The sequence below is a fragment of the Populus euphratica genome, unplaced genomic scaffold (genome assembly GCF_000495115.2).
Source record: "Populus euphratica unplaced genomic scaffold, PopEup_1.0 scaffold18.1, whole genome shotgun sequence".
Lineage (NCBI taxonomy): Eukaryota > Viridiplantae > Streptophyta > Magnoliopsida > Malpighiales > Salicaceae > Populus > Populus euphratica.
Genome location: NW_011499881.1, coordinates 758024 through 897842, shown reverse-complemented (window position 1 = coordinate 897842; position 139819 = coordinate 758024). Strand labels below are relative to the sequence as shown.

General features: G+C 33.7%; 17 protein-coding genes, 1 non-coding gene and 2 pseudogenes across 36 annotated transcripts; 9 read left to right on the top strand and 11 right to left on the bottom strand.

The window, feature by feature from the left end:
* Positions 1-1689: 1689 nt before the first annotated feature.
* LOC105129416 (60S ribosomal protein L23-like) lies at positions 1690-3913 on the bottom strand. Its single transcript, XM_011031462.1, has 4 exons — positions 3802-3913; positions 3300-3584; positions 2107-2148; positions 1690-1957 (listed from the first exon to the last, which is right to left on the bottom strand). The coding sequence occupies exons 1-4, from the start codon at positions 3812-3814 to the stop codon at positions 1875-1877; spliced, it is 423 nt and encodes a 140-aa protein (XP_011029764.1). The 5' UTR covers positions 3815-3913; the 3' UTR covers positions 1690-1874.
* A 4076-nt stretch (positions 3914-7989) lies between these two features.
* Positions 7990-14087, bottom strand: LOC105129410 (uncharacterized). 6 transcript variants are annotated; one of them, XR_843066.1, is made up of 5 exons: positions 13650-14085; positions 10646-12524; positions 8453-10423; positions 8205-8262; positions 8000-8072 (listed from the first exon to the last, which is right to left on the bottom strand). XR_843066.1 is itself a non-coding variant. In XM_011031453.1 (3 exons), the coding sequence occupies exons 2-3, from the start codon at positions 12383-12385 to the stop codon at positions 10256-10258; spliced, it is 1908 nt and encodes a 635-aa protein (XP_011029755.1). In that variant the 5' UTR covers positions 12386-12524; positions 13910-14087; the 3' UTR covers positions 7990-10255. The 6 variants fall into 6 exon arrangements, 3 of the variants coding, with proteins under 3 accessions (XP_011029755.1, XP_011029753.1, XP_011029754.1); XR_843064.1 differs by having other exon boundaries at positions 7990-8262; XR_843065.1 differs by having other exon boundaries at positions 8205-10423.
* A 7642-nt stretch (positions 14088-21729) lies between these two features.
* Positions 21730-24173, bottom strand: LOC105129409 (uncharacterized). Its single transcript, XM_011031450.1, has 5 exons — positions 23954-24173; positions 23088-23864; positions 22578-22763; positions 22241-22366; positions 21730-22134 (listed from the first exon to the last, which is right to left on the bottom strand). The coding sequence occupies exons 1-5, from the start codon at positions 24077-24079 to the stop codon at positions 22033-22035; spliced, it is 1317 nt and encodes a 438-aa protein (XP_011029752.1). The 5' UTR covers positions 24080-24173; the 3' UTR covers positions 21730-22032.
* Positions 24174-29022: 4849 nt separating this feature from the next.
* LOC105129408 (pre-mRNA-processing factor 19 homolog 2-like) lies at positions 29023-40142 on the top strand. Of its 2 annotated transcripts, none has more exons than XM_011031449.1 (19): positions 29023-29203; positions 29286-29371; positions 29858-29929; positions 30044-30106; positions 30651-30737; positions 33659-33806; positions 33893-34014; positions 34227-34343; positions 35196-35291; positions 35377-35436; positions 36648-36722; positions 37427-37531; positions 38257-38373; positions 38525-38602; positions 38690-38786; positions 39134-39185; positions 39462-39532; positions 39619-39790; positions 39826-40142. In XM_011031449.1, the coding sequence occupies exons 1-18, from the start codon at positions 29191-29193 to the stop codon at positions 39732-39734; spliced, it is 1575 nt and encodes a 524-aa protein (XP_011029751.1). In that variant the 5' UTR covers positions 29023-29190; the 3' UTR covers positions 39735-39790; positions 39826-40142. The 2 variants fall into 2 exon arrangements, with proteins under 2 accessions (XP_011029751.1, XP_011029750.1); XM_011031448.1 differs by lacking the exons at positions 29023-29203; positions 29286-29371; positions 29858-29929; positions 30044-30106; positions 30651-30737 and adding exons at positions 31191-31369; positions 31452-31537; positions 32022-32093; positions 32208-32270; positions 32815-32901.
* A 1938-nt stretch (positions 40143-42080) lies between these two features.
* Positions 42081-44561, top strand: LOC105129407 (cysteine-rich repeat secretory protein 3-like). The gene is made up of 3 exons (XM_011031447.1): positions 42081-43490; positions 43917-44030; positions 44152-44561. Exons 1-3 carry the CDS (start codon positions 42728-42730, stop codon positions 44157-44159), a joined length of 885 nt encoding a protein of 294 aa, XP_011029749.1. The 5' UTR covers positions 42081-42727; the 3' UTR covers positions 44160-44561.
* Positions 44562-46173: 1612 nt separating this feature from the next.
* Positions 46174-47492, top strand: LOC105129406 (uncharacterized). The gene is made up of 2 exons (XM_011031446.1): positions 46174-46381; positions 47135-47492. Exons 1-2 carry the CDS (start codon positions 46291-46293, stop codon positions 47464-47466), a joined length of 423 nt encoding a protein of 140 aa, XP_011029748.1. The 5' UTR covers positions 46174-46290; the 3' UTR covers positions 47467-47492.
* Positions 47493-47632: 140 nt separating this feature from the next.
* On the bottom strand, positions 47633-50951 carry LOC105129405 (S-adenosyl-L-methionine-dependent methyltransferases superfamily protein). Its single transcript, XM_011031445.1, has 4 exons — positions 50502-50951; positions 50167-50422; positions 49015-49167; positions 47633-48361 (listed from the first exon to the last, which is right to left on the bottom strand). Exons 1-4 carry the CDS (start codon positions 50697-50699, stop codon positions 47670-47672), a joined length of 1299 nt encoding a protein of 432 aa, XP_011029747.1. The 5' UTR covers positions 50700-50951; the 3' UTR covers positions 47633-47669.
* A 3390-nt stretch (positions 50952-54341) lies between these two features.
* Positions 54342-57331, top strand: LOC105129403 (uncharacterized). Its single transcript, XM_011031443.1, has 5 exons — positions 54342-54818; positions 54921-55040; positions 55803-55898; positions 56030-56122; positions 56745-57331. Coding segments are annotated over exons 1-5 (543 nt in total). The 5' UTR covers positions 54342-54817; the 3' UTR covers positions 56978-57331.
* Positions 57332-60116: 2785 nt separating this feature from the next.
* On the top strand, positions 60117-63251 carry LOC105129401 (29 kDa ribonucleoprotein, chloroplastic-like). Its single transcript, XM_011031441.1, has 4 exons — positions 60117-60676; positions 62242-62343; positions 62432-62704; positions 62801-63251. Exons 1-4 carry the CDS (start codon positions 60266-60268, stop codon positions 62852-62854), a joined length of 840 nt encoding a protein of 279 aa, XP_011029743.1. The 5' UTR covers positions 60117-60265; the 3' UTR covers positions 62855-63251.
* On the bottom strand, positions 63144-68380 carry LOC105129402 (uncharacterized). Its single transcript, XM_011031442.1, has 7 exons — positions 67743-68380; positions 67008-67686; positions 66141-66313; positions 65729-65813; positions 65476-65625; positions 63852-64024; positions 63144-63424 (listed from the first exon to the last, which is right to left on the bottom strand). Exons 1-7 carry the CDS (start codon positions 67829-67831, stop codon positions 63289-63291), a joined length of 1485 nt encoding a protein of 494 aa, XP_011029744.1. The 5' UTR covers positions 67832-68380; the 3' UTR covers positions 63144-63288.
* A 5352-nt stretch (positions 68381-73732) lies between these two features.
* Positions 73733-75508, top strand: LOC105129399 (uncharacterized). Its single transcript, XM_011031440.1, has one exon. It carries the CDS (start codon positions 74030-74032, stop codon positions 75506-75508), a length of 1479 nt encoding a protein of 492 aa, XP_011029742.1. The 5' UTR covers positions 73733-74029.
* Positions 75509-84903: 9395 nt separating this feature from the next.
* Positions 84904-88042, top strand: LOC105129398 (auxin-responsive protein IAA13-like). Its single transcript, XM_011031439.1, has 5 exons — positions 84904-85554; positions 86191-86510; positions 86833-86950; positions 87406-87467; positions 87565-88042. The coding sequence occupies exons 1-5, from the start codon at positions 85169-85171 to the stop codon at positions 87612-87614; spliced, it is 936 nt and encodes a 311-aa protein (XP_011029741.1). The 5' UTR covers positions 84904-85168; the 3' UTR covers positions 87615-88042.
* A 3480-nt stretch (positions 88043-91522) lies between these two features.
* On the bottom strand, positions 91523-99604 carry LOC105129397 (3-isopropylmalate dehydratase large subunit-like). Of its 2 annotated transcripts, XR_843063.1 has the most exons (16): positions 99411-99604; positions 99140-99280; positions 98853-99023; positions 96490-96642; positions 96307-96375; positions 96108-96224; positions 95403-95477; positions 95211-95288; positions 95002-95097; positions 94810-94859; positions 94051-94105; positions 93701-93832; positions 92871-92918; positions 92615-92773; positions 91678-91875; positions 91523-91647 (listed from the first exon to the last, which is right to left on the bottom strand). XR_843063.1 is itself a non-coding variant. In XM_011031438.1 (15 exons), the coding sequence occupies exons 1-15, from the start codon at positions 99465-99467 to the stop codon at positions 91735-91737; spliced, it is 1542 nt and encodes a 513-aa protein (XP_011029740.1). In that variant the 5' UTR covers positions 99468-99604; the 3' UTR covers positions 91549-91734. The 2 variants fall into 2 exon arrangements, 1 of the variants encoding a protein (XP_011029740.1); XM_011031438.1 differs by having other exon boundaries at positions 91549-91875.
* Positions 99605-102218: 2614 nt separating this feature from the next.
* On the bottom strand, positions 102219-104049 carry LOC105129504 (uncharacterized; annotated as a pseudogene).
* A 19-nt stretch (positions 104050-104068) lies between these two features.
* Positions 104069-104150, bottom strand: TRNAS-AGA (transfer RNA serine (anticodon AGA)). Its single transcript has one exon. It is a non-coding gene; the product is annotated as a tRNA-Ser (tRNA).
* Positions 104151-104225: 75 nt separating this feature from the next.
* GATB (GLU-ADT subunit B) lies at positions 104226-109909 on the top strand. Of its 5 annotated transcripts, none has more exons than XM_011031437.1 (11): positions 104226-104340; positions 104788-105437; positions 105670-105879; positions 106660-106800; positions 106898-107101; positions 107520-107717; positions 108429-108497; positions 109144-109260; positions 109362-109454; positions 109547-109563; positions 109596-109909. In XM_011031437.1, the coding sequence occupies exons 2-9, from the start codon at positions 104817-104819 to the stop codon at positions 109440-109442; spliced, it is 1641 nt and encodes a 546-aa protein (XP_011029739.1). In that variant the 5' UTR covers positions 104226-104340; positions 104788-104816; the 3' UTR covers positions 109443-109454; positions 109547-109563; positions 109596-109909. The 5 variants fall into 5 exon arrangements, with proteins under 5 accessions (XP_011029739.1, XP_011029737.1, XP_011029735.1 ...); XM_011031435.1 differs by adding an exon at positions 104579-104647 and having other exon boundaries at positions 109547-109909; XM_011031433.1 differs by having other exon boundaries at positions 109547-109909.
* Positions 109910-112862: 2953 nt separating this feature from the next.
* On the bottom strand, positions 112863-114672 carry LOC105129395 (pre-mRNA-processing factor 17-like). The gene has a single exon (XM_011031431.1). It carries the CDS (start codon positions 114603-114605, stop codon positions 112863-112865), a length of 1743 nt encoding a protein of 580 aa, XP_011029733.1. The 5' UTR covers positions 114606-114672.
* Positions 114673-115586: 914 nt separating this feature from the next.
* On the top strand, positions 115587-119883 carry LOC105129391 (uncharacterized). 2 transcript variants are annotated; one of them, XM_011031423.1, is made up of 5 exons: positions 115590-115719; positions 115753-115915; positions 118534-118604; positions 118909-119044; positions 119458-119883. In XM_011031423.1, the coding sequence occupies exons 1-5, from the start codon at positions 115630-115632 to the stop codon at positions 119541-119543; spliced, it is 546 nt and encodes a 181-aa protein (XP_011029725.1). In that variant the 5' UTR covers positions 115590-115629; the 3' UTR covers positions 119544-119883. The 2 variants fall into 2 exon arrangements, with proteins under 2 accessions (XP_011029724.1, XP_011029725.1); XM_011031422.1 differs by having other exon boundaries at positions 115587-115915.
* Positions 119884-120377: 494 nt separating this feature from the next.
* LOC105129392 (histone-lysine N-methyltransferase family member SUVH9-like) lies at positions 120378-131988 on the bottom strand. 7 transcript variants are annotated; one of them, XM_011031428.1, is made up of 4 exons: positions 123690-126017; positions 123547-123600; positions 120799-120853; positions 120378-120667 (listed from the first exon to the last, which is right to left on the bottom strand). In XM_011031428.1, the coding sequence occupies exon 1, from the start codon at positions 125837-125839 to the stop codon at positions 123761-123763; it is 2079 nt and encodes a 692-aa protein (XP_011029730.1). In that variant the 5' UTR covers positions 125840-126017; the 3' UTR covers positions 120378-120667; positions 120799-120853; positions 123547-123600; positions 123690-123760. The 7 variants fall into 7 exon arrangements, with proteins under 7 accessions (XP_011029730.1, XP_011029729.1, XP_011029731.1 ...); XM_011031427.1 differs by lacking the exon at positions 123547-123600; XM_011031425.1 differs by lacking the exon at positions 123547-123600 and adding an exon at positions 131978-131988 and having other exon boundaries at positions 120385-120853; positions 123690-125986.
* On the bottom strand, positions 130155-131887 carry LOC105129394 (surfeit locus protein 6 homolog; annotated as a pseudogene).
* Positions 131989-139819: the final 7831 nt, after the last annotated feature.

Below are 139819 nucleotides of genomic sequence, written 5' to 3'. Positions count from 1 at the left end.
CGAAAATAACTGGGAAAGGGGGGGGGGGGGGGGTGGAATGTCTGGGTTTCATGGAGTAATCCACATATCCACACAGAGTACTATGCTCTGTGCTATGCCACTCTTCTTGTAAGTAAACCATGCTTTGTTTTTGCTATGAAAAGACACTTTCCACGAAGGATCAAATGCAAAATGGTAAACTAAACGTATATTTCAAGTGTTTGTGACTCTCATGATCGGCTGAATTTCCTAATCTGTTTCGAGATCCAAGCAAATTCTTTGTCTTACTATTATGGAGAAAGGAGGCTGTTGTCATGCTGTATTGATTTCATTTCCAGGGATGGTTCCCTTCTTCCCTTTTCCCTATAAACATACAAAACATGCAGAGAGTCAAGCATGGAAGTGACTCTGCAACTTATGACACAAAGGAAGGTGGAGAATTATGAACTGTATCTAGATCACCCTTGAAGATTAAAATTTTACTCCCATGATTACTGGATATATGTGCAGGTATATGCCAGTGAATTTCGAAAACATTTGCAGCAAGTAACGCCGGACAAGTTAACACTCAGAGAGCTCTGGACACTGACGGAGGGACAACATAATGCTTTTGATATCTTTGGATGGTTTATTTCCAGGCTCACGTCTGTTTCCTAACCCAATACACTTGATTTTGAAACTACACTAATGCGATTGAGAAACGGCTTGCAGGATCATAGCTAAGTTAGAGTGGGGGCTTCTCTATGTTCTTGCAAGGGATGAAGGAGGCTTCCTGTCTAAAGAAGCTACGCGACGATATTTCAGTTTGCAAATGCTGCGCTGACGAAAAAGCTCGAGAAACACGAATAGAAGCCGAGAAGCTTCCCCGTCTTTTTCTGCACAAGAGGACTCGAAGGTGACATGGTAAGCGGGGGAAATGTGGTTTATTAAAAACATATTTTCTGGGAGATGGATCAAGAAAGTAGGAACTGTAACTTGATTCTACTTCACATGCTGGCCAAGATGCCCCAAATTAAAGAAAATTGATATTTCAATCGATAGGAAAACTAAGTGCATGTTTACTACTTCTTATCTCCCAAGTGTTTTCTCCATTTTCTTTTTTTCAAGTGAAAAATTAAAAATTGTATTTATTAGAAGAACATCAAGAACACGACTAGTATATATATATTAAAAAAACAAAACAATATTAATCTTTTGTATTTAAGATCATCTAACCATAAAAATACTATTTTTATTTCATTCAAATTAAAATTATAAAAACAATTGTGCTTGACTTCTAAAAAAGGAATAACATTTTATATAAAGCTTCCAATAATAAATAATAAATTATGACATTAATTTGCGAAGAAAACTTAAAAACAATTCAATGTATTATATAATGAAGAACAGTGTATTTTATATCTTTTAATTTTCTTCGTTGGAAAATAGTATAAAATGTACAACGTAAAACGTTATGTTTTTCAATTTCAGTGCGAATTTAAAAAATAATTGTAAATTAATTGTTTGATGAAAAGTTACAAATTTGAATCTGATTTTTATTTTTAACTTCATTATTTTAAACAACTCTAAAAATTACATGCGCTCCTGTTTAACAGTGGCAACTGAGCGAGCACGGCCCATGAATCCATCAGAGACTGCAGATAAAGATGACACGAAGGATTGAGCTTTTTTTATAGGGATAAAAATTTAGATGAAAAGCTGCCAGAAAACTTGAAATCAACTCCAAAATAATAACTTTCTTGCACAAAATCCATGAAGTTCATTACTGCATATAAAGCTCCAAACAAAAATTTCGACGAAATATCAAAAACACAACTAAAATTAACCCTACAAAAACATATAGGACTTGACGACAGTATGCTTCCCAAAGAAAAGGAACAGATAAATTAAAGCTCTTAAACGATAGCATTAGCTGCACTTGCAATCCTAGGCCAAAGATCAGCACACTCCTTTCCAATTGGACCGGTAATTGCTGAACCTGAAAGAAACAGCAAAGAGAAATGTGAACAAAAAAGAAAAAATGCAAACAGAATCGAACAATCTCAAAGCCCTGGAAGAATGGTGGCTGTCATTGACCCAGATGTTGAGTAAAAAACTAAGGGTTGCATACAAGTATTAGCTGTGTACCTTTCATTTCTCCTTTGGGGTTCACAATGACACCAGCATTATCTGCCAAAAAACAAAAAAGCTTCTGATTCAGGAACAAACAATTATTTTTTAAAATCCTTCGAGCAAACAGCCATAAAAACAGCCTACTTTAGATATCAAATAGCAGAGTTGTGATAAGGTTAAACTTTACTTTTACAATCTAGTGCAATCAGAAATTCCCACCCCCCCTAACAAAATAGATACATAACCAAACATGATGCAGATATTCCTAATGACTATCGATTAGAGTGGAATTGTTGCAACATCAAAGAAAAAAATCATTTTCAAATGTATAAATGCTGGGTCCAAATGGAGCAGATATGCAAATTAAAAGACTCAGCATATCTGTAACGAGGGACACGGTCAATTTATCAGACAAGTAACTGTATCAACCATTGTACTTAGGAGGATACCTGACATATGCCTGGTAACATGTCATGTTAGCCTACCAAAACCACCGAATGAATTATGCTATGACGGCAATGAATTCATCTATTGGTAGAAATATGGTCAAGTTGTTTGAATAATTAATTAACAAACAATAACCCAATGCAATACAGAACAACCTCAAACTAAACTAAACATAATATGCATGGCCCAGACTTGACAGGGATGATAACACAAAATCACCATCCAGATTGGGTTAAGGTGAGTAAATACAATCTCAGTGGGTAGGCGAGGAGAAGAGAAACTGTCATAAAAAATGTTCAACATCACATCACCGGTGATAAACCATTCAAACACCACTTCAGGCATGGGCATTGTTGGAATCAGTTCACATAGAAAGTTTCCAAATAAGAGTTTATCGAATTGCGAAAAGTGTAATTCTAAATAAGAGAGTTCACACTCGATAAATATTCGATCAAGTTCAATGTAGCTGGGCTAAGGTAGCGTCATATCATTAAACGCACACAAACTCAGAAAGGAGAAATGCATGCATCATGACGCTTGTTACCAGCAAACCCTATTTCAACAGACATGAGAATCTACATGCGCTTATTTATTACACAAATAGATCTGAATCGAATGTGTTTCATAAAATTTCAAATTATAAACAAATAACACGCGACAAGTTAAAAAGAAAGATAAAATAAAACGCAATGGTTGAAAAAGAACAGCAATATCAAAATACCAAGAGACCAGATCAGAATAACAGAGGGGAAGAGAATGACCTTCAAAATACATGAAAACACCATCCTTTCGGCGCCAAGGCTTACGCTGCCTAACAATGACAGCAGGCAGAACCCTCTTCCTGCGATCAGGCTTCCCCTTCTTGACAGTGGCCAATACCATATCACCAAAGCAAGCAGAAGGCAAGCGGTTCAAGCGACCCTTAATTCCCTTCACGGATATGATGTAAAGGTTCTTAGCACCAGTGTTATCAGCACAGTTCACCGTTGCTGCCACTGGCAGACCCAGTGACATCCTGAACTTGTTACCAGCTGATCCTCCACGTCCTGTATTTTCATTCAACCCACCAACAACAACAACAAGAACAACAGTGTTTAGGATCTAACTATTATGAGAAACAAAACAAGAGATCTGTGATGATTCTGAATATTAGCAGAAACAAAGCAAGAGATCTGTGATGACTTTGCTCTGTTTTGTGTCATTTCCTAGGAATTCAGAGAGAAAAGAAAAGTAGAGAGCGTAAGGAGAAGATAGAGAACTGACCTCGCTTCGACATCTTCGACTGCTGAAGGGAAATCGGGGAGGGAGGTTAGGGTTTGGGGACTTTATATAGACGGCTTTCAGATTCTAGGGTTTTTGTATACGGGCTTTCATATTTCCGGTTATGTCCTTGTAGTAAATAAAAGAGGGGCCTCGTCAAATCGTTATAAAAATACAGACCCAATTCAGACTCCCAGGCCCTATTCAAAATCCTGGGCCTGGCTCTTGCGATGCCAAATTACCCCTCCCAATTTCTATCCGACTAAGGCAGTGTTTCATATTGAGGTTCCGCGGCGTTTTGAAAATTATTAAAAAAAAAAAATCGAGTTTTGTTTGTATTGTTTTAATATGTTAATATTAAAAATAAATATTTTAATATAATATGTATGCTTTTTTTGACATATTTTCTTGCATAAAAATATATTAAATATGAATTGAGAAACTTATACATGCATTTAATTAAATAAATCGAGAAACATATATATCAAAAAATAAAAAATATTATTAAAGATAATTAAATATGTATTTTAAAAAATCAAGAAATAGATGTAGATCAAGATATTTTATTTTGCAACATGATTCATTTAACCTATTCTATTCAATGACCCTGTATATACAAAATATTTTTTTATTTAATCAGGTAATAGTAAAAATGAATATACATGTAAAATTCATTGAATAAAATCAAAGCGAAAAAAATAAATTGAAATGTTGTACTTATTAGAAATGCTATCCATAAATAAGTTTTTATTTTTTAAAATAAAGTTCGATCATGTAAAACATAAAAAAGAAAATTATAAATGAATTTCAATCAAATAATAGTAAAAATGAACATATACTTAAAATTAATTGAATAAAATCAAAGAGAAAAAATAAATAAGTCGCAATGTTGCACTTATTAGAAATGCAATCCATGAAAAAGTTTTTATTTTTTAAACTAAAATTCAATTATATAAAACATAAAAAGGAAAATTATGAATGGATTAGAAAAATCTCTTCAAAAAATAAATACTTAAAAACAATCACTATTTAAAAAAGCTAAATACAAAAAATAAAAAATAGAGAGAAGGTTTATTAATTTAAATATAAATTAGAAAAAATATTTTAAACAACAAATATAAAAAAACATGATTTTTTAGAAAAAGCTAAATTATAGGAAGAAAAAAAGTAAGGCATTTAAAAAGGCAGACTAGCACTTGATACCAATTGTTTTTTTAAAAAATAAGTTAGATAACATGCTTTTTAACTTTGCTTAGATTTTAGCTATTATAATGGCCAAAAAAATGGGATGAAAGTTTTTTACCTAAAATTCATTTCCAATCATTTTTTTTTTACCAAAACAATGAACTTGAAAAAATAAAAAACTAGTTGAAAGCAAAAATCAAATAGAAACTAAAAATCTTCTCGATTTTATATCTATTTTTTTATGCACTTTTAGTGTAAGAAAAAAATATTCAATTATATAAAACATAAAAAGGAAAATTATGAATGGATTAGAAAAATCTCTTCAAAAAATAAATACTTAAAAACAATCACTATTTAAAAAAGCTAAATACAAAAAATAAAAAATAGAGAGAAGGTTTATTAATTTAAATATAAATTAGAAAAAATATTTTAAACAACAAATATAAAAAAACATGATTTTTTAGAAAAAGCTAAATTATAGGAAGAAAAAAAGTAAGGCATTTAAAAAGGCAGACTAGCACTTGATACCAATTGTTTTTTTAAAAAATAAGTTAGATAACATGCTTTTTAACTTTGCTTAGATTTTAGCTATTATAATGGCCAAAAAAATGGGATGAAAGTTTTTTACCTAAAATTCATTTCCAATCATTTTTTTTTTACCAAAACAATGAACTTGAAAAAATAAAAAACTAGTTGAAAGCAAAAATCAAATAGAAACTAAAAATCTTCTCGATTTTATATCTATTTTTTTATGCACTTTTAGTGTAAGAAAAAAATATAAATTGAATTCCTCTTTTCATATGTAATCATTTGACAAAATAATCAACTATGTTAATGATTGAAATTGGAACCAATAATAATTTTTTCTTTTCATTACTAAAATTCAGCAATCTCCCTCTTATTTTTCAAATTAAGCACTAAAAAATAACAAAAATATTTTTTTATACTAAAATCAAATTAAAAAAGTATTGCATGATCAAATATGTATAATATGTGGAGTGTGAGGACAAAATGAACTTTTTTTACGAGAACTTTAAAACCATCATTTATTTGTATCATCTTTTTCATTTTAATATTTTTTTAATTTTATGTTCGGTCAACAAATCCAATTCAACTATCCTTTTATTTAGCCCAAAAAAGATGCAATGATGTAAAAAAAATTTCAGGATAAAAAAAAAGAGTCCACAGTAAAATAAGAGAATGACAATTTAAGTGTACAATTAAAAACTTTAACCTTTTAGTGTTTTCTATAATAAAATAAATAAAGATGTAAAATAAATAAAGATGGGTACAAGGAACGTTGCCTCCGGTTATGTGAAAAACTCAATCTCACAACATCATTATTATTAGTTTTTCGTGAAATATACTTCTTGAGAATTTATCTATTAAAGTATTTTTTTAAATTAATCTATCTCATTTTTATTCATATTTAATTAATGTTCATAGTTATATTGAGATTTAGTATTTATATCAATTTAATGTTTGTTTTTCTCAGTGTGTTAATGAGAAATTTTTTAACTTGCCCCAAGTTTTATAGAGAAAAAGATTATTTCTCACGAATCCAACAAACATGGGATGAGGATGGAAAAGTTAAATTCATCTTTAATCATTTTTTTTTTAAAAAAAAAAACTAGTCGTATTTGAATTTGTAAAACAAGCCTATCCAAATTTAATGATTCAACATTGAGAACCGAATGCAAAAACTTTTATTTTAATTCTTTTTTAAAAAAAAATTATATTGAAAAAAATATCAATTTAATATTTTTTATTATTATTTTAATATGCTGATATAAAAGAAAATAAACACTTAGATTCTAAAGAATTTTTGAAAAATAAGAAATTTAAAGAAAATTCAAATTGTGTTTTTTTTTTTTTCACATGATAAATTAATTGTAATGTAAATACTACAAGTAATCTAAAGGGTCAATCTAGTGAGAAAAGAGACTTTTTTTTAAGTCAATATTAAAAAAACAATTATTAAATTTTCTTAAATACACTTTAGTAAATGCAAGGGAAACTCCGTTCATTGGGAAACCAGGGAGCGCTCTAGTTCGTTTTCTTGATTTTCCGTGCTCTTGATTCATGTAAAGCTTCTGAAAATAGCTCCACAGACAGAACTCGGGCGAGGTTCATGCTCCTATCTTTCCAAAAGCAGGGTCGTTATCTTCCTTCTGATTCTTCAACACCAAGTAAAACAACCTAAAACAAAAATCACCACCATGGGAGGAGATGATGCAACTGATTTTTTTAAGAACGGGAGTTCCTTGTCTGCTTGAATTTAGACCCAGTTAACCGAGCCATTTCTGTAATTCCTCTAGAAATTTTAAAACTTTCGAGACTGGTATAGAAGTTGTGGTCTAGTTGACGTGAAATATGAAATTTTGTGAGAGAGAAAGCAGGGAGGAGAAATTGACAAGTTTACACGCTACAAGACTGTCCTTTCTCGCCGTAATGTAACCCTTCTGTGCTATTTCAAGATCCAAGCATTCTCCTCGTCAAATTAAATAATCTTTACAGAGCATGCCTTGACAAGCAGGCCCAGCATTCAGTCAACCGATGAACGGAACCTCTTTTATGGTTAGGATAACATTGTTAACTTTGAGACAGTAAAGTCATGATCCTGGAAAGACGCGTACATTTTGCCTGTCAGATGCAGGGGCAAAGACTTGCTATGCAAGCGGAATGATCGATTGTAAAGCGTTTTTAATTATGGGAGGATGATGCCCTGATCACGATAAGCTTGTTTTCCATGATTCAATATCTGACAAGAAGGTGCCTGCCTTGATCATGAAGATTTGCAATGTAATCTCCCCTGCATCAGAATAAAAACTGTCCCAAAGGTCAAGAGTTAAAGACAACCTAGAGAAAGTTCTCTATAATTCGTCTGGCAGAAAATCCATGCTACCTATTACATCATCATGTTTGGTTGAATACAAAGCATTGCTACCCAACTACGCAATATATACATGACCGGTAACTATAGGTGACCAGTAAGGAAGAAAGGACTCAGCCACCATAAAAAGTATCTCAAACAGTTCCATTGTTCCAGTTAGTATTCACTTGAACTCGTGTTCATATATCATAATATTCTGCGCACCATTTATAATATACAGTGAATGTAACAGATGATAAAAAAGAAATTTACGGAGTCAAATCATGTCTAGTTATAACAGATAAAGTGATTAATTAATGAATAAGTTGCTCCAAATTAAATCTCCTACCTACTCCTGTCCAGCTACTTTCTTTCCTGGTTCTGAGTGCTGCCTACGTTAACAGAAGCTAACAAGGGAAGATGAAAAGTCAAGAGAGCTCCTTGCAATGCTAAAAGACACAGCATATTACTGTCGTCCATTATAAGGGGCGTGCCAGGGAAAATTGTTGCTAGACACAACTCTTCCTTCATTAATACATAGCGGGATTTATTATATTTCAACCAAATATATTACGGTAAAGAAAAGCAAGAACTTACCCAGTTCTTTAGTGTACAAACCGATAAATTCAACTTGACGAACTGAAGGACCACGGAATGTATCAAAAATTCACCTGCCAGATTATAGAAGCAGAGAAACAAGTCTCTCTTGCATCCACAAAGAAACAATAAAAATAATGTACAGAGGAGAACGCTACCATGATTGTTCAGAGAAAGAAAAAAAATACAATGCATAGATATATTCATAGAAGATAATTAAATGGGTGAAATAAAATCTTTACGCTTTAACCATGTACCACGTCATGCGAGCTTTTGAGATCAGTCCTATTTAAGTTTGCTCCAGAAACATCTAAGGCAAAGGATGCTGCATTTCACTTTTTCCATCATATTCGATGAATCATCTTTTGATTCCATAGACCAGACTTATTAGTTCCAATTTTTTTTTAAAAAAAAAAAACTGCAAAGGAAACGGAAGAAAGAAAAAAGCTGGAGGGGTCTAAGCTTACCTTGACTTATTGAACCTTTGAAGCATAACTGGTCAGGCCAAGCCAACTGAAGGCTGTCTAAAATCAGAGCCTGGTTGAAGATAAAACAACAGCATAACATGCACTACATATATATAGGAAAGTTCAAGTTGCAACAGTACTTTCCCAGTTGGCCCAAAACAACATGGGTATTAGAATGACAATATCATAAACACACACAACACACATTCAGGAAAGTTAAGTTGCAACTGAACTTTCCCAGTTCAACAAAACAACATGGGCATTAGAATGAGCTGCTCGTACTTAGCAATGAGAGAGGCATAACCTAAAAAGGAAACGTGCAGGTTTGCTTGTGGGAATCCCATATCATGATTTTACCAGGAAATGCAAAATTGAGCTATACAATCTATATCAGTTTTTTTTTTTTTTTTACAGAAATTAACTCCTGAATGTGATCACACGCCTACAGGATGAATTACTGCATGCTAAACATGTTATTGCTCAACACGTGCTGCTTAAAATGTAAAGAGTTAGGGATTGAATTTTTTTAAAAGGAGTATGCAAAAGACAAATCTACACTTGTATGTTAGCACTATAACACTACATAAATAAACAGCAAATACAACAAAGCTAAGCGGAAACTGCAATATCGTGTTTTAGTTTGTGAGTACAAATGGAGTTGTGCTTATACCCAGAAAAACCAATCGGCTCTTTAGGACCATAGATTTAATAGGTGTATAGCATATGATTAAGAAGAGAAAGACTCCAATAAAAAATTCACCAGTGCAGATAGCAACAGTTGGAGTTCACATTACCTACAAATGCAAGAAGTCTTCAAGCCGTATATTTGACAGGTTTCGGTTAATGATTGGGAACCATGCATTAACATGAATCATCATGAGCCACAAAAGGATCCCAGTTATTTCCACTTGAAAATTAATAAATTTAACTGCTCAATTTGCGCTCTTGTGGAGCACCATGAGTTAAGCCATTTACGAAGCACATGCCACCATATACCCTAGAGAAGTGCATGTAATAGCCAAAAGCACCAATCCGAATCACCAGAAATAATTGCCCTTATGAAAAAAAAAATTCATAAAAAATACATCTTTTCATAAAAAATAATTGTGCAATCAATCATAGAATAGAGGTTCCATGAGTTTCTTCACCGAAAGTCAAAGGGTAACCAATCCCAATCACCAGCAAGAACAATATGATCCTAAACATTCTATCAAAACAAAAGACTTCAAAAATGAACCTACTTCATGTATAAATTACTTAAATTTTGACTTACAAAGTGCTGTGATACAGTAGGGGAGTTACAACTAGATCAAGCTGAACCACAAATCTTCCTATGTCAACTCCTGTACATATTTTGGTTGGAGACTGGGACTTTTTGGGTATGGATAAATGCCACTGCAATTGAGAAGGATTGCAGAGCTGACAATGTTGACTGAAAGTGCACAAAATACAAGCCATCATGGACATTCACCATACTCATTGGGGGGGCACCATTCTCTAAACCCTGAAAAATTAGAGTAGGGTCATGCTTAGATTTAATACTTATAAAAGAATCCACAAATTGAGGAGAAGAAACAAAGAAACAAAAAAAAAATTGAAACAAAAATTATTTATAAAAAAAAAGGGAGCAAATTCTATCAGTTGCTTTGGCTTATATCCATTGAGACACCACTAGCAACGGACACCTTAAATAGCATGGATAAAGCCTTTATAGAATGTGGCTCACCTCTATGAACAAATCAACTAACTTGCACTCCCCTTGCATATCTGCTAGAGATGAAAACTCTTTGTGGGCTGATCTGCTTTTAAATACTGTTAATGGACAGCCTAGGTCCCAGCCACCACAGTCACAGTGTCCACCTGATCTCCACCTATCAATAAGACAAGAAGGACCACCATTTCTGGTCCTTGGACCTCCGTGAAGACCAGCTGGAATGAGAATATCAATGCTTGTTGAGCAATCACCACTATCTTGGGCACAACAGACAGGGAGCACTGAGGATTTCACATCTTCTGCTTGCGTTACAGCCATTTTCTTGAGAAAATTCAAGCCCCAACCTCCAACCTTCTCCTGACCCTTTTCAGGAAGATGATCTTTCACCAAAATGGCAGCCAATTCAAGATTTGGTGGAAGATGATTTTCTAAAAGATTGGTGCCACCAAGTGCATCCATGTTGTTATCTCTCTCTTCAAATGGCTCCCAAGAAGAATTCTCTAGTATGGCACCGGATCCACCAAATCTGGAGTTAGTTCTCCTCTTGGATGAGTTACTGGTCCTGAAAACTTCTGCCACCCTGCTTGACAATCCCTTGTTCTTCCTGAGGTCGTGGCTTGAACTTTGCCACTCTCCCACATAATTTTCATAACCAAATAAAACAAATTCTCTCTGAGTGATTCTTGAATTTTTTGGGCAAAGAGCAAAAGAAGTTGACACCTTCATCTTACCTACAAGGTGCGACTCTTTATCATGATTCATATGTTCCTTTTGGGAACCTTTCCTTGAATGGAATAAATACACATACTCCAGAGCCTTATCATCTGCTGAATCAACATTATACATGTTTGCCACATAGACCATCTTCTGATTGTCTATGGAGAAGACAAAATGTGGGTTTCCACCCTTCCATGTGCATTGGAGGGTCCCCTGAGTAACAGTAGCAGACGGAGAAGAAGAAGACTGATCAGAACATGTAGAGTTTGAGCTCGACATAGAAATAAGCCTTTTGTGCGAAGTCTCTGATCCAAATTTATGGCTTCCAGGAATTTGTGCTTCTTTATCAAGCTTGTGTGGCGAATAACCACGTAATCCACTAGGAGAATTCATCACATTAAAACATATTGGTCCTTTAACCACGCTGGAACTCACTTTCTCAAAACTGGCATCATTGTCATATGAACCATACCGGAGCAATAAAGGACTCTTTAGTATATTCACCGTGCTCTTGCTACCCATGATCGAACCAACAATCCACTGTTCTGCTGGGCTAATGACCACATTCCCAGTCCCAGCTAATGGACAGTCATAATCAAACCTGGCCAAACCATATGTATTTTCACTCCCAGTTTTAGCTATATTCAGGTCATCAGAGAAAAAACCTACATTTCCCCAATCCAAGTACATAGAGACATTGCATGGAGCCGACTGAGAAGTGCTGGCATGTATAAATTCTAGGCAACGACGAAGATAGTTCTCATCGATGGTTGTTATATGCTTTGGAATCCAATTGTCTAGGACATGAATGCCTTGAAGGAATGAATCTTTGATGCAACTTTTACTGCGTTGCAATTGCTTAACTTTTAAATGCAGATAGCGATGTGAATATACCCTTCTCATCACCCTCTCCGATTTTGATTGGGAACAGTCCGGCTCATTGTCACCAGATAATTCTCTTCCATGGTTCAAGCTATGCAATGAATCCTCTTTACCCTGGCCATCCTTTTGAGCATTGGCAGATGTATCATCCATCTTGAGCCTCTAATCTAACAAAGTAAACCAATGGCAGACAACTTTGTTTTCAATCATCTGTCTCCAACTAATCGATATAAACTTGAAAGCTCCAGAATCATATAAGCCTCTTATTGCCAAGGTCATATCGCAGAGGAATCTGAAAAGCAATTTGAACAGCTAGCATCAGTATACTGCAAAAAGAAGCATGCATGAGAAGAAAGCTAATACTCATACATTTCAAATCAGGATCTCCGAAAAAATCAAAACAATTGGGGAAAAAAGAAAACAAAAGGTAAAAATTCAAAATCATTAGTGGTGGTGAAAAAACTGATGGGGAAAGCACATAGAAAAAGGCAAACCGCAGGCATCCATGTTGGCTCGAATATATTGCTTGTAATTGAGTAAATCTTGAAGCTTTCACTTTTCTGCCACAATACCAATATCATAGGGCTTTCCTTTCTTGATGTTACTTAACTTTGTTTCTCACCTCAAACAGGAAATTGAGGCACTACAAAGACGTCTTGTGACAATTAACAATGTCAATATAACTATCAATATCAGAGTTATAATAGCAAACAATACAATTTCTTTAGGACTCTATGATTGTGATATTGGTTCTTAGTGAAATAGAAAAACAAGATTGCAATTTGCAAATGGGAATTGCATAAAAAAGAAAAAGAAATGAAGAGGAAGAGTAAGAGTAAGAATTACAAGGAGAAAAGGAACAAGCGAGGTGCCTCTTCCGCAGATGTTACATGAAATAAACTGAAACTGAATCCCACGGAGTGATAGAGAAGGAAGAAGGAGTTCACAAATTACTTACGTATTCAAGAAAAATTACGGGGTTGGCCCAAATTCAACAAAAAGGTGTAATTGCAAAACACAAGGCCAGCCCTGCGAATCTAACTACCTCACTTCAATTCAACGACACTCTTCTCAGCCAAACAGACTCCTTTCATTTGTTTCCTTTTAAATTCACCTTACTCCAAATTTCAGTACAGAAAGAAAATCTAAAAATGCTTGAAAGGAAATCACTATGACCATTGAAGAAAACTAATATCTCCCTTCTTGCACCACCTTTCCAAGAAACAAATCCAAAACCCAATTAAGAATCAAAATCACAAATCCAGCCAGCAACGTAGTAACTTAAAAGAAATGCGTAAACGGAGAAACAAACATCCAAAAAAAGTAGCAAACTTTAAATAGTCGCGTGTGTATATATAGTAATTAAAAAGAAAAAGAAAAAGGAATATCAAGCAAGATACCAACTTTTGCTGCTTACCAGAAGAAATGGATCCAAGAACCAAATCCCACATAAATCAAACTCTGATTTCTAAGAAAGCCAAGAACTTTCATTTTTAGGCTTATCTTCAAAATGAACAAGCAGCCACAGAAACACGTAGAGAACACACCAAAGAAGGGGAAAAATGACTTAACAACTGATCCTCATACAAGGTTCCAAGCATGATATGTCTCTCTTTAACCAAAAAGAAACAAAAGATGTGTCCCTAAGTGTACCGAGAAAGAGATGAGAAACTTAACGGAATCGAGGTAGTGGGAGAGCTTAACATCGAAATGTGGATGCAAGCCACGTTCCTTTGTTGAATTTTCAGTGAGTCCCCCCAAAATCCATGGTTACGTGTAGGACCAATTTTATTTTTTTTCTTATTTGCTTATCGTGTTTGCAAAATTCTAATGTAGGACCCAATTTGTTTTTCCCTTCCTTCGCAATATTTTTTAGGCCTTTATATTTATATGGAGTTACAGAACCCGATGCCAGACCCTAGATAAGGACCTCTTGTGCTGATTATGGGAAGAGGAAAGAAGGAAGAAAATTAAAAATGAGCTGGTACCCATGATAGCTACAGTACTTTCCCACTATATTCCATCCCACTTCTGATTCCATCATGGGGGCCACACACCACATGGCATGGAGGTCAGCAGCATGAGATTAGAGAAGAAATATGCCATTTCTGTTTTTTATTTCTCCATTGATTTTTCTTTTCTATGTAGGATTGTTTGATGATTCGCGGAGAATTTTAACTCACGTGAGAGAGAGAGGGGGGGGGAGGCAAGAGTAGATGCTCCTCCATGTTGGAGGCTAACATGCCTCCCTCATATTCTGTTTGACTGTTTCTGTTGCCACTGTGAATGATTCTCTTGCAGGGGATGTTGGTTTCATGGCGCTCGTGTTCTTCGTGCACGCTTATTTATTGCTTGGGTGGCGTAAATTTTTTATTTATTTTCTGTTGTTATTTAACCAATAGTTCACGCGTATTTGAATGAATGTTTTAAACCTTTTTTTTATTATTAAAATTTAATTTAATATCAAGAATATATTTTAAAAAATAAAAAATTATTTTTTCAAAAATAAATATTTAAAAAAACAACCCACCATAATTTCAAACACACTTTTAATTATTTAGACTTCATTTGGTATTCGTTCAACCATAATTATTGAAAAAATTAATTTTTTTTATTTCAATTTAGTTTTAAAAAATAAAACATCAATTCAATTGAAATTGACATTACACCTCGTTAACGACGTTAACAGCTCCGTAGCAAAAGAGATGTGCTGCTTGATTAGAGCTGAGTCGATTATAAGATGAGAGGCTACTTTAACTCATGACTTCTTTATCACTACCACTAGATACTTCATGGATAAGAACATGCAACCTACAGTTAAGTTAGTAGTAGTTAGATGGTCAAAGAATTAACGTTAGTAGTTGACAAGGTAAGTCGGTCGTGTTACGCCTTGATGGTGTTGAATTAACCACCATTATAAAATTAAGAGATTATTCAATCTTTTCATTGTATATGGGCATCTTTTACTCCCCCACAATTTTTTTTTTTGAAATCTTTAGCCCTTTGTCTGTATTATATTACTAATTAATTTTTTAACTAAAAAAAATAAAAATAATAAAATTTAAACACGTAATTATTTATTTATCAAGATTCTAATATTTTTTAAAAAAATTATTTTAATTTAAATACTTAACATAATAAATATAATATATATGATAGCTGATATCTTAAAATATAATTTATATAATTATTTTGAACTTGCTGTACAAGTTAAGTTTGTTTTAAAGTATGTTATATTATGAATATAAAAGAGTTGAGATAAAATTAAATTTGGATAAATAAACAATTAGAAGAATATTGTCACCTAGATTCAAAAATATTTTCTTTCCTAATCAATACTTAACATAAATATGATATACATTTAAAAAAATTATTTTAATTTAAATACTTAACATAATAAATATGACATATATATATATATATATGATAGATGATATCTTAAAATATAATTTATTTGATTATTTAAAACTTGTTGTACACGTTAAATTTTAGAGTATATTATATTATGAATATAAAAGAGTTGAGATAAAATTAAATTTGGATAAATAAAGAATTAGAAGAACATTGTCACCTAGATTAAAAAATATTTTATTTCCTAATCAATGGATCAATCAATACAGATATTCTCCATGAAAAAAACATAGCTTTTCATTTACTCAAACAATCATACCGCCTAGCGTGTCTTTGATGGAGAGCTGTGTCGTATAAACAGGAGATTAAAATAATGAGAAGGGCGATTATCTCCACTGCGTTGTCTAATTTCTATTTCTAAATCATCTTGACAGAGCTATGTGATGTGATAAAAGGTAAATTCCCCATTGATAGCAGTGGTTGATGCTGATGGTCTCTTGCTAGGCTGAAATTCAGTGGGTTTAATCATGCGCTGTGAGTTGTGACCAGGAGACTGTCACCACCACTTGACCTGGAAAGGATCTTCCATCAATGGAGATTTTACCTTTTGGATTAAATATCCAGTAGGTGTTCTGAAATTAAAATGTTTGTTTTTTTATTTAATTAATGTTGTTGTTAATATAATAATCATTAAAAATTTATATAATTATTAATTTTAAAGATCATAAAATTAATAAAAATATATATAATTTACCTGAATATCTATATTAATAAAAAAATAATATTCTTTCATGTTAATTCTTAAAATTATAGTTTAGATTTTAAATTTACTTTTTAAAAATTACTAATTTAAATCCTACAAATCTTAGAATCATTAAAAACACACCCACACACACACACATATATATATTTGTTTTTTTATTTAAGTAATGTTGATGTTAATATAATAATTATTAAAATTTATATAATTATTAATTTTAAAAATTATAAAATTAGTAAACTAATAAAGATATACATAATTTAACTGAATATCTGTATTGATAAAAAAAATTATATTAATTCTAGAAATTATAACTTAGTTAAATTTTAAATTTATTTTTTAAAAATTATTAATTTAAATTTTATAAATTTTAAAATTGTTAAAAATATATATAATTATTAATTTCAAAATTTATCAAGATGCATATAATCTAACCCGCACACTTATATTACACACACATATATATATATATATAGAGAGAGAGAGAGAATCTTCCATGTAACATCCCCTCACTACCTTGTGGGAAGAAAAGATTTCGACGTTTAATTAATGATTTTACGAGGAATAGCCAGAGAATTTGGCCTTGGGCATCCAATAATATATGTGCCATGCATGGGATTTAATCTCTTCCTGTTATATCAAGTTGAAATGGCTTTGGTTTTTTTTTTTTTATCTAGTCTTTATTATTTACAGTACAGGAGGTTTTAAATAACAGTTATTTTATTTTTTATATTTAAATATTTATGAATTGTAATATTTTATGCATTTTATTAGCTTGTTTTTGAACTTTTTTTTTAGAATTTTAATTGTCAAGATAGTTGACGATTAATTAAAATAAACACATATAGCCCTTAAAAATAGCAATTACTAAAAAAATATCACTTAAAATTATATTATTATAAACTGCTGGTTTTAGCTTAAGGTGACATTAATATAAATTAACAATATACACACGAATAAAAAAATCATATATTGTTTTTGATAGATATTGTATTTTTCAATGTTACCGGTGTTTCCTAATGAGAATTAAATAATAATAATAATAATAATACAAGGCAATAAATAAAAATAGCTTATAAAAAGTTTAACAAACAATTCTTTAATGTAATATAATTATTTTTCATATTTTAATGACGTGAATATAATCTAACAACGCATTCATTTATGAATAAAACGTGTATAAATTATTTTCAATAGATCGCGTATCTTCCAATGTCATCTAGTGTAGTAATAAAAATAACCTATGAAAGATTTAACTAGAGAATACGATTCGTCGATGTAATTTAATCATTGACAAACTCTTGAAGGTTGGAACCACCCTTGACCTGGATCCTCGGGTCATTTTAAAATGTCCTGAACCAACCTAAAGCACCCTCGGACCAGGCACTGACATTGGATTGGAACAAGCTTTTGAAGCGGGCTCAGATTAGTTTAGGGGCATTGAAAGTGGAGACATAGATGGCAGTGACAGGATCCTAACTCTTAAGCATCCAAAGACAGGTTTTTTACCTTTCTGGCTGGAAAACTTATTCTTTAAACTAGCATGGTTGCTAGAATAACTTCTACATAATCACAAAAATAAATAGCTCAAGCCAACGTTTTGTATAGTCACAAAAGCAGAAACAAAATGTATAGTTCAAGCCAACAAAATCACCTAATTTTCATAGCATGTAAATTTGTAATTAAAAAATAAGAATCCTAGTATCAAAATAATTCATTAAAATAAAAATATCAATTTAATTATAAGTTAGTTTAAAATACATAGTTAAACTTCTAATAAATTAATTTGTCCTACACCATTAGACCGCAAGTATGTTGTCATGGTGTATGATAAATATGAACATTTTTTTTAATTGTATTGTCCAAATATTTAGTCTCTCCAACCTCATTAAATGAAAAACATCATGACGAGAATCATGCATTGAAAGTACCGTGTTACTAGTAGCATCACAAGCTATAGCCGGTAGCTCCTTGGGTCTCATGTGTTAAAAAAACCCACCTAATATATTAAAAAAGATTATATTATTATTTATAAGATATAAATAATAATTTTGTTACATGTTAAAAAAAACTAATACATGCATTCCAATTTATTATATCTTGGTACACAAGATTTGTAATTACTTGAATTACATATTAACTAATAGAGTATTACATGGATATCTCATAACACATTCCCATGATAGTATTATGATTTGCTTTGTTATATTCATGTACCAATAATGTATCTAACTCAATAGGCGGATATATTTTTATAAATATGTAATCTCATCGCATGCTATAAATTGATATTATACATGAACCATCAATCAATCATCTTTTTATTTTTTTATCTTATGATTAACAATATGTGTATTATCAAGTATATCAACATTATTAAGTATATGTTGATGCAATTTAAAATGACATTAACAAACGTTAAGATGATCATTGTGAAGATGTTTTCACGACCATAACTTTATACTCACAATAAAAAAATAGTAAATATTCAAATTAACTACATTTAATAGAATGCAAATCAAATTATAATTATATAAAACAATAAACGTTTGTTTATTTATTTTCCTTATGACATATTAAATAGTTAAACTAAATATTTTTTTATAAAAAATTTAAATTTAACGTGTAATTCACATATATGAATAAAAAATATATAAATTATTTTTATTAGATCTTATATCTCTCAATGTTATCTGTCCAGTATGGAAAGAAAAAAATGCAAGATATTGAAAAAAATAACCCATAATGTATATACTCACTTAACTAAATGAGACTAGAAACTAACTTAACTAGTTGTATACCTAATTAATCTCAAATTATAGTTCAACTAGTCAAAATTATCAAAAACCTTAACCTAAACCCTAATTCTAAAAAAATTCATAAATTAACTAAGTAAAATAACAAATTAATAAAAAAGAAAATAAATATACCTTAAATTAGTTAAATGAGGCATTTGTAAGTGATGATGGTGGCGGTAACAACAATAATAAGAGAAATTGTTAGTTTTCACATGTGGATGGTTAAAGATAGAGACAATTTTTTTCACAGTGGAGAGAAAGATCAACTTACCTGAGTTAAGAGTAATGCTGTAAAAATAGAAAAGCGATGAAAAAAAAAAAAGCAAGAGGAGAAGAAAAGAAAAGAAAATATCTTAAAAATAATTAACAAGATGGCCGTGCATGTAATATATGCGTGACATATGGATGGCACAGAAACTATATGCATGAACATTATTTAAGTGCTAGAATGAGAATTATTTTTCTAATTGTTCTAGTTAGGTATATAAGTTATTTTTACTGTGCTAATGTGAGAAAAAACTCTTCAAAGATGAAGCAAAAGTCATGTGTAGGAAGTCGAGAGACAAGGAAAGGATCAGGTCAAGGATGCCCAGGTCTTAGGCTGATACCAATCCCAGGATGTTCACTCTTATGGCAAGTAAGAAGTTCAGGTTTGGAAGGCTTATTATAATTTTTAAAAACTTTCTATTTTCCTAATGTTAAATTTTAAAAAAGACCGACCAATCATAAAATAGATTTGACCTAAATTTATTGACAACTTTTAATATATATTTTTTTTAGATTAACATGGGTGTCCGAGATCGCGCGTATCATAACTAATCTCATGGGTCCTAAAATTAACAACTATATAAACCTCTAGTGGTCATCATATAAGCAACCAAATACTCGAACCTGAGACTACAAATAGAGCAAATCCTCTAATTTCAAGTTCTTATCATTTATTCACCACTTAAATAGTTATAACATAATTCTTGACAGTGTATGTGAGTGTGTTTGGATCATAATTTTTAAGATTTTTTTTATTTTTTTAGTAAAATTATTAAATTAATATTTTTTTGATTTGGTGATCCTAAATAAAAAATAATTTTTAAAAATAATTTTTTTCATATTTCTAAATAAACTATTCATTTACTCACGGGTTTCGTTACAGCGTTACTCCCTTGGACGACCATAAACATATTGGCACCAGAGAGGTAGAGATTCTGAAGCCCATAGAGAGTCCTCCATAAACATATTTTATCCCCGTGCCCAGTAGTTCAAAATTCTGGTCCAAGGGAAAAACTGGTTCTCCATCGGCATGCTTCCTGGAGCCGCCTCAGCAACAACCTCTAAAAAAAATTAAAGCACCCTTTTGTAGTCTATGGTGATTGAAGTCTACAATCTAATGGCCAATGGGCACGTAGCCTTTTGCAGGTTAGTTCATTTTGTCAGAGGTCAAGTCGAATCTGCACACTCGAGCTTCAACCTGTCGACAAACCCGTGACTATGACCTTAGTTCCTGTCGAACATCAACGTTAATCTTTGTTGAACACATGGTAGGACCAAGACACCAAGTGGTATGTTTCTTAATCACTGTGCGTTTTGAATTCTGAAACCAAAGGAGTTTTTTGCTTAGAAATTATCAGCCCAGTCGCATTCATGGTCACTAATTCACATGCTACACCGAGATATCCAAAGCCGGACGTTTACTCTATAATATATTTGACCAAATCCTCGTGGCTCGTGGTTTTTGGATAATATAAAATTATTTTTATAATTTTATTTACAAATTTCATTTTTTTTTGAATAAAATACTCTTTTACATCATATTATAGTTTTTACATGTTATCATAATCTTATTAATTAAAAAGTTACCTTATATTTGATAAAATTAAATTTGTGGTTCTTTTGATATGATATTAATTTATTGACTAAGTAGTTACAAAAATCAAGTAAAGTTATTAAATTAAAATAATTTTTTGACATCATATTATCTTTGTTGATTAAATAATTATGAATTTAAATTTTATTTTTCTGGTTTTTATTAGGTACAAGGTGATATAGATTTGAAGGGATGCCTTGTGATAAAAAAAATATTTTATAAATTTTTTAAGGTGAGATAATTATTAACTTATGAAATTTACTACCAGAAAGCATAGAATAGGAGAGTATTATATAACTTAACGACCAAATTTTTGACATGGTTTCAGGCCATTACCCATCATTGGACTGGGTGGGATATTTTTGCCATAATTCATGACATACTGGGCTTGTAGAACTAGAAAGATGATTGATGAGCCTAGCGATACACAATACTCTAACAGACCAGGCTCTAATGTTACCAATGCCTGGCCTGAAGCATTTGCCGAGGAGCAACAGCCTTCGTCGGGCTCTCTATTTTTCTTTTCCATTGGTTTCAATGGCCAGACCTGACATTTGACTACAAGGAAAGGTTCCCATCAAAGAAGTTGAGAAGGTCAGACTCAAACAGTTAATCTCTGCAAAATATACAATCCAGTAGCTATAAATCAATCCCGATTGACGTATTTATTTCTGCAAGTAAATAAATCGAGGTAAATGGATCGAGCACTTCAAATTGCTCGAACACATGAGTAAACAAAAACAACTTTCATTGACAAACTTGCTCAGCTACTGCTCACAATAAGATGCCACAGCATTTAACAGATCTGCTGGATCTTGGAGATGGGTAGGGATAAGTATTATCTACATAAGCTACCTTGTTATTCAAGTGTCTACATAGTCCTGACACAATCATTCATAGATGCCTGGATGGACTAGGATATTCTACAGACCACCCAATTATTGGATTTCTTTTATTATAAACTTAACCTGGAAAGTTAACATCTTGACTGAAACAGGATCCTTCAAAATTGTAGAGATGGCTAAGCTAGTTAAATCCAGGACTGGATAGAATAATTGCATTCGAAGGAGTTCACCCCACTGATGTGAGCAAAAATGTCCGAATCAATCACATCTTCTTCTTTCATTACTGCCTGCAGGAAAAAGAATGGAGAGCAAGGAAAAACCAATTATTGATCAACCAAGAAACCTTTTCTGTTGGACACGAGAAGAAAAGAAAAAAATAACCAAGAATCCTACTTCTTCATCCTCATCATCTTCATGATGGCCGCAAACAGTCCTGTGAATATCACCAAAATCATCATTCTTTGCGAACCTTCCTCTGACTCGAGGCCGGCTGTCTGCCAGTGTTTTGCGGCAGGCATACTGCAAATTTGATCAAATCATTAGCGATGAAAACAAAAAGAACACACACACAAAAATCATTCAGGCCAAGTGCAAAGCTTTCCTTGCATACATATATGATCATGATATCTCATATATAGTTCTGTTTTGGTGCGTAGGCAATGTAAATATGGGCTGCAACCCAGTTTGCTAGATATCTCTACAGAAAGGGAAGGTGGGAGACAGATAGTACCTTAATTTTCTTGCTGAAATTCCTCTCATTCCTTTTCTTCATGTACCTATGGATTTTTTCCCTCCTTTGCTCAACAGAAAGTTTGCCCACCTTGAAAGTTGAATCTTCCAAACTTGAAATCTCTGATGTTAAAGGAGCAGAACTCCCATGCCCCCCCACCAAATTTGGAGTTTCATTGCCAAGTGCCTTACAAAGACAGATTAAAAAAGTGAAAACAAATACAACGTCAATTCCTTCAAGAAAACCATATTTGAAGCACACATGCTCTGCTATCTGGGCCTAAGAAATACTCCTACTCTCCATGCTGGTGGTTTAGTTATTGAAAAGTTTAATTTTTTGGATTTGGAAATCAATTCTGAAAAATAACTCTCTTGGTTTATCAAGATAAAAAAAATCCTCATTTCTCACTTGGCATATGCTCTCTGTAGAATGGTAAAGGTTCTTCAATTTCCTACCTTAAATTCTTAACTAATAATGGTAATGATATAATTCTGTATGCATTGCCAGTACCTGTAGATCACCAGGGTTAAGAACATGATGGAGGGAATCAGGACAATAAATTCCACCATTATCACCCTGAAAATCCAATTCTAGTGTTTGCCATTCAGAAGCCATAATAATACCACCATCGAACATACCAGAACTGTCAGCGGATAATGAAGCGGCATTCAGAGTTCCAGCAGGCATGTAAGCACCCACTGCAGGTCCAAGAAATGAACAAGAAGGTGATGATGGGTTCAAAGGTACATAAGAAGGCACCGAGGACAGGCAATCTTCTTCAAAAACAGATGACAATGAATGTGCCGTGAGTGGGGCAGCAGGGTACTGGGAGAGACCATCAGCAGATACAAGATTTGTTAATGTGAGTTGGGGTTGTACTAAAGAGAAATCAAAATGGTCATTCTGGGTAGAGATAAATTGAGGGACAGACAAGGTGGGAGATGGAGAAAAGTCTATGGAAGCTGAGAGTACATTATCAAGCTCATCCTGGGAGTCAAATATTATGGACAGATTACTATTGATGTTGTGAGTATTGGCAGCTGTAATTGTTGTGGTGCCAGTGGTTGTGGTTATAGGGGTTGCGCTGTTATGATTACCATTGTTATCTTGGTAGCTATTGTACTTGTCGATATCTGGTGGCAATGGAAGATTGTTAGCACAGGAAGAGTTCTCCTCATAGCAACAATTTGAGCTGGAAGTGACTTCAGAGTTTTGCAGGGTTTCTTGGAAGAATTCAGGATCACAGAATTCCAAAATTTGGTCACTGACGGGGCTCGAAACATCATCCTGTAAAATAGTAAAGCAACAGTGTCAAGATCATTAACACAAGTCATCGCATGGCTACCAATAAGCTGCACTTATCTTCTTTTGCAAACCTTATAGTTTAATGTTTTACTGCTATGATTCAGATTGGACTTTCCTTTAGGCATACACCAAGAATGATTCTTCATTGCAACGTGGTTCCGCTCTAAATCGCTTAGGCCATGATATGATAAAGACATGCAGCATAAAAGGCTAAAATTCCCTAATCAAGCTGATTTTATGCATTTAAATCATCAGGGATAAAATGAGAGTTCATGATAATATCGGGTTCTAAGCTGCTCTCACCTTTTCAAATGTATTCTCCCTGCAAAGTGGGGACAGTGGGTGTCTAAGCATTGGGTTCCAATTCTCTGTCCTTGCTATATATGTATCCTTGGACCAGAATGGAGTGGAAGGAGGGTGCTGAGGGTAAGGGATTCATGTGGGCAAGCACCTAGTCTAGCTCATATAAGTGCGGTTACCACTTCCAATCTAGTTTCTATATTTGACCAAAAACAAAAATTCTCCATGGGAGAATAATATCATTGTCGATATTTACGTATAAAGTCGGAAAAGATGTGTATCTGTGCACCATGTGATATGCGGGAAGTAGCACACCCAAGATTAGCAAAAAGACCACATAGCATTAACAAGAAGTGTGTTCATGATATGTTTCTTTCACTCGCTATATATGTAGCAGAAGCGGAGCTCAAACAAACATTCGGAATCGAAAGGCAATTAGCTTGGAAGACCAAATATGCTGTCCATGTGAGCTAGGTTCTGTCATTTGGAACTTACATCAATCTAAACTGACAAAAAGAAGAACAGATTTGATATTCCCTGTACACATATTCTATAAAGGTCTAAAGAAATTGGCTGAAATTTTTATAATGTATGGTCAGCAAAGTAAGAATCTGGATACTTTTTTTTTTTTTTTATTAATGTAGATGCTAGCTTACATGCACTCGACTAATCCCACATGCACTTGACTAATCCTGCAAACCTGTCGTTAACACAAGGATCTTGATACTTACTTTGGCTGATGGTGCCCTTAAGATAATATTGACAGCGTTAATTTGCATCATTTTGTGGCCGGCGGCCATACGCATATCACTGAAGCAAGTACTCTTGTGCTTCACTTCTGTATCATTGAAATCCAAAGGAGATAGCTAATTTGCTTCTTTCTAAATGTTTCTGTAATCTCTTTCCCATAGCATTAATACATTTCTAATTCATGATTAAATAAGAACATTGCATCTAATCGTGCAAAAGGACTGATCTAAGCTAAATATATATTGACCATCTCCCTTAATTTGCTGCAAGATCAATCTTACTCCATTGCGAATACGAGATGTTTGGATCTAGCTCTGTTATGATCTCTATCCATAAAAGAACATAGAAATCATAAAAATTTAGCTAACCCCCAAGAGAAACAAGAAAAGATATAAGAAAAGACGATCAAATCGATCGAGCTAGCAAACATTACACACAAGCTAAAAGAAATCTGCAAATAATGTTCACATAAAATGAGCTAACATGTATATGCATGCATGCATGCGTGCATTAAACGGTAAAAAAAAAAAAAAAACAGAGAAATAAAGAAAAGAAACTTACAATAGGAAGCTGCTCCGGTGGATGAATCATGTCCTCCAACGTTGTTCGTATTTCTTGACTAATTAATATTGTAAGCTAGCTGTATTCCTCAAAATCTAATTAACATGAGAATTAATTAAGCCCTAATTAACTTCTTTCTCGCGCCTTCAAATAGCATCGAGTGATAACATTAATTAGAGAAGGGCTCTTTTTAGATGATGATGATAATATATAGTAATTCAAATGTTTTACGACTAAAATTAACATAACCCAATACTCCATTAATACTAAAAACAAGAAAGAAAGAAAAAGTTATAGGTAAAGGAGAGAAGGTGAATTATTAGCAGTAATACTTCTATGTCGAGAGACAAGGAGAGGATGTTCCGTTTTTTTTTTTTTTTTTTTTTCTGATTAGCTAGGAACAAGGAGGTTGTGGGGTGTCCGAAATAGTTTGTTACTTACAATTTAACAATTTATAGGAGGTCCTGGGAACTGTTTGTCCAGTCAACTTGTCTTTGTGTCAACCCGACAAAAAAGGTTGACCCCAAGTTCTTTACTTCTTTTGCCTTGCCTAGGTTATCACCCTATGGGGTCGTGAAACGTGGCAGTCCTAGTGAAGTGGCATGCTGATGACGTGGCTGCCTGCTGCTCGGTTTGGGAGGGGTCAGAGTCATTATACGTCACTTGATACGGTCAATCATCAAATTGGGCTGACCAAGTTTTACTCTCTTTCTTTTGTTTTGATTTTCCTGCCCGTTCCTCCTTACAATATACTTTCACCCCATGCGGTAGTTTTTTTTTTTTAATGCTTTTCAAAATTATATTTATCTTTAAAAAATATTTTTTTAGTATAATTTTTTTTAATGATTTGAATATGTTGATATTAAAAATAAAAAAAATAATTTAATATATTTCAAATAAAAAATACTTTAAAAAAATATTATACACCATAAATTATAATATTTTAAGATGTTTTCTCTTTAAATTTAAATAACCAATTTATTGTTAAAACATAATATAAATTATATATTAAAAATTTATTTAACAACTTAAATTATTAGGTTACAATAATTTTTTAACATAATATTAGAGTTTTAATAATCAAAATTTAAATTTTATTATTTTTATTTATTTGATAAAAATTAAATATAAATATTATGCTTGTATATTTTTCTAATTATATATCTGAAACACAGCTATCATCTTGGATTGGATTATTACTTCTCTAAGATTTAATCAATTGAAGATGATCGTTAAGAGGGGTGGATGTCTTCTGTTTTAATTTGTTTGCCTTTTCGTCCAAAATAAATTATTCTCGTATATTTTCCTGGATGAAACTTTCACGTCATGGCGTCCTGCTTTTTTTGGCTCCATTTCCTTATAATAGAACACATGATAGACAATACAAGTTCATATGATTATTGCCCCCATGTGTGCTGTCATTTCAGCACTGGGCAACGGTGTTCACCTTGTTGATGCTGTTATACATGGGCTTCGAGAATATCATGTTAAAATTTCACATTATAATTTAAGAACAGAGAACATTGACAGCAATGAAATCTGAGGTCTTTGGTTGACCTCATGAATCGAGCTGGAGCTCAACACTAGGCTCTTGTTGTGCATGGCCTCATGGGCTGTTGAAGCTCAAAATCAACTTTCTTTAACGTGCTCAAAATCAACTTTCTTGAACGTGTTCACATGGCGGATCAACTGCATAAGCACCCATGATCAATAGATCCTCTAAATACCAGGTTTCTCTGCACAACCTAATTCTGTTTAAATCCTTCCAAACACAGCACAGGATCCCCTGACCCCCCTTGTTGCAAGACGCGTCTGTTTTTGCAGCAATTAAAGAACTTTTCAGGCTGCCTCATGCTCGCGGTTCCGCCAGACCGACTCGTTTTGAGACATCAATGTCAGGGCCTCCCCCCTCACCTGGCAGTGTAAAGCAGGTGTTTACCGTGTTCTGTGGAAATTTCAAGAGAGTGAAAATCCTTCTTACCTCATATCGGAAACTATTATTCTACTCAACTCCGATTTAACACATGTCGCATCTTGAAAGATCAAACATGATATTCCTTGTATTGTTGGGGTCGGAAGAAGGAAGGAAATTTATCGACAAACCAACTTTTCACACGGCTGCTTTTATCCGATATTCCAAATGGGAACCTTAGCAAGTGCTATAGCTAGCCTCTAGATCGATGATGATTTTTGTAGCTGAAATGAAATGAAAAGACTTTGTTTAATTTTAAATTAGTGTCGGCAAGTATTTGGGCCTCGAGATTCAACACACATCACCAAGAACAAACCAATTTAATGGAAAAAAAAAACAACTAAACTGAATAAAAGAACGGACACGCCAAGGAGTTCTGTCCAGTTGTTGAAATGGATGGATCGAAGTTAAAGTGCTATAACTTCAAGATTAGAAAAGCAACAGATGCAACTAGAAATGGAATGAAATCTTTATATTGATTGAAATTTGATTACAAGTTTTATGAAGGTACGATGGAAAAACAAGAACGAATAACTACACAGCATCTAGATTTCTTCTTGAAAACATGATTAAAATACAGAAGAAGAGAATTACAGTACATGTTCAAGATGATTCCCAGACTGATTTTGCTTCTGATTCGGCCCAAAATATGACAGTTTCTCCTACGAATTCCTCAAACAGCCAGCTTCCTTCAACTATCCATTCATTGGCCACCACCTCGTGCTGATAGACTAACGCTTACCTGATCATGATCTTTATCACTTGGAGTTGTTCAGCATATTTCTGTCACCTTCCTAAACTTTCTGCGATCCCATCTATAATTGTGTGACGGATCATGTCTGTTATCGCATAAAATCTTAAGAAATTCGATCTGGTGCAGCCAAAGCTTAGAGTGCAGATTCTACAGTGTATATATCAGGCATGTGGGGAACTGGGTCCTCCACACAAAGCAGAGCCATGACTCGTGACAGGAGGAGGGTATATAAAACTTTGCAGGCCATGGCAAGTGATTAGCATCCAATTCAATGTTTCCTTTTCTATACTGTTCTCCCTTTGCTTCAAGTTCTAATCAGAACTCCAACATTAATTCTAAGGATTCTGAAACTCTGAATAACTTTGGAATCTCTCAAATGTACATTACAAATTCATCATGTTTCCCAAAGATGTTCATCCTGACGTGGGTAAAGCCCTATCTATTTAAAAGCATAGGCATATAAAATATGCGTCTCTATCTACATGAATAAAAACGAGCCCTTCCTAGCTATATAGAAGCCATAAGGCATATCACATTAATTTGTGAATGAGAACTGTATGAAAATGGGTGAGATTTTAACAACAACCAAAATCCTTAAAAATAATAAAGCTATAGTTTCTAGAAGTTACTAATTCAAATTTTATAAACTTTAAGACTTACATAATTAACTATTAATAATAATAAAATAATAATTAAAATAGGCTGTCATATGGTGAATGGGTTAGAAAACAATTGGGCCATGGAAACTCATTGGTGGGCCAAAAAACCAACCCCCTTCAATTAGATCCGTCGGTCTTCTATCCCTACACACAGAACAGAGATTACAGTCCCTAGCTAGCAATTGAAGTCCTGCCTATTTCCTCCTCCTGCTGCTGCTGCTGCTCAATTTACCCACTAACAATCTTTCATTTTAGTTAATTAAGCAGCAGCTCTAGCCAGACGCCAGATAAACCCTAACCTCTCTGTCCACAATGCATTGCTCAAGTAAGTTTCTCGCTTTCTTGATAAATTTGTTTTTCTTTTATCTTCTGTAGTTTCTTATCGATCTCTGTTTTTTTCCGGACAGTTTCCGGCGAGGTTCCGGAACAGCCCGTCGTTTCGAAGAAGTCTGGGCTTTTATATGAGAAGCGCTTAATCGAGAGACACATATCGGTATGTATATATTTTTTTTAAATTCTAGGGTTTTAGCTTCTAGCTCTCTAGGGTTTTGCTTTTTGGCTTCTTAGAGTATTGGTAGAGCAACAGAGATTTTGATGTTTTTTTTTTTTGTGTGACTTGAATAAACGGACGAGATGTTATAGGCTAAAAGCGTCATCATTGAAATTGTTGAAGCTACTTGTGTTGGTTATTTTGTGTAATTACCAAGGAAGTAATAAAAATTGCAAAGGTTACGGTTTGCAACACTGAGGTGACAACAAAACTAGCCAAGATTTATTTAGGATTTTCCTGTCTTTACAAATCTTTTCGTACGTGCAAGAACAAGTTCCTTTTATAACAGGAGGGAGGGAGGTGTTGCTTTTGTTGCCAAATCTATAAAATTGAGCTTCACTTTGAACTGCACTGATCTATAAAGTTTCTTTTCAGGAAACTTGGTATTACGCTTGATAAAGCTTGCATTGTTGTTTATTTTCTAACCAGGAATATGGAAAATGCCCAATTACTGGGGAACCACTTACTATGGATGATATTGTTCCAGTCAAAACAGGCAAAGTATGTTTATTTCTAGTTCTTTGTTTTGATTGTTATTGAAGTCTTTATATCCCACTGTTGCAGCATCAACCATTTTCTATACTTGATTAGTTTTTTTTTTTGGATTTCTTGTAGATCGTGAAGCCAAGAACTGTACAGACTGCTAGCATCCCTGGGATGCTTGGGATGTTCCAGAATGTATGTTTATCAACCATATGATATTCTTTTTGTTGACTTTCTAACTTCTAGCTTCACATGATAATAATAGTGTGGCATTAAGATAGGTGTCACTATAAAGTTGTAAACTCTTCCCTGTATTTCTTCACTTTTCACAAGTTATAAGGCTTCAAATTATTAACTGTTTTACTTGTAACATATATGAGAGGGATGCTTGCCTCCATCTAGTTCTCCTCAAATTATTGCTATGACGTTGATAAGCCTCTATTCCTGGTTCTATCAAACGTCATGTTCTTTATCCTTTACAGTATAGATTTTAAGCTTCCCTGTAGTTCAATCATGTACGACTGCCATATTTGTTCTCCTTGAAATGTTTTAATTTCCTCATCTACTCCATACTTAGATGACTAGATTTTTTCACTAGGGAATTCTTTATTGCCGTTAATTTGTTCATTAACAATTGCTAATTATCATGGTGGATTAGTTATACTCTTTAATTGAGCTTATTTTATTAATATGTTTTCATTTGATTTTGTTTGTAAATTCTTTCTTGATCTAATTGCAGGAATGGGATGGCCTAATGTTGTCCAACTTTGCATTGGAGCAACAATTACATACAGCAAGGCAAGAGCTAAGTCATGCATTATACCAGGTAATAGCCTCATTATTAAATGCTTGCTAATATGCTCCGCTTTTGATAGGGCATGTTTAGTATATCATCTTAACTGCAAATGTTGATTTGTATTTTTTGCATCTAATATTTAATTTTTGTTATTTGACCGTTGATTTAAAATATTGTTGCTTACTTTTTCTCTTGGCTTCATTTTAATCTCATTTGGTTTATTATGTTTGTTTTCTTTTTTGGCATTCATTGTTTCATCTTCACAATGATCACGAACCCTTAATCCTTGTTGTTGGTGTTATTAGCAATGTATCAGTGTTCTTACTGATCCAGTGGTGGCTTTTGATATGACTTTCAACCGAAATGGAATTTTCCTTTTTCTTTACTGATATAGAGAGTTATAACATTGCCTGTTAACATGAAGGCTCTATTTCAGTGAGGTCTATTTGTGGTAGAATGGTCTGTTTATGGTCTTCTATCCCTACACACAGAACAGAGATTACAGTCCCTAGCTAGCAATTGAAGTCCTGCCTATTTCCTCCTCCTGCTGCTGCTGCTGCTCAATTTACCCACTAACAATCTTTCATTTTAGTTAATTAAGCAGCAGCTCTAGCCAGACGCCAGATAAACCCTAACCTCTCTGTCCACAATGCATTGCTCAAGTAAGTTTCTCGCTTTCTTGATAAATTTGTTTTTCTTTTATCTTCTGTAGTTTCTTATCGATCTCTGTTTTTTTCCGGACAGTTTCCGGCGAGGTTCCGGAACAGCCCGTCGTTTCGAAGAAGTCTGGGCTTTTATATGAGAAGCGCTTAATCGAGAGACACATATCGGTATGTATATATTTTTTTTAAATTCTAGGGTTTTAGCTTCTAGCTCTCTAGGGTTTTGCTTTTTGGCTTCTTAGAGTATTGGTAGAGCAACAGAGATTTTGATGTTTTTTTTTTGTGTGACTTGAATAAACGGACGAGATGTTATAGGCTAAAAGCGTCATCATTGAAATTGTTGAAGCTACTTGTGTTGGTTATTTTGTGTAATTACCAAGGAAGTAATAAAAATTGCAAAGGTTACGGTTTGCAACACTGAGGTGACAACAAAACTAGCCAAGATTTATTTAGGATTTTCCTGTCTTTACAAATCTTTTCGTACGTGCAAGAACAAGTTCCTTTTATAACAGGAGGGAGGGAGGTGTTGCTTTTGTTGCCAAATCTATAAAATTGAGCTTCACTTTGAACTGCACTGATCTATAAAGTTTCTTTTCAGGAAACTTGGTATTACGCTTGATAAAGCTTGCATTGTTGTTTATTTTCTAACCAGGAATATGGAAAATGCCCAATTACTGGGGAACCACTTACTATGGATGATATTGTTCCAGTCAAAACAGGCAAAGTATGTTTATTTCTAGTTCTTTGTTTTGATTGTTATTGAAGTCTTTATATCCCACTGTTGCAGCATCAACCATTTTCTATACTTGATTAGTTTTTTTTTTTGGATTTCTTGTAGATCGTGAAGCCAAGAACTGTACAGACTGCTAGCATCCCTGGGATGCTTGGGATGTTCCAGAATGTATGTTTATCAACCATATGATATTCTTTTTGTTGACTTTCTAACTTCTAGCTTCACATGATAATAATAGTGTGGCATTAAGATAGGTGTCACTATAAAGTTGTAAACTCTTCCCTGTATTTCTTCACTTTTCACAAGTTATAAGGCTTCAAATTATTAACTGTTTTACTTGTAACATATATGAGAGGGATGCTTGCCTCCATCTAGTTCTCCTCAAATTATTGCTATGACGTTGATAAGCCTCTATTCCTGGTTCTATCAAACGTCATGTTCTTTATCCTTTACAGTATAGATTTTAAGCTTCCCTGTAGTTCAATCATGTACGACTGCCATATTTGTTCTCCTTGAAATGTTTTAATTTCCTCATCTACTCCATACTTAGATGACTAGATTTTTTCACTAGGGAATTCTTTATTGCCGTTAATTTGTTCATTAACAATTGCTAATTATCATGGTGGATTAGTTACACTCTTTAATTGAGCTTATTTTACTAATATGTTTTCATTTGATTTTGTTTGTAAATTCTTTCTTGATCTAATTGCAGGAATGGGATGGCCTAATGTTGTCCAACTTTGCATTGGAGCAACAATTACATACAGCAAGGCAAGAGCTAAGTCATGCATTATACCAGGTAATAGCCTCATTATTAAATGCTTGCTAATATGCTCCGCTTTGGTAGGGCATGTTTAGTATATCATCTTAACTGCAAATGTTGATTTGTATTTTTTGCATCTAATATTTAATTTTTGTTATTTGACCGTTGATTTAAAATATTGTTGCTTACTTTTTCTCTTGGCTTCATTTTAATCTCATTTGGTTTATTATGTTTGTTTTCTTTTTTGGCATTCATTGTTTCATCTTCACAATGATCACGAACCCTTAATCCTTGTTGTTGGTGTTATTAGCAATGTATCAGTGTTCTTACTGATCCAGTGGTGGCTTTTGATATGACTTTCAACCATTTAACATGAAGGCTCTATTTCAGTGAGGTCTATTTGTGGTAGAATGGTCTGTTTATTCTTCCCAATTTGAAGCTGCCTCCTTTCTGCAAAGGATTTGGAACTATTGAAATTGCTGCACCCCCAAAATTTTGCATAAATGTTATCATCTAAGACCCTGGAAGTTAAATGGTATTTTGAAATTTTATTTTCAATTTTTTTATACTCTACATTAGCTTTTGTACAGGTCCAATCCTAATTTCCATGTTCTTGCTTTTTCATAGGCTCAATCCTAAAGTTTTTACGCTAGTTCTAGTTTCTCTCTTATCTCATTTTTTTCCCTTTTCATTGTTTGAATAAACATTGTAGGTTGGATTATTGATATTAGCACTTGCATACTTTACTTATCCAACACATGGACTCTGGTTGTGTTGTTTCTTATTTTGGCAGCATGATGCTGCTTGCCGTGTAATTGCAAGACTTAAAAAAGAAAGAGATGAAGCAAGGTCATTGCTTGCACAAGCTGAGAGGCAGATACCCATGTCTGCATCAGAAGCTGTTACAGAAAATGCTTCAGTTCTTAGCAATGGAAAACGAGGTTTTTCTCTCGTATCCTTCTTGGTTTTTCAGTTTTTCTAAAGTTTCTTATCAATATGTATTTAAGTTCTGTTGGAATCACCATAGCTGCCGAGGATGATGATTTGGGTCAACCTGGGAAGAGAGTACGACCTGGAATTTCTGCTAGCATCATTACAGAGCTTACAGACTGTAATGCAACTCTTTCACAACAGCGGAAAAAGCGGCAGGTATTGATTCATGTTAATGTAGGACTACTTAATTTTTGTTGGTAGATTGTGGATTTAAATACTCTATTTTGGCGTGAATTGTTTTTCAAATCATATCTCGTTGTGTGATTTAGTAAAGAGTATAAGGAATGAATGAAGTTGCAGCCTCTTGTTTTGTATGTGCTGCTTGACTGATTTGATGCTTGTCTTTCTCTTCCCCTTTTCACTGTTAGATTCCTCCAACATTGGCTCCTATTGGTGCTCTAGAGAGGTACACCCAACTTTCTAGCCATCCACTTCACAAAACTAGCAAGCCGGGCATCTTATCTATTGATATCCAATATTCCAAGGTAAGAAAATCTATACACACTGATACAGTTGGTGAATTTTAAATATTCGCCGGGTTTGCTTGTTTAGAAGATTTTTATAAGCAAATAGTTTCCAAGTTGCATTTATTCATGCACTGTTCTGTTTTCTGAATTTTGTGGAAACTGTCCTCGTTTTGTGTGACTGTTCACTTGTATGTCAAATTGAGGCCACTTTCAATTTGGTTGCCGTATTTGTGCTACTCTTGTCTTGTTTAGAAGATTTTTATAAGCAAATAGTTTCCAACAAAATGTTGTGGAAACTGTCCTCACTGTGTGACTATTCACTTGTACGTCAAATTTAGGCCACTTTCAATTTAGTTACTTCATTGTGCTGCTCTTGTCTTGTACTTGAATATAATGTTGCATAAATTGCTGCTTGTAGCATATTTGATTATGACTTTGCAAAAATTTCCCAAAACTGCATCTTAATGACTGATGAAAGGTATAAATTGAATCATAAAGCGGGCGATCAAAGCATGCAAATATAAAAATTGAAGTGGTTTTATGGAGGTGGCTTATGCATGTTTTCTAGAAAAGCCTTTCCCATCTTTTTTCTTATGCCAGTGTTCATGCTTTAGTATGTTAAGGGTTTTGCTTCATTAAATTATCAGACATGGGGATTTTCTTTGTTTGGCTCTTCTCATAACACTTTGTATCTTATGTCGGGAGTGGATGACAGGAGCTTATTTCAAGTTTATATAATCTAAATGTTGTCTATAAGTTGCAACAATTTTTAGCTCTCTTGTGGGAGGAAAACTAAAAGTAATGGGCCAGAGTGCTTTGCTCACTTGATGATTTGTGGTGATTCATGCACCTTTTCTCTCTGGTCTTCAGGATATCATTGCTACTGGAGGAGTTGATGCAACTGCTGTAGTCTTTGATCGGCTATCAGGACAGATTGTATCGACACTCAGTGGTCACTCAAAGAAGGTTGTTATCTTTATTTATTTCTGCTTTGTGCTGCATCAATGCTATTAAGTGAAACTTATGACTTGTAACATCATTTTTGCTGTAGGTGACTAGCGTAAAATTTGTAGCTGAGGGTGAATTTTTCTTAACTGGATCAGTAGATAAGGTAAGCACCGTTCAATTTGGTGGGCTTAAAACTTATTATTTACTGTTGTTGTGGTCCCCCCCCAGCTTGGTAAACTCACATAGAAACTTACCTACCATCTCATGTTTATGTTCCAACATTCCTTTGGTGTGTCTTAAAGTATTTTTTGACCTGTCAGTTGTGGCTATGAATTATAGAACCTAAAAAAACCATGCTGTTTATGAGAAACAAAAGCATTCGACAAAACTATTAACAAAAGTATGCAGTTTCTAAAATGTATTGATCTAGGCATTAAAAATGAAACAATGGGGAGTAGAAGAGAGTTGAAACCATCCAGGCTGGCTGTCATAATCATCTTTCAGGTGCTGATTTGTTGCAGTTGCTCTCTCTCATTCTTTGCACAAGTTGGAAGGGATAACTTGACCATGTATTTAAGGTCTTGACATTTAACCATTAAATCCAGCTTAACAATCCAATACCTTTCAACAAGATTTTTATATTGCTGCTGTCAAGAAGACCACTGATTGAGATAATAGTTATTATGAGAGTGATTTCTTGTACGCTCTAGTTTAGAAATGAAGATGTATTTGGAGGATGGCAGGTGGACTGATCTGTTTGAATAATCTCTAAGCCTGAACTGAAAGGATTTAGATCTTTTCAAAACTAGTACTGGAGTTAAGGTGCCATATGCCAGAACTTCCAAAAGTATTGCAATATAATCTTCTTTATGTAGGATTAACTCATCAGCAATCATCAGTCTGTAATTATAGGAAAGCACTTTGAGGTTTCTTTAAGAAAAAAGGGGGTCAAATTGGACTGGGGGAATGTAATTGCAATATGCCCTTTTTGGGGGAAGGAATTTTTGTCTTGAACAGTGATTTTGTGTCATTTAGAGGCAGTGGATGTGAAAGCAATTGCTGGTGTGGAATTGGCATCATGGTCATGGATTTTATTTAGTAAAGGATTAAATCGTGAAACTATGTCCATTGTGATCTTCAAACTTGTTCTATGTGGAGCTATAGTGAATCCTTTTGCTTACCTTATGATGAAACTGGACTTTTTTGATGAGCTATTGCTTTCTTTTCTGTCACTCTTTCCATGTCTAATTTCTTTTTCACCCATTAAAGAACTGAATTTCTGGCAGTTGGATCATCTCATCCATAAGTATCCTTTCTTAATTTAGTGTTCCTAGGCATTCATCAAGGATTTAATTTGTTTTGAAAATGCTGCAGACCGTTCGTGTGTGGCAAGGATCCGAAGATGGCAGCTATGATTGCAGACATATCCTAAAGGATCATACTGCAGAGGTAATTACCTTTCAAAACCACATTGATCTTGTTTCATAACCAGTGGCTGATTGTTAGCCTGATCTTGTGGATATAAATTCCTAATATTGGTTCTGTTTTGATAAATCTAGGCATGTTCTAGATGAATACTTGTTTTAATAAAGTGCAATGCTTAGGTTTACGTTAAATAGAATGGAAGATAGATGACCTTTGGTAATGGGACCTTTTTAGGTTTACTTTAGTAGCTTTGGAATCGGGCCAGTATCAAATAAATTCCTTTTTTTCATGTCTCTTCCCTTTACATGTCCACATTTGAGGGTAGCTCAAATGAAATTCTCTAATATGCAAGCTTGAGGCCATGGACCCAAGCAAGATTCATCATGTGCTGTGCATTTCATGATGCCTTGTACACTGAATGAAAATTGCAAATCAGTGGTTAAACAAATAACCCATCCATTTAATGTTTTCATCTTGTGAATTAAGTCGTCACAGCTAGTTTATGCCTACAAATAGTTCATTCTGTGTCCAATCAAATTGAATTAAGGAAAAGCATCTGCTTTCCCTACAAGGTAGTGCCATTGCTTCACCATATTTTGCTCACTTAAAACACTAAATTTTTGCATGCTTTTTTGGTATCTGAATACTTGCCAGCTTGACTGTGGTGTTGTACTGATCTCGTGGCATTTTTTATTATATAATACTTGTATGCTTACAAATTCTGTCAGGTGCAAGCTGTCACTGTTCATGCAACGAATAACTACTTCGTGACTGCTTCTCTTGACAATACGTGGTGCTTCTACGATCTCTCCTCTGGTTTATGCATGACTCAGGTCCCCCCCCTCACTCTGTTATTTTGTGTGCGCGCTCTTATGTGTGTCTTGCACACATTCACAGAAGTCCTTTTCAATTTTTTTCCTGATTTGTGAGTTATGTATGAAGATTGATTGCAGACAAATTAAATGCCAAAATATATTAATTTATCTCCTGATCTGAGATTTTCACTTTTATGACTGGTTATTGTGTTCCATTTAATATAATGGACCTGCAGATAGAATCCATGAAGTTCAGGAACAATTCACAATTTTATCTAAATTCAAATAATTGAATCCTTCTATCACATACTTGTGGTCTATTTCATTTTATTTTTTTTTGGTTCTCCATAATAGTTGTCAAAGCTGACAGTTTAACAATAAATTAATGTTCAGATGCCCATTATTCTTTTTTTATGATGCATTTTTACATGTTCAAAATGTAAAAAGAGGCATATTTAAAAGGCATTAAGATCAGACATAGGTAGTGAATGGTGGAGTATGTTTTTCTATTGTATGACTCTGGAGTAGTTTCTTCTGTATTGCGATAAATTTTTATTCAGGCTCTAGTTATCAATTACAAAGTTCAGTTTCGTTAAAATTTCCTCTTTCAGACAAGGTTTCTAAATGTTTCAGTCATGTTAATTTTCTGAACTTAAAGTTTTTATTTCAATTTTAAACATGAAAATTCCCTTTTGTCCGTTGGATCTGGTTCTGGATGAACTATATAATGATCAATTTTGCAGGTTGCTGACACTTCCAAAACTGATGGCTATACATCTGCTGCCTTTCATCCTGATGGTCTCATCCTTGGAACAGGCACTTCAGAAGCAGTTGTTAAAATCTGGGATGTAAAAAGTCAGGTACACAATCACTATTGTAATTGTTGTGTTTATTACCTTTTCAAAGTGCAGCATGTAGAAGGCAGACATGTACCAAATAAAACCTTCATTTGTTGATTTAATTCAAAATATTTGAAGTTTTATCTTTCTTTTGTTTTTTGTTTGTATGCAGGCCAATGTTGCAAAATTCGAAGGTCATGTTGGGCCCGTAACAGCAATATCTTTCTCAGAAAATGGATATTTTCTGGCTGTAAGTATCATGTTTTTTTCTGAACAAATCATGCAATGATGGGTGATCTGACATGCTATGATCTTATTTAATGTTTGTACTGGACAGACTGCTGCCCATGATAGTGTTAAGCTGTGGGATCTGCGGAAATTGAAAAACTTCCGGACACTCAATCTATATGATTCTGATACACCTACAAACTCTGGTGTGTATTACTATGGTTATGCCTTTCCTTATTTATATGCGTTGCAATTCATGGCTAGTGGCTGCAACAATAGTTCCTATGACCTTGTATGCTCCCGCCCTAGCCAACCTGTTTTCCATTACCTGACAAGTCATACTTGCTGTGTGAATACTGTGTAGAGTGGTTTTAAAAACTTAAAGCTTGGCTATGTGGAATTCTTTCTTTCTTCTCTTTTTTCTTTATTTTTTAAGCCTGTTGTTGATCTCTTCAGTGCTCGGGTCGGGCAATCTTGTTCCACTGCAATATGCAATTTTTTTTTTTTTATTGTGAGGGAAGTTGTAATGGTGTTTCTCTTTTTGTTATGGCAGTGGAATTCGACCACAGTGGATCTTACCTTGGAATTGCAGGATCAGATATAAGGTGCTGTCTCTTATGGCTCTTCAAATTTCTCGTAGTTTTCAAAGGATTTTTAAGAATTGTCTGTCTGAAGTTGAATAACAGCTCTGCTTTTTGACTAAACGAAATGTTCAGGGTTGTGCATAAAGTATTTCTGATAATGCTAATAAATTTGTTTCTTCGTTGCAAGAACTTTCTTTGAAGCCTTTTCAGAAGAGCTATTATGATTTTTTTTTTTTCCCAATAACCTGTAAACTCTTATATTTATCTCGTCTAATTCTGTGTCTTGTACTTGCGCAGAGTTTACCAAGTTGGCAGTGTTAAAGCAGACTGGAATTGTATCAAAACTCTTCCTGATTTATCCGGAACAGGTTTTTCTCCTTCTCTTGCTATCATTACATGTTGCTTCCCGCGTTTGTTGGACTCACAGATGCTCTATTATTCCACTCGTTTACAGGAAGAGCAACTTGCATAAAATTTGGTCCAGATGCCAATTACATAGCTGTGGGATCAATGGATCGCAACCTCCGGGTATTTGGCCTGCCTGGGGATGAAGCTCCACAGGAGTCATGATGCACCTTTAAGTTGCTTGAGTCAGAGAGTTGAGTTCATGGATTTCTGCAGTTGTTGCCACGGCTTTTATTGGGCTGACGCAGCAAAACAAGCCACAGCTTTTATTGGGCTGACGCAGCAAAACAATAGACTGAGTTTAATTATGCGATGCCAACACTTTATGCAATTTCCAGATATGGAGCAGGGTGGTTGTCTGGGATTTGAAGAACTTAAATTCGAGCGACCTCTACAGCCAGTCATTTTGTATTGATGTTGTCATTGGAACTTCCAGACCATTAATCTACACAGTGAGGTGTTTGGGGCACTCTTGATGCTTGTTAAGTGCTCATCTTTGAGGGATGGATAAACTTTTGAGAATTGTATTTGATTCACTGTAGTAAAATGTAGTAGTTCGATTGTGTTCGCATCTGCCATGCTAATTGATTGACCTTAGCTCTGCTGCCCTGGTAAGTTGATAAGTTGGCAAGCATCCTTCAAAATCCCCCCATTTCCATCTCAATAGTGCTTTAGTGAAGTGTTTCAAATTTGTTAAAAATTACTGTTGTTGTTGCATGCCACCCAAGCTTAACTTGCCAGCCATGCAAACGTCTTTGAGGAAACCACGTCAACCAGCAGATTTCTCATGCTTTATTCACAGAAATTGAAGACATGATCCTCAGGATTCAAGCTTCAGAAAAATGGAGGGCTCCATGATCCAAAGAATAAAGAATGAGATCACAAGCTAATTAAGAAGCTTCCATAGCCTGCCTCGTACAAGGTAAGGTATTTTGATGAATGCGTGAACCCCCAAAGCAGCAGCAAGAAGATATCATCATAAAGAAGAAATAAAATCTCAGAAAGTCGAAAATGTCTGCTCCTACGATTCTTGTGTTTTTTCAATAGACGCTTCCAGGAACGCGAGTCATCTATCCAACTCTGATTGCACCTGCGCAGCCCTCCTGGTCAACCAATTATGCAAAAGGAAGCCACAGCTGTAAAGCCCTGTAGACAGAAATGCTTCTGTTACTGGGATTTAGGATGTTTGTTCATCACGGTATAAATACTTGGAAGGGACGGTGCGTGTCTCTGTGCGTGTGTGTGTGTGTGTGTCTATATATGGTATAAATACTTGGAAGGGACGGTGACACACACACACACACACACACACATATATATTAAGAAATATTAATTTAATAGCTCGTCGGTGGAAAGGAAAAACTAAAGAGACAGGGCGGTGTGTGTGGTGTGTGTGTGGATGCGTGGTTAACTTTACTTGTGTTTGTGTCCAAAAGCGCCTCGTCCTCAGTGGGGTCTGTCGGGTCCCCCCCTCCCCCTCTCCCCTCCTCTTTAACGTACAAGTTTTTGATTGGTAGCTGTGAGAATTTTTTTTTCCAAACAAAGTTCATGAATCATAATATGGGGAAATTAGATACCGCTTCTATATTTATAATTCATCATTTCTGGGTTGGAAATATAGTTATTTAACTCGATTTCAGGTTTACATGGGTTAATTAAATTAATTAAAATATTTCTTAATTTTTTTAATTGAATTAACCTAATAAATTAATTTAGATTTAATAATAGTGGTTCAAAACTCAACGTCAACGTATAAAAAAACACAGCAAGTGGTTAAAATAATTCAATCAAACTATGGCTCTCTTCTTTCATCCTTGCAAACAAATAAATGATATATTTTTTTATATTAAGATATTTTATTTTCATGTTTTTGCATGATGGATGGATTTTTCTAACTCAATCATATTAAGTTAGTTGAATCAATCATATTATAAAACATATAATAGGAGTTTAGGTTGGTACATTATTTTAAATGCAAAAGCATACTGTGCTTGAGTCATTTGAATTAATTAAATAAAGAGTTGAAATTTTTATTTGGTGGTTTTCTCTTATATATGACTAAATTTACTTTTACAACATTTCATAGTTTGTTGACAAATTCCCTCCTGCAAGTCACAAAACAATCGCTTTCGGCCAGAGTTAATGATACCAAAAATGTCTTTGTTAGATATCTTGTGTTTGAAATTTTAATGCATGATATTTTTAAAAAATATTAAAATTATTAGAAATTATTAAAAAATATATTAAAATTATTAGTAAATATTAAAAAAATATTTTTTAACTAAAAACAATTAAAAACATTTTAAAACAGAAAAACGCGCCGTGAATAAGATCATAAGCGTCTCTTTTTTGCTGGTCAAACGAAGCAATACTTTCATGGTGAAGCTATCTACTGATTTTGCTAACTCTGTAGCTTAATTTATTGCAAATTATAATATGCCAGCTACAATTGACTCCAGATTTTGTCACATGCTTTCCTTGAAAGTTATAAATTCTTGCTAGGCTCCTCCACTTTTATCACAGAACAACCAGTTACTTGGACTTCAATTCAATCCTCATGACCAGCACATGAAAATTAAATGAGTTACTGCTGCATTCAAAATCCAAACCCTAGCTCTTGTATGATGTTCCTCAGTCAAACTTCATGCCCTTTCCTAACCCAGATCCCTTTAGTTACATTCATGCCCTCCACGCCTTTCATGGAAGAGAATATTTTGTAGCTTCTTGCACCTTTAAAAAATAATAATCTTGTTTAAACCGATTTTGTTCTCATTCTCTTCAAATACTACAAAAAATACTTAAGATTGGTACTTACTGCTTACCATTCCGATGAAATTGTAGAGTGAGTGCTTTTTTCTTTTACTTCTATTGGTGTTGGACAGTGTAGTACTTCCTAGTGGGGAGAGGTGAGAGAGAAAAGAGACCGCTCCAGCTCTCTGACTCTGCACATATACAGAGAAAAAGAAGTAAAGTGAATCACAAACACCAGAAAACTTAAAACCAAAACCCGAAAGACAGTTTTTTTGAGCAATTCAAAGCACAGCCAGAACCCAACACAGCTCCTTCATTTTCCTCCTACTGTTCTGTTTTAGTCAGAACCCATTTCTCAAATCCTTCCAAAACCTGTCATGATTTGATCCATTTCGGCCATTTCCTAAATGGGTTTTCCCTCGAAACCTTTTTCTTGCTTCTTCTTTCTCTGTCTTCTCTCTGTCAATCTTTCTCAGTCTGCCCTTGATTACAGCACCTTGGTCTACAAGGGTTGTGCGAAGCAAGCTTTTCAAGATCCAAATGGTGTCTATTCACAAGCCATCTCTGCCCTTTTTGGCTCTTTAGTCTCCCAGTCCACCAAAACCAAGTTCTTTAAGACCACCACCGGGACTGGCCAAACAACCATCACTGGTCTCTTTCAATGCAGAGGAGACCTTAGTAATACTGACTGCTACCACTGTGTCAGCAAACTGCCAGTTTTAACAGACAAACTATGTGGTAAAACAATAGCTGCAAGAATCCAGCTTTATGGATGCTACATTTTGTATGAAGTTGCTGGCTTTACACAAATTTCAGGTATGGAAATGCTGTACAAGACTTGTGGGGCTACAAATGTGGCAGGAAGTGGGTTTGAAGAGAGAAGAGATACTGCCTTTTCGGTGATGCAAAATGGTGTGGTTAGTAGCCATGGCTTCTACGCGACCAACTACCAATCTATGTATGTTTTGGGGCAGTGCGAGGGTGATGTTGGAGATTCAGATTGTGGCGAGTGTGTGAAAACTGCTGTTCAGAGAGCTCAAGTTGAGTGTGGGAACTCTATTTCAGGCCAAATCTATCTGCATAAATGCTTTATTAGTTACAGTTATTATCCAAATGGGGTGCCCAGGAGATCGTCGTCTTCTTCCTCATCTTCCAATTCATTTTCATCAGGTTTGAGTACTGAAATGGAATTTTTAGGAAATCTAGAGAGAAGTTTTCTGCTTTTTATATATAGTTAGTAAGCAATATTCGTTTTGGTGATGGTTTGCTTTACTGGATCGTTGATTCATCCTGTTTCCTAACTGATTCTATTTCCCTGCAAAAAAGTTTTTTTTTTCCAATATATTATCGAGTCTCTTAATCTATTGCAATAAGTATATGGTTAGGGTTGCTGGATCTTTCTCCCCTTTTCTTCCCCCTCCACTGTTAAAAAAAGTCCATTTTTAATAGATTATTGGGTCTCTATCTACTGGAATTAATATATGATTATCTTGTGTGAAGAATGTCCGGTATCTTATCAATGTGTATGAAAGTGGTTTTATTTTAATTGGCCTGGGAGATGTATATAATATAGAAGTTGATTTGTGATGGATGTAGGGACAGGGCAAAATACAGGGAAGACAGTAGCCGTTATAGTAGGAGGGGCAGCTGGTGTTGGGTTCTTGGTCATTTGCTTATTGTTTGCAAGAGGACTGCTGAAGAAACATGATGGTATGCTTTTTTGCACTTTGATGAATATGATGTGAGATAGGATAATACTCTGCATTTCATTGGTAGTAGACTCTTTTTTGCTTTCAATTCTGATATGGTTGGAGGATGCTATCTTGTGCAGATTTTTAAGAGAAAGAGATGGATCTTAAAGAGGAGGCAAGCAATAATCTTTTCTCGAGGTGGATTCTTTCAACATTTTCATTTCTTTCAATAGTATAAATGGGGTTTTGTGGTGGACCAATTTTGATGAAGAAAAGATAGGATAGAAATGGCAAATGTGTGCCTGTTGTCACAGCCTGGTAAGGCAGTATATCTGGGACTGGAAGTAACTAGGGCTTGAAGTTGTTTCACAAAGGTGAAAACATATAGCAGAGTGTGCTTGTCAATTTGAATGGATGACAGGGGAGAGTTGAATTAATGGGTTTTGGCCTTTATTTTTTGTACAGCGTGTGGATGTTTGTCTCTTTCCCCCTCCTCTCCACATCAATGCATCCCCATCCCCATCTTCTTCTGCTTTATGCTTTTTACAAAGTAGTCAATTACCTTCCTTTTCTCCTTCTCTAACATGCTGATGATCCTCACAGATGTGTTTCTTTTTCTTCTCATCTCTTTTCTCGGCCTGGATTAGCTATGATATTGTTAGAAGATGTAGGCGATTTGATGTAGAGCCTCGGGTTGGTTACTAAAAATGGAAACTCAAAAACACCATCATTTTCTTGCATTTTCTTGCCGAACAGTTTTGTTGTGATTATTAAATGGTGATAACTCCTCCTGTAAGATTTCGCATGAACCAATTGATAGAGACAGTCCAGTGTGGTGGTCCTTCTCCCAAGTCCTTACAAAAGAGTGCTGGAGGAGACAGCTAGATGCAATTATCATACATTGTTAGCACCTTGGAATGTATATAGCAAGCTGTCTTTCCATGACAACAAACATGCTATTTTTTAATTCAATGCAACAATTTCTCTGGTTTTGGACCGCGTAGGGTTGTAAAATGAAGCTAGGATAACACATGAATCGCAAATTTTAAGAGCTCTCGAGTTAAATAGAAGTTACCCTTTAAGAGGTTGGCGTCGAGCTGTGAAAGGAGCTTATGGTCGGCAGCCATACGCTCTTCCTCGAAATAAATTGAATGGCACAAATTGTGCACCGGAGGAGAGAGAAGAGGAAAGGAAGAAAAATACTTTTTATTACAATATTAGCGGTATCATTGAAAAGCTTTTGATAAAATAAATGATTTCAATGTCTGGTTATAACTATGATTGGAGTGTGTTTCAGACAACATGTGGCTTGTCTTTAGACAAAAAGCCAGAAAATATCTTAAAATTTATTTTCTCATGCATTAAAGGAATCGATAGCTTAGTGTGAGTCTTTTTTTATTTATTTGGAAATGGGTTGCCCGTTCCAATTTTTTCTTTTGAAAAAAATAAATTCAATTGATGCTTTGCTTCTTGTATCCCAAATTCTGTACCAGGCTGGAAAATCAAAGGTGATGTTTTTTTTTTTTTTTATAAATCTGATTTTTTTTTTATCCAAAATAGGTATAAATTCTTATATATGTGATTAAGCTTCTATATAGTCTTAAATTACTCAAAAAAACACTCCACAAACTTAAAATCAATATAAAATAAAAAAAATTATTAAGCTCGTATCCATGATTTTAGATAATACAAAGATCAAATAACACCTAGATAATACTTTTATTGATGAATGAAATCTATTAATATTAATATTGATTATTTTTATGAGCTAAATTAGTAGTCTCAAGATTTTTTCTGGCATTCTCTTTTCTTTTAAATTAGGAATTGAAAAATAAAAATAACGAAGGTCTTTACTACAATTAAAATTTTAAAATATTAAGGGATGAAAAGTTAGTCTAAAAAAGGATCAAAATGAATTTTTTGTTACAATTTTTAAATTGCCACCTTTGTTCTTCTTTTTTCTACATCTTGGTCCCTTCTTTTTCAATTTTGACCCTCCTGAACAAATTTTGATAAATTGGGGGCATAAAAGGATGAGATTGAGGAGAAATAAAGTTTGAGGATTAAATTGATAAAAAATTGCTGTGATTGCGTTTTAGATTTTGTTTAATAATTTAACGATCATATCTCAACAGTAAAATAGTCTTACCAGACAGCACGAGCCCTTCTCGCATGGAAGGATTAAGGCATGTGGATTTGTACTATGAAAGACGACATTTCCCTCAGAATTCCGCTTGACAGTTGTGTAAACCTTGTCATAGAATAGAAGTAGGCCATCAATGATTGGTCAAATTGTCAGGCAAATCTCCAATATTCAGTTGGCACTCAAACAGCTGAGGTCCCGATCAATGGCTTGTCGCCGGAACAAAGGTGGGTGCCGCTCCACCATCTTTAATTTTCCCATCTTTTTTTTTTCTTTCTTTCTTGGGTGATATTATTGCGTCCCAGGGATTGTATGCGCTCATAGCTCTGTTTTGGAAGTATTTTTTTAAAAAATTATTTTAATATATTTTTAAATTTTTTACATAGCTGGAAAAGTTTAAAATTTAAATCATAAAGTGTAATGTTTGTAGAATTGTTTATGAATTAGATAGATGATATAAGATTTAAAACTCAATTTTTATATGGAAATTATAAAATAGATTACTATAATCAATTTAGATCAAGAAAATCCTTTGATTAGATATGGAAAATATTTTTACAAAATTTTGTTATTACTTTTAGTACATTAATTGGAAAGGATAGCTATGAACCCAGAAGGAGATTTGTTTAAAATATAAATATGGAAAGTGGGTAAAAACATTAAAATATATATATATATTTAACTTAATTTTCGTTGTTAATTTCAATTTGTTTTTTTCGTTCTATACAGGCAGGTCGAGTTTTGCTATTATATAAACAGCTAATGAGTTATTTTTCATTAAAGTTTTATGATTTATTGAGTTTTCTCTAGGGTTTAAGATTTAAGACTTTAAGCTTAAGGTTTGAGATTTGATTATACACTACATCGAATTATCTATTAAAAGTGGACAATTTTAAATACCTGACTTTAACTTTATATATGATTATAACAGGTGTCAGAAAATATTTGAATAAAAGAAATTTAACCCCTTCCTATGATAGGGACACCGAGGAGGCTCCGTTCTGGCAAATCGAGCTTGTTAAGGTGGTACTCGCGATCCATGGCGATGAGGAGAGGGAGCACCAAGACAACGAACGTTGTCCCTGTTATCCACGCCGCCTTTCCCGTGCTCTTTGCCAGCTTCTTCGCCATGATCAGCCCTTGCTTCTTTACCATGCTTCCATCCACCCTAGCCAGCACTCCTGCCTCCTCCATACTCGATCGCTTCCTGCCTTCAGTTTCAGACCCCATTAAAATAAACAAGTCTAGGGACGGGTTCTATGCTTGGGTTTTGGATTTTGGCTGGAAGATGACCTATACAGTTGAAATGTAGTCCTTCTGATGGCTGGTGACTTTAACACGGGCTCGCTAATCAAGTATATTACATCACTGGTAAACTGCACCGGTGAAGTACTCAGTTTAGAAGGTTGAGGGGTTAGTGTCAAACCTTTTCTTAAAAAGGAAAAAGAGAGAGAATTCATCGAGTGCACCGTTGAATATCACAAAAATAATAGTTGATGTCGAACCATTTGATGATTAATCAATGAGTGTAAAACCTCTGTTTATGTACTGAGAAAATGAGAACGGTAAGTTGAGAACATTTTCAACCTCACGAGATTTAGATACGATAGCATTCATAATGAAATCCCTGCTGCAGTGCCTAGTATTCATCCCAGAACCTCTGCATACAACCAGAGATGTATTGCATACCCAAGGGACTGCAACAGTGAATCCCAAACCAGAACCTTCCTCTCCATTTCCTGCGAGAATGCTCTTGTATGCTCGGCAAACTTTAGAAACATGCTTTCCCATTGGTAAAAGTTGCTGGTAATAATGTGAAATGGACGGATCTGCGCTTAAAACTTCCGAATCAGAATGGATGTTCACGACAACAGTTCCATGTCCAGGGTGCAGCCTCTTACTGAGAGCTTTGAGAAATGGGGAATCCGGGTCCCAAAGCTGGCAAGGGAAGATATCATCACCATCATATGCATCAATGAATATCATGTCATACGTATTACAGGTGTTAAGAACAAAGTTCTCAGCATCTGCCTCATAGAGGCAAAGTCTCTCATGGATGCCTTTCCACAGCACTTCATCAATGGGATTAGGCTTTGACAAGGCACGCTGACCTGACGAGGTCATAACCGAGAAAGAAGGAAAACCCATTGCTCGAATTGAAGCAGAGATAACAAGGGGATCAATTTCAACTATGTCAACAACAGCACCTACAGGGAGAGCATAATTTTAGTCACATTCGAACTGGATTCACAATCAATCATATCTTGAATTAAAAGTCTTCTAGAAACAACAATAGCAATAAAGTGGCACAATGTTAAAAGAGGTGTGCAGTATAAATGCTACAGGAACATTAATTTCACTTGCTTGAGACAACTGGGTTTTCATGTCTCAGTTCCAGGCGGTGGAAAATCATAAGCACATCCACAGTAGATCATACTAAAAAAAAGGCATTTCACCTTCATTGCCTCGTTAAAAAAGATAAAAAGTCCTTGCATTACTCAGCTTCTATGTTAGATTATGAGATGGCTAGGATTTCATTCTCACGTGCTTCAAATCTTCTTTCTTTATCATTCATTTCCATTATGACCTTCTCAAAAGTTCCTTCTATATTTTGACTCTCCTAAACACTACATAATCAGACACAAAGAAAAAGCACACTACTCCTGCAATGCATTCTGCAAGACAGACTAGACAGGTGCTGGTTATATTGTGAGAATGCATACCATATAGTTATATCAGTCAGGGAAGAGATTTTGAGCAGTGCTCTTGTGATTCATTAGAACCATGACAGAAAAGGCTTCTACCAGAATTAAAAAGGCACATCAGAGAAACATGCACCAAGAAAATGGCCATCTCCTACCTTGGATTTTTGTAGCCAAAAACAATGGTAAGCTTCCACCACCATGACCAATGCATAAAATGCGGATTGTTGTCTTTCCATATATAGCATCCAAAAGGTCATTATTGCAGGATGCTATAGTGGCCAACCCAGCTGATACCATACTCTTCAAATCTACACAATGATAAAGATAAATAAAAAATTAGCCAACTAAAAAGAAAAGAGCCTTTTGGGCTAATTACAAGGCTTAAACCATCAGTAGCATTAATATGATATAAACACCATTTAATTTAACAAGCAGTGTGGAAACAATGAAAAACATGCTATGGACGATCTTCAATTACAATGAGTAGGAACCTCAGACTATAGTTTCCCTCACCCCCACCCAATCAAAATCCAAATGAGAAGCATGCTATTCTGCATATGATCTGCCTGGAAAACCGTAAACAGAAGTGTTACCCCAGTTCAGGGAGCTATTGCTACATCATACAAGATGTTTCCTACTTGCCAAGGAGCTTCACCATTTAAAAAAACAGTAAAACCTATACCATCCATTCATTTCATAAGCAGTGGCATGGTAAGTGATAATGATCAAAACTATATTAATTAGCACAAAACAATAAAATTTCCAAATCCATGATCCATAATAACAAAAGAGAATAGCAATCAACAGGGTCCATCTTGCATCTAGAATTGCCCACACCACAAAACCATCCCTATTTCTCCATCTAAGAAACAAATAAATAGACCATAAAAGTCCTTCATCTGGTAGTTAGTTACTAGCAAAACAGCAGAAATAGAAGTGAAACGTCAAAACAGCTTCAAATCCAAAATATCTGCCTATACATAAAAATCAGAAATGCTTACTTCTCTCACTAAGGTATCAATAACATAAGAAATATAACAGAACCAATATGTTGGGATGAGAAAACCACTAAGGTAAGATTATTGATTCAAAATTAGAGTCGATCAAGTTATTTGACTAGCACGTCAACAAATACAGGGTCCCTATCTTTTAAAGAAAAGTCGATTGCAGCGGTCCAACTATTTAAACCACTGATTCTGTTAGGGGGTTTATAATTTGATGCAATGGCATCAGGCTATTATATGAGAAGCACTATACTAAACCACTGAAGCAATGGGATTTAGTGAATGCAGGTAAAGGAAATATACATGGAACAGCAAGACAATGGGGCTGCTGCATTAGGAATATAGAGCCTGCAGCTGAATGTTGTGATTGTTGTCGATAATAAGCAGCCATTACTTTAACAGCACTCTGCCGTGTTTCATCATTAAAATGAAGTGTCCGCCATTGATACCCAATTATACTAAAACCTCCCCCTACTTCTCCTTGATGGTTATTCTTATGCATCTCCTCTGCATACCTTCTTTCAAGCCATTTCTCTGTTTCTCGCCACTCAACCTCACTCTGCAGAAACAAAAACAAAATACAAGATAAATAAAGAGACTTGAGTTTTTTACAGACCAAGAGAGATAGAGATACTGACGGGTCTAGAAGAGGGATACGCAAGGACGGACACGATGCCGTTTCCTTTATCGGAAGGCGAACGCAAAACGGCGTGGCCGTCAGTGCACGTGCCCCACCATTCAGACGAGTAGAACCAGTCGCCTTCGTCGTCTATACAACGCCGTGCTGCTGTGCAGAGTCGCCGGGTGGAGATCAGCCTAGCTCTAAGCGACATCATCCTACAAAGAGATACTTGATGAGATAGATGATGACGATGACCCTAAAATTAGATCTTGAATTCAACGAATCTTAAACCCTAAAATCTCACTGAAATGTCAACAGGTCGGTCAACCCTCAGCTCTTGGAGAAGTGGGTTTCTACTTTCTTGTGTTTGGATGAAGTTAACGATGTTCTGTATTGGATTGAAATAGTTCGTGGATAACACCAGTTTGGTTGCTTGGGCTTGCAAAGTAGTTACAAGATGAGAGTTGTAGAGTTTTGGGAACTACGTTCACAAAAATTTTGTTTTTTTTGCTTTTTTAAAATAAAAATAAAAATATTTTTTTATATTTTTATTTTTTTTAATATTTTGATATTAAAAATATTTTTTTAAAAATATATTAAAAATAATTTTTTAAAAATAAAAAAAATTATTTTTATATATTTTTAAGTGAAAAATACTTTAAACCGCAATTATAATTTTAAATAGACAATAAATACAAATAAAGTATTTTTGAATTGTAGTTCATTTTGATAAAAGTTTCAGAAATTAATGCATATTAAAAAAAATACAACTGCTTTTGAAAATAGTGTTGTACACAATAATAATTATTTTAAAAATTATATTTTTTATTTAATTAATATATTTTAAAAAGCTAATCTAAATTTTTATGAAGAACTAATGGTAAAAAAATAAAATTTAAATTCTATTGAAAAAAAGATTATGAAAACATTTGAGCTTCTTTTTTAATACACACAGTATCATTAAAAAAATTCAACAAGATAATTTAAAATACATTTTAAAAAGATCATCAAATATAATTATGATTTGTTAAGGGTTTTATTTATGGTTAATTATAAGATCATTTAGAGTTAATTATGAGATCATTTTAAGGTTTAGTTAAAATTATCTTGAAATCTTCCTAATAGTACTAGATATGTCGGAAAAAAAGCTGAGTGTGTTTCTAGTAATTTATTTATTCTTTTTTTTATTTTTTTCTCATATTATATCACCTTATCTCTTTTTTTTACCTAGTAATTTGATCTTGAATTCCATTGTTTGACTATTAGGTTTTCATAAAAATTAATTTTGGTTGATTTTTGTTTAATTTAATTAAATTCTAAAAAAAATGTGTTTTGAAACATTACTAAATAATTATCTTTGAAATAACGATTGTGCATAAAAACAAATTCTGAAACACATTTTGAAATCCAATCATTCCTCTAAATAGTAGTTTCGTGTAAAAATAATTTTTTAAAATGTAATTGTATTCAAACCATGTTATTTTTCAAATACATTTTCAACATGTGTTATCCTTTCAAAATTTTTAGCAAACTATGTTATTTTTCAAAAAAAAAAATCCTGAATATTGAGAATTTTTTTTTGTATGTGTATGTTTAGGTTGATTCTTGAAGAGTATAAGATTTTAAAATAGAATAACATTTAATCTCAGCTATCAAACTTAATTTAGATTTAATTAATTTAAATCTCCAAATAAACTTATCAGCTAAAAATATAAATATACAACATATTGAATTTCATAATTAGATAAACCAATGATTTATGAACATTCATTTATTTAATTTTGAATAACAATAAAATACTTAAATATTTTATGTTTTCCTAAATTATCAAACATATCATGTATCATATATGCCAATTTAAATTACTAAATATTTTATTTGATTAATATTATTTATTCAACAAATTCAATTAATTCATATAGATTATTTTTTTCTTACAGGTGAGCCACAATCACAACTACCTGTACATACACATGTTTTTTTTTTTTAAAAGAAAATAAAAAAAGCCATAAACCATAGCTGATATGATCCAATAGCCAGTTTGTTTTTATATTTTAAAAATATTTTAAAAAATTAAATTTTTTTCTTTATTTAGAATTATCTTTTTATATTTTCAAATTATTTTAATATACATATCAAAATAAATTTTAAAAAATATAAAAAATATTATTTTAATATATTTTCAAGAAAAAAACACTTAGAAAACACAATATTACAATTCCAAACATACTCCAACATTACAGTTGCAATATATATAAATAATAAACTATTTCTTTTTAATTACTAATATTAAAAAAAATTAGAAAATGTTATGAAATTTATACTTACGGCATTCAGTATAACTTTTTTCTTCCTATTTCTCAATTCCCAACCTCGATTTTTGAAACATTACCCAACACACAGAGCTTTGGCGGTTCCTAGACTTGCGATAGAAGAAATTAAATCATAACACTGCAGTGGCAACCCAGGTAATAACAACAGCTCTGGCTCTTGCAAGTATATACAGTTAGAATATAATCTCCTGTAAACTGGATCATTGAAATCATGACTTCAAAATTAAAATATTATCTCAATTTTTGTGGAGCTCGGTCCGTGAGAAAAGACGGTGCTTCGTGCAAGGGAAGGCAGTAAGTGGTGAATGAGAATTCAAAAGAGAAGGAACAATAACAAGAACCCTGGGTACAAGGCTGGAGAAACCACTGAAGTTTGATTGGGACAATGGTTGTGAGTTTTTTAAAATATTTTTTTGAAATATGTTAAAATAATATTTTTTATTTTTTAAAATATATTTTTGAATTCAGCACTTTAAAATACATAAAAAAAATATTTTTTAATAAAAATTTAAACTTTTAAGAAACATGATTTACAAAATTAATTTTTCTATCACAACGAGGCTTTGTTCCTTTTCATGGAAGCAAATTCAAGCATATACTTGGTAGAGGGAAAAAAAGAAGATAGGATCGACTTGAAGAGATTGAAAATGTTTTTAAGATAAAACTAAACAAATTTTATCCCAAATCAAATAAATATCAATAAATTCTTGAGAGATCTAGCTTTATTGATTAAATTTTAAATTTAATTTTTAAAAATTATTAATTCAAGTACTATAAATCTTAGAATAATTAGAGATTTATGGTCGTTAACTTCAGGGTCTTAAAAGATTAGTTGATGTGTATGTATAAGTTGACTCGAACACCTATAATTATTAAAAAAAAATATCAACAAACATTGATAGAGATAACAATCAATACCTTCAAATAAGATATTATATTATCCATACTCAAACATGAGTTCCATCCAATTAATTTTATGAGTTTTTATTGTGTATTTATAATTTAAACTTGAATTTGAATATTATAAGTTATAACTATCTAGTATATAATTAATTTACTATACATGTGATTTTTTCAAACTTTAAAGTTATTTATTTATTTTAGATCAATTTAGTGAATCAAGTCATTATCTATCCAACTCGAAACTAGATTTTCTTTTTTTTTTGGGTTTTACCCATACCCAAGAGGATCTAATTTTCTTTTTATTCAGCTATATGTGTTTACCGGTTTTGGTGAAATTACCATCCCAACGGGCAAATACATGTTCATAATCCAAGTTATCTCAATCAACTCTTGAAATACAGGGACTCGATTGAATATGTGGTAGTATGAGAGGGACGAATATGGAAATAATCCCCAACAAGTGGCAGACACGCGCGGTCACACATCGAAGTATAACTGACAACACCCGCCAATTTTAAAACATGAAATTAGAGACATTGGGTCCACGCTGTCCTCAAGGAGCATTCCCTAATCATGTTAACAAATGAAAAGAGAGGCCAGGCCACGCCGACCACCAAGGATGGGACAAGCACGCGTTGAAAAAGAAAGAAATGAAGGTTCCTCCACCAAAGGAGGAGGAGAAGGTGGCGTATCTGATTCGCAAGTCAAACATGGCCAGAAAACGGAAAAGAAACGGTTAGCAGGCCCCACCCAACCATTTCCTAACGCATGCATCATTTGAGTTTTTGACCTGGCCATTCATTCCCCTGCCTTTCCGATTCTAATTTTCTTTCTTCTACCCAGCAGACGGCACAACTTTTAAGGCAATCGACGTTTCTCTTCCAGTTTCTGAAATCCATACCCAGTTCATCAACTCAATACTCTCACCTTGGATCACATACCTCACAAAAAGTCTCTGTTTCTTCAGCTGTTTCTGTGGTTTTGCTTCATAACACAGCAATAAGATTACTTCCACTTGTCATTATATAAACTACTGTATCATAGTTTCATCATCAACAGAACACGATAGCAAGTGATTTGACTACAAAAAACTCAAAGTGGGTTTTTGATCTTTGGAATTTCTTTGTAGAAAGTCGTAAAGTTTATTTGTCTTCTGACATGGGTTTTCTTTTTTTTTTTTTCTTGAAATTTGTTTCAAGTGTACCCAAAGGTGAAGGTGAGAACAGATGGGCAAGATGATCAACCTGCACACAGCTGGAGTTCTTTGCTTTCCTTGAAGGATATCCAGTTTCTTTGTTTACAGGATTCTTGTTTTCCAGGTACTTCCCGCCCTTTATCTTTCCTCAATCAGCCCTTTTTTCTTTCTTTATTTTGAACTTTGTGGAGTTTTTTTTTCTTTTTCGAATTAGTTTGATTATTACTTCATGAGTAGTCTGAGCTTGATAAACTGCCTCTGTTACTGCTAGCTGACATAAATAGTTGGTTATCTGCGTCTTCATATTATCTGTTAAATTTATTTTCTATCCGACAAAAGAGAATTCAAAAAAGGCAGGGCCAAGAATTCAACTGTTTGCTTGGTTGCTAGTATGGTTGAAATTTCTTTGTTGACCAAAAAGCATGGTTTACTTTTGCTCTGCCAAGTTCATGTACGTCCTACTTTTAAATGCAGAGGAACTTCCTGTGTTATTGTTTGTTGTGAAAACTGCAGCAATAATGATGAATATTATACAAGAGAGAAAACAAGAAAAACACACAGTGATTCGGCAATGTTTCTACATTAAAAAGAGCGAGGATCTTTGTTTCACTCTATGTAATATTAGGGTTACCCAATGTTTGATAAGGAGTATTATACCCTGAGGAATATGATGGCGCAGTGTTGCCCTAAAGAATTGCAGAATGTAAAGTAAACAATACATAGAAAACCAGCCAACGAGCCTACAACTGAGAAAGTGCTACTTTGTTTCAATTAGGGATACACGAACACTGACAAATTGAATGATGAAAATTAGGATCGAATTGTATTTAAGTTTTGTTGATTGGTATTTGGTCCATATGTCCTTGCTGAGCTTTATTATTTGCAGTGAAGGGGCATCAAGATGATTCTCCACCACCCATAGCAAGAATCTCGAAGTCTTATGTACCGAACGTGATCATGCCAAAAGTTTATGTTTCTGAAGGTTAAAGTTTAACTCATTGCTTTCATGGCACGAAATTCAAATTAGACTATGGCAAGAAATTCAAATTAGACTCTGATCAGCAGAGATATTTGTCAGTTCTTAAATATAAAAACTCTATTGATCTTTCACAGGAACAGAGAAGAAAAACATTTTTAATGAGGAGGATATACCAAAAATTAGAGCCAGTTCAATCCCACGCCCGCGTGCTGTCTTATCTAGTCCTGGTAATTTCACTTTCCCCTTTTAACATTCAATCCAAATTTATCTCTTCAGGTGCCATGGTCTGCCTACTATAGCCATGTCTTGAACTCTATCATGCCCTAATATGGGCAGCAGAGAGCGTAGTATAAACATAAGAAATTAACTAAAAAGAAGCTAGCTTCAACCTAGTCTAGGGTTGGAGAACGGAAGTAAACTTTCATTGCCCTTATGTTTGTGGCCTAAAAGATGGATATATTTCTGGATGAACTGCAGCCACAGTAATGAAGCATGCCTTTTGTTTATGCTTTAATTTTCATCCTATATATGATATCCCTCGTTGTTCTTAAATATTTTAAAATTTGAGTTATCAAATTATTGAATAAGACTAGACGCTTTTCGTGTAGGAACATAGTGGCCCAGCGTAGCTAGAGTTAGGGTTTAACAAATTAAACCTGGTTTATCTGGGAAACAAAAGGCCAGACACCCTGATAATCATCGCAGCATAACATTGTTCATATGCACTTCTTTTTGCTATTTATGCACTGGCCTGCTATCGCACTTCTTTCCATTCATGTGTGTGTATGGCCACGATCTGCTTAGATGCCACAAAGATTTCTAACAAGCGATTTTCGAATTCGTATCCAGACAATGATGCAGTGATCGGGAATAACAACAAGACTAGAGTGGCAAGGCCCTCAGCTTTGAAGAATAATAAGCTGATTCAAAATAGGCATGAACTATGTAAAGTTGTCCCCGCTAGAATCACTGATGCTACCCCAACAAATACAAGAAAGTCCAAGAGCACTCCTGACAATAAGAGTGAAGTTAAAGTAAAGAAAGGGCTGCCAACGGATACACCACGTTCTATGAGAATCTAATTGCTTAATATACACACTGGATCTATAGCTGGGTTGATAATAGCAAGGACATTTTTGTTTCCTAATGGGAGCACGGCAACCTCTGTTGCAATTTTGTTATACTGTAACCGAAATCACATGAAGGGCAATCTTCATGTAATAGGATCTGTATATTATCAGTTTGCTGTCCAGAAGAAGAAATTCATATATTATGAGCTTGAAGTCCAGGGGAATCCAGAGAAAATAAGATCAGCCTGCAACAATCACTGATGGACATATTCAACAGTACGTGGGCGGTTGCTGGCATTAACCTCCAGCCAAAGTCCAGGGTGATTTGTGGCGCCAACAAATTCAGACTTGCAAGTTAAGAATCATCCGAAAAAAACAGAACGTGGATGACCGAAAAAGTTTATTTTTTAAAATGTTTTTTAATTAAAAATATATTAAAATAATATTTTATTTATATTTTTTAATTTATTTTTAATATCAATACATCAAAATAAAAAAAATATATAAAAAAATTAAATAAAAAAACTCAAAATCACTAAAAAACTAACACCTCTTTAGCCTAACACTCATATTAATATGATTTAATGATATTGCTCCTTGCTCAAAAAACTTTTGAACTTGATATTGGTTGTAACGTAAGTTTGTTTATTCATTATGTTATAATTGTTTTTTATAAATTATGTAGAGTTAGATTTGTCATTTTACTTTTTTAAATAGTAAAAATATAAATTTAACTATAGAATAAAAACAAAGTATAAAACCTCTTACTCATAAATTTTTTATCTTTTTAATTTTTTTTAAAATAATATAATTATTTTGACGTCTTTAAAAATAAAATCAACTTAGCCATTTTCACAAAGATTTTTTTTGTTATTTTACATTTTTTTTATTATAAATTTAAAAGATGTTTAGGGCTTTTTTTTAATAATTGATATATTTTAAATATAATTAGAAAACATGTTGATGTGTGTAGAGGGCCCCACACTCTTTAGACATTATATGTAAGGTTGTTTGTAAATACAGCTTTTTATGGTGGTGTTTAAAATATTTTCACGTTGTTGATTCAATAAGATAAGATTTTTTTTTTCATCCTTTACTATTTCTCTCTTCACCTAGATTTAACATATTAAAAATTCAAGAATAATTATTTAATTTGTTGATTCTTTATATTTAATTATTTTTTTAGTATAATTTTTTTATCCTAAGTAATTTATAGAACTTGTATGTTCTTTTAATTTCACTTTTCTTAAATTTTTTTATTTTTCAAATTTAATCTTTATTTTTTTTATTGTTATTTTTTTATTTTTATTTTTTACAATTTCATCCTCATTTGGTTTTCTTTGTATCAAATTTAATTCATATTTTTTTTATTACCAATTTGTTTTGCTTCAACAAGTTTTAAAAACTACGTTTAAGATATTTGTCCAGATTTATTTGGTTTTTTTTCTCCCTTTAAACTATTTTTTTATTTCACCTTTTAGTATTTATTCAATTAAAGACTAAGTATTTTTTAGCTTGTTTTCTATAGAATTCTTTATTGATTTTTGAAATGATCTGGATATCCCAGGTCTTTTTGTTTATTTTTATTTGTTGGTTTTTTTTTGTTAATTCTTTAATTTTTTTTTTCAATATCTTTCTTTAATATTTGAAATGATTTCTTTAAACAATTTATATGGTCAAAATTATTTTTCTATTTCACCTCTTTATTTTATTTTTTTAATTTAGTTCTTATTCTTTTAATTATTATTTATTTAATTTGAGATACAAATTTTAAATTATTTTATTTATTTATTTTCTCTAGGAATTTTCAATGATTTTAAAAATAACCCAAGTTTTCTTGGGTTTTTTTAATTGTTATTTTTTGTTGGATTTACTTTGGCTAATCAACATTAAATTAAATAAAAATTGAGTTTTTTTATGCAATCCGGGTCTAGAATTTAATAAGTTATGAGTTTGAGATCCTTGACTAGGTTTAGAAGCTTTACTAGAGTTCTTTTGGGGTTTCTTCCCCTTTTATAAGTTTTTTTTTCCAGTTTTATCATTTAAAATTTATATAATTAGTGCTTAGGTTTTGTTTTTCATCCTATTTTTATATAATTTTTGTATTTGTGTATTTTTTTATCATTTTTGTTTTTAAATTTTTGGTTTTTCCATATATCAATATTTTTTTCTCAATTGCATATATGCCCCAAGTCATATTTTTTAAAAAATAAATTTTAAATACGCTTGCATCATAAAATTACAAATGTTTTTTAATTTCACTATATTTTTTTATTTTTTTAGATTTGATTTTTATTTTTTTTATTGATATTTATTTTTTTTGAGATCATTTTTTAGATTTTGTTTTTTACAATTTCATCATTATGAATTTTTTTTATCATATTTGATCTCTATTTTTATATTATTATTTTTTTACTTAAAAATAATATTTTTTCATGATTTTATTTTTTAAAATTAAATTTCTTAGAAATTAAGTTTTTTTATTAAACTTGGATTAAAATTTTAAAAGTTGCGAGTTTTAGACATTCGATTAAGTTTAGAAGGTTTATTCAGATTTGCTTAGTTTTTTTTATTTTTTTAAGTTAATGTTTTTTTAGAATTTAGAATTTAATTTTTTTATTTTTTTGGTTTAATTTTTATATGGTTAGTCTTGGATTCATGACTAGTATCACCAGTGTTAAATGTTAACACGAGTTGACTTTAAATTTTTTGTTATTTTTAAGTTTATTTATTTTTATTTTATTATTTAACTTTTAATGTATTAAAATTTAATCTTTGTGTTTTTTCTCTTTTTTCTTTCAAATGATTTATTTTTCGTGTTTTTCATTCTTTGAATTTATCTCAAATTTATATTCATTATCACAATGTTTATGAGTTGAGTTCGTTTAACTAAGTGTTTTTTTCTGTTTTCTCGGTCACAACTTCGATTTTTCAAATGCAACTTTTTTTTTACTTTTTTAGTATTTAAATTATTAATAGTGACTGGAATATCAGATTTTTTTTCCTTAACTTTTTTCTTACGTTAAAAAAAAAATAATCTGACCCGTCGGCCTCGAATTGCGAGCCACAAGTGTAGTTACTACTAACTCCGAGTCTGATCCATACTGAACGCACCTTATCTCCTCAGATATATCTTTACCCCATCTCATTGGACACAATCTGCCCACATCAGCTTGCACAGCCTAACCCTCCTTCCATTCCCCCATCAGCACTTACTTTCAAGTCATCCCCCCCCACCCCCTCCCATAACTGTAAAAACCACCACCATTACCACCAATTTTCTTGCCAATTTCTTGCACCATGGCTGCCTCTGCTGCTGCAGCTGTAGGCTCTTCTTTCTCTCCCTCATCAATTCACACCCTCAAATGCATGCATGTCAAGCACTGCCCGTTTGATCAAACTCTCCTCAAAGTCTCACCAGTTCGCATCATGTTAGCCACGTTATCTCGCTCGAATTATGTTATAGAACCACTTTCACAAGTTGCAGCCTCATGGAGGGTGCCAAGAGTATCTGCTGATGTTGCTCAAGAGGAGGCACCCGCAACTGCTCCTGCGGTGGAAGAAGAGGAACTGGCCTCAGGAGAAACAGAAGGAGAAGCTGATCAGGTCCCTGTTAATACCAAGCTTTACTTTGGGAATTTGCCATATAATGTTGACAGCGCACAGCTTGCTGGGATGATTCAAAAGTATGGTAGTCCAGAGATGGTTGAGGTATGTTAAACATCAATATATGATGATATTTGAGGAGGAGGATTTTCTTTACTTCACTTAATTAGGATCTGCAGTTATGGCTAGATGTACCATTAAAATTCATTTTTTTTATTAATTTTTTTTTTATGTTTTGTATTTGATGAGTTAATTTTAAAAATAATTATTTTAAAATAAAAAATATTATTTTAATAAATAAAAAAAAAGCTTTAAAAAACAACGGTAACTACGATTCCAATCCAGCCCAGACATGAATAAACAAGGCTGCTTATGATGCCAAAGTATATAGTGGAGTGTGTTCCTCAAACATGCAAGAACTAAATTAATTTGCTAAATGAACTTTCTTGTTGATTTCCTAAAACACGGCTCTGCAATAGCTTGAAAATTCACCTCCTAATCAGATGATAAAGCTTGTGGGCTTCCATAAAGAAGAAGAAGAAGAAGAAGCTTGAAATCCCTCAGATAGGTAACTACTCATTTAGCAGCATAATTTCTTGAGAAATTCACCCTTGAAATCACTTGGACTGAGAGATAGCGTGTGCTTAGATTCTACATGGAAACCTGAATTCGCTTTGGCCGTGTGATATAGGTGCATGTCTGCATCAATATACCATGAATGAAAGTTCTGGTAACTTCAAACGTAGGGTAAAGGGACAACTCAATCAAAGTAGTGAAATTCCTGTGTTAGCGATCAGTTGAGCAATCTTGAATGGTAAATTTAATAGATTGAATACAACTATATGAGCTTCTTGAACTTGGATGAATTGCACAAGCCTGATACTTCAGTTTTTATCATCTCAACGCACAGCTGTAGGTTGCCTCTTAGAGAAGGATGGATGGGTGAATTGGTGGTTTGTTTGCTATTATTCCCTTTTTACCGTCATCACGAGCTCTCCATCAATCAAGAACGTGGTTCAGTGTCCTGGAAAAAACCATGGTAGAGGAGTGAAGGAGGAGCCACATGTTAGCACTGTGGCAATGGTTCCCTGGTTATGCTACACTCACACGGATACGAAGATGATTGGTAACCAAGTAGGTTATTCAACATGGATCTATGTGAGAGGAGATGCATAATTGTTGCCAAACAAAAAAAAGGAGGTGCATTATTGTTTAACTGATGATCTCACTTGTTGCTAGAGAAGTTTTACTCCCAATTTTCACTGCTTCAAGGGGTTTTGGGAAGTGAAAGAGTGAAGCCCGCCTCAATATGCAATCAAGCACTGTAGTATTCATTTTCCTTTGTTTTCAAGACTCCAGAACACCCAAATTAAGATAGTCCCTTCTTTTGCTGTTACTGATTTCATACTTTTTTCACGATAATGATGATTACAACTATAAATGATGGAAACTTGACCATTGGTAACGAAATGCTTTCTGAATATTATAGAACTTGTGCTTAAGTATTGATTTCTCTTCACTCTTTACCTTACAATTTGCCTTAATCGCAATGTTAATGCTTGTCAGTTGTCATGGAATTTATAGTACTGTTTATTTCCCTTGTTATTATTATTATTATTATTATTATTTGTGAGAGCTATTCTTTTACTGACCAATGAGCATGGCTGCAGGTTCTCTATCACAGAGAAACTGGAAAAAGCAGAGGTTTTGCATTCGTGACAATGAGTAGCATTGAAGATTGTGAGGCAGTCATTGAAAATCTCGATGGAAGCGTAAGAACTCCTCCGTGTGTGCGTGTGAATACTTTAATATATTAGCGAGTCATTTTACCTCAAGCTTCAAATTTTGTTCCTTTTTCAGCAATACATGGGTCGCATCTTAAGGGTGAACTTTGCAGATAAACCAAAACCTAAAGAACCATTATATCCAGAAACAGAATACAAACTTTTTATTGGAAATTTATCTTGGTCAGTAACGTCTGAAAGTTTGACACAAGCCTTTCAAGAATATGGTAACGTTGTTGGAGCACGGGTTCTATATGACGGGGAGACAGGAAAATCCCGTGGTTATGGTTTCGTATGTTACTCAACAAAAGAAGAAATGGAAACAGCCCTTCAATCTCTTAATGGAGTGGTATAATCTACCTCCCTCTACTCAGTATATACTTTGTGTTACTTGCAGCATTTGTTTTTGGAAAACAGTTAATCAATGGTCATGTGTTATATTTAGGAACTGGAGGGACGAGCATTACGTGTAAGCTTAGCTGAAGGGAGAAAATCATAAGATGGAGAGTGGAAAAGGTGCAGATTTGAGAAAAGATGATCAATACTGATAGCACCAAGAAATGGAAGGAAACAGTAGTTAATTTTACTATTGCAATCACTTGGCAACCTGAGATTCTCTTCTCTTTCATGTCTATTGTGTTTGCCTGATCTTCCACTTCTGATTGATGAGTAGAAAGAAGTTCCTTATAAAATTTGTCATGGTTTTGGTAAGGCTATGAATATGCTACGATAAACAGAAAAAATCTTTCTTGGCTGCTGGGAACTGAATAGAGCAGATGGGAAAATCGTCAGAAAGTGTTGTTAATTTGGCTGCAATTTCTCTCAATTTTAACAACATTTTAGTTTATTCAGTTGGAGCTTATATCTTAATGACATTCTATTGTTCTGCTTCTGATGAAGCATTCGTAACTATACTCCTGGTCTAGTATTTAACTATTTATGATGCACTTGAGCATTGGCAGCAGCTACTGCACCTTCATTGTGATTGGGCATCTCAAACTGACTCGTGCTATCTTCTTCATTTTCCTCTGTTTCCCATAGGAAACTAGCATAAGCTGCGAGAACATAGCTGAAAAGAAAGAAAGAATGAAACGTCAGGCCAAGAATCAGTCAGTCCTAGAATGTATAATTTAGCTGCCATTCCTATCAAACAATCAAAGCATCTTCCATCATGCAAATCGTCTAGACCAAAAAGTTCTTTTGCTAAACAGAATTTTCTATAGGGAAAAGAGTGGCTGGTCTAATCTCTAAAACTCAAACTCCTCTATACCATCTCCCCTTTCTTATGGAGTCCCTTCCTTGTATGTGAGTGCTCGTTTTATAGATATACTTGCGGAGAGTAATAAAAAAAGAAGAAGAAGAAACTGGAGGTCCGGCATCAACATTTTACATTTTCAAACCAAAGAACGTGAACTTTGGAACTCCGGAGGACCATCTTGTAAACACAAATAAATGGAAAGCCGTCTAAATTCTAAAACATGGAGAAAGGGATGTACCTGTCCGCAGGAGTTGCTTGAATTGATTGTTTGAAGTAACACAAGGCTTTGTCATGGTCACAATAAAGTTCCCACACCAATTTTGCATATTGCGACAGGATTTCTCCATCACCAGGATCAGCCAGTATGGCTTGGGAGAAGTATTCCTCAGCCCCTTTAAGGTCTCTCTTGGACTGTTGGTTGAAAACAAATGTTATAGCAAGAATGGAGGAAGAATGACAACTCACAGACTCCAATCTAGACGTCTACAAGAAAGAAGTAAACAAAATAGTAAAGGAAGCACAATGTGCAAAACACTCTAGTCCACAGTGTAGCTTGTTGCCACAAACAGCTAACCAAGAATTTGCACTGTGATCACTGTACCACGCTGCCGGCCTCCTTCAATTTTACATGTGATGTCACTCTAAATACAGAAAACGATAGCAAAATCATCTCAGTCATTGTCAGACATATATTTATGGGTACTCCATTAGAGATTAATAGACACTACCTGATTTTGTGTACTAAAAGCTGATAATAGAAGACTTGTATGTATATAACTAAACAAAAGTCCCTTAGATCTGGTTAGCATGATGATTTACATTTCTGACCATTTGCAGATTTTTTCAGATTTTTGATTTCCTGTACCAAACTGAAGCATCTTTTTACAGAATGACCGTCTTTACCACAATTGAAGATGTACCAAATCCTAAGCCATGTCTTCACCTTAACTCTTGTAGTTGCATCCTTGCTTTAATTGCATGTCTATGAGACATAATACGTGTTATGCATGCATATTTGATTATTCTTTCCAACTAGTGTTTTCTAACAGCTCGATTCACGATGAAGTGCAATGACCGTTGAAGGACAACTCCATCCATCTTGGGATTCAATAAATTTTGCTAGGATAGCCTAGAGATGGGACTGTACGAATGTCCAAATTGCTAAAAGCGCCAAAGTAACAGATGGATGCATTGAATGACTTTATATCTCTGACTCCCATGTTAAAGCTACATCTATAGTGAATGACTCCTCCTTCAATCCAGGATTACGTGTCCCAGAAAAACAGATGGTTACTAACTCCTACTCCTTAATGGAATGTGTTCCAGATAACATATTTTTAATTATGCAGTTATACATTCATCTCCAATTTAACCTTCGGAAAGATCTATTCCTTAGATCATAAGATGGAATTTCCTCATTGATGATCATTTTCTAGTTGTATGCAATGGCCATGGAAAATTCTCCTTAACCTCAGTGGGGTATGCCCTTATCAAACTAGCAATCCTGTATTATATCTATCCTGAGAAACAAAGATTTTCCAAGTTACCTTTCCTAACTTGTTTGAAACAGTTTTTCATGCTCGCAAAATATCATTCCAACTATTCAAACTGTTTAAAAGAATTAAGCAGTCTCGATGCATCAGTTTACAAATATCCCATACAATAGTTTTGAAAGTGTGCCACAAATCTCTGCTTCCACCATGCCTCACCTCCAGTCTCTAGATAATGGAGTCTGATGGAAATATATCCAGTTATGACTACAAAGTTCAAACATTAATTATAGATTCTTCTTGTATACTATTACAAGTATACTACCAGAATGAGCTTATGATGAAGTAAAGAGATAAATTTACAGATCTTACCTGATACAGAAGCTCAGCATAATTTCTTAGAACCAAAGAGTTGCAAGGATTTGCCTCTACCATCGCTCTATAAGACTCCTCAGCATCACGATCCTGGTTGGCATCAGATGCAGCATGGTCTTCCAGATCAATATGATTCTTAGATGGAAGCTGCAACAGTTTAAAATTCTAGTTAGTGGCTAGGTTTAAAAGCTTAGTTGGAACCCTACAATAAAACATTCACAAATTTATGACCAAGAAGAGAAAGTGGCACCTGGATAAATTCTTGTTGAAATGTATTTCCTTCCCCATCGTCTTCTATTTCCCAGAGTAAGCTGGCATAAGCTGCATGAACATTGCTGAAAACATGGAAAGCAAAGCTATGCTTATTCATCTCAAATACAATTCAGGTGCAATCATTTTCGAAGTCCGTGTAGGATTCTTATCACGTGGCACTGCAGCTGAAAGAGCCTTTGCACTAAAAATCATCAAATTTATGCCTGGGGTGCTTGTTGATGCTTCTCACATCACCATATCAAAAGCACACAAAATGCATCAATTTGGTGCTTTGTAGCGCAAAAGCACTTTGTAAAAGTAACTCCAACACAATAGACAAGCTACTATTGATGGGAGTTAGATTTGCAACTCTTTGCAAAGGAGCTAGAAGAAAGCAAGTTCATATTCACCTGTCTTGAGGGGCTGACTGAACTGCACGCTCAAAGTTAATTAATGCTCTATCTTGATCATGGTTAAGCTCCCATTCCAGTTTTGCATACTGCATCAGAATTTCACCGTCTGCAGGAGCTGCCAGTGTTGCAAGACGATAATATTCCTCAGCTCCATGAAGATCTCCCTTGGACTGTTAAAAAGAGAAGCTTTACAGTGAAAAACCAATCATTTTCTTATGGCCTCTACAAAATATAAAGGTCCACTCTCAGAATGCTTGAGGAATTACAATACTGAAGAAAAACACTATTGCCTGTCCGAACACTATTCTTACTTTAATGAGATTATTTTATGTCAAAATGCTTCGTTTCCTTAATAAAAAAATAAAAATAGATGGGCATTCTTACCAGTTAAAAGTAATTTCAGTATGTGATTAATTGTGACGCCATTTAGAAAACGTGGGATCCAAAGCTATGCATAAAACAATAGTACAAAAAGTGCCAGCAGAAGCAGAAGCAGGAGTAATTGAAAATAATAAAAATAGCAGCTATCAAGCCAAGCCAACCTTTCAATCTGCTCCAAATCGACACAGAAGCACCAACAAGATTACATTTCCCTTAGACATTCAAACCTAATGAACATGACTGGAAGCAGACCTTGACAAAGATCTGAACATAAAAACCCCAAATATTATAGGACCTGATCATTCAAAGTCTAGATCCCATGTTTCACAATAAGGAGTTCAAAAGGCTGGACAGCTCTTCTGGTAAGCACGGTGACAACTGGGATGGCTCAAGGTGCATCAATTTCATGACATGAGTTATCTTAAATAGGTATGATGAAGTGAAAATTAGAGTAGAGTCAGAAAAGAAAAAAACTAACCATACCAGCAACAGCCGAGCATAGTTTGAGAGGAGCAAAGGGTGGAAAGGATACTCATCAATCATCCTCTTATAATACTCTTCCACATCATCATCTTCATCAAGGTTCGGGAAACTTAAATGAAAACCACCACTATCACCACCGAGATCTATATCATCAATCCCAAGCCCAGCAGCAAGATACAGGGGAGGACTAGCCGGTTCCCTTACTTCTTCAATATCGAAATTCTCAATTCCGTTTGAATCTTGTTCCTGCTTCTTCTCTCCTTCCTCCTCTATTAACCCCGTGCTCGTCTCTCCAAAACTGAAGTCCCCGCTACCAATAGATTCTATGTTTTCTCTAATAGTAATAGTTCTCATCAATTCTTCTCTTCCCACATCTGTTCCATTGCGTCCTTCATCCTCTAGTCCATCATTTTTGTAAAATATCGAAAAAGAAGGTGAAGAGTGCAACATTCTACATTGAAATTTCTTTGATGTAGTAGTTGAGTTACGAAATTCTTCTTGATCACAAGAAGATGTATAGACAAAACTTTCGAAATTACTATAGGACGAAGCTCTTCGAAGGCCGTTAATTCGAGAACTACCCTTTTCTTGATCGAGTTCAGACAATGGAGATGAGCTGCCGTGGTCTGATAATGGTGTCAAGTTGAGGTGCAGCAAACCGTGAGGGAATGATAGTTTGGATCACGAAACACTGGTTGGTGTTTGATGTGGTTGGTGTGGGTGTCGTGGGTGTTGTTAACAGCGTCAAAGTCTCTATTAGGGCCGTCTGAGAAGGGTGAAAACAAGGGTCCAGTTGCAGAAGCTGATGAGCTCCTTAGAAACATTTTTGCCTTTGATCTTGGACAAATCAGTTTAACAAGAGTTAGAAATTGTTGTACACGTAAAGGGTTTTACCCCCTCTTTGACATATACAAAAAAGGGATTTCGCATTGTTAAATCTATCCCGAGATTGACCATAAAACCAAAAAGCAAAAATTAAGAACATTTCATTTGGGTTGACGACCTCCACGCCAAAAATGAAATAGCTTCTGATTTTCGAAAAACAGAAGGGAGGCATATGTTTCATCTTTCTTACAGAGATGGTAGATCAACATTCTGAGCATCAAATTAAGATATTAACCAATTTTTTTAATTGAATCTAAGCAATGCTAAAACAATGAACAAATTTGCAGAACAATATTAGTGCTAAAAATATTTTTTCCCCTCTTCTTTGCCTATAATTCAATATACTTTTTGGACAATGAAGACATCTTGGATTAGAATGAAACTACTCATTTGAATTAACTAAGAACATATAGATGACCATAAATGTTGTCACAAGTAGCATTTCTATGTTGATATCGCTCCAGTTGCCGAATAGTAGTTAATTAGCAAGATGCATGTGATTGCTTTAGACTTTTAGACCCATTAGCAATGAAAGGCAGCCAGGAAGACTTCACGTGATAAATGCCAAGGGTTTTCGTGAGAAGTGTCTAAGCCACCACGGATCTATAGGATACAACCCACGTTTAAGGCCAGTTTGTTAAATAGTAGCAGTACGACTCACTTCACTTGTGATTTAATTGTTGGTGTTTTCCTTAAATTTTAACCTGAAAGGAATCCCAAGATTTTCTTTGCTTACACACTGCCTGAACTAATATGAAGGCACATGTGTGTGTGTGTGTGTGTGTGTGTGGATTAGAGAAGAGAAGAAAGCATACCTTGTATCTTGGTATGGTGCGGTATATATATATATATATATATATATGGATTAGAGAAGAGAAGAAAGCATACCTTGTATCTTCGTAAGGTGCGGATTATCTTTCTGGGAATAGGCAAAAGACATGACCACCTCAGTTCTCTCCACTCCTATAGGCTATTACGGTGAACAACATCCATGAATGCGTGAGAGTTGAGACTTGAAAGAGAGGAGGGGGTGTTTGGGGTGTGAACTGTGGAGCGGTATATGTAATTCGAGCAAGAGCAATGGAATGGAGGTTTCTTCATTGATGGGGCAGCAGCAGAGCATGGGAACTTGCGCGCGTACCCATGACGGACAGACCAGGCATTTTAATTTCATTTGATTTTCTAGATGGCACGTGCACTTACTTTATTGAGAGGTGGCAGTCAGTGGCTGCCTCCGTTAGGTGTCAACAGAGGAGAGCATAGAGGGCAATGATCCAGCCTCCAAAGGCTCAGATCGACATGTCATGCTATATATTATCACACGACCTGTTTCTTATAACTTGTGGTGTGTGTTCATAATCTTCGTTTTTTTTTATTACATGCTGCTTCGTAAGGCCTTGGGGCCACCAATGGGAATAATCTACCCCAGATTTCTAGCACCCTCGTTTACTTCCTTCGCAGGTTTCGAACTTACTAGGTGTCGCAACACGAATCCAGGATCAATAGTTGGCAATGCAGGAATGGTGTTATAAGGACACGCACCGTCTAGGATAGGCCTCAGAACATATATATAAAATAAGTGATATAAAAATTTTAAATGTTGGATAATTTTTCAAAATATTATATTTTTTTTGAGGAATAAAATCAAATAATAAAAATTTTTATTATCGAATAAAACAAAACAAATAACTTATAATCCTTATTATATTGCCAAAACCCAAACTTAATTAAAATAATATAATAATGAACCTTAAAATATCGAATGAAATACTAAAGAGAAAGTTTTGCAAAACAAGTAAAATATATCGATTAAAATAAAAAAAAAAAAAAAACATTCATCAAAATTTATTTGTTAATAGAAACTAAGAATTTAAAATGATATTAAAAAAAAATAAAAGGGTAAATTCAACTAATTTATTAAGGGAATAACATTTAACATATATCTTAGATATTAATAGTTTGTAAATTGATATATCTTGATATAAATATACATATTAAGCATATTAACATAAAGTATTGGAATATATGCAAGAGATTAGATGATACCTGAAAATAATCACTATGAGAAAATCCAGTGTTGCAAACTAATGTTTTTTTCACCAGTTAGATATACAAAATATTATATATACATAAACTAATCACTCTTTATTAGTATGGAATTATCGATAAATATATTGATATCAAGATATAATAGATACTCGTATAATTATCAAAGTAATGTAAATCATTTCGAATGGAATTTAGTTTAATAGAATGCGAGTGTAAATTCAAAAATGGATGAATACTCGAAAAATAAATAAAGTAACATATATAAATATTTAAAAAATTAACTAGTTGTACTCATCATGTAATAAAATATAATTCAACAAAATGCAAGTGCAGATTCAATAATGGATAAGTACTTAGAAAATAAAGCAACATATATAAATAATTAAAAAATTAACTAGTTGTACTATATATATATATATATATATATTACATGCATAATGCATATTAAAAAAATTATCTTACTCATCCAAAAAACAAAAACAAAAGATAATGAATGTACAACTAGAGACTTCTAAAGATCATTAATAGGAACGTTGACAAAACCTCTAATACATATGGAAGATACTGAAAAACAACTCAAAGCAAAATAATATAAAAAATTAAAACTCTAAGTTAAGATACCGAAATATAATTATAAAGCCAAACCAATTTCCATGATCAATTATAAGTATAACCCAAACTGATTGAAACTAACAAACTCAATAAAATTTTACTGTTAGAGTAGCCGGTCGACCACTATCATAGGTTAACCGATCAACTAGAAGCAATTAGTCAACTGATAGAGATTTTCAAAATCCTGATATACAAATCTTTAAATTTACAAATCTTAAAAAATAGGCATTCTATTTTTCAAACACTCATAATCCAAACAATATATCAAATTAATTTTAAGTAGGAGTGGCACCCTAAACATTAATTATAACTTTTAGGTTATTCAATCATCAAATCATAATAAATACCTTAACTCTTCTTAAAACCTTCTACCATCAATCTCTAATCAAGAATAACAATAAGGAAGGAGATGTTTATTTGTTCTTGTTCTTCTCAACCTTTCTAGAAACCAAAACCATAAGCTCAAAACCGATTTCTTGGTATATATGGGAGTAAGTCACGACAAAGAATGAAAAAAATAAAGGAAGATGGAAAAAGTAAATTCTATTGCAACCTTTTCATTAAATATTGGGTTTTAGGCTGAACTTTGAGTTTCGATCAGGCCAAGCCTATGGTTCTTTCATTAGATCCCTTGGTTTATAGTCTCTGAGTCGAAATGTCCAATAGCTAGAATGTTTCCTCGAATACACCAGTAGAAGGGGAATTAAACATTAAAACTTGCGAAATTTTGATGCTGAAATCAGCCCAACATGCTTTAATTTAGTCAGCTCTTGAGCGCCTTATGTAGTGTGTGAGACACAAAAATTCATGTGAAAGAATTAGAACTGAATCACAGAAACCGAATGGCAGGAAAATGAGAGCCAACAGAACATTTCTCCATCCAAATACATAAAGCACAACGGTGGCCAATCAATGGGGATACTAATTAGTACTTAAAAGTGCATTTTTATCATGGTTTTATATCATCATTTTGCACTTGAAGTATCAATAACTCCTTAACTAAAATATGTTTTATAATAATGTATCTAATAATATAAGATACCTATAATTTGTGGTAAATGTCTATTTTTAATGCAGGCCTATCACATAAATGAAAGGATTGATTGATGACTTGAAGAACTTAAATTGCAAGGATAAAGAGATGGTCAAACTTAGAGAAGAGATGTCGGTGCAATCCAAACCGGAACACTGTTCGGTAATTGGGTCATATCTGGAGCTACAGATCTCAGATTTAGGTCCAATTTATATGGATGGAAAGGTAAGACATAGGCCTACAACTTTCATATGGAGCCCAAGATCTAAAAAGGCCATTATCAAGTCCAAATTATAGCAACAACAAAGAAGCCCGAATCTGTCTTCCAGCCCGAGCACTGTTCGGTATTTTGGCCATATCTGGAGTTCTAGAAGTCCAAATGAGCTGAATGTTTTACACAAGAAATCTGAGACAATTGCCTACAACTTTCATGTTTACAACTGGCTCCAATTTTGACGTTATCAATGACGTTTTGGGCAGACAAGAGAAGATAAGGATTGTCACCAAGTCAAAAGTTGGCCACCCACTTATCAATTAGTCATCAAATCAATAGTTCCCAATTTTGGCCTATAAAAGGAGGCATTTTCCATGCATTTAGGCATCTTGGTTTTCCATATCAAGATCATGCTCTTCCTTTCTCTCTTTGTATTTTTTGTAATGTTTATGCTTTGCTTTCATTAATATTAAGTTTATGCCTTTCATTTCCTTTCCTTTACTTAATTAACTTTTATGTTCTTATTTTGTTTATCTATTTTGCTTTCTTTCATTATGTCTAGCTAAGTTAGTCATGTCAAGGTGAAAAGGTTACACTAATGGTGTAAGAATAAGTATAATGTAAACTTAATATGGACTTTAATGTTTGATACTAACATGTTTTATATTTGTTATCTTGTTCACTCTTTAATACTTTGCTTGTTAAATGACTAATCTTGATTTATGTTGTATAACACTTGGTACAACAAATGCTTGGCACTTTCATAGCCCATAATGTATGGTATAACCGACACCTGAGCTATGAAAGGAACTTGATTTGTTGTTAACATAAGTTATAATCATGAATGCTTGACGAGATTTACAAGTATTAGCATTAATTGAATAAGATGACTAATGTAATCATGTTAACAATATATAATCTGATTGGAACCTCCTTTGTGTGTGGTTTCCAATTCAATAATAAGAGTTTATACTATACTTGTTTGATATACCATTAGTGGAACCTCTAACCTTGACATTTGTTATTATTATTGTTTAATCCTTACATTAATTTTTCATCTCCAAGTTCCCATCATCTTCTTCTTCTTCTCTTTCTTTACTACTACTACTACTACTACTACTATTATTATTATTATTATTAGTATTACTATTACTATTACTATTATTATTATTATTATTATTATTATTATTATTAGTATTACTATTATTGTTGTTGTTGTTGTTATTACTATTATTGTTGTTGTTGTTATTTATAATTTGTACAAATAACCTCCCTGTGGTTCGACCCCGGTCTTGCCGGGTTATTTATTACTTCGACACTCCTGCACTTGGGAGAAGACATCAATCTTTTCGTCGTGTCAGATATAATTGGCTGAAACTGGCCGGTGTTTCAAATCACGCTGCCTCTTTATCAAAGATCAAGACGGGGTTATATGTGCCAGGTGGCACCAGAAGGACCAAGGGCTTTGACATTTCTCTTGGACCTTTGTTAATAAACTAATGCTGAGAATCTGTAGGTGCAATATAGAGGATTGGCTAACGGAGGAGAAGCCACCATTATTAGAAAACATTAGCGGGTCATGGTAGAGATTTTAGAGAGAGATTTTATGAACTCGGTATAGGAATTTTAAGAATGTTCTTCGCATAATAAATAAATAAACTTGCACAAAAAAATCCAGACTTTTTTTTTTGAGAATAAATCCAGACATGTTGCTTTTACAATTGTATAAAAATGGCATCAATGACAGCATATACGTTCTCTAATTATAGCGATTCTAATTATAATATTGATACTTTGTATTGGAAAAACTTTTACAGCAAATTAGGAGCCAATCTCCCCACCCCAATAACTGGAAACCAGCCATTGTTGTCTGACCCGAAGAAACCTAATTCAGGACTTGATCGGACCTAGCTTCATCCTACCTAACTGACATTTCAATCCTTGTCTCTCTTCAAACTGCCAATACATTCATGAACTTTGTGATTTTTGCTGCTTCCTGAGTCGTAACCTTAAGAGCTGTCTGTCTTCTCCCAATACCCAAAACTGTGTTGTCCAGGTCAATACATTCTATGATCTCTGGTCCGCTTCCTCCTGGTCGGAGATTTCTCCTTCCCTTGATGCCAGCCCTCCCTTCGTCGTCCTCTCCTTGGACGACTGTATGGAGGACATTTTAAATCTCGATTACAATCTTTACAGCAGTAACAAACAAACCTTTTTTTTATCATTGCAATGTCTCATGTGATCTTGTCACCCTTTCAACTCTTGGAACTCAATGTCATTTCTGCACAAGATCTCGCCAAGGTCTCACGAAAGATGAAAACCTATGCAGTTGCATGGATCCACCCAGACCGGAAACTTTCAACAAGAATCGACTCTGAGGGACGCAACAATCCCACTTGGAATGACAAGTTTGTTTTCCGCGTGGATGACAGGTTCCTCCATGGTGACACCTCTGCTGTCATGATTGAAATCTACGCCCTGCATTGGTTCCGTGACATTCATGTAGGCACCGTCCGTGTCATTGTTGGGAACCTGATTCCCCCGCCTGATCCCCACCATCACAACCAATTTCAGATAGGCATGCGCTTCGTTGCTCTCCAGGTCCGCCGACCGTCAGGACGCCCCAAGGGGATTCTTAACATTGGTGTGGCGCTTCTTGATAGCTCAATGCGAAGCATGCCATTGTATTCACAGCTTAGCTCGGCCGTGGGTTATCGTCAGCTTATGGGGGAAGAGGACATGGATCATCATAAAGATGTTTCTGATGTTAGCAGTAGTGGCATCCGTTCCAATCCCCTCTTGCTTCCTTGGCCTCCGAAATCTGAATTAAGACGTACGAAGAGTGATTCAAGTTCCTTGTTTGGGTCAATGGTGATGGAAAAGAAAAGGATGGTGATGAAAGGGAAGGGTGCTTCCATGATTAGTGGCTCAGAATCGGAGGATACGATGATGATGAATGGAGGGAGAACAAAAGCTAGTTCCATGGTCAGCGGATCAGAATTGGAGAAGAAGAACAAGAATTGGAGACAAGAAGCCAGTTACATGATAAGTGGCTCAGAGATTGTCAAGAAAGACCAAAATAATAATTTGGTTCTTAGTGATTCAGAGCTTAATGGGGCCTTTGCAAAAGCCTCGTTAAGCTCTGAAGCATTAACAAACGAAAGATCTGATGACAAATCAACCGAATTGGATAACATTGTGAAAACTGTACCGAAATTTCCAGGGTTGGATCTTGGATCTCCGTACAACAACTTCAGGCATGCAACTCCGAAAAAGGCAAATTTAATAAGTAGGCCAGCTATCACCGATTCAGAATTGGGCCCATCACCATCAGAGGTGGCGGCAGTAATGACAAGAAAGAAAAATCGTCGAGTCGTAGAGACAGAGAGTGAGATAATGGGAGTAATGAGCTTGGATGGAAGCATGGAGGGTCTTCAATCTAAACTGGAAAGATGGAGAGCAGAGCTTCCGCCAGTTTACGATTCCAGTGATATCTCAAGTTTTCCTGCTAGTAGCACTTCTAAAGAAAGCAAAATTGTTAAACGACACAGCCGCAGGCACAGTGCTGATGATGATGGCACGTTTACTTGCTTCGGTAGATTTTGTGGTTTAGAGTGTTCAATTGTATGTGGTGGCCCTGCCAGGAGGAAAACAGATGGGAAGAGGAATCGAAGCTATTCCATGGATAATTTGAGGTATAATGTTTAAATTTACCTGATCAGTGACTGATGGGATCGTTTATCTCTGTGTTTCGGATTATTCGATCGGTTAAAGTCGGGAAACTAACAGCCTTTTGCTATAGTGCCTCGTCACTCATGAGAATTAAGGTATCACAAGAGTCTGCCCTGTAGCCTCTCTTTAATTTGATATTATCCATTTACAATGGCACAGTTCGGAGATCAGTTTCATCAGATATGTTGTTGTTGACCGTACGAGGATCTTGTCACATTCTACTCCTGAAATTAACAATCCTTGCTTTCAGACATTTTCTTCTGCTGACCAAGAATGTTGTCTCTTTACCTTTGATCTTCGATTTTTTCTTTTGCATCATGTTAGATTGAAGAGTTTTTGTTACCTTCAGTGTTAATCAAGCATCACTTTTTAAACACCAAGATCAGTTGCCTTAGAATCCTTCTTATTCTTAAGCTAAATATCATTTCTCCGTACGTGCTCGTCGTCATTCGTGTGCAGGAACCATGCTTTATATTATTTTCTAATTCCCTATTGTTTAAAATCATGTATCAGAAATAAAAATTAATAGAAAAGTAAGGTCAGGATAATTATGTTCAAACGATGTGGGCACAAAACTTTTGATCTTATCCATTGATTCTCGAGTTCTTGTAATTAATTTAAGCTTCTTTCTTATACTGTTTGATTTCAAATTAAGGATTCTGCATCAGCCAGCAAAAAGTGCTCTTCAGTGGATTCCATTTCTGATAAGATAAGGAGTAGCGCAATAAGGATTCTCTATGTCGAGAAAATTGTTGCTTGGACACACACACACAACACACACACACACACACACACACACACACACAACACACACAAGCTCCACTATAGTACATATGCTGTCCTGGAAACATTTTACTTTTTTAGAGAATGGACATTCCATGGAGTTTCCTTGTGAAGTAAATTTAAGTTTCCCAGAAATGGGTTGACAGGAGAGGAGTGTAGCTGAAACAAGAATCTAGTCATTTTATGATGGATCCAAAAAAATCCCCTAAAATAAACCTAAAGAAACACCTCCAGAGTGCAGACTTATATTCCAAGCTCAAAATACAACAAGAAACTTAAGGAGAGTACAACGCCGAATCCCAACTCCCTAGATAACATGAGCTCAAGAAAGAAACCTTAGGTCATGTTTGGTGTGACATGCCCACCACCCTTGATGCTAGGCGTGTATTCCATTATTTATGTAACCTCAGGATTCCATGCTCGAGCGTACTATACGTGAGCTTAGAATTGCATCTTGAGACCAACATTCTTAAATCTAGGTAATATACCTAGATTTATTTTTCATTTTTAATGGCCTAACTTCTATTAGAAATTTTTATGAGATTTTATACGGGCCTTTTATTATTTTATACTAATCTAAATTTTTTAATAAAATATAACTTAAAATATCACAATAATAAAATTATACTCTAAACACTTCTTCTTATAAAAAGACTATAAAAAAAGACTCACTATAAAAATTTTAGAACAAAAGTTTATGATTTTTACTCTTTGTTGTATGTATATTTTCAGAGTATTTTTTAAAAAATTTATTATATATTTTTTTAAATATTTATTTAAATATAGGAGAGTCTCTATTTTTACTAAACAAATTTTTTATATAAATACTAGTTACAAGTTATTTTGATCTGTCAAATATAAAGTATATGTTATTAATCATATAAAAAAATACATTAAACTATTATAAATAATTAATTAACGATCATCTAAACTGACTACTCTATTTCTAGGTTATTTGAAATTATTTTTTAGGATATAATCACTTTGGCTATCGATATAAAAGGAGAGGAAGAGGTATTTTGATTGAACCCGTAAACATTCTCTATCCTTTTCCTTGTTTTAGAAAGTGGATTCCTCAAGAACAGTGACGAAAAAAAATTCCCTGCACTTTTATACCATCAATGGTAGTTAATTTTTCAAGAGTATTTGTTGCCCTTTATGTCTCCAAATTAAAGTTAGACCCGCACGCCCGCCCGGACCTGTGCTATGGCTTCGGGGGAGCCACCCCCGAAGTTTTAAAATATCTTAGTTTTAATCTTTAAATTTTTAATTTCTTCATAATAGGTAACATTCGTTCCTAAAAATAAAATATTTGCACAGCTGAAGTTTTAAAATATCTTAATTTTAGTCTTTAAAGTTTTAATTTCTTCATAATAGTTATACATTCGGATCCTAAAAATAAAATATTTTCTTTTCAACCTTTTAATTGGCATCTTCATATAAAATTTTCTAGTTCCACCCCCTCTTCCCCCTCTTCCCATGGTTGGACCAAATTCAATTATAAAAATTAATTTGTCATATTTATTTGGAAATATAGATAAAAGATATGGATCTTTATAGAGAAAAGAAAATTAATCTATAAAATTTAATGTTTTGTTTGATAGTGTGGTTGCAGTTTTTTTAAATAATTTTTTATGCTAAAATGCACGTCAATGATTTTTTATTTTATTTTTTAAAAATTATTTTTGATATCAGAACATCAAAATAATTTAAAAACACTAAAAATATATCAATTTGAAATAAATAAAAAAATAAAAAAAAATTAAACTTTTTTCAAAAATACTTTTAAAATACAAAAATAAATAAGTATTAATTAATTCCTTTTTATTATTACACATAAAAAAAATACACCGATGTAATTTCACCATCAAGACTGCCCATGCTCATAAAGCCTATCATTAATATTAATATATTAAAGGAATTTTGAAAAATAAAATGTTGTTTTGACTTTAGCAGTCAAACACAGTGGTTGAATTTTGATTTGTTATCGTATTGTGATAATTCTAATAAATTTTTAAGAGGTGCTTGAGAAATCTATTCATATACTCCATGTTTATTTTCTGTATAATTCTACAACTACAAATTATAGCAAAATTCGTAAATAAAATTAATTTTTTTCTTTCCTTCTTCTCATCTGTTTAATATGTTTTAAGCTTAATGTGTATTTCTTATAAAAGCTTATTTGGTTTGAAAGTATATTAATTTGACTTTCCTGAAGTATTTTGCAATATTTTTAATATTTTTGTATAAAAATTATCAAAGATATCTAATAAAATATCATTTTAGTATTTTTGCAGTATTCTTATATTTTAAAAATTATTTTAAAAAATAAAAATATATTCCGAACAAAGTCATAATCTCTTTTTTTTCATGCTATTATTATTATTATTATTATTTTATTTTTTATTTATATATTATTTGAGATAATAAAATTAAATTTGGCAAGGTACTATTGTTGCTCACTTGGAAGATGGAAATTTTCTAAAATGACAGAGATGTCCTAAGCCCACTAATCTCAAACTTCGAAGGCACTGTGTTAACCTTGTTTCTGGGATGGGCTTCTCGTAGGCAGCCATGCTTGAGTCTTCTCTAGGCCTTGAATTGTGAATTTTATTTCTGTCTACTATATCTTAATTATTAATTCAAGATCACTTCAAAATAATAATAATGTTAATAATAATAAAGCCAGGTTTGAAAGTTATATCTTTCGATCAACTTTCATGTGATTTTTTTTTTGTAATATTCTGAAAACAAATTCAATTACTATCCATGTTAAAAATTAGAGGACATTTTATCATTCTAAACTTTAATTTTTTTAAATTATTTTTTTTAATATATTAGAAATAAATTTAAAAAAATAAAAATATATATAATATTTTTGTATATTTTCAAAAGAAAAAAAAGACTGCAGTTCAAACATGCACGGTAATGACCGAAAAGAAAAATACGAGACTGGGAGAGGGTTTAAATAAAGTACGATGTCCGTATTATTACAATATTTATGTGACGAGAGAGTTGCAAAAGCGAGTCAAGGCACAAGGCGAGGGACGGCGGCGGGCGAAAAGAACTAGGGAGGGAGGGAGGGAGGAGGCGTGGATAAAAAAAACACAAAAGAAAAATGATGGCAACCGACGGAACGGAGGCCTGAAAAAGAAATAAAAAGGCCGGGAGTTGTCTCATATTGGAGGTACAATGTCCCCTCTCCCACCATTTCTGGGCCCCATTTAAAAAGCAACCTTCCGTACCAAATCTTCATTTTAATGGCCATTGCCTGGGTTTTAGGTCGGGCAGCTAGCTACTGCTCCAAGGAGAGGCACTCCTCTGTTGAAACCCCACGCGCCTCGGCCTCACCAATCCTCCCCCACCAATCTACAAACAAGAATCCCGAAAACTGCTTGCGAAATTATGAGGTAAAAACCTATGTTAGTCTTCAAATTATCAATTCATTCTCAATTGGATTCCTCAGCTAAGAATTTATTTCAACTTAATTCTTAATTTTGCTAAAATCTGTGATGATTTTAGATAGGGAGACACGGTTGAAAACTATAATGGGAGGAGACTAGATTGAGAAATATTTTAATAAATGTATACACTGAAGAAAATAAGAGGATTGATTTGAGTTTTTTCAAATTAAATTTATTTCAGTTAGAGTAAAATTTTAGAGTTAATGATTCAAATCATTGTTTTAAGTTGACTGTGGTTCGAGAGGAGATCAATAAAAAAAAGTATGGAATAATCGGTAGGCTTAGGATTAAGATTAAACAATTAAAAGATTATTTTATTTTTTTGTAAATTAATTAACTTTTATATTTATATTAAGTACATTAGATATGATCAATCAGCAATTTATAAAAGATGTAATACAACATTTAAAAAAAAAAAGATCACATGCATTTAATTTGTGTCATAATACCGGTGCTAGTGATTTTTATCATTTCATATGAACACCTTGATAATGAAACTATAAATGATTGATGGATTAAGCAAGACTTTGTAAAAGTTTAAAGTATTAAGACTGATTTGTAATATTTTATGTAGATGAAGGACTAACTTGTAGTTATGTCACTCCTTCTTCAGAGTTTGTAACAAAAGGTGCCGAGCTGGTACCTGTTGAAAAACGTAATTAAAAGAAAGAAGGAAAGGAGGGCGGTCTGGTCCCCGAACCTCCTCCTAAGTTCCCCGGTCAGGCGCGTACCCTGTCTACTGACGTGGCGCTCTTTGGCAGCTTGGAGGCACGTGGATCGGCCCCCACCTTGTCGGTTTGTCTCTCGTATCAGACAACCTCTTACCTTGCCTAATCTTCCGATTTGCAATCCTAATTAATTGCCTGCCCCCTAGCTACAGCTGTGCTCCTCCGTCGTATAATAAATTTCATAACGATTTTTGCATAAGTTCTTAAGAATAGAAAAAACCAATCCAGGTTATTTGTTTTAAGATTATAATCCGGTTTTAGACTCTTAATTACATATTCAACATTCGATTAGGTTGTGATTGTCTTAATTTGGGATATAAAATCCACTGTTAATGACAGTGGCAATGTCTGGTTTTAGTGTTGTATCGAACTATATTCTTAAAAGATTATAAATCTCTTTTTTTTCTTGTTATTCATCTCCATCTTTTTAAGGGCAGCCCCGCCATCCACTGACGATACATCTCTCTAGGTCTCAGCTTTCGAAAACAAGGGTTTGTGCCGTTTGTCCTTGAAATGGTGGACAACACCTAGGAAGAAAGAAAGGGTGAGGTGAAGCCATGGTCTATGCTTTTGCTGCCTCACACTTTTGACCTTAACCCATGCTTTTACACCGAAGCTCGATCGAGTTGTTAACTATCATCATCTAAATTTGCAACTTTTTGAAGAATTCTCATCGAGTTGATCAGTCTTGTTTAGGCAGGCATGCATGCATTATGATATTTACTGCAAATTAATTAGAATCATCATAGTTTGCTGCCCATTTCCTGGTTTTGATCATGCATGAGAAGCTCCTTTCTACTCGAATCAAAAAACCCAATCCAGCCAAAACTCTCTCTCTTCCTGTTCTTTGAAGAAAAATATAGTTGTTCTTGGCATGTGATTTCTGGTTTTTTTTAATATTTTTTCTACTGGTGTACTCATTTTACTCTCCCTTGACAAGCTTTTTATCTCGTTTGGATAAAAGAATAGTTTTTATACAGCAGTTTTCACTGCAAATTCTATTAGGTTTTGAAAATGGTGGCGTGTTTTGCAAAGTTTTGAGGTGTAATATATTTGCTATGTGGTTTATTATAAATTCTACTGGGAATGAGAGGGCCAGATGCAATAATTATGTAGTTAGTGATTTGTTTATAAAAAAAAAAAAGGAAAAAAGATTTCTTTCCAGAACAAAGGGGATGTTCAAGAACAAATCCTGAACTTTTAGGACGGCTTCTACAAGGAAAAAGATCTTGTTTTATTAATTAATTGATAAATCCACAAAAGTAGATGTCGTGGATAATATTTTGGTTTTTATAATATTCCAGTCTCTTTTAAAAAGACACATTTTGAGGTTTTTTTTTACTATTAAAAGAATAATGGATAAATTATAATAATTTCCTTGAAGTGACATGATAAAAACACCAAGATATTCCTTTTTATACAAAAATAAGAAATAAAAATAAATAAAAACCCTTGTCGAGTATTAAAAAGAAAAACGGATAAAAAAAGAAGCATAGTTTAGAAATTCAAAACAAAATGAAAAATAAATTTTCTCCTGTCCCTTTCTACGTATATTCTTTCTCTAGATTCTCCCTTTAAAAAAAAAATCAACTATCTTTTTTATATACATAATAATCAAGGGTCTTTTGAAGAAAATAAGTTTCATACAATAATTTTTTAAAAAAACGTTAAAAGTGCTTCTATCAAAGTATTGGAATATATTAAAAAATCTAGGTATATTTATTTTTTAAAAAGTGATTTTTAAGAGAAATTACTTTTTAAATTTTCATGTATGTGTATATTATTAAAAAAGCTGGTCAATGAAAAACAATTCCCTGCCAAAAGAAATTTTGGTTGAATTTCCAAAAAAAACATTTTTCTATAAAATTTAGGCAAAAAATACTTTCCAAAGGTTATAGAAAATTTATAAATATTATATTATTTGCTGATTATATCAAATTTGGTAAAAAAAAAATTTATTGCTATGTATATTTTATTTTGAATATTTATTTTTTAATTTCATCTCTTAAAATTTAATTTTTAGATTAGCTTTGGTCCTTATTTTTATAATTTTTTATTTGCTTTTTTTTTTATTTTTTATTAAAAAAATTTATCTATTAATTTGGTCCTCATTCTTTTGATTGTTACTTATTTTATTTGAAATACTTTATTAAATGTTAATTATTATTATTATTCTAATTTTTTTATCTTTTATTTTTTAGATTTGATCTTTATTATCTTGATTATTATTTATTTTATTTGACATAATTTATAAAATTATATATATATATTTTCATTTTATTCTCATTTTACCTTTTTAATTGTAAAATTTATTCCTTGTTATTTTAATAAATTTTAGAAAAATAAAACATTAATAAGTTATTTTCTAGCTCATTTTCCATAACATAACCAAATATTGGAAAATATTTTCTAATTTATTTTCTATTGTATTACCAAATATCAGAATATAATTCACTTTCTTAAAATTTATTTTTCTAAAAAAATTACTTTCTAACAAAAATACAGGATCAAAATTCACGCCACTTCAAAAAAAATAATCATAGTATGACACAAGCAATTAGAGTATAAGAAATTATTTACATGTTAACAATACATAAGGTGTAGGTTTCCACGGTGTCACTAAATATATATTATTGCAAATTTCTATATTAATATTACCTCTTTACCATTTGGTTTAAAAAAAAAAACTTGAAGTTGGGTCATTTAAATCTCTTTTAATGATTTATTGATCTTGAATGATATATTTGTTTCCACTGCAACACTAAATATTTATCATTGCAAATTTCTATATTAAAACTATCTCTTTACCATTTGGTTTTTTAAAAAAATCTTGAAGTTGAGGTCATTTCAATCTCTTTTAATGGTTTATTCATTACCAAAAACTTGTTGGATGATATATTTGTTTTTTAATAAATAATTAAATTACCTATTCGTCTAAGGTCACAAAAATTAGAACTTTAAGTATTAACGTATTGTTTTTTTTTTTTAAGATTAATGTAGGTGTCCGGGTCAGCTTGCGTGCACCACGACTAATTCCATGAGCCCTGAAGTTAATGACCTTGTAAGCTTTCGGTGGCCATCATATGAACAACCAAGGACTCAAACCTGAAATCACAGAGGGAGCAAACCCCATAGCCCCAAGTTCTTACTATTTGATCACTGCCTAAATGGTTATTCACGTATTGTTGGCATAACATATGGTGGTGGATAATAAGTTTGTCTTGTGTATGTGCGCGCGCGCGCGCGCGCGCGCGCGCGCGTGTATTTCAACTTTAATATGTTTTTATTTTTTTTTTATTTTTTTTACAAGTTTAGAGTGATTTGTAGGTTTGTTAGGATAATCCCAATTTCCTTAGTTTACAAGTTTAGTTGGGTGTTTTTTAAAAAAAAAATTAAGTGAATTTTACCTTTTCTTCTTTCTTTTTTTGTCATATTGTTTTTTTACCCCATAGTTGAAAAAAAGTAGTTCAAGAAAAAAGTCTTATTATTAAATTTTATAAAGTTCATGGACTTGTTCACATGTTTGGTTGTTTGATTTGGTTTATGGGGCTGACAAGATTTTATTTATTTATTTATTTCATTGCTAGGTGTTGAATTAACTGAGAGTTCATATTCATAATTGGATTTTTTTATATATATAATGTATGTTATCACGATCTAAAAAATATATCCCGGTACTGAATTGATGTTTAATTCTATAATTTTCTGTTTTGTTGTCATATAATTAAATAAAAAATAATTTTTTAAAAAATTATAATTTTAGTAGAGTTCATAATTTGATTCACAAGTTTGATGTGATAGCCTCCGAGTTACCTAACTTACAGATTTAACAAATTTAACTATTAACCAAACATGTTTTTATTGGATCCTTTAATTATTATTTTTTCAATTCTGTCCTTCAATATTGGATCGGTTAGATTATATAATACATTGTTTATTTTTGTTTCATAGTTTGTTCTCTACATGATTATCACTATTTAAAATAAGTATCTATTTTTAAATTGTTGTTTAATTTTTATAAATATATATTTTTATTATATAATTAAGTAAATTATAAAAAATACTATGAAACTCAACAGAGTTCATGATCAAAGTCGTTAAGAGACTGTTGTGGATTCAATTTATTATTGTTTAAATATTTTTTTAATTATTATCTTGTTTTTTTTTAAAATTAAATTATATTTTTATATGATTTTAAAATTGATTTGCTTAAAAAAATTTAATAATACTATTAATTTTTTTTTATATAATTTTAATAATTTGATATATTTTTTAAGAATTAATCCAAATGTGTGTGTGTATATAGTGGGTGGGAATTTTTCATTTAATTTTGCGCACCTACAAGAAAACCAGATTCTAAAGAGACATGATGATCATGCCAAGAAAAATTGACTGTGTGTGTTGTGGACCTGTGTTGAGAGTGCCTGGCGCACTACCAGACATAAGGGTCCCACAGTCATCACTCCCTCCACCACCTTCCTTCCTCCCCTAGCTAGCTACAACTTACCTTCCCTTCCTTTCCCTCCTCATTCCTGGACCACTAGCAATCCTAGTATTTTTCTCCTCTCCTGTACCGGAACGCAATCTCTCCCTCTCTGGTTTCTTAGTTCTAAAACAAAAAAAACTTACTTAACCACGAGCACAAAGTCTGTATCTTTACTATGGAAGGTGGTCTTGGTTCACTCGGCGGCGGCGGCGGCGGTTCTTCCGGGGCCTCCACAAATGACTCCACAATGTCAAAAGTGGAGGTGGTGGAGGCTGAGGCAAGTTCATATCCGGTGGAAGCTGAGCTTGAGCTGGGGCTGAGTCTTGGTAGTGGTGGTCGTGGTGGCGGTGGTGGTGGTGGTGGAGGGAAGGGTAAGGCAAATGCACGGTGCGAGCGTGGCAGAATCTTCACTGCCAAGGACTTTCCTTCGGTGGTCTCCCAGCCTCAAAGGCATAACAACAACACTTCTATATCTTCTGCTTGCGTTGTTGGTGCTGTTTCTGGGACTAAGAGAGCTGCTGACTCTGTCTCCCTTGAGGGTGGATCCCCTACTGCTGGCAGGTGGCGACCCCATTCTTTATTTTTTGTTAATATTCTTCAAATTTCTTTCATCTGCTTTGTTCGGTTACTATAAACAGTTAGAAATTTGAATATTTTGCTACTATTTTCTTTACCGGTGATCATATGTAGTTGCTGTGTCTGCAAGTACTTTTTGTTTCTTGGCCGGAGGGGCTTCTGGGTTCCTTTATTAACTAAGCATGATTAACAATCTTCTTATTTTTTCTTACCACCTTATCATAGAACTAGGCATACATGCATAAAGTTTCAAGTCTTCCTTATCTTTTCTCCGTTGCTTGCTTTTATATCTTGTTAAGCAAGTTGTTCTGTAAACGATTTGATTCTTCATTTTGCAGTATTAAAGCTTGATGTTTTGTATTATCCCTTGTTTTCCCCTGTATCCGTTTGTTTGTTGATCGATGATAATTTCTTGAACATTTATTTGCCAACGTTTCCTTAATTTATCTATGTTTAGGGACATGAAAGAAAAATTTGAAATTTGTTTCTGTTACTATATCTTGCCTGCTTATAGGGAAGTGAATTATCTGTGCGAACTTTATCTTTTCTCATCTTGATTCGTTAATTTCTTCCGTTGATGGCTTAATTTTCTGATTATATTAACTTGCTTTATGGGAGCAGTCAGGTTGTGGGGTGGCCTCCTATAAGGGCTTACCGGATGAATAGCTTGGTGAACCAAGCAAAGGCTGCAAGAGCTGAAGAAGACAAGGGAATTGGTGAGAAGGATAAATCTAAGGATAATTTGAAGAAGAAAATCTGTAATGGTAACAAGACCAGTGCTCCTAGTAATGAAAAGGGGCATCTTGGATTTGTCAAGGTGAATATGGATGGGATTCCAATTGGAAGGAAGGTAGATTTGAATGCTCATGCTTGCTATGAGACATTAGCCCAAGCATTGGAGGAAATGTTTTTCAGGTCCGCCACAACTATCAATTCCATTGGTGAGTCCACGGCCTTTCTTTCTCTATTTTAATTTCAAAATCTGACAGAATCTTGGATTTGGTCTTTTATTTCCCACTACAGATTTCTTTCCTTCCATTGCAATGCAAATTATACGAATATTACAGATTCCCTGCCTGATAAAGTCTTTGTGATGAACTTGGTATAATTTCCACTGCAAATGACATTCAATACAGAATGTTACTAGTTGGATTGCTTCAAAAACAAAAGAAAACTAGTTTGGTTACTTATGCTTCAGTATATCTTTCTGTGCTATTTTGATATATCCTTATGCTAACTTGCTGCTTGTGTATAAAATATCAGGTGGCGAGAAGCGGCAAGTAACAAAGCCCTCTAAGTTATTGGATGGATTGTCCGAGTTCGTGCTCACTTATGAAGATAAAGAGGGAGATTGGATGCTTGTGGGAGATGTTCCGTGGGGGTATGCAATTTCCATTAAAAATAAAATCACATTACTAAGTAGGAGAGGTGAGAGGAGCAGGTGGTCGGGTGGGTGCAACAGGCAGGTGTGCCCGTTGCAATGTTTCTTGGCGACCTTTTCAATTGAGACAATCAGTGGGGAGCAGAAAATAAGCTATCTGCTCGGATGGCTTACTAATCCTGCCTCACACAACATACTAAGCTTAGTGATGTGTACTATTTCTGTGTCCATAACATTATCTGTAACATATCGTTTTCACATCGATGGACCCAAATTCCATCTACTGTATATTGTATTAGGTCTCATCAGTTCTCAGTTGTTTAACCAGGTCGACTGAGAGAATGTTGAGCTCTTGAGCAACCTCCATTACCCTTCCCTGTCTAAATAGGGAAACGTTGCATAGTTCAAGCACTCAATTTCTAATTCTCATGGTTTCCTTTTCATTGTTTTTTCAGGATGTTCCTCAACTCTGTAAAAAGGCTTAGGATCATGAGGACCTCAGAGGCCAATGGACTTGGTATGCAAAATTTTCAATCAACTTTCCTGTGCCCGCTTGCTAGTTTTCCCACTTATTTTTGCTTCTCTTAGCACTCTAAATCTTCTTTTAATTGCAGCTCCAAGATTCCAGGATAGGAATGAGAAACAAAGAATAAAGCCTGTTTAGTCACTTCTTCCACAGCATTTTGAACTCCAGCAATACGGAGACACTGCTTAAAAACAAAAGACAAAGTAGAGAAGTTGATGGATCAGAATATTTTGCTAAGATTGTTCCTTCTTTTTACTGCTTTTCCATGTTTTTGTCGAACCAGTATCTGGTTCTAGCTTGTTTTTGTTGGCGATATTCAGTTTAGCTTCTTTTCTTTTCGTCTTATATGGTGCTGCTGCCATACCGGCATCGAACGCTTGACTGCTTCTCATACTGTAAATATGGGAGTACTTGATATCTAGAGTGGAGTTTGCTGCAATCTAGTGGACTCAGTTTAGTGTGTGGTTTGAAGCTTGAAATTTCTCATGGTATCGGTTGGCCCTGTCTTTGAAATATTTATACTTTAATCCATTGATTGTATGCCTGCGGATTGGCATAATTGCGTTGATTGATTCTGTTTTCTCGTGACAAACGTTAACTCTTCAAGTTGTTCTAACCTTCTTATTATGGTGCAGCTATGGTACTTAATGGTTAAACCTTCGACACCATTAAATATCGAAAACGCAATTCTGACAGTTCAGAGGCCGCCATCAAATGAAATTCCCCTGTCATGCCTTTTTTTTTAATTATGGAATATATTTTTTTATTTTTAAAAAATTATTTTTAACAGCACATTAAGAATAAATAAATAAAATTTAAATTTTTTTGAAAACATTTTAACACAGTAAAAATAAATAAATAATTTTTAAATTTTTTCAAAAACACTTTAACCAAACACAATTCAGACAGTTCAAGGCGACCATCAAATGATATTCTCTTCTCATGGTTTTTCCAATTACGTAACAGATGATATCTCTGATTTGTCATCTTCTTTTGAGCAACGCTCCAGATATGTGATGCCTCTCCACAACTAGTTTTGGCTTGTCACAACAATCCTGATGCGCTATACTATGGCACATGGTGTACCGATGGGTTGATCATCTTGCAGTTGCAACTGGTGATTCTATCCTGATGGGCTGATCATTAAATCTTACCTTGTACAAACTGTTTCAGTTTTGGCAGAAGGGTGGCTAAGAGCAAGTGGTAGGAATTGTGTATCCATATGGAAAGTTGACAAGAGGACAATGGTCAAAGAAAGATGATATTTTTAACTTAATCAGTGAGGTGAATTTTACCTGGTAATAAAATACATGATGCAAATATAGTCTTCTCCTTTGGTAAGTCTGACTTCCATGTAAACAATACAATGCTGCAACTGGTGCTTCGCCAGAAGGTGACGTAGAACATGGTTAAACTTCTCTTGTTTGAGGGGAAACATATGATTCCATAAGAAACTTTAGGCAGGAACAAATTGATGGAGTAATTTGTTTCTTTTTTTCTTCATCTTTTTGGAAAGAAAACAGAAAATAATTATAACAAAAGGACCTGGGTTCAAGTGCAAAGAGCCAATAAGTGAAATCCGGGTTAAGAGATACTAAGACAAACTTGGTGTCCAAGATTATGCAATCATTTTGATTTTGACTGCAGATTACTACATTCTGATTTTTAGCATATTGACATTCTTTATAGTAGTAATTGATTTAGGCAACTGTATACTGCTACTGTTCATGAAAACCCTCATCATTGAAAGGCCTCATGCCTAGTAGCTCTTCCTTAACTTTCTTTGCACAGTTCTGAGGATTTTCTTGCTGGTTCCCACATCTTGCGAAGTAAAGTGAAAAAATCACTTGAATTCACGGAAAAGGCTGATGGTCTCATTTTAACCTTTTCTCAATCAGCCATGAGCATGTAAATCACTTATCCACCATCTAAGGTCTATTCTTTCACTTCTTGTCTCCCAAAGCTTGCCATACATGGAAAGCCTCAACCAAAACATGAGTAATAATAAGTCTTCGAACCCTTCAGCTGGAAAGCTTTCCAGTAATACTAATGGCTCCACTGCAATCCTTGGAATGCCTTAATGGGTGGAAGGGAGTCAAGTAACAATGATGTATGTCCATTGACAGCAGAGACATTTAAATTGAGTGCTTGTGTATATTAATAAGATGATGCATTCTTGCCAACTTTTACAGCACAGTGCAGATCGCTCCACCATCTGGTAATTGCACTGAAGTGCAGGAAAAAAACAACAAACCTGTAACATGGTCATGAAATGAATGAGTGTAGGATACAAATCAAATCTGAGACTGTAAAAATGATAATCAGATAGAGACGAGGGCATTTTCCTCTGGTTGACAAAAACGGATGGGAGCAATGAATATGTCTTCCCTTTGTCTAAAACCCAAACCCGATTTTATATATATTTCTTGAACAATTGATTTTTTAAAATACATTTGTTGTTAAATTTATATTTTTATTATTTCTATTTAACTATATACAAGTTCCGCTTAATATTCATATGGAGTTTTTTTTTTCATTGTGTATTAACTGGAATTATAAAGAAAAATAAAAATTCAATAACTTAATCTATCCAAATCCTATGGGAATATTTTTTTTTTCCTCCTCCCGGAATTCAATCAACATGAGATGGGAAAGGAGGAGGTATAATCTGACCGAAACCCACCCCCATTCATGTGTTGTTAAATTTAACCCAAGTTTATTAATTAGATTTTATTTGTAGAGTTCCACGCCTACCTACCTAGATCTTCCTTAATTTATTATATAATCTCTTAAGAGATTTTATTAGTGTTTATTTTTCACCATATCCTCAGTCATATAATGTTTATAGTTATAGATATAGAAAGCCTGCAGATCTTCTTTGTAAATCTCCTCATTCTAAAATATCTTATTTAACTAATTTTTTTGTAAATAGAGTTTATAACTTTTATATCGAGATCATAAAACATAATATGAATTTTGAATTGATTTATATGAGTATCATCGTGCACTCAATGTTAAAGATTATTTTATAATGTAGATTAAACCTAAATAGTATCCTTCGGATTCCAATTATAAATTGTAAATGAGTTGTGTTAGACCATTCAAAGTATTGCAAATAATTAAATTAAATAATTATATTATTAAATTGCTATTAAAATTTAATATTATCTTTAATTTTGACATATAAGGCCTCATTATATATAAAATACAACAGTCTATTCTTGATGATCATTTTGAAACCCTTGCCTCATTATCCTTATCTTTAGCACATAAAAAACATATTAACGCTACTTTAAATGCATGAGTTGTTTTTATTAGGGATGATAAATTTTAACAAATCCTAGTATATTAGTTAGACGATCAAATTCAGACTATATTTTAGATTATTAAAGAGACAGGTTGATCCTTATTTTTAAGAGCGTTATTAGAGTTGTCTTAACCTATTCTCAACGGGATCGAATTCTTTCAATTCAAAAAGAATTGATGGGGATACTTAACCCGAGATATTATTTAAATATTCATATGCTCATAGACAATGGAGGGTAGCCCAAACCATTAAAAGATTAAGCTTTAACTTATATTTTGATTTAATTTATTTTAATTTTTAATTAAAGTTTATTAATTAGATTTTATTTGTTAGGTTTGAGTTAATTATTATTAAATATTTTATTTAATGTGCTATAAGCTCAATTATTTGTTTTTGTTAATTATTCTATTTTTCTAAATGTTAGGGAATTTTTTAATGAATTGAATAAAAACTTGCGAAGTTACAGCTTTCCAACCCCTATTCTTATCTTCTCTGGCTTTTCTTCTCTTTCTCTGGCTTCTTCTTCTTAGCTGTTTCTTTTCTTTATTATTAGGTTTCAAATCTTTTTATGTTCTGCATCACAATTCTATTCTCATCCTGGTGCACCGGCCTTATCCCTGATTATTACTCATCTCCTTGCCTGCTATTCAGGGATCGTCTTGGAGCTCTTTCACTTTGCTGTTCACTTGAAACTTCTGAAGACAATTATCATACTATGGAGTAAAATACTCACAGTTGCTCAAAGTAAAGGTGGGTGAAGTTCCATTGTAAGCAACATATCTCATCTGTGCTCCAATCTTGCACAGGAATTCTTCAAAATGGTTGAAAGTGTGATATTGTAACGATTGCACATGCTAGAAATTCAGACTCTGGAATAGGGCCGCATATTTATTTTCCCTTGCTATTAAGTTACAATACATTTGATGCACAAAGTAAAATGGCATCAAAAGCCTACTGCAAGAACTCTCTTGGATCAGTAACAAAACCAGTCAAAGCAGATGCTGCTGCCGTGTATGGAGAAGCAAGATATATCTGGCCTTCCTTGTGTCCCATCCGACCAGGGAAGTTCCTATTTGTTGTCGATACACAGACCTGCAACAACAAAGCCCTCACAGCAGTTAACAGGATATCTGAACATCATTAACGCCTCCCTTAATCTTTTCCCAGTGAACATACAATGCAGAAGCACACATGGCAGAGAATTATTAATGATGCATACGGGTAATTTCTGGCGGACTGGTCAATAATCATCAACTAGATTTATATATCGAACAGCCCAACAATCTATTTCGGGATGATTTGAGTGAAAGAGAAGGGAACAACGCTACTTTCAGCATTTCCTTTGGAATCCAATAAGGCCTACCCGAGCTACTAACTAGATAGAGCTTTTTTTCGGGAGTTTAGAAGTGTTGTAATCAGATAATATTCTTCCAAGTCAGCTTAATATGCCAAAGACGACCCTATAATTACTAGTCTCCATCCCGTTTCAAACCCTACATACTTCTCTGATTATAAACGTGGTCCAGCATAGCCTCGTGTTTTCAGAATTTGTATGATCTGTTGAAAAAAATGCAACCCCATTATGGGAGCCACCACAAATGGGACTAGAACAGACAAAGCACATTTATTTTAAGGCTGAGGTGATGGACTAGATGCTGAGGTAATTAGAACCTGGAAGCAAGAGGAATTCCAGATTTTGATTATGGAACTGCTCCTGCAATTCTACCACAAACTGTGTTCCAAGGCTTCTAGCTGGAACCGCAAACAAACTCTAGGAAGGCAGAACAGCGTGTTACTAAGATATACCAGAAGGTAAAGAAAATTGACTTACTACAGGCTTATTCATGCGTGCATAAGTGTCTCTGGGGCCTCCCATACAGGCACCACAACTAGGATTTGCAGGTGTGTCGCAACCAGCTTCTTCAAAAATCTGGGAGCAAGTCTTGCCACCAGATCCTGGTACTGGGAGAGTATACAAGTCCATCCAAACCTGTAGTTATTATAATATGAATATGCCATATCAAATGTACAACTAAGTCTCTACAATCAATCCACATATAAAGACATAGTTAATCAGCATCGCAAACCTTTCCGGTAGCAGGGACGAGGAATGTGGGAACTCTGACCTTTTTACCCTGCAGAAAAGCGAAGGATAAATTAAGTCCAACAAGAGGGGATGAAACCAAATGTCAGGGTAAAAAAGAGTCAAATATTTGCAACAAAGACAAAACTGCCACCCCACCCTCAAATCAACAGAGCATAACTATTAACTCCTATCAATTGTTCCCACGCACATCAGCATGCTGCAGACGCAGTTAACCATAGATGACCATCCAAATTAGCAAGCAGAAATAAGTTTGAAGGAAGAATGATATTCAGACCAGAAATGAGTATGCTATGGAGGAAGAATATGCTCAAGTTTTATAAATGGAGGACAGAGAAAAGTTTTTAGGTTTTTAGAAATCAGTACATGAAGGGTTTTTTATAGACTCAGTTTCCTTAGACCTCTATTATCAAGACTACAAATTAGCATGTGCCATTAGTGGCTAACTTAGAACTCAAGAAAAGACTCTTCCTAGAAGATTCTACATTCAACAAACTTACCAGATAATCAAAGTAGGAACAGCACAGGTTTATGAATACAATCCTAATAAAGATACCCGATACCCGTACAAATTAACCCTGCTAATATAGGAATCAATATCAACCTGAGGAAATGATACAATTATACTTCTACTGGACATGGAAAAAAGGCCCACACAAGTCGGAGTCCTACCAGAACAAATTGAAATTATAATAAAAATAACATCTAATTTTCTTCTTTGATTTCTGTTCTATTAACTTCGAGCTGCATTGAAATAGCGGTCCAGCAGCAATAACATCAATAAAAATAAGTAAAGTAGATTATGGCACTTACAGAAGCTAGAAAAACTTTGGCTGCAGCCATAAAGTCTTCTGTTTTTCCGCCAGTACAAGATCCAATGTATACTCTGTCAATTTTGACATCTTTGCATTCTCTTGCTAAAGCACGATTGTCAGGAGAATGAGGCTGCAAAAATATATGGACCACCACTCCTTAAATGGTAAACAGAGCAATATCCAAGAACTAAAATATAACAGCAGTTTTTGTAAATCTTCAAGAACTAAAAGATAACAGCAGTTTTTGTAAGAGAATCAATCCAAAGAAGTTTTGGTCCCCCACTGCAAATTTCTTTTTCTTTCTTAAAAGGAAGAAATTAAAAACTCAAACATAAATAAATCACCCACCTTTGCGACCAACGGCTCTAATTTTGTGACATCAAATCTATACCCTGTGAGAAATCTAGAAGCCAAAGAAATATGTCATCACTATAAATGAAAACTAACTCAATACATAGAAACAACTAACAATTTTCTAGCAGTGACTGCCTATTACAGTAATAAAGTTAAAATCATGGTCCCAAGGGAAAAATAACAATATTTATTGACCATTGAGTTTTTCTGATCAATATAAGTGTTTTCAGATGACCAAATTATAGAACTTACTACCCGAAGTAAGTTACGGCTAAAGACAACCCTGAGAGGTGTAGCTTAACTGGTCAGATCCTGGGTTTGCTCTCTAGGGGCTAATAGTTTGAATCCCACAAATCTTAGGGTTATTGGAGACTTATATAGTCGTTAACTTCAGGATCTGTGAGATTATTCGAGGTGTGCATAAATTGACCCGAACACCCCTATTAATCTAAAAAAATGATACGGCTAAAGACAATCTTAAAATAACAAAATTTCAAGGCAGTTTACAAGTGTTCAATGCCACGATTTTAGTTATCTATGATCTCCAATTAGGAAATTTGATTACTTTAGACTTTTGCAGTTAATGATTGAACCTAATTATAGCAAAATTGATCCAAAATCTGAACAGGATTTTAATATATACCATTTTCCCATTGTGCGAACATTTTGTTTTACTTTTATAGATCCCATTTTAGAGTCATCAAAAAATCAAATAAAGTTACTTGGCAACGATTTTAGTTAAAACACACCTACCTTGCTTGCGCATCGCTATAAACTGGTTCATAGGGCAGGGACGTTTTATCCTGTGAGCAACAAAAGAAAACATTCTAAACTCTTGCTAGGCAAAACAGCTCTGTATCATGCAAGAGAAAATATCATCTATAATGAAAAGCACAGAAACCTAAGCAATGTTGCATGGTCCATCTAAAAATCAGCAAGGCAAACCTCAAGGTACTTGAATGTAGTACTGTCAGCAGGGACAACACCATTCTTCCCCCCAGCTTCAATAACCATGTTGCATAGTGTCATCCGTTCTTCCATCTATATTCAAGACAGACAATCAGAAAAATCAAAAGAAATAAATTGAAGTGCAATTAACTAGCACAGATAGAGCATGGAGGACCAAATACTGCTCGACTACCAAGGTTACTCACAGTTAAACTTTCAACAGTTGTGCCAACAAACTCCATCGATTTATATGTGGCACCGGCAACAGATATTTCACCAATAATCTGCAGAGTGACAATAAACATCACACAATTGATACAGAAAATGAAAGTTCATATTCTTAAGTGTGTTTGTGGCAGCTTAAAGGAAACAAATGCATCAGACCCTAGTAAACTTACTTGCAGAATCAAATCCTTTGCTAGCAAATAATCAGGCATTTCACCATCCATTACAAATTTCAGAGTTGGGGGCACCTGCAAATTAAGAAGTAGGAAATCACAGGCAAATAAAGCGGCAATACCAAATCAATTCAATCCAGATGAGAACATAAATTTGTAGAAATGTCGCTCTGTTGAAAAAATAAGGTTATTCATGATGTATATATAAGTTGGTAAAAATCACCCTTTCAGAACGTAGTTTCTTTAGATATTTAAATCTAGTTCATTGTACTGATTGCCAGCTGGTCACTCTGGAACCATCACATGCACAAGTTGGAAACTTCACAAGATGCAATTTACATGTTTTGGCAGACTGCAGAGACATCTTCAAAATTCTAATTTCAGGTCAAAATTGGCAATCACTCCTTTCCGAGGGAACAAAAGGTTTGGTGGATATGTTCGTAACAAATTGAGCGAGTAATAATAGCTTGAACCCGCGTAGATTAATCCTTGAGGCAAATGCTATCCAAGGTCACCAAACCTCATTCTAAAAGTAGAACAAGCTTTGAAAATGCAGTCTATAAAATCATGGATGATTTTATGCTATCCAACAGAGACCAAAAAGAAAAAGAAATCTCATCTGAAGAAAGCACCTAAACCAGATATTCCATGCATCCTATTCAACATGAAAACAAGGATGCAACATAAAGGATCAACTTTTCTGACCTTGAGCAGGAGCTTCCCAGTGCCTAATACGAAACCAGCATCAGTGTTTCCAATTCCAGTTGCAAATTGGCCAAATGCTCCAGCAGTGCATGTATGTGAATCTGTTCCTAACAGTACCTGAAGGTCATAATGAATGATTACTGGCTTTCTTGAATATAAATGATAAATTTGACAGCTCAGTGAGAGTAAAAAACTGTACCTCTCCAGGTCTGCAATGACCTTCTTGGGCAAGTGCAACGTGGCATACACCTTTGTAGTCGGGGTTAGCCTGCAAAGTCACAAGTAATATATGCCCATTCAATGTCAGAAAATGGCAGTGATAAAAAATTCATCAGTTAATAACATAGAGTTTTCAATTAAGCACATTGACATTGAACCATACCTTGTAGTTACCAAGATCCTTAATATCATAGAAGTACTTTATATCTTGATCATTGCAGAAATCTCTCAATATATCCACATTGCGATTGGCAAGCTTATCTTCAGTGAATATATAGTGGTCTGGTATAACGACAACCTTTTCACGGTCCCAAACCTGAGATTTTTAAAGAGTAAGCCAGGTAGGTACTTTCAAGCATAGCCGAAAGACGACTCCAGAAATACAAACACACATGGAGAGAGAGTCGGAATATTGATAATGTCAGTTGCTATTTATTGGGAAACTCTGAAGTAAAAAATGGAGTTTCTAGGCATCAAATGGAAATTGAATTAGTCTGATAATTTCACGCAGCATTCTAGAAACAGAGCCTTCAAAGCATACACACCATTTAGAATAATTATACATGCAAACTTTTACAATATGGTTTTGTACATTAAAAAACCCTTAGCAGAATTCATAAAATTTATTCATCAATTTACGCTGAAAAAAAAGAAGTCTCGGTCCCTACCTAGCTAGAGTACCCAATCAAATCAATAACTCAAATCATTTACTCAATTAGAGTTCAATATAGTCACCAATAAAATTAAAAACCAATCAAATATTATAGCGATTGAAAAAAAAAATCAAATTGAAACAAATTATATTATCCAATTAATAATCAATTAAATATTAAATGATAATTTTTTTTTTAAAAAAGCCTAGGCACGCAAGCTTGGAATTGCCCACGTGCCTGAACTTTTTTTAAATTTAATTTTCTTAATCTCTATCAAGGTAATCCAGTCACTTTCTATCTCATTTCTCAAACTAAAGACCAAAAAAAAAGTTTGAGATCAGAAATGAATTTCATAAATTGTTAGGGACTAAAAGTTTATAGTTTACAAAGTTGAAGGACTAAAGTGTATATTTAGACTCAAGTTTAGAAAAACCTTATCTTTTTACCATGTTTTTTAGTTTAGTCCCCTATCTTTAAATCTTATCATTCCTTAATAGATGTGCTTTAATTGACCATCAATTTGAAGGTATAAAGGTGTGACTAAAAATAAAGAAAGAAAAGGGACTAAAAAAAACACAAATCACTATAACAATCCACAATGATGTTTTCTTTTGATTAGTAACATTATGAATGATATTTGCCCTACACCTTTTAAAGAATTATTTCACTAGTTTATAGACCTGTCTTATGTTGAGTTTGGATAAAAAATAATTTGAACAAAACAAAAAAACATTCAAATCATAAAAAAATATGTAACAATTTTATTAAACTCGACTGTATCAATCTTGAAACCTCTTAATCCAACTATTTTCCCAAACTATGTTTGAAATTAAATCATGTAAATTCTTTTTTGATATGATCCAATCAACTTTAACCAATTCAAAAGCATTCTCACAAACCGTTAGAAAAAGTTTGAGAATAAAATTAAAAAAAAATCTTCCGACTCAACTTCTTACATGATTTAAAATGAAAACATGTAGGAGTTTTTCTAAAGGGACCTGATTGACATGGGCAATCCAAAAATTAAAGAAGAAAATAAGAAAAAAAATTATGAAATTGACAAGAAAAAAACCTTTCAACTTTACTCCTTGTTTAGACTAAATTTAAAATTAAATTATATGAAAATTACCTTAATATAATTCAATATAATCCAGTTGACTTAGTTGGTCTAAAGATAATGTAGACAATCATAAAAAAAATATAAGAATGAAATTTAAAAAAATAATAAAATTTTAAAAAATAAAGATTGAATTATATATAAAAAAGAAGAAGCTTCATTAATAGTAGAGCACTGTAACAATTCCTAAATTCATAAAAAATTAAAATTATTTTGATATAATCTAGTTAACTTGGTTGCTCTAAAGATAATTTAGATGATTGTTAAAAAAAATATAAAAATAAAATATAAAAATAAAAAAATAAAAAAATAAGTACTGAATAAAAAAAGAAGAAGAATAATTAACAGTGGAGCTCCGTAACAATTCCCAAATTCTTTGATCAAAACAGACACGAATTCATGCACTCTTTGTTTTACATTGGGGTGTTTGACATTGATGTTAAACTCGTTTTTGATCAATTTTTTTTAATTAATTTTTTTATTATTTTGATTTGTTGATGTAAAATATAATTGTTTTTAAATAAAATATTATTTTAAAATTAAAAATATTTTAAAAAATAATTTCTCATGTACTATCAAGCACCATCTAAAAAATCCAAACTAAACCTACAATTCATTCAAATATATCGACTTATCAACCAGAGAAACAACAAAAGCACATTCAAGTGCCCTCTATTATAAAATTAAAAAAAAAAAAGGTAAAGAAAGAATCCAAGAAGCAAGAAAAAAAAGGGCTAGTCTACAGCAATTGAATACCTTAGCATGCGGTCCAAACTCTCTCTTGAATATCCCGATAGAACCAGGGCCAGAAATATCATGGGTCATCAAGATATCAACGTTGACCCAAACATTGTCACCTGGGCTCACCTGGGGCTCCTCACACGCTCTAGCGAAGATTTTCTCCGTCATTGTCATTGCCGTCTTCACCTGCAAATTCACCGACATAAACCCATCCCATGATAACGCTTCCACATCGATTCTGGAAAATGAAAAAGACAGCACCAAAGAACTCACTGCCAGAAACGAAATAAAAAGAAGCTAACCGAGCCAGTGGTGGCAGGCATGCGCTCTGATTGCTGAGGAGCCATGACCGATACAATCTTCTTTGAAACTGATTTCTTGCATTTGGGAACGGAAAAGGGTGGTGATGATGACGAAGAAGTAAAGGCAGAGAGGCCCAGATCCTTGCGCGGCATAAAAAAACAAACAATCAATTAAAGCTGACTGCATATATATATAGCAATCAAAACCAAAACAGAAAATTAAAAATCGGTGGCTAAAAAGCAAAAAAAGATAGTGATAAGAAGTACTAACCTTCTTGGCGATGAAGGATGCGGGGGGAGGGGGAATAGTAAAGGAAGCCAATGCCATGACTGGACAATCTATGATGATGAATGCTGCTGCTATGTTTTTAAGGTAAAATCCCAAGCTGTAATGTTTGGTTCTGTCGCGGCTCTAGAGCACGCTTGACGCCCAAGTCTGCCGCTAGAAGTAAAATACAAGTGCGACTTGTGCTCTGATCCGTCTGATGGCTGATGTGTCCGGTTTCTTGATGGGCCCCATCCAACCAGACAGAATAAAATTGAGTAAATTCAAGTTCTTACATGGTCCCTCTAGTTTTGGATATTAACCCTTATTATAACAAACCACACGTGTTTCATAGGAAAACAAAAATCTCTTTAGATAGTGGGGTGATTTTTTTTTTTTAAATTCATACCATATTTTAAAAGAAACGAGAAAAGTACAAGCTTGAAATTATTGATTTAATTGGTTTTAATAAATTTTATTAATTGAATAATATAATTAAAAAATATTTTAAATAACAAGAATAAAAATAAAAAATTATACTTTTCTAAAAAATAGAAAGACAAAAAAACCCATAAATAATATATATTATTTTATTTTATTTTAAAGTTAAATTAATAATTTTACTGTGAAATACAAAATGACTAATCTAATTCTATATAATTTATAAAAAACAATTTTCTTACCCTAATGCCCCGTTTAATAGTTTAATTGCTAAGCGGTAATTTTATAATTGCGAACAGTGTTCTTAGTCTTGGTGTAAAATAACTTTACTATAATATTTATTTATTTATTTAATTGATTTAGGCACCTGTATGCTGCTACTGTTCATGAAATCCTCATCAGTGGAAGGCCTCATGCCTAGCTCTTCCTTAACTTTCTTAGCACAGTAGTAGTTCTAGGGATTTTCTTGCTGGTTGCCGCATCTTGCGAAGTAAAGCGAGAAGATGACTTGTATTCATGGAAAAGTCAGCCTAATATGCCAAAGACGACCCTATAATTAATAGCCAGTCTCCATCCCATCTCAAATCCTACATTCTTATCTGATTATAAAAATGGCCCACAATTTATGAAACCAGAGGGACCGCAAAATAAATTTACCCAGATAAAATTCTGGGAGAAGTTTATTTTTGCCGAGATTCATCAATCTTCTACCTCCGTATCTCTGAAGTCTTCAATGCTAAGTTATGTTGTTAGGATTTGCGAGTTCTACTCCTCTTCTAGGGTTTCTTCAGGCCTTCTTACCGTTTTTCCATATGCTGTCTCACTTAGAAACTCAAGTAATTCACCATGCAAAAAACAAAGGGATCCCTTGCACCAACTTTCTCCCCTTTTCAGAAAAGAACCACCACCTCTAAGCCGTGAGTCATCTTCTTCGCTGCAGGCCACTACCGAGAGCCACATCCTCAGCAGCAGCACCAGACAGTAAAGGAACCGTGAACTCTAGTAATTAGTGGTATCCAATAGCAGCGACCTTCCCTGCACTACACCGTGAGCAAGCAACAGCAAGAGTAGCGACTCTCTCCTCAGTCATAATCTTCAGCAGCCATCCACCATTCAAAGTACCTTCCTCCTCCGCCCCAGGTAATCGTCATTGCTCTGAAACTTGCGCTTCATGTTTTCCTTTCCTTTGAAAGAGGCATGCAGGACGTGAATTAATTCATGTACTGCTGCCCCTGATTTCTTCCTTTCAAAATGAAAGAGGATGGGCTGGACACTCAGCCCAGCCCATGTGGCTGGGATAGGTCCAGCCTACTAAAAAATGGAATTGAGGCAGAATGGGCTGGGCTTAAACCTTGAGCCCAATCAGCTCAACCTCTAAGCTAAGAACACACCCTAATGCTTTTCCACTAATTTTTTGAAATAGTTTTTACTTTAGTACTTAACCAAACAAAGCCTTTAAAAATACCTCAGGAAATTTCAAAAAATTCATGGGCCATTTTAAATATATTTATAACCATCTCACATGCTTTTTTTTTTTTTAATTTTATACTTTATATTATAGCTTTGAACTTATACTATAAAATATCTTATATCAAGATATCTACTTTTCACTGAAATTCTAAGAAATTTTAAAAATTTCTCTAGAAATTTTCTCACTTCTAAGACACACAAAACAAATGTTTTATGGGAGCGCATATGACAAAGTTTTTAAAAAATACAAAGAAAATCATATTTGCATGCATTTTAGAATTTAATCAGTTTATTAAATTCATAATAATTTAGTTAATATTTCAATAAACTACTATTTTTTAATTAATGAGAATTAATAGTTAAAAATCACGTTATAGAACATTAGACCTACAAATAAAGTTAATATTTGAAATACCAGAGTTGACCAAATTTTTTTTAGAATTATTTTAAATGTTCATCCATTTTATTTAAAAGCATTTTTCATTGTAATACACAAATTATGAAAAAAAAATTCCTAAAAATTTATGTACACACAAATCCATAATAAATTCTTAAATGTTAAATTCATTAATACGAGTAAATCTCAATTTTAAATTAAAGATAAACCACTAATTAAAAACCATCAAAATCTTTAAATTACATCAAATTAAAATATAGCTTCCCTAAATAAAATACACTAATAATATTAATATCTTTTATAACTACAATCCATTTTTTATCCTTAAATTTTTGATAACATCAATACACTTAATATCAATTTCTAGCTATCTTAAACTAAACAACGAGATAACAACTTCAAACAACCTCTGGCGTCGCGCATCGCATGCTACATTTTCCATATGGATACATTTACAATTCCTATTCAGTCGAAGCGTTAGAAATGATGATCCATGATTAGAACTTGTGAGAACGTACAAAGAGATCAAAACAACAAGAAAATGAAAGAAAAGTCAAAAGTTTTACTCGATCTGGCAATGAAAAGATTAGCAAATTCAAGTTCTGAAATTGATCTATGAGCGACATAAACATTGCGAGACTAAAGTGGCAGAACGTTGAGTTAGCAATTGGTATGGAGTCTTTCACATCGACTTGACTGACAGAGTTATTTCTATACTCCTATCAATTACCATCACACTCTGGAGGAAGCTAACCTCGGAAGTGATTGTTTCTATGAAGCTTGCAGGATTTTCAAGTAATTTTGTGAGATTGAATGAAGATAATCATGACAGGAGCCAGGAATTCTTGCGGGTTTTTTGTATTGAGGACATAACCTGCATTTTGTCCACGTTTCTGAACTGGAACACAAATGCACTTGCTGTTCTCAATCAAATACTCTGCTGTATCTAACCCTTTTGTCCCCGAACCTCCTGACAGCTTAGTTATACCTGCTACTGCAACAGATATAAAAACGAAAGATAGTTAGGAAGTTCATATCCAAAAAAATAATCTAAATAACAAGTTCAAAATGGTATTTTCTGTTTCTAATAGGATCTTCTGAGCAAGTTCTTGATGAGTTGGTCTGTGGTCGTGTTATTAGCTCTTTCCTGCCCAATCTCTCCCCAACACGTTCATTATCTTGTCGAGGAGCAGAAGCAGTCGTCTTATTGCTACACAGATTTCCTTTTTGAATGACGTGCTGAGGGCCCCTCTTTGTTTTGGCCGGACTGTTTGAGGACCATAATCTAACACACCTATGTTACTCTGGCTAGCATTGGATTTGGCAGTTTTGATCCCTTCAGAATAGATTTAGAGAGGTCTGTGAATATGGTCTGTTAACAGAGTTCATTCAGATAAGGGAATTCTTTTTTTCTTTTTTTTTTTTCTTTTTTTGTGTGGATATTTTTACATTAGTTATTTACGTGCATTATACAGCAACCAGTATATGTATGAAATGTAATGTAAAGTTTGAAGATGGCTTGTCAATCTCACCCTACTAATATTGCAGCAGAGAAACCTCGTCGCTGGCCAACAATAAGATCAACTCCTAAAAGGTTGCTTTTATTAAGGATATTATTCGCCTTGTCTTTGGCCTCCTCCACTAACCGCGTCCTTTCTAAGCGAACAGGAACTTTTGGGTGTGTAATCTGGCATACCTGCCTCATTGCTTCAAAAAATTCACCTGGGACATGAATTCAATTTCGACATGGAGGAGTATCAGCTCATCATTCTCAACAACTACACGTACGGGAAAGTGCATGTTGAAGCGCTCCTGCCGACTCGCCGCTTGTGTCTGCCGCCACCATTACTTCCCTTGATTGTGTAGTATTCTCACTTCCCATCACCACCGATGGCCACCAACACCAGCCAATTGGGTTTAGACGACTTGAAGTAGAAAATGGGCTGCACGAATATGTATGCTATTGCCCTTGTGCATGGTTTGTGTTTATCCAAAACTACCTAACTTTTGTCAGCTCATATTTTGAGGATGAACAACTTAAGGACATTGTGGAGATGTGCTAAATATGGAGAGAATTTTAGTGCTTTGATGTTCCATGCTAACTTTGGAAGCTAAGTTTGTTTCTAGAACTCCAGCAGTATACGAGACTTGGTCGACACATGCCACCAGATCCTGCTGGCGAAAGGAAGAAGCATCTGTCAGCTGCAGTTCATTTTATAACTACTTTGAAAGAAAGGATCGAAAGACAAGGGGGCCAAAAACCTGAAAAGAGATGGATTTGATCTTGTAAAATTAAAGAGTACTAAAATGAATATTTTGAAAAATTTAAAGGGCGGTCTTCTCCTCTGTAAAATGACGTGAGCGGCAGGATTCGAACCTGCGCGGGCAGAGCCCACATGATTTCTAGTCATGCCCGATAACCACTCCGGCACGCCCACTTGTTTGTTATCTTTGGCTATTTTTTATATTTAAATATTTCTTTGAGGATTCAAAATATCCAAAATATAGATGGTTGGGTTTAGAGTTGCAGTGGATGACTGTTGGGAGGCTGGTTTCTTCTTTCGCAGCAAGAAACTTCTTCTTCTTCTTCTTCAAGTTGTTCGGTTACTTTGCTACTGAAGAAAACAGGTGATGGATTAATTAAGAAATCATTAGTCCCTTCACTGCTAGTACTGCTATGCATTCACTCATGTAATTAATATATGTCCTGTATTCCTCTTTGCTTCAAATTTTGTCTTTCCGTGTTTATTTCAACTCTTTCAACTAATTTCTCTTTCCATTCCTTCACTTGTTTTCAGTATTTTTAGACAGAAAATAATTCATGGGCTCCTTTCAAAATCACTCCCCTTTCCTTTTGAACTTACAGTTTCGCTCTCACCTCTTACAAAACTTTCGGCTTTCATTTTCAGAGTTTAATCATGGAATTATCTTCTGGGTATTCGTCAGTTTTGGCCCTTCTCTTCATTTTCAGTTCAAAGCTTTGTGCTTCTTTTTTCTGTATTAGCTTGTTTCTTGCTTTCACATTTTGGTGTTCCTTAAATAGCTTTTGCTTACCACCTATTTGATGTTTTACAGGTAGATTGGAGTATAAAATCAAGAAAGTTATGGCTTCCACACTGTTTAGAAACATCCAAACCCACCCGATATTGTTTTATCCAAGTGTATTGTTTAGAAGAAAGAACGGTGCCTTGTATTGCACAATGAAAAGCAGCAGCAGCAGCACCACACAAACTCAAACAGCCACGCTAGAAAAACATCAGAACCCACGAACCAAAGTTATTGATAAACGTATAAAAGACTATGAAGCAATCATTGGTATAGAAACCCATGTCCAGCTATCCACGTTGACCAAAGCCTTTTGTGGATGTCCATACAACTATGGAGCTCAACCAAACACTAGCATCTGCCCCGTTTGCATGGGTTTGCCAGGTGCTTTACCAGTTTTGAACTCCAAAGTCATTGAGTTTGCTGTGAAATTAGGTCTTGCACTTAATTGCAAGCTGTCTTTCAACTCAAAGTTTGATAGGAAACAGTATTTTTACCCTGACCTTCCAAAGGGTTACCAGATATCTCAGTTTGATATACCAATTGCAAGCAATGGTTATGTTGATTTGGATCTTCCGGTGGAATTTGGTGGTGGGCATAGGCGGTTTGGCATTACAAGAGTTCATATGGAAGAGGATGCTGGAAAGCTGCTTCATTCAGGAAATGGGAGTTTTTCTCAGGAAATTATTTATTCCCTTTGTTTATACTAGTATCCCTGATTTTTAATTGCATGCAATGTCAATATCAAGTGTTCCTGGTACTGCTGCTGTCACGATTTGTTCATTAGTTTATTATGGATAATGGGGAAAGGGATTATTAGTTCATTACATTTTTGCCTCTAAATCTTAAGGATTAGATGATTAAACTTGTGTTATGACAGGGTACCTGGCAACTCTTTCTCATCTTTTGCAGGTTGATTTGAACAGAGCAGGGGTGCCTTTGCTTGAGATTGTTTCTGAACCTGATATGAGAAATGGTATTGAAGCTGCAGAGTATGCAGCTGAAATACAGAGGGTGGTCCGCTACTTGGGAATTAGTAATGGTAATATGCAGGAAGGCTCACTTCGTTGTGATGTAAATGTGTCAATTCGACCAATTGGACAATCAGAGTTTGGGACAAAGGTGATTTTAACTTGTGCTTTCAAGAAACTTAAATAAATGATCTCAGTATGTGGACTATTTCAGAACTCAGAAAGCTATAAGTGAAATGCTATGAGTTGTTTTAATCTTGTACTGATAACGTGCTTACAGTCATTCTGAATAATGATAGACATGGCATACTCTTGTGAAGTAGTTGCATACATATTCAGCCATCTTGGAAATGCGAAATTTTTTTTGTCATGCTCGTGACTAGCAGATTCATCCCTTCCTATCTTATTTTATTTCTTGTGATTGTAATTTCATTCTAAAGGATATATGTATTGTCAAATGCATTCTTTAAGAGAAGATATGTAAAACAAGCATTGAGTAGGCTTGCACTAGCGAGATAGGTTAACAAGTCTAGAACAAAATTTAGAAGCTTAAAACCATATTCCTGGATATTGGTCTTTCTTGCTTGAAAAATCAATGATTTTTCATAGTTGGAACAATGATTTCCCTAGATTTGCCTTGGAGGTTTTCATCTAGAGTCTAGACAGCGCAAAGCTGCTAGTGAGTAATTTATTTCCAGCATGAAAATTTTAGTTTATTAAGCAGAAGGCAATGATTTGGGATTGGCTACTTACTAACTAAGCCAGATTATTCTTCTGATAATCATATATACTGCTTAAAATATCAAAGCCAAGAAACTTCATTGTGGTAGACACATATTCTGTTAGAGATATAATTGCTTTTATCTGCTGATTTATTTGTGGTTCAAAATATTTATCTTCTGATTTATTTTCTCTTACTTTGTGTTGACAGGTTGAGATAAAGAATTTAAATTCATTTTCGTCAGTTAATAGGGCCATTGATTTTGAGATTTCAAGACAAGTGCTTCTGCACAGTCAAGGGCAAGGTAACTCAATTGTACAAGAAACTCGGCTTTGGGAAGAAGGTGCTCAGGTTAAAACTAGATGCTGTCTCTCATTTTAGAGTAATAAGTAGATCTAGTTCACTCAGTCAGTTAATGGTTACTTATTTCATCTTTTACACTGTTTAGAAAACAGTTACGATGAGGAAAAAGGAAGGGCTTTCTGATTATAGATATTTTCCAGAACCAGACCTTCCAGAGGTTATTCTCAAAAAAGAATATGTTGATAGTATTCAGAATTCTTTGCCAGAACTTCCTGAAATGAAGCGCCGGAGATATGAGAACATGGGCCTAAGCATGCAGGATGTTCTTTTCCTTGCAAATGACATAAATGTAAGCCCTTGTCACAGTCCAGAATGTCTCTTGTATTTTCTAAGATCTATTTTTCAACTGATCTGAGACCAAATACATAAATTACCACGTTCATATTATTGACTTTGTTGTGGAAAGCTTGTGGTATTTGCCAAAATTTAGCAATCACGCATACAGAATGTTGCAAGCTTCAAGAGCACATCATGCTTCTACAGAGTGATGTATGGTTTGATATGCTAGTAAATTTTCAGGTTATTGAATTCCAAACCTCTGAAGCTGCACCTTGAGCAATTTTCTTTTATTACTGAAAGGAAGCCTGAAGGATTGTAACTATTGATTTCTCAATTCATGTGTTTGTGGAACCATAGCATTTCTTGTAAAAGGTTTTGCACTGGAATGATCTTATGTAGGATTTTCTTTCATCAAATGAATTTTTTAGGTCGCTAAATTTTTTGATGCAACAATAGCTGAGGGTGCTGATGTAAAGCTGGCTACAAACTGGATAATGGGGGATATTGCTGCCTATATGAAAAATGAAAAGGTATCTATAAATGACATTAAACTTGTCCCTCGGGAGTTGGCTGAGCTTATAGCTTCTATTAAAGGTGGGACTATCAGTGGGAAGATTGGGAAAGAGGTAATGTTTCCATTACTAATGCTACTTCTTATTCAAACTTCTTTTCTGAAGCAACAGGATCTATTACCCAATAATCTGATCTCTATAATATGTTGCTTTAATTTTGCAAGAATATATGTTATTTCAGCCTTTAGTTAACTTTGCAGCTTGCTGCAAGACAGCTCTTTTTATTCTTCAGTAAATTTCTCGTGACTTACTGTTTTAAGTTTTTTAAACAAAAAGGATAAAACATAATTTACCAACCTCATCAGTTTAAAGACTTTGCTTCTTTTTCTTGGTGGATTACAAAAGCCTCATTAGCATGTAAGCAGATTTAACCTTTTTATTTCAGTTTTCTTTCTTCTTTTTTTCCCTTTCCCTTTGTTTTTGACCTGTGTATCCAAGAATTCTGCAAGAGGTAATTAGAGCTAAATAATTGAAATGCTTAAAACTCTGCAGCCTCATATAGGAGTTGCATGCAGGCTTAGAAGCCTGCAGCATCATGCCATACAGGAATTACATACAGGATTGAAATCTGAAGTGTCATGATGTACATCAATTATAGACAGGCTTATGTCTGCAGCCTCATGTTGTAGAGGAGTTACAGTGTTCAAATCTGCAGCCTTTATATTTTCTCTGTACAAATGAGCAATAAATGAGGTAGATTTTTGTTCCTATGGGCACAACTAATAATTCTTCATTTTTTGGGAATTCCTTATTTATTGTTTGCAGATACTGTTTGAGCTCATAGAAAAAGGTGGAACTGTTAAGGGACTGATAGAAGAAAAAAATCTGGTTCAGGCAAGTTATCACTTTGCTCCTCTAGCATATATAACTATTGTCCAAAGCAAGAACTGGGAGTGTTCAACAGTCTAATTACACGTTCACTTTATGTTTAGAAGTAGATGCCCTAAGTTTATGCATACATAAGCTACAGAATAAGTGATTGCCTTTGCCATGCCAAACAGAAGAAACAAATAAATTAACTGGAAGCGCGGCTGCATGGCTTTGTGTTATTTCTTTACAAGCCTTTTGGGTCAAGCATGGTGTCAAGAACTTGGAACATGAGGAAAAGCTGAGTTTCTTGAATTTAGTATTGAACTTTCCACCTTTACTTCCATTAAAAGGTGATAACAAATAATGTATCATTCAGCTGGCCATGTTCTCATGGGTTGGTCACGGTGTTGGGAAAGCTTAGAAGCTTAGCTTGTCAAAGCAATGTGCTTGATATTGAGCATGACTACTATGGTTGGTGAAAAGGCTGGGTGAGGTATCTACCAATCCAGTCCGAGCCTTATCTGCTGTTCAGTTTCCTAACACGTTTAAAAGTTTGAGATGGGTGTAATTTCAGTGATTGAATATGGCGTCAATGTTGTATTTAGATCAGAACGAGAGGAACATTTTTTAGGTCAAATAGGTGGGTTTCTGACACGTTTCAATATAACAGATAGTAGATCACACTGAAATTGAGAAGATGGTAGATAAAGTGCTTTCAGAGAACCCAAATCAGTTGGAACAATACCGTGCTGGAAAAACCAAGATACAAGGTTATTTTGCTGGCCAGGTATAAAAACCATAACAAGTTATGAGATGAACCTTCAAGCAAATCTTTCCTGATTATGCTTTAGAGGATCGGGATAATTCTGAATGCTGATTCATTCGCAGGTGATGAAATTATCAAAAGGTAAGGCCAATCCAGGACTTCTGAACAAGATCCTTCAACAGAAACTGAACGCCTCAAGTTAAAAGACTTTGCAGGTGACATCTCCTTGAGCTTCTTGTTTCATAATTCACACAGTACACACTAGTTATATCCCATCATAAATCTTGTCTTCCTCAGGTGTTGACAGAGAATGCGCTAAACACGGTGGCCTGGGGCCACTGCTGTTCCATTGGGTTGATTTTACTGTCAATGGCAATCTAAAATATTCTGCATATGAACCATCATCTTTTATACGGATCAGAAGAAGCGGATTCAAGTCCTACCTAGGTGTTGGTTTGAGCTTGGAGGAGTGGCCAATCAGCTTTACATTTATGAATGGCCACGATTGAGATTCATTTTTATTTCTATAATAACCATGTATTCCCAGCGCTAGCATACAGAAGCATAATGAATGAGAATACCAGTGACATGACTTGAATATTCATATGGTATTGTTTTAACAAATAAAATATGCACTCATTTTGTAGTAAAAGAATCCGCAAGTTATGCATCTTTGGGAGGCCATCAATGACAGGTCCGAACTTTGACTCGTGTGAATCAGAAATCTTCACATTCATGGCTAACAAACATTAGCACCCCGCATAAGCTGCCATCTGAGAGGATGTTTCATTCTTGAGCGTACTTTTCCTCGTTGTTCTCCTCCGTTTGCCCCCATTCTAGTAAGTTCTTCTCGTCTCTGTTTACGCAATTAAGTTGTCCAGTTCATGCTCAAGGTGATGCGAGAAAAATTTCACCTTCTGACTGGAACAATGAAACTTAAATAACAGGAGAAAGATCGTAGTAAATATCTTGTAAACGTTGTTGTCCATTCTGGTTCTCGCTTGCATAGGAATTTGAGCAAAGCTATTTAATCTATGAGTCAGATGGCCTCTCCAGGAAACGGGAATGTTTTTTGTATACCTGCACAGAACTCTGCAACTCGGAGTTCCAGATGGTCTGATTTGATACATTTCGATCATCAAATTCAAATTAAACTTCTTAATCAGGTTGATTGTTCAGAGGATGAGAGTCAGGTGCAATAAGAACCAGAAGGAAAAGATAAGGAGAAGAATAATAGAGAAGTGAGAGATAGCTACACCTGAGGGTTAATGCCAACAAAGGAACTGTTAACAACAGACTGAAAATGATACGAAGTATATTTTGTTAGATTACTTGTAACTTAAATTGAAACAATGACATGTTTTTTTTTTTTTTAAATCACAAGTTACAGTTTTTAACTTCAAACTTAAGTTTTAAAACCGAATCAATCTAAATCCTAAACCAGCCTATGTTGGAAAAAACAAAGAGAAAAAAAAATTAAACCAGTCAAAAATCCAAATAAATTAGCAATCCTATTGTTCCAAGTAAAACGTAGTAAAAATAATGTTGACTTTTTTTGAAAAAAAATAAAATTGCATTAACTAACCCAGATAAAGTTCCTGATCCATGATACAGGTATTGCCCCGGAGTTGATCTTGGTAGAGATTTAAAACTATACTTCAAACCTATTAGTTGTAACCATGCTATCGTCGTTCTTTTCACTGGAGACCCAAAATAAAGGCAGATAATTGCTTGCTTACACATGAACTGGGGAAAGTCTGAAATGCAGGCATCGGCAAACCACAATTGAAGTCAATATTTTAACAATAAACGGTGGCCGTGCCGGCACCATTACTATGCAGCACCTTAGCAATCCCCTATTCAAGTTCAAAGAGGGTGCAAAGCCAGAATGGAGTTTCCATGCTTGTGGACATCCGGTGCTAGAAAGATAACCTGCAGCATCAAGATTTTCCATACTAAACGATATTATACATAAACAAAAAAACACAACAGATTTATGGAGGTTTACAGGATCATCCATCATAGAAGCAACAATAGTCCCGCAAAACATAAATGGCTCTAAAAAATGATGGAAGAGGCTCACAGCTATGCCTAATATACAGATAGAAAATTGATGTATAGAATACGACCTTGGTGCATTGCCTAGTTTTAAACTCAACGATAAAGCTCAGGTATGATTGCCACCGTGGATCATTCACTGCTGTCAGAGCTTCTGAAGTTTAGAGCAGCAGCAAATCTCAATCTATTGAAATCACTTTATGTCAAAGTTAATTGCCCTTTGGATTTTGGATGTCAAGAGATAAAACTCTCATTTTCCTAGTATCAATTACAAGATAAATCAGTCCCATGTTATTGCATGTAAAAGTTTATATCAAGAGTAGAATTGAGAAATATATCAAAACTTATCGAGAGCATTTACCATCACTAATTGTATGTAACCCCGTGCAATTACACTGTACTCATCCCTTGTCCCATTGACAAAAGAAAATAAACTTGGTTCTTCGCAAGGACTGGCACAGAATTTTGCCGTTTACTCCGAGATTAAGGCTACCCTAGTCAAGGTTGAATTTCACGTTGGCCAAGACCAAGTAGGATAAAAATACAATCAATAAACAGTGAACTGATACACTAATCATAACATATTTGTGCTCAATATGCATGCACTTTATGCCTAAAATAGATAGGATCAAACCAGTTTATCAACTGTCCACACTCAAACCAATAAGAAAGGGTAGTAGAATACAACAAAGAAGTGAAACTGCCAAAAATCTCAGGAGTTTTCAAGAAAATTGCATTTATGGTTTTACATCAGTAACAAAATGATTAACTTGCAAGAGTTGAGATGAGTTTGCCCCAAAGGCACTGAATCAATTCTCACCAATTGCCGCAAGTAAATTTCAGCACAGATGAAACTACTTTGTTCTTCCATTCATCTATTCTGCAGGATATGTGCAGTCTCTCTCTGGCAAGGTGTATGAAGTGGGTTGATCAACTGATATAAGTGCCTAGTCAGATCTGAAAACAACTAGTCCCTGCAGCCAGAAGCAAGGGATGAACATTAGCTTCCATGGATACTGGCCAGTCAAATCTAAGCACTGCTAAAATGATTGAAAATCTCTGCAACAAATCTAATAGAAATTAAGCTGTGATGCTTCAAATTCATGCCCAATTTAGTCTAACAGCGCATTGCCATAATTGGAAAATGGCTAAAGCATCCACCAAACATGGAGTATCTTCACAACATTAAACTAGTTTATTTTTTAGAAGGAAAATGCAGTGGCGAATAATATAAATGGTATAAGGAGAACATCCAGGCAATCTTTCTATATGCACATAATAATTCTACCTCCAGTAAACCTCAATTTGAAAACTTTGAATCTAGCCTTAAGCACAGAAAGGATAATTTAAATTATATAATGCAGAATGAAAAATAGAAATAAGAATAAGAAAATCCAATGAGCCATTGAAGGAAAGGGATGCTTGCTGTTGGAGCTCATGACTGTGGAATTCACAGTGCAGGTTGAAAACAACACAAGACATCAAGGCACATTGACTAAAAAAACTAGCCTATAATCATTAAACATGAAAATTATTTAGTGTAAAACTTGTGCGAGACATGTTACTTACCAGTATTTAATCAAGCCATCCCAGCCACAAGTTGCCACTTTACTTTGCTCTAGTGGATGCCACTCACACCCAATGCAGACTCCCTCGTGACATTTGAGGGTCCTGAAAACTTTACAGCTCTTCCAGTCCCAAAACCAGCATTTACCCTCACCATCTCCTGACATAACAAATCGTCCATCTGGTGAGAAATTGACTTGACAAGCATAACCAGCCACAATGTGCCCAGCGAATCTCTTCTTCTTATTCAACTGGAATCTCTCCCTGGTACTATAAATAAGGATCTGGTTATCCAAACTCTGCGCAGCAAGCCAATTCGAATTGGGATGAAGAGAGATTGCCGGCATAGAATGCATGTGAGGCTCACTAATGTACTTTATAACAACAGGGATCCCAAATTCCCATACACGGAGTGATTTATCATCACTTGAAGTAACAAATCTCCTATTATTATCCACAAAAGTGATGGTATTCACTGCCCCCAAATGCTGGTCATACTCCTGAGTAATCTGCCCTGACTTCATATCCCACTGCACAATCTTCTTATCACTCATGCCCGCCAACAATATATTCTGCTTATCATCATCAGGATTGAGCTTAACAACATACGGAATCTTCCCAGTAGAAAACGTAGAGATAACCTGGCCAGTCTCTGTATCCCAGTACTTAATATTCTTATCATAACTAGCAGTCAAAAATTTAGTGCCATCATTACAAAATGAAATATCCCTAACAGCCTTAGAATGACCCATGTAAGTTCTCATACACTTGCCCGAATTAAACACATCCCATATCTTCACCTTTGTATCCATACCCGCAGAAAGTATCAAGTGCCCATATTTAGGGAAAAACCTTATAGCAGAGACTCCTTTAGTATGCCCGCTCCATGTGTGCACCAACCTCTTAGGTATATAGCAATGATCATTACTTGCTTTAGCATCTTTAGGTGGCGCAAGCCACGACCTCCCTTGATAATCCCTCTCTTCTTTACCATGAAAAGTAGTCTTATCAGCCACAACCTCACCTTTCTCACCGCCAGCTTTCTCCGCCTTCTTTCTCGCGTGCTCCTCCGCATATTTTTGCTGCTCTTCAGACAAATCAGTTTGTAATCCCTCCTTTTTACCGGCCCAAGGGCTCTTCCTATTCTTCATCAACCACGCATCCGTGGCCGGATTGTCGACCTCCTCCTTATCCATTACATCATCATCATTACCCTCTTCCCCGGTTACTTCCCTTTTCTTCTCAATTTTTCGCTTCTTTTGTTCATGTTGCGGAATGTTATAAACAGAAATTCCATTAGTTTTCTCTAAAGTATCCAAATCACCAACATAATTATTACCTGCAGAGGCGGACGGGTCCGCCGCGTAGCCATACTTGTGGAAAGTGTTATACTGCTCGTCGAAGACGAAGGAGTCGATGGCAGCGTTCTCGACGAAGCCGAGCTTGTGGTTGCGCATGCCCTGGGCAATTCCGTCCTTGGCGTAGGGATGGGCGGGGCCTAGAACCGGAGCCCATAGCTGGTCGTAAGTAGGGTTGAAGGCGACGGCGTGCTGAACGGGGTCAATAGGTTTTGAGAGGGTCTGATTGGCTACTGTTAGGGCTAGCATGGTGTCATCCACTTTGGGAGCGGCGGATTTGGAAGGGAGGAGGCGCGGAGGGGAGGATGAATCTGGAGAGGAATTAGGGTTTTGGCCATGTTCGTCTAATTCGTCGTCGTTATGGTAGTTTTGGAGAAGATCCATCGTTGGGGTTGGAGAGAGGGGCGCTTTACCTTGTTCATAAAAGATGTACTCTAGCTGATCCGCACACATTAAATGAAAGGGTAATATAGTCAAGTAATAAATCCCAATTCTTTTCTTAACATTTCAAATTACACGATTCGATTCCATTATAAGAATTCGGCCATTAAAATCTCAATCAAGACCCACGCCCTCCAAGGCAAAGGAAGGGAACAGATTAGCACCCACCCATACACAATCTTTTTATAGTGTATTCGGGTGTGACAGCAATAATATTTTTTTTATTTTTTAAAAATTATTTTTAATATTAATATATTAATATATCAAAACGATTCAAAATATATAAATAATATTAAATTTTAATAAAAAATAAAAAATTTAAATTTTTTAAAAACACAGGTTGAATCATATTCCAAATAATTTCTTAAATTAAAAATTAATTTGGTACTGACTATTAATAATAACATATTATTAAATCAGTTTGATTGAGTAAATCAATCTAAAAATAAATTTTTGATTCAAGTTAAGTGTGTTTTTTTAAATCAATTCATAATTTATCTAGTTGAATTCTATATAATTTCAATTTAAACTTTAAAAAGAAATATTTTTTAAAAAAATAATATTATTTTCTATTTTGTTAAAGATAATTAAAATGATATAGTGTTAATTTATTTATATTAATTTAAAAATTTATTTGTTTTTATGTTTTTAAAGTGTTTTTAAAGATTTTAAAAATAATTTATTTTTTTCAATCAATATTTTTTAGCATGTTTAAATTATTTTGTTGTATTAATATTAAAAATATTTTTAAAATAAAAAATATTATTTTAATATATTTTAAATAAATAATATTTTAAAAAATAATATTTAAACTCTATTCAAGTTCAACAGAGGAGGGGCCTAATTGAAAGCCTATCCAATATAACAGATGGACGAGGTAAAAATACCTGTCACCTTCGGTCAACTGGTGGGATAGTTATTTTACCATTTTGAGTCCAGAGTGGGTCCCACACAGGAGGAGCCACAAATGTCCTGTCCGAAGAAGAAGAAGAAGAAGAAACGGGAAGAGAAGGAGCCCTGCTACTTTCCTTGTGAAAAGAAAAAACATCATCGATCGATCATTCAACACTCAATTGTCAAGAAGAAGAAGAAGATGGAGACACAGCATTCATGGAGACTCAGACTGTCCTTCAAGAACGCAACAATAGTCATGACGGTGTTGAATATAATCACAGTCGTTTTCTTGCTCAAGGGCTTTCTTTCTTCTCCCTCTACCCGCAACAACAAACTCGCACCTGACAGCTTCAATTCAGGCATGCAACTCTCTCTCTCTCTCTCTCTCTCTCCCCCCTTCCCTCCCTCTCTAGAAAAACTTGAAGATACTGTTGCGATAGTATTTGCTTTGTCATGTTTTGGTTTATTTAAATAATGGGTATATGTTTAAATTGAGTAGAAAGTTATTAGCTTGGCGGATTCTTACCATTCTGCTCTATATTGTTGGTTTTTTTTATCTGTAATCAAATATACAGAATCATGTAGTCGTGTGTTCTCTGTGTTTTTATGCTTCATTTCATTTATGAATTCAGTAACACAATTTTGTCAAAGGTTGGATTTCGGGTTTTAGATGTGGAACTCGTGGATTTGGTGAACGTACAGAGGAAAATTCTTTAGGGGTTTTGGTTGAATTACAGATGAAAAAAATGTTGGCCCTTTTGTGCTGTGTTGTATACAAGTGGCTACGATGCTACCCGTTTGGTGCCATTGCATGGCTAGTATGTTGATGATAGGCTTATTTGTTGGTTGTTAAGAGCATGGGTGGGGTCTTGGATTTTATGGTCAAGGACTTTCGATTTGAATGGGAAATCTTTCAAGTATATGAATGCCTTATCCCCTCTTGTTTCACTGGGAGTCTGGGACAGGACTCATCCTTTGATGTATATGAAAAATTGTTCTGAGATAGTGTTTAGATCTATCCATGAATTTTCTATTTTCCAAGATTCTTTTGTAATACCTCAATTTGCATCTTGCAATTGAAGCTTTGCATCTGCTTTTGACATCCAGTAGTTCGAGCAAGACTTCGGACAAACTTTCTAGTCCCATGCATATGCACGAGTTTAGCTGATGGTTTTGCCAGAACCAATCTTTTCCTTCAAAGGGGTTTGATATGATGAAGTTTGGATGTTGGATGAATCCTTGCTGTTTGAATGCACCCTAAGATTCCAGCACTTTTCAAAATTGTGTGCCATGGTAGGAATAGGATTTATTGCCTCGGGTTATTTTGCTTCCCCTTTTTGGATAGATCCCTTTTAGCTTTATCTGTCTAAGGAATGTAATCATAAAGGACAATTTTTAGAATCTGTATTAGATAAGATGGTATTGTAAACAGTTCAATGATCATTTTAGTTGAGAATCGAGGCTCAGGATGTTTTCTAATTTTTTAATTTGTATCAGATAAAAGGGTGTAACATGGAGTTCATTGCTCATTTTGGTTGAGAATTGACCCTAAGGATAGTTTCCAAGTGCATTATTAGGTGATAATGACATATTGATCAAACAGACTCTATTATGGCATCTTTCTGTATCAAATTGAATTTTCCTTCTATTGATGTGGTATGTTAGTTGTCAACTTTTCTCCGTTCTGAGGGGGAAAGTGTGATAATGAAGACTTGCAACTTTGTTGCAGAGTTACATGGACTGCTATTATATGAAATTTCACCATTTTTCACCAACCAAGTAGTTCATATGCTTCATATTTCTTTGGCAAACTGAGCCTCAGGATGCCCCGTAACGCTCTTCTTGGGGAGAATTTGATGTTTATATGTAAAACTAAAATAAACAGAAGAAGTAAACCATTACAAAACTAGACCATGATTACTCTCTATTCCATGATGCATTGTGAATGTTATAGCTAGTTTGAATATTTTAAGATGAACCTGCATGTAGTTTCCTAGGCAAGTAGAATATTTTACACCAATAGGGCATGGATATAATAAAAGTTGAAGCTGACTTTAAGTTGCACATCTTGAAATGAAGCTGTTGCTTTCAATCAATCATCTCACTCGAGGTATCTTTGATATTTCTTTTTCCTCTTTTTATCTTGAAGGATCAGAATTATTGTATATCAATAATTTCATCTTGGACTTAAAGTTTTCGTCCCCACACACCCCAGAGATTTGAATGTTTTCAATATTTTTGCCTTTATGTCCTATTTCTGCATTGCCTAGCACCTGGAACTAATCAACAAAATATTCTTTGAATATTGCTTGCACTGATGGCCTTTTCTTTTGATTAAATAACGGTATGAGTGCTGAATGTTTCAGAAAATCATGATTGCTACCCTTAAGAATGTAAAATTAACCCAAAATTTTCCACTACATTCTATCATACTTTCCATTCTTCTTCTAGATCTTTAACATGCTACCATTCTTGTCTTTTTCTAGTTTTTACTATTGAATCTGAAGTTAGAACTTTTCTTTTCTTTTCTTTTTTTTGTTTGCTTGAAACCACTGTAAAGTACTTTGTAAATGACTAGAGTCTGAATCACAATATAAACAAGATTATGGCGGCATGCTTTCAACTTTTTTTTAGTTATATGATATTGTTTTAAGATTGGAAACAAACTCTTCAGTTTTATTTGGTGAATGTCAAGGCTTTGCTATATTTAAGGAATTTAGTTAGCATTAAATTATATCCACATAACTTAAAGATGTACTTGTTTCAAGTCACAGCTCTTAAACATGCATAAAGGGATAGGTGTTAAGCTCGATGTCTGTATTGTCTGGGAAAAAAATGTTTTGAATGAATTGTGAGCTTGATGGTGGTAGTTCTTGATTGCCACTGAATTCTATATATTCTGTACTTTTTCTACATCATTGATGGAGCAACGGAAAACTCTATTTGACTTTCTAATGTCCAAAAATTCAAAATGCAGTTGAGCTCAGCTACATCAAGGAGTCTGAAGAGATGCGCCTTGCCTTGCAGCCATGGAAGCTTATAAAAAGAGTATGGTGTTCGCTCTTAAATTTTAATATGCTTGTTATATGAGCGATTAAAATCCCACAGAACCACTTGAAGAACTTTTTGGAAATGAAGCTTTACCTGTACTCATGTTTTCTTACTTCCATTTTGGTTGTTAGATTATATGTCTGAAATTTGGCATGCATTTTTTCCCCATCAAGATTGAATTCTCTCTCTCTCTCTCTTGTCAGTTGTCATCGTGTATCAAACAAGCATGGGGAGGGAAATTGTGAGAACTCATGGTTTGGAATATGTTCTCTATAGAAGTTGATTCTTTTAGTGTTTGCAGATTAAAGAAATTGAACAAGAAGCCTATGCAGAACCTGAAACAGTCCAACACAAAGATATGAAGCAGACTGCTGCAGTTGATCTTTCTAAAAGATTGCAAGATATCCATTCACTTAATGATGTTTCCAGTTTTAAAGGTAATTGCTGCTTCTTTTTTTAGCTTTATGTTTTGTGCAGCTTCTTTTAAGTAGTCCGTACAAAAAAGCTTCATATCTGTGAAATGGCAATGGTCACTTTGCTGCATCAAAATAAAGAATGAACTTCCTGGAAAGAAAAGAAAAATATCTACCATCCCAGTATCATTGTGGTTTGGTCAGTTGCCTTAAATGCTTCTCTCCAAAACATATTCAGATAACATGATTTCTGTAATTTTAGGTCTAGGAAACCTGATGTCCCTGGCTTCATAATTTTTACAGTATTGATAGATAATATATTTGTTTATACAGTGCCTCAGAACTTTTATGTTTTGACAACTGTACGTTTGTTCGTAAGGTGAATGTTGTTGGTTATATTATCATGTTGATCCTGATGACGTTAAATGTCAACTCAGCTTTGGAGGAATGGCGTAAACGGAAGATGGAACGAGCCAGACAGCGGGCTGTGGGAAAAAATGGAGCCGGGAACTCCCAAGCTTGACGCCCAAGAAATGCGTGTCCAAGGGGATTTGTGAAGCATCAATCATGCTACTATGAACTCTCTTTAAAATTGCATACATGTACATATAGAAAACTGAATGTTACACGAATCTCGAGTACTTCTGTGATGGCGAAGTTAGGTGCTCACCAATGGTAACAGCTGCTCACCAATGGTAACAGCTAGCAACGAACAACATCGTTTTAGTGGTAGTGTATAGAGCTGAAGATCATCAATTCCTGCGAAAGGATTTAACCTTTCCAAAGAACAACCTAAAAACGGAAGCGCTTAATATTAGAATTACGTGAATTTCAATAAGTTTTCTCACCAATGTTTTTTATAATTACTGTTTCTGTCTGCGAGATGGGATACATGTCAGCTTTCTCATTTACGTAAATAACAGATGAGGTGATGATGCTGTGGAAGGTGATTCTGGATGCGAAAAAGTTTCAACAGACCTTTCAGTTGACAGTGAGGTTGTATCTATTCCTTGGCAGCTTTTTGCCACCATATACCATGTATTGGTTTACTTTCAAGACAACTCTGGCAACAGAAACATAAACTAATGCACACCATGTTTTCAACATTCATTTCAAAGCTCCAAATACATGCACATACGAACCTACCCCAACGTTGTCCCCAAAAGATGCGCACATATGAACCTGCTCCATGCTGCGGTGCTGTGGCAGTACGAATTTCAACTAATTCACCAACAGTGTATATACTATTCACCTGAGGGGAGTATCTGCGGAATGCCAACCAAGCACAACGTGCAGAAATATCTAGTGCTTAGCTACCAATCAGCACTTAAATCCAACTCCTAATTTCACTAAGAAATACAATCTAAGGTATTAAGAATAAATTAGTTGGCTATCTTTGATGCAACAAGATTTTCTTTACAAGCTTGTACAGTTAGAACTTTGTATATACAAGGTACAATAAGTTCATTCGGTCATCATACAAGCAACAAGCTTACAAAATCCTATGCAACTTGCCTCGAGGAATTAGGGTACAAGATTTCATCCTAGAGATCCAGTCAACCAGAGTCAAAATGCCAGTAATGGCAGCATCCACATTTTAGCTGAGAAAATTGTCAGTTCCAACATCTTGTTTCACCTTTTTACCACCTGCGAAGCCATAATAATATGAAATCAAGGGGAAAACACAGAAAGGTCATGTCAGCACAGGTGACAGGTGGATGTTACTTGTAATCCAGTACTCTGTAACATCAACTCTCAAGGAAAAAAAAGATGACAACCACAAAATTGAAGACATTGGTCAAAACCGTGGAGGATCCATTTTCAGACTCCCACCTGCAGGAAGGTAATGAAAATGAGCATATATTTCTTTTTTTATGATTAATATTGGGAGATATGAGAATGAAGAAGAAAAGAAGGCTGCAAAAGAATTAAACTGCATTGCAAAAAGTTAGCATTTGATAAGAAATTAACACTCACATTCCTAAGCATGCTATACAATTTAATTCTTTTGCAGAAACATGACATCATGGCTACTATACAAACCAAGCCACTAATAACTTCAAAACCAAACCATTTTCAGCCCTATTTGCATCCAATGGTTGAAATCCCGGATTACCTGAAAACTACATCTCATTGGGATAGAGGTTGAGGTGTTTCAATAACCAGGACAACCACCCCATTGTACAGCTTAAGGTTCCATATTCGCCCCCAAAAGGAAAAATAGAAGAATCAAGCTCAATGTTATCAGACTAGTCAAGCACCAAACAGCATATAATCAAAAATCAACCCCCCCAAAATAAATAAAAGGACGAAAACAAAGCCAACATATAATTTCTTCATTATGCTTGCAAGATTATGTTCACAAAACAGCACTACTCTGAAAACTCAAGTGCTCATCTTTTTTAGCTGAACAAGATAATTTCTCCATAGAAATTATTTGACATGAACCCTTAAAATTGCAAAAAACAGTGTTAAGTCAGTTAAGCAGGTTGCCAGCCAGCATTTACACCGCTCACATGAACACTCATAAAAGTTTAGATGTTGCTGTGCTTAAATGAAATGTGACCTAAGATCACCAATCCATATTCTTCCATTTGAAACTTTCTAGACAAAAATAATATTAAATTTAAGAGCTCGGGAGAAATATCTCACCATGTCTTCAAGAAATGAATTTCCATCAGCCACTCCAGGCAGCATTGCATATAGGTATTTATGTATAGAAATCAATGCTTGACAAGTCCCCCAAACCCAAAAGTTGATAGCTTCCGCTATCAATTTAAGAGATTAAAAATGTATTACATGACAAATGAGTTGATGGAAGTAAGTAAAATAATTAGCAGGACAGCAAAGCACTTGTCACGAAAGTGACATCACTAATCACATTAATAAGTTTTATTTTTTTTTAGTAATAATTTTATAAATAAACAAGTCACTGATGACCTACAACAGCACTAATACATCATAATTCCTTGTACAGGTATTTGGGTGTTCATTTAATGGAGTTAGAGCACAAGTTCTTCTACAAGATATCATTTTGAGCCTTGCAACAATTTAGTTGGATGTTTTTTTCCCTTTTCTTGCTTTAGATGCATAGCTGAATGGTTATCTTATTTAATTCTATCCTTTCAGAATTTTCTTCTCTGGTGTTTCTCAATCATTTTCTTCTTTCCACGTTATTTAGTCATGATTCTGCACATTGGTTAGGTTACAAGCTATTGAAATCTTGATGCTGTACAGAAATGGAATAGGAAGTTGCTTGGAAGTCCTATTGTACTAAATTCTATACTGCAGCAATAACTATCATTTGCTAATAACTATTTTAAGGGACACATGGAAAGCCAAAATAAGAAATGGTACCTGAGATGTACGTGTATATTTAAACTTTAATGGATTGCGAGCAGAGATGCTTAAAAGGGAAAGGGGATGCCTTAAAAAATAATAAGCTATAGAGAAACTAAATGATTGGTCAATTATGAATAGGCTGCAAACATTCAATTTTTATTATTTACACAGCCCTCCAATGGTCCAACTTTTCATTGACAGCAATCAAGTTTTGTCCAATTGTTATCAGTTATACAAATGGCAAATTCCCATATGTAGCCATTAGTACATATGGGATGATAAGATTTAATAAGGTTTTGTTTAACTAAACCTGTCATAAGATCAAGGAAGCATGTTGACAAGATGGCTCAGAGGAAGTATCATTGCATTTGAATGAAATTAAGACCCTTCTTATTGACAAGAGTGGAATTTCAGCCAACATTATCTAGAATCTCAATTGCGAATATGGCATAAGCATATGGTAGTAGAGCTACAACTTTAAAAAGGCATTTAAGGTTTTCTTGATAGTATCTGTTTTAGAAGAAAACAGATTAATCACAAAGAAGCGGTATCAAAAAGATAAGGAGGGTTAAGACCAGGTCTCAGAAACAATTGAGAAACACTAGACAAATCAAGATCAAACTATTAAGATGTATGAGAAAAGCATCATGCATAATCTTTTAAGTAGCAAGACACTGTTGAATTGGTTCTAATGTACATGCATTGAAGTGCCAAAGTGAACATGAAATCTAGAACTTAGATACCCAACTGACAAAAACTGGAATCCAGAGACCATGCTGCAGACTACTCCAAACATAGAAAACTTGGTATGTAAGCTTAGCTTTGCAGGAAAAAAACACATTAAAGGTCAAAAGAAACCATGTTCGGTTCCAAGAAACCAAAAGTTGATGAGATGAAGACATCCTAGAATGAACGTCAAAGAAGGCTTACCCTAATAAAAGAAAGCCAGTATGATTATTTATAGCAATAGTGAGATACTAATTTAATCATTGCTGACACAACTTTTTAATGAAAGAGAGGGACAAAAAAGAACAGGATTTGAGTTGTTCTAACTGCAAGAAAAGACACAAAAATGCATAACAAAAGATCTGCGAGAATATGGTGTGGTAAGGCAAGGAATACGACACGCAATAAACACAAACTCATTTGAATCAGCAAATTGCAAAAGGAACAAAAAAACTAACCCAACAGCTGACACAGTTGATACTGCAAACTACCAGAACTACAAAAAATATATCCTGTTATAACAATGCACAAACAAAATCAGATGCACTAATATGTGTTCAGGGTAGATCTAGAGCTGCAAACAGTAGATAATTAAATTTACCTTAGCACATCATGTCCTCGGAACACGGTGATACAACACACAAAAAAGTTGCACATCCTCTTTAAGTTTAATCAGTTGCAGATAGCAAGCTTCCCCGTCCACTCATCAGCCACCCCATAATCAAGGCTTAGTTCCCTTAAAGGTGGGATATTCTCCATTGCAAAAAGCATGATGTGAGGGAACATCAAATTATTGTGATCATACAACACAAACTGCACAAGCACGTTTGGAGTTGAACTATGGCTCATATAACAAGCAACATTCCTCATTTTTGACACATCCATTGCAAAATCCAATGGTGGAATCTCAGGGTATGATGGACGGATGTAATTTGGATAGATCTGAGACAAATCCCCCCATTCTGCCCATTTAGCAGAAAACCGATTTGGATAAACCAACCCACCACCGTTCATGGTGAAAATCTGGGCTTGCTCTCTAGTGATGACAACCCCTGCATACTCGCATATAAAAGCACCAGCATGGATCAAATCCAACGACCTAACTCCCCAGCCAGTTTCCATTGACCTAAACACTTCCAATCTGTTTCTCAATCCCCTTTGAGTCACCCTATTTCGACAGGTTGGCGGACACTTGCAAGAAACCCCACATTCAAATACCACTGGCTTCCCTCTCAACAAAAACCCATTATCATCAAATGCAAACTCACCTCCGTTCTTCCTCTCACAAAAACAACCATCACTGCATCCTGAAACACAATCACATCCAGTTCCATTGCTTCCATTAGTAATAACAAAGACAGGAAACACGGTGCGTTCAAGATACTGATAACACAAAGGATCGTGATCATTATCAATATCATTGAACAAAAAAATCGGCATGTTCTCCTTCTTATTTGAAATATCAAGACTTAAATACCCTCTAGGCCTCACACTCAATGGCTTAGTCCTCAAAGTCTCCGCAAACTTCAAGATCGAACTACCCATTTCTGGTTGGCCATCTATCCTCAGTAGCTTATACTTATAAACACCAAACCCTGATTTCCCAACATCAAACCAGCAATCAAGAATCTTATACAACCCATCATAGACATAAACCTTACTACTAACACTGCCTGCATGTTTAATCCCTCTAATCACTCTTACCTCAATCCCATAATGCATACTCCTCTCCATCGCCAAATTCCCACCTTCCAGCTTCTGGTGCTCACATTGCTTGTTCAAGCTGTCCTGCCCGCCATGTCCGGTGTAAATAATCACATCTCCAGAATCCTCATCGTCCTCATAACCACCTGAAACAATAATGCTAGTAGCAATAGGCTCCCTATTCAAGCTCTGGCTAGCAGGAAGATAATCAATTCCAGCCTGAGGTTGTCCGTGCAATCCAACAACACACAGTTCCATTCTAAAAAAGAAAACATCCCCAATTTGAACACCAGGAATGGACCCCACAATCCGCTTGTCCCGATTGAGCCAAAGCCCACAATCCCTCATTGTAGCGGCAGCACGTAGATCTCCGCGCGCGCGCCGTCCTAGGCGTTCTCCCCGTCGCTTTTCCTCCTCCAAGACAGAGAAAATCCGAAGGGAGTCATAGATCATTCGTGTCCGGCGGACCAAGTCACGAAAATACCTCTGGTCCTCGAGTCCGAGGTCTGTTACACGCACCAGCTCAGAAGACCGCTTCTGGTACTTCGGCCGCTGGGAAACCACGACAGATGAGAGGGCATTGTTATCACCTTCTTTAACAGGGACGATAGCGCGGGAATCTGGGTCCGAAACGACTGAAACGTCACCATATTGATCCTGCAAGCGTTTGGCAAAAGCTGTGCGAAAGAGCTCGGAGATTCGGTTGTATTCGGAATAGAGATTATTGGAATTGTCGTCCTCGGAGGAGGTGGACTGGGAGAGGGGAGGGGTTAATTGGGAATTAGAGAAACAATTTGGTGTAGAACTGCTAAAGAAGAGATCCTGGGAGCTGCTGGTGGGGTCTTGCGGTTGTTGTGGTTGGTAAATTGGGGTTTCAACATCAAATGGTTCAAGTTTAGGTTCGACTTTTGGGACTAACAAAGCTGCGGCTGCCTTCTTCGTGGACCCAGCGGTGGCTATGATGGTGGAGCTGGTGGATGCGGCGGCGGTTAAGGATGAGGATGGAGATGGGGGGACAAGGTTGAGGTCTTGGAGCCAAGAACCCATATTTAGAGAGAAAGTGGGGGTCCAAAAGCATGGAAAATGGGGTTTCGTTAGGGTTTTTTCATGGATTCAAGTGAGGGAGTTGAAAGCGCTTCCAGTTGAAGGAGTTGCTGCCATGGCAGTGGCAAGGAGGAAAAGAGCAGCGAAAGACTTGTTTAGACAGTACAGACAAATATAAGAAGGGTGGCAGGGGCTTGGGTTACAAAAATTGTCTTCGTCCGTTTGCTCTCTCTTATTTCGTGAGTTCCGTGCACACGTGTATGGTGGAGATCTGATTAGAAAACAGGTACGGTGACCAACGTGTCAGAAAATACGAGGAATAAGAAAAAAATGGAATTTCGGTAAAAAAAATTCAAAATAATTTTTTATGTTTTTTAAAATATATTAGTATTAAAAATATTATTTTAATATAATTATATATAAGAAAAATCTTAAAAAACAATTTATATCATGTATCTAAACAACCCATACTAAAATGCTTTTGAAAGATTCATCAACTAAACATATTTTTTTTTTTTTTAATGGATCAATTTTTTTCACAAGTTATGAATTTTTATTAACAAAAAAACTCATAAAAATTGATGGTATAAAATTAAAATATAATAGGTAAGGAATTTTTTTATTAGAAGATGCTTTTAAATTATTTTTTATATAAAAATATTAAATTAATATTTTTCACGTGAATTATTTTAATTTTAGTATGATTATATCAAGTTTAATTAAAAAATAAAAAAATATATTATTTTAATATATTTTTATACATGGATAGAATAAACTATTTTTGTTACGTGTCGAATAAAAAGTTTCCCAGTACTTATACAGGATAATTTATATCTATATTGTCCAATGAAATATATTTAACCGTTTATTTTTAAATTACCCATGTCCATCTCCTATAATTCAAAATATTATTCACTCTTTTGTACCTCGAATTTCTTCTCAGAATATTTTATCTATAAGAAAATATAAATATTAATTTATTAAAAAATAATTATTTCAAATAATTATTTAAAAATAAATTAAAAATTATGGTACATAGTTTATTTTAGAAGAGACATGTTGAGAGAAAAGTATCCTGATACTCCCGACATTTTGAGCACAGCAACACTTTGTCACCATTTTTTGACAAACAAGTTTAGTTTGTAAAAAGGTTTGAAAATATTATAAAAAATATTTTTTTATTATTTATAAAGATGGCAGTTTATTGTAGTTGCTATTATTTTCTAAAATATTTCATATTAAAATAATATTTTTATTTTTAAAAATATATATTTTAATATTAGCATATTAAAATGATATAAAAACATAAAAAATATTTAATTTAAAGTAAAAAAATCAAAATTTTTAAATTTTTTTGAAGTTTTGTTTTGCTTATAATTATTTTATTATTATTTTAAATCGTTCTATGTTTTAATAAAAAAAAAATTAAAAATAAAAAATTATTTTATTTTAATATATTAAAAAAAACGATCTCGATATCATGACATTAAAAATAGACAATCTCTCGAGTTATATTAAAATAAAAAATAAAAATAAAAAGTTATTCGCAGCAGCATGGGTGGAGAGCGGAGACAAGGGGGGTGTGAGGGGAGGTCTTGGCTCCCACAAGCCCTCCAGGATCTGTGCATGTTGCACCAAAACAATATTTTTTATTTAGAAATTGGCAGTTTTGTAATCTTGCCAAAATTCCTTTTATTTTTTACACACCTGCAACTTGTGTTTTTTATTTATTTTTTAAATTATGATTATCTAAGTCACCTGACTAATATATAATTCAAAAATATTTACCATTAAAATCTGAATATTTATAAAAAATATCTGTTGATTCGGAATTTTCAGTCAATTCTATATTTATATTTGAGTTAGAAAATAAAGTGATAAGATTAAAATTAAAGATATAATATCCTCTTAATTGATTCTTTACCATTTCACTATTTCAATATTTGGTAATAATCAAGTGGTTATATATTACTTTTTATTAATCATCATTATACTTTTTTATCAATCAATCCAATCAATGTCTCCTAAACATAATTAACCCAGTTAAATTTATTATATTAAATGAATTTATTATACTGATTTTGATGAATTACGAAAGCCATGTATAAAAGTTCAATGTATTTATTGCTACCATCAAGTTAATAAAAAATATAACTCATTTTATTTTATTTTATTCTTTTTCAATTTTTTTACTGTGATATTTTTTTATATATAAATATGAGTTTTGAACTTGACATTTCTCAGGTTTTTTATTTTATGTAGAATATTTTTTAAAATATAAAATACATTTTAATCATAAAAATAGATAAATCCATACAATATGTGACTTGATGGAACTATTTAATATAAATAACAAGCTCATATTTATTATTTTATCAATTGTTTTAAGAGGTTATTGGAAAAAAGATTTTATGAATGAAAAAGGATACGGTAGAAATTAAATTTTATAATATTTCTATTTATAAATATATCAAAATAATATACTTTTTATTTTTTTAAATTTATTATTAACATTACTATATTAAAATAATTTTAAAATATTTAAAAATTCAATTTTTGGATAAACAGTGTTTTGATCTAACCGCAACGTCAAATACGATGGAAGAGGGTAGTTGAAAAGTGAAGGATATCCACTGTTTCGGACAAGATGTCTCTCTCACACGCGCGCGCGCACTTCAAACCATTGAAATTCTCCACTATTTTTCAGGTGTAGATGGGGACGGCTACTCCCCTCTTGTGTTTCCTCTGTGTTCGAACAGCCTTTACGCTAATCATGTATGTGTGTTGTATTATATAACCGTTTTTATTTAAAAGTTTAGATTTTTATATGAAAAATTATATTTTAATTTAAAATTTTTAATTTTTAAGGAAAATTTTAAAATATTATTTTATATTATTTTTGGACTTCAAACTTATATAAATTTACACTATTTTATACTTAATTTTATTTAAAATAAGGATATTGAGTTTAAAATTCATGATTATTTAATTATCAAAACTTTAATATCATATTTAAAATCATCAAACTATAAAAATTATTTAATTTTTAATTTTAAGATTCATGATATGATTATATATATTATTCTTGTAACATGTTAACATGTTGGCAGCTGTTCTCACCTATTCCTTTCACTATTAATCTCTGATCAGCCTGACCATCTGTTAATTTAATCCAGGCTCCTTAGTACTTAGTTGTAGATATTAAATCTTTTTGGCTAAACAAAAAAATAATTGCCAGGTTTTGGGGGGGGGTGCAGCAACAGGATTCTTTCTGACCTTTGCAATATTAGCTTCTGTTGTTGGCATAGCATCAAAATTGTCAGGAGGTGCCCACATCAGGGCATGGAGGAATGATAGTCCAGCTGCTGCAGGATCAGCTGGTTGCTTGGAGCATCACTGCCCTAGCTTTTGGGTAAATTAACTAGACATCCTAACACAAATCTACTTTGTAGAGACCAATGAATTAATCAACTGATATTTTTTTCTTCAATTTCTTGCTTAAAGGTTTGCATGCAAGGAGATAAACGTAGGAGGCAACAGAGGTTGGAGACTGAGGAGAGTAGAGGCATTTATGATCATATTGACATTTACACAGCTTCTGCACTTCTTGTTGCTTCACGCCGGGGTGTTTAGCAGCAAGTATGGCCCGGGATATCGTGACACTGGCTATGGTGTGGGGGCTGGTACTGGTGAACCTATACATAAGGGCAGTGCTGTTCCGGCAGCCAGCACTATGGTTTAATTTGAATTAACTAAACGGGTATGTGTAGAATAGTCTCTGGTTATTTTCATTTCCACAGCAGGGACTATTAATCAGAAGAAAAGAACTCCATGAATGTCTCTCCATCACAAACCAATTGCAGTTGGTTCTGTAGATTAGCCACCCCCACTAAATCCACTTTGAACCAACATTATCAACTGCTGTAATGGTTTTGGTCTACCTCTCCCCTAATCTCTCCCAAGTTTTAATTTTAATTACCTCTCCTCATCAGCATTACAGTCTAAGTACATAGCTATAGAACACACAAGAACATACGCAGCTGAAAGAACATTCTATCTAGGATGGCCATCAGGTATCAGCAAGGCAGATTTTCAGTATGGCAATTAAACATTCAGTCTCAAAACTGGCCAACTTATTTAAGCTTCAGGCTCAAAATAATTTGGGTTAGCTAAATTAACCCTCATTTTACATTCTATTCTGCGCATTCCATTCGGTTTGTTATTTAAGCTACGACTACATACTAGTAATACCAACAATATTTAATGAAGGAACCATAGAAGCACATGAAAAATGGGGCAGAGATCAGGGGGCACTCTATGAACAGAAATTCCTCTACAAAATAATGCTCATTTTGATACGAAATCATGCTTGAAACAATGCTACAAAAAGTATGAGAGAAAAAAGGAAAAAATGGGGCAGAAAAGGAGCAGGAGACTAGCACGACATTAGAAACTTTTGAGTTGAGGCACCTCAAGTTAAACCTTCATTGATATAACCGTCCTTGCAACCTTCAAACCCTGGCCTCGTCTTCTTCTGTTCAGTTCTGTCAGCTATATTCCTCGATCTTTTTTGCTGTTTCTCAGCTTTCATTTTCAGCTGGGTTTCAACCCTTTCCTTCCACTTCTCAGTATTCTTTTGATGCTTCTTGCTATCCTTCTTTAAGATCTGTTTCAGAAACTTTGGATCATCATGAACTTTAATTCCTGCAGCTCTACTTGTTGCTGCTTCCCATGAATGCTACTTTGAGACTAGGCCCCCTTTATCTGGGTCTTTCTTTGCTTCTTCCAATTCTTTTGCTTTTTCAAGCTCCTTTAACTTTGAAACCCTCCTCCTCTTCTTCTTCCCGTGTTCCTCTTCATTCCCCATTTTAACATGACTGAACTTGAGCTCCTTTGTAGCTTCTTCTGCATCCTTCTCCACCCTTACCAATGAAGTACTCACGCCAGGCCTCTTTTCTTCAGACCCAGATTCCCTCTTGCTTTTCTTTTGCAGAATCAATTTCATCTCCCTCCTCTTCTTTGATCTCTCTGAGCTACCACAATCTCTACCTCCTCGAAGCTCTTCAATTTTACGATGAAGTCGTTGCGGAGTTCTTCATACGTGACTGATTGGTCATCATTTTCTAAACCAGACACCATTGGATTAACTCCACTTCTTCACCTTTACTCTCGCTGTTTGATTTTTCCTTCTCCAAGTTTTGCATCAACAAATCAAGGGTTGTTGTAGAAGACTTCTCAGGGTCAAGATGTTCTCTCCTTGCTTTCTTAATATTTTCCCTTGCCTCCTTCTTTGCTGAAGCTTTTGCACCCGTACTAAGGCCATGAAACCATGGCTTCTCTTTCTCGTCAGTGGGTAGATAGAACTTAGCAGGGATGAGTTTAATCAACTTGTCAAACATCGAAGAATGCTGATGAATAAGAGACTTAAGATCAATATCAGGATCTGATTCACGGAAAAGAATTTGCCTTTTCTTGCCCATTTCCTCCTGGAATCAAATTTAAAACAAAGGCAAAGAACAAATAATAATCAGTCTGGCCTGACACCAAAGAAAATAGGCAGTAGCTAACAACTACATTCTAAAAGCACTATTTCAGAACAAGGAACTCAATAAAAATCAAACAATCTAGTTCCATATCATCAACAACCAGCAACCTTAACATTGTTCACATCAGAAACCTTATCAGTGCAATGATTACTAATTTTTATTTCTTCAGTACACCAGCAAAAAACGGAGAACACATTCACGACACGACAAATCTTAACAAATATAATTCGTAAATAATAAACATTCATAAACAAAGAGAACTAAACAGAATCAAGTATAGAAGCCCTAAAATCAAGAATCACCAAACGCCAGTCCATGTTACATGAAATATTGAAGATTAACTATATCTCAACTGTCAAAGTCTTTCCTGAACATTGAGTAAAAAAAGGAAACCCTATATGAATGAGAGAAAGCAGAAAGAAGCTTACCTGTCATTAGTAGACGGAGGAGGAGCAGGCCTAGATGATATTATTCAAGAAGCTTGCAATAGGGAGGCAGCTTTCCCTGCTACCACTACCGCCTCTGCCACAGCATAGCGGGTCGGATCACATGGCTTTCGGTATGGGCCTAGATGGGTCAGTCAAGTCCATGAAACAACTAGACTTGAGCCCAAGTACCTCTCAATTTCATTAATTTGGGTTGCCCTCTCTCGATTGGGCTTGTAATTATGGTATTAGAGAACGCAAGTGTTTTCGGCTTTTCTTGTTTAATCCTTAATATAGTTTTATTAAATTATTTATAAATAAATAAATTTGAATATTTATTAAATTAAAGCACGTGATTATAAAATATTGAATAATTCATATAATTTTTTTATAATTTATCTAGTTTTAAAACATAAAAAATTTCAACTAAAGTAAAATAAAAAATAGGGATATGAAATAGGGATACGAAATCAATTTTTTTAAGTATTGAAACATATTTAATTTACTAATACAACCAAAAAAAATATATGATTATATTATAAACAATCCGATATTTCTTTAATTTTTATTATAAATATTTATTAAATACAATTATAAGTTAAATAATGTTAATTTTATAAATCCCTTCACCTAGGAGCAAGAATAACTTAGAAAAATCTTCAACGAGTAACAATATTTAAGGATCCAATCTAATGATTCGATGAATTACGGTATGATTATATTATTTCTATATTTTAATTATATTTATTTTTAAACATTTTTAGAATTTTAATAATCAGAATAAAATTACATTAGGGTACGATGAACCTGTTTTATATTGATCAGCTAATTTTAGAGCACAAGTGCTCTTACCGGTGTTTTATTTTAAAGTAATGTTGGTCTGCTGCCAATAATCTGGGGACAAAATCTGTGATTGAGAATTACTTTGAGACCAGCATTAGGAGAAGTGTCCACGTCATTGAATACCTGTTGATCAACTATAACCCTTTCCGCTTTCAAATTACTATAATGGCTATTTTCAAAAAGAAAAACTCACGACTAGCTAGGGTTGTTGGCAGACAACTCAACCTAGCAATTGGCCGGTGTTGAGTTCATCTAGAGGATGACATGCTTAATCCCTTTTATTGCTTGCCTAATCACTCTAATAATACAGTCTAGCGATCTGGTCCGGCAAGATCTAGTAAGACAATCAATTTTCTTGTGGAAGAATCACGAGCAGAAGTTGGAATCACGAGTCTACTCTGGAATCAAATACCACAATAAGTTGGATCAATCCTCCAATATTTTATGCAACAATAAAGTGTTTGAAAGCATTGTTTACCAGAAGCTAAAGGTTGTGAAAAGGAAAGGCCTAAACAATCGCGTTCCTAGGGTTTTGGCTTCAATATCCAGCTAGTGTTCTTGAATTTGCGTCACATTTAATACATATTATAATTACTATTTCCAGTAGCTATATAGTATAATTCTATTCAAGCTGATTCTTTGTTTTCCCAGTTCAGTAAACAAAAAGTAGACGAAAACAAACAGATAATTGTGAATGTTTTTCCATTGATATGTAATTCTTGGTCTGGTCGTGATGATTAAAATATGACAGGAGTGGTTCATAGGAAAAGAATCCTTAGCAGTGTGAGACTTGTTCAATGACAATTTAGATATGTTTGGTAGGGTGGTGAGATGCGGCTGGAATTACATTTTATCATACTTACAGTTTTATGATAAAATGTAATTATCTCCGAGATGAAGATGAAGCGGTGAGTACCGAGCCAAAATCATCATCTCCGAGATTGGAGAGCTTAGGGTAAAAGTTCCATGCTTCGGAGAGATAATAAAGGTAAAAAAGTGTATGACTGAATAAAGCAGGCAAATTAAAAAAAAAAGAGACTAGAATAATAATGTAAAATAAAATAGAAGAATAACATATTCTATTTCCACGGCAAATTAATCGAACATTTACACACACAGAAACTTATCTTCTTCTCTTAAAGAAATGAATATATAATAATAATAATAATAATAATAATTTGTTGCTTGGCATTCGCAATGACAAGCACATGAAGGTGGATTGTGGCTAGAGAAGATGACAGGTATGGATGCCTACCCAAATCGTGTTTCAAGCTTGTATGAGGGAGTTGACCCGTTGACCAACAGTGGAAAGCGTAGCATTCATGCTCCAGCCGGGTCAAAAAGCACGCCTGGAAGGGCCGTAGGGCATCGAGCTGAGGAATTAATTAATGCTAAAAGGGAAAGATAAAAGAGAGATTCAATTAATTAAATCATAATTAGGGAAGGAGAGGATAGACATGAAAAAAGAACACTTAAATATTCCGACTTTACGATTTTTTTAGGCTTTTTAGTGCTTTGCCGGCGATAGGATATAATTCTTGTTCAAGTAAAAAGAGGCATCAGCTAAAATTAGTCGGCAGTGTCCAGAAGACCAAGGATTAGAGAGAGAGTTTGACAAGAAGTTCGTAATTAATATAGAGGACAAGAAGCTGGACAGGATTAGAGAGAGAGAGACTTTAAGTGTTTTTTTTATTATTTAAAAATATATTAAAATAATATATATTTATTTTTAAAATTAATTTTTAAATCAAAGTATTAAAAAAATTAATTTAAAACAAAATAAAATATTCAAATTTTAATGAGAAGTAAGTTTCCCTATAATCCAAAACAAACAGGCCTAAGTTAATGATGGTTTAAAATTAATGGGAAGATTATCATAGCTTAGTTTGAAAAAAAAAAAAGGGATGTCTCACGTTTTTATGGGTATGATTGATATACATTTTTGCTAGGGTATCTGAGTCTTTTATTTTTATTTTGATGTAATTAATTAATAATGGAATAGTTTATTTGATTATTGTATCGTGAATGAATATTTCTTAAGAATATTTACGAATTACATCTATTAATTATATACGTTGATTGTTTGGATTTTATTTTTAGAAATAGTCACCGTTAAAAATCAAATAAAGTATAAGAAAAGAACATAGATATAACATGTATAAATTTTTGAAGATATTAATATATGTTTAAAAGTGTGGTTGTAGTTATTTTTTAAAATATTTTTCATTTAAAAAAATATGTTAATAATATTTTTTATTTTTAAAAAATTATTTTTAAATTCAGCACATCAAAATAATTTAAAAATATCAAAAATTTATTAATTCAAAACAAAAAAAATTAATTTTTTTTAAAATACTTTTCAAACACTGTAGCTTATATATGTGATATATAAGCACTAAAAAAAACGGGGAATTAAAGTTTCATTGTACTTGAAATTGGAGATATGAATTAAAGTTTTTTTTCAAAAAAAATTCTTATTTGTAGTCGATATATATTCTTATGAATACTAATAAGAACTGGTTTGGAATCTTGCTTAACAGATGGTAATGTTATGAAACAAATGATATTCTTTGCTTCTTCTTTTTTTTTTTTAAGGTAAAAATACTTATCGAGTGACAATTATACTGTAGCATTCACAATTAGCACAGCTACAAAATAATTATAGTTAATTTTCAAAATAATAAAACAGAAAATCACAATACAATAAGTGATTATATTAAGAATTTTATTATTTTTTTCCCTTCATCGAGAGATCAAATAAAAGAAAAAAGAGTGGAAATTAAATGTCTGGATTGCCATGGAAAACAAGCAAGATCTGCAGTAGTTCGAGTGAGTTCTACTACCTCAACGAAGGTGCACAGAAAATTAAGAATCATAGTCCAATCATGCAAACGTTTCATGGGAGGCAATCAGGCAGGTTCTTCATTATAAAAGAAATTCAAGCATTCGTGCACAATTAGCTTATGTCATCACGCATGCCTTCAAGAGGATAGAGATCTGTCCAGGAGACTATGACCACAGTCCATGCTAACGAAAAGGAGGAGGAGGAGGAGAACTAAGAAGAAGAAGACAAGAACATTTTACGTTCATGTTTCTGTGGCCATTCACAGGTATGGTGAAGTTTGATTAAGAATTAATCTGACTCAAATATGGATTGGTTTATGTCCACCACCATTAAAGCCCTCTTTGTTTTATATTTATTGTATATTAAATTTATCTGTTCCTTTTTACCTTCCCTGATTGATACAGTCAACGCCATCGAGAAGGATTTTAGGCAAGTTTCAGTTCAAAATAGCTCTGAAAATCCTAATTTACCTACCTGATCTTTGCCGTCGGCTTTCAAGAGCTTATCGACAAATTGAAAACTTAGAAAAAAATAATGAAAAAAAAACATTTGTTTACCTGATTCAATCAAATGCTAAGCTATTAAACGGGTGTTTGACAGAGCAGTAAATATTATTTTTTGTTTTGAAATATATTAAAATAATTCATTTATTTTTAAAAATTTTAATTTTAATATTATAACATCAAAACAATTTAAAAATATATAAAAAAATAATTTAAAATAAAAAAATAAAAAATACGATTGGATTGCACTCTCGAATAACTTTCGAGTTTTGACCTGTAACAGATGTAATCTGTTCGGCACTGTTTATTACTTCATTTCCTATACCAATTTGCAAAGATTAATGAGTTTGGTCCTCGAAGGCAAGCGGGTTGCAATTCATTTCTTGGATGGTCAGAGAAATTGCTGCCAATTATGTTTATTTGTGGTTTTGTTTTCAGATTTAATTTGTAAACATACAAAAGAACTTGTAATTTAGGAATTTCTTTGTTGATAAAATAGTAAAATCATTGACACTATGAAAAAATGACAATTAATTGTTTTTTTTATTCTTTTTCTTAAAATAAATTTTATGTTTATGTATTTAGAAGCAAAATTACATAAATGTTGTCTTGCGATTCAGCACGATATATATAGGTATTGTGATAGTTTTTATAGTTATTATTTAAAAAAAATTATTTTATAAAAATTATTTGTAGTTATTATTTGAAAAAAAATTATTTTATAAAAATTATTTTTAATTAGGGTTGATTTGATATTTATATATATTTGATTAAAACTTTAGTTGAATTTGAGATTGAACAAAAAGTACTTTACTGTGACCGGTTAAAAAATTACTTTTTAAATTAAAATTATAAAATATATATATTAATATTGATGGTTTTAAATTTAAATATTATAGATTTAACTATTGCTATTATATTATGAAATAAATAATACTTTATATAAAATATTTTTTATTGTTAATTGAACTATCTACAATTCTATCACATATGAAATACACCTGACAATAACTGTAATTTTTTTGATATTTTAAGCACGCAACAACATCATATAAAATATAATCAAGAATAAAATTAGAATTATGATTAAATTTTATAAATATTATATTATTAATAAAATACAATTAAAAATAAAAAATATTTTTTATGGGATTGAACCAGATTTAATATATTTACCTTTAGACCATATTAGACCCGGTAAAAATCATGTACTACTATTTACATGAATAATAGAATTATACTCTATTATGAATGTTGAGTATGCATTATTCTTATGTTTGTGAAAAGCAACTTTCCATGCACAATATACTATATTTTGAGAGAATCAAACAAATTATACCTGTGTTTTACTTTAAATACATACACAACCTCTTGATTACTTTGACTGATCGGCCATACAAAATCGAGTTATAAAATTTTATAGTTTTTTTATTTTTGTATTTTAAAAATATTTTTTTAAAAAAATTAGATTTTTCATATTTTTTATTTTAAATTAATATTTCTTTTGGTATTTTTATATTATTTGATGTACTAATATAAAAAATAATTTAAAAAAATAAAAAAAATATCATTTTAATGGATTTCCAAGTGAAAAAGCATGCTTAGTCAGACTTCCAAACAGGGTGGTCTTATCATATTTTTATAAAATCTTAATTGTTTTGTTTTAAATTAGTTGTTCATGTGTTTTTGGATCGTTTTGATATGTTGATGTCAAAATAAATTTTAAAAAATAAAAAAATATATTATTTTGATATATTTCTAAACGAAAAACACTTTAAAAAATAATCTCTACTACTATTTAAAATACTCTTTAAAAGTGTATTTTTTTTTTAATTTTTTAAGCACGCAATAATATCATATAAAATATAATCAGGAACAAAATTAAAATTATAATTAAATTTTATAAATATTATATTATTAATAAAATATAATTAAAAATAAAAAAATATTGTTTTATGAAATCAACCCAAATTCAATATATTTAGTTTTGTACTAGATTAGATTCGGCAAAAATCATATACTACTATTCATGTGAATAGTAGAATCACATTTTATTATGAATGTTGAGTATGCATTGCTATTAGGTTTGTAAAAAACAGCTTTCCATGCACTATAAACTATATTTTAAAAAAATCACACAAATTATACCTGCATTTTACTTTAAACACAAATACAACCTCTTAGATAAACTAGCTCTTGATGCTTGCACTAACAATGTTGCAATCAAGATATCTGTAAATCATATTAATTCAGGCATTTTTTCTAATTTCATGAAGAGGAATAAGTATGCTGGAACCAAGTAATCAAATGCACAACTTGCTACTGAGACTCTGACTCAGCTAAAATATCAGGCGAAGATACAAGCTTGATTAATTTGACTGATCGGCCATACCATATTCAGTTATAAAATTTTATAGTTTTTTTATTTTTTATATTTTAAAAATATTTTTTTAAAAAAATAGATTTTTTGTATTTTTTCTTTATTTCAAATTAATATTGTTTTTGGTGTTTTTATATTGTCTTAATGTATTAATATTAAAAATAATTTTAAAAAATAAAAAAATATTATTTCAATGGATTTCTAAGTAAAAAAAACATTTTGAAAAACAACCTTAGACACTTACAAACAAGGTGGTCTTATTATATTTTTATAAAATTTTATTTTTTATTTTAAATTAGTTATTAATGTGTTTTTGAATTGTTTTGATATTTTGATATATTGATGTCAAAATAAATTTTAAAAAATAAAAAATATTATTTTAATATATTTCTAAATAAAAAACACTTTAAAAAAAATCCCTACCACTATATAAAATACTCTTTAAAAGTGTATTTATATAAAAAAAAACATTATAAGAATCACTACCTTAATATTTTAAAAAAACACACCCTAATTCCCATATCCTGATCTGGCCTAGTTTGTTTAATGTGATCCCATTCTTTATTAAGCTTCTAGAAAGTAACGGGCACGACACAACGTTAATTCCCTTCCAAGAAAGTAAAAACAAAAGGGAATTTGTAGCTGTAACCCCACAGCATCCTCTAAACTTCATCCTCCTAATCACTCTGAAAAGACACCCATCGAAGGTGTGAAACCAGGAAACACAAGAGATCGTTGTAGTTTGACATATGTAGTTTTTAAAGAATTATTTTAATTTATAATTTTAAATGAATTTTTAAAATATAATTTATATTTTTTAAAGTAAGATTTGTTTGGTTGGCAAATCATTCGGATTTCTACCTACTTATTTTTTATTAAATAAATATTAATAATAAAATTTAAACTAATTATTGTTTAGTAATTAAAATTTTAATATCATTAATAGTTAATACTTTTAATATTATATTAAAAAAATATTTAAATTTTAAATTATTAAATAAAATTTTAAAATATAATAAAATATAATTTTTATTAATTTTCATAAATAATAACAAGGTGTAAAGCAAATTTTAAGCGGTTGAAGCATGTTGAGAGAACAAGTCTTTTGAGTTAAAAAAACGGTGTAATTATAGTTGTTTTTTAAAGTATTTTTATTAAAAAAAAAATAATAATAATATTTTTTTATTTTTTAAAAATTATTTTTAAGATGAGCACATTAAAGTAATTTAAAAACATAAAAATATATATTAATTCAAAACAAAAAAAATTTTAAATTTTTTTGAAAATGCTTTTGAAAAGCACTCTCACACCAGCACCTATATTTCTAAAATGTTTTAATATTTTTTTATTAAAATTTAATTTTTTTATATATTTTGAATTTTTTAATAAATTAATTTTAAAAAATAAAAATATTATTTTAATATAAAAAATATTTTTTAAA

Excerpts from the sequence above, each read along its gene's own strand:
- LOC105129406 (XM_011031446.1), top strand. The coding sequence starts at position 46,291 with ATGATTGGTCAAATTGTCAGGCAAATCTCCAATATTCAGTTGGCACTC. Across the intron at positions 46,382-47,134 it reads GGCTTGTCGCCGGAACAAAG|GGACACCGAGGAGGCTCCGT; the intron begins GTGGGTGCCGCT and ends TTCCTATGATAG.
- LOC105129403 (XM_011031443.1), top strand. Across the intron at positions 55,041-55,802 it reads ACAGGATTCTTGTTTTCCAG|TGAAGGGGCATCAAGATGAT; the intron begins GTACTTCCCGCC and ends TATTATTTGCAG. Across the intron at positions 55,899-56,029 it reads AAAAGTTTATGTTTCTGAAG|GAACAGAGAAGAAAAACATT; the intron begins GTTAAAGTTTAA and ends GATCTTTCACAG.
- LOC105129399 (XM_011031440.1), top strand. The coding sequence starts at position 74,030 with ATGTCTCATGTGATCTTGTCACCCTTTCAACTCTTGGAACTCAATGTC.
- LOC105129398 (XM_011031439.1), top strand. The coding sequence starts at position 85,169 with ATGGAAGGTGGTCTTGGTTCACTCGGCGGCGGCGGCGGCGGTTCTTCC. Across the intron at positions 85,555-86,190 it reads GGATCCCCTACTGCTGGCAG|TCAGGTTGTGGGGTGGCCTC; the intron begins GTGGCGACCCCA and ends TTATGGGAGCAG. Across the intron at positions 86,511-86,832 it reads CACAACTATCAATTCCATTG|GTGGCGAGAAGCGGCAAGTA; the intron begins GTGAGTCCACGG and ends ATAAAATATCAG.
- LOC105129395 (XM_011031431.1), bottom strand. The coding sequence starts at position 114,605 with ATGGATCTTCTCCAAAACTACCATAACGACGACGAATTAGACGAACAT.
- LOC105129407 (XM_011031447.1), top strand. The coding sequence starts at position 42,728 with ATGGGTTTTCCCTCGAAACCTTTTTCTTGCTTCTTCTTTCTCTGTCTT. Across the intron at positions 43,491-43,916 it reads TTCCAATTCATTTTCATCAG|GGACAGGGCAAAATACAGGG; the intron begins GTTTGAGTACTG and ends TGATGGATGTAG.
- LOC105129391 (XM_011031422.1), top strand. The coding sequence starts at position 115,630 with ATGTCCTGTCCGAAGAAGAAGAAGAAGAAGAAACGGGAAGAGAAGGAG. Across the intron at positions 118,605-118,908 it reads CATGGAAGCTTATAAAAAGA|ATTAAAGAAATTGAACAAGA; the intron begins GTATGGTGTTCG and ends TAGTGTTTGCAG. Across the intron at positions 119,045-119,457 it reads TGATGTTTCCAGTTTTAAAG|CTTTGGAGGAATGGCGTAAA; the intron begins GTAATTGCTGCT and ends ATGTCAACTCAG.
- LOC105129401 (XM_011031441.1), top strand. The coding sequence starts at position 60,266 with ATGGCTGCCTCTGCTGCTGCAGCTGTAGGCTCTTCTTTCTCTCCCTCA. Across the intron at positions 60,677-62,241 it reads GTAGTCCAGAGATGGTTGAG|GTTCTCTATCACAGAGAAAC; the intron begins GTATGTTAAACA and ends GCATGGCTGCAG. Across the intron at positions 62,344-62,431 it reads TTGAAAATCTCGATGGAAGC|CAATACATGGGTCGCATCTT; the intron begins GTAAGAACTCCT and ends TTCCTTTTTCAG.
- LOC105129416 (XM_011031462.1), bottom strand. Across the intron at positions 2,149-3,299 it reads TGTTTTCATGTATTTTGAAG|ATAATGCTGGTGTCATTGTG; the intron begins GTCATTCTCTTC and ends GTTTTTTGGCAG. Across the intron at positions 1,958-2,106 it reads CCCCAAAGGAGAAATGAAAG|GTTCAGCAATTACCGGTCCA; the intron begins GTACACAGCTAA and ends TGTTTCTTTCAG.
- LOC105129410 (XM_011031453.1), bottom strand. The coding sequence starts at position 12,385 with ATGGATGATACATCTGCCAATGCTCAAAAGGATGGCCAGGGTAAAGAG. Across the intron at positions 10,424-10,645 it reads TAGTTGATTTGTTCATAGAG|GGTTTAGAGAATGGTGCCCC; the intron begins GTGAGCCACATT and ends CTAATTTTTCAG.
- LOC105129409 (XM_011031450.1), bottom strand. The coding sequence starts at position 24,079 with ATGTCTTTATCATATCATGGCCTAAGCGATTTAGAGCGGAACCACGTT. Across the intron at positions 23,865-23,953 it reads GTAAAACATTAAACTATAAG|GATGATGTTTCGAGCCCCGT; the intron begins GTTTGCAAAAGA and ends ACTATTTTACAG. Across the intron at positions 22,367-22,577 it reads ATTTCAGCAAGAAAATTAAG|TATGCCTGCCGCAAAACACT; the intron begins GTACTATCTGTC and ends TCAAATTTGCAG.
- GATB (XM_011031437.1), top strand. The coding sequence starts at position 104,817 with ATGGCTTCCACACTGTTTAGAAACATCCAAACCCACCCGATATTGTTT. Across the intron at positions 107,718-108,428 it reads GTGGGAAGATTGGGAAAGAG|ATACTGTTTGAGCTCATAGA; the intron begins GTAATGTTTCCA and ends TATTGTTTGCAG. Across the intron at positions 108,498-109,143 it reads AAGAAAAAAATCTGGTTCAG|ATAGTAGATCACACTGAAAT; the intron begins GCAAGTTATCAC and ends TCAATATAACAG.
- LOC105129402 (XM_011031442.1), bottom strand. The coding sequence starts at position 67,831 with ATGTTTCTAAGGAGCTCATCAGCTTCTGCAACTGGACCCTTGTTTTCA. Across the intron at positions 66,314-67,007 it reads ACTATGCTCGGCTGTTGCTG|TCCAAGGGAGATCTTCATGG; the intron begins GTATGGTTAGTT and ends TCTTTTTAACAG. Across the intron at positions 65,626-65,728 it reads TTCAACAAGAATTTATCCAG|CTTCCATCTAAGAATCATAT; the intron begins GTGCCACTTTCT and ends AAACTGTTGCAG.
- LOC105129405 (XM_011031445.1), bottom strand. The coding sequence starts at position 50,699 with ATGATGTCGCTTAGAGCTAGGCTGATCTCCACCCGGCGACTCTGCACA. Across the intron at positions 50,423-50,501 it reads CGTATCCCTCTTCTAGACCC|AGTGAGGTTGAGTGGCGAGA; the intron begins GTCAGTATCTCT and ends TTGTTTCTGCAG. Across the intron at positions 48,362-49,014 it reads TTTGGCTACAAAAATCCAAG|GTGCTGTTGTTGACATAGTT; the intron begins GTAGGAGATGGC and ends CTCTCCCTGTAG.
- LOC105129397 (XM_011031438.1), bottom strand. The coding sequence starts at position 99,467 with ATGGCATTGGCTTCCTTTACTATTCCCCCTCCCCCCGCATCCTTCATC. Across the intron at positions 95,478-96,107 it reads CTGGGAAGCTCCTGCTCAAG|GTGCCCCCAACTCTGAAATT; the intron begins GTCAGAAAAGTT and ends CTTAATTTGCAG. Across the intron at positions 94,860-95,001 it reads CTACATTCAAGTACCTTGAG|GATAAAACGTCCCTGCCCTA; the intron begins GTTTGCCTTGCT and ends TGTTGCTCACAG.
- LOC105129408 (XM_011031449.1), top strand. Across the intron at positions 30,738-33,658 it reads TAAGTCATGCATTATACCAG|CATGATGCTGCTTGCCGTGT; the intron begins GTAATAGCCTCA and ends TTATTTTGGCAG. Across the intron at positions 37,532-38,256 it reads CTGGTTTATGCATGACTCAG|GTTGCTGACACTTCCAAAAC; the intron begins GTCCCCCCCCTC and ends TCAATTTTGCAG.
- LOC105129392 (XM_011031425.1), bottom strand. The coding sequence starts at position 125,839 with ATGGGTTCTTGGCTCCAAGACCTCAACCTTGTCCCCCCATCTCCATCC.